We start from the raw sequence: 144,179 nt of genomic DNA, 5'->3' as shown, positions 1-144,179 counted from the left end.
CAATAGTCTTGCTCCCCAAGGCACTCTATCTGCATACTTTTATAGACCTTTGGATATTTTATAGCACTTTTTCATTTTTATTGCCGTTCATACATCTGTTAACATGATGATGTCTTTCATCGTGGGGATGAATATACACTGTCCATAGAGTTAAGCTGTCCTAGTTCTCGTCTGACTATGGAAAAATGACCCCAAACACATTTACCATTCAAGATGCTGTGCAAAGAGCTAACCGTTTCATTGCCTCACAGTCTAGAAGAATCCGGATGCCAAACACTACAGTCGAAATGTAATTCTAGCTATTCCATGTTCATGGTGGAATTTTACTACGGACATTAACTTTGTGTTTTTTAAAATCCTCATTACTGTAGCAAGTTTTGTGCTTACAGTCGTAATGAAAACCATGCGGAAGATCTCATTCTCTTCTGAATTCGTCACATTCTTCCGTCCTGGTGTGGTCATTCTTGACTTTTCATTTGTGCGAAGACTGTTTGTTATTCACTAACACATGTGTCCAGCTTAGAGTCGCCCGCGGGTCAGAACACTATTCACTCCTGCCAGACGTTCTCGTCCCGGCTCAGTTCATATGCCGCGTCTCCCATAAACAAGTCGGCTGCAATGTTGTTCTTTTCTGTTGTGCGTATGGCAGCTAGTTGCTAGCTTAGTTGCTAAAACTGTTCCTGTTACTGTTATTGGGGCCGGTTGTTTTCCGGTGATGTTCCCCAGGGTTTGAAAGATTATGTCCAAGGTGCATCACCAAACGTATCTCCTGCAGGCCTGGACTGGGATTGAAAATCGGCCCTGGGCTTTCACACATACAGGACAGCCACACACATACATACCTGCCGTGGAGTCAGGGAGCGGGGGGGGTCCACTACAAAGAATTTTGCTGGGGGGGAAGCAAATTTTGCCAGCCTGTTGGGAAAATGCTTGGTATATCATTTGGTCAGTCCAGCCATGATCTCTGGAAATGAATGCAGCTCATTATAAAAATACACTACTGCAAATAGCTAGTGGATAGCACTAAAAAACCTTTTATTCCAAACATATATAGACTCAATGGGCACTTTTTTAGTTAGACCTAGCTATTACCGGGCACTACCCTCTTCTACTGTCGCGATCACTTCAAGGCTAGATAAGTTTCACGATATTGAGCTGTTCTTTTCACACACCCTGTCCTTCTGTAAGCTTTAACAAGCATGGGTCAGAGGCGAATGGCTTTTTATCCCGCTCGCCATCCTTAGTAAACTTGACACTGTGATGTGTGAGAATTCCAGAAGGGCGCCTGTTTCTGAGATGCTGGAACCTTCAAGTGTCAGGCACCAAACAATAACACCATATTCAAAACCGCTTACATCAGGCATGCTAGCCGCTCTGATGCTTAGCCAAACAATAACTGAAACTGTCTGTGCGCTGTATATATTCAGTTATTGAGCTGTATGCATTTAGTTGCCGTCACATGATTTACTGTTCGGAGGAACAGGCTGTTTGCGTTAACAAGCTGGTGTACCTATTAAACTGGCCCCACGGTGTAGCCTACCCATTAGCTTAAGTAGATAATTCATTAGGCAAATTAAACAGCATTAAGATGGCTAATTACTGGAACACGAAACGGTTGAAATTCTGTTGTACATTCACCATAAAACCATCCATCCATTTTCAAAACCTTTGTTCTGTTCAGGGTCGCGGGGCGTGGAACCATGGAGATTCCAGGCGGAATGCAGGGAACAACTCAGGATGGGGCATTCACCCTAAATATTTGAGAAATATAAAATCATTAAGTCACACATCCTATGACAGAAGTAATGGAATATGTATTATATACATGTTTCTTTGATTAAATATCGCATGGGAAAGTGTGGTTTTAATTAATATGGTTTGTGTTGATGTCTTGATTCACGAGTCTGGTAAACGATTAGCTTGTGTTGCTAAATTCATGGCATCGAAAAGTTTCTGGAGACGCATTCATCATCGAGACGAGTCGAGTCAACGTGGTGCGCGTGAGCCCACGGGATTCCGCCATGATGGTTCACCGAGGGACACTCCCAGGACACTCCCAGGACACTTCATTTCATGTTCGTGTGAGTCGTGTTTCTGTTCCCTTCCAGTTGGGTGACCTTTTGTACTCTAGCTGTTTCTGCTCGCGGGAAACAGCCGGAACGTACACGTGATGGACAGATGTCGGTGGCTTAGCATTAGCGCCGGCTTCAGCGCACCTCGCTAGGGCTGCACCTAGCTGATCGCGGACCTCAGACACATCACATCATTAGCCACCTCTCGCGTCTTCGCCTGGTTACACTATATAGAGTTTCAATAATAAAAACGACGGCGAAGGGTGGGTCAGAAATATTACCATTTCTGTCATTATCATGTTGATATTTGACGACGAATCAAAGTGCACGGGGGGACAAGGTCACATCTGCAGAACATGCTGACTTAGGGGGCGCATTAAGCACGCTGTGATCTATAAACTGCACCAGTCAGATGTTCGGAAAACTGATTCCGTTTGCCGCAAAGAGTATATGAAATGAATCCCCAAAGTGGATGGCCCAAAAAGGGCAGAAAAGCAGCTAATTTCCATATAAGAAGGCACTTCCCTCTATTCAAAGAAGGTCAATAAACACACAATGTATCAACAAGGTACCCTGCTCCGAATCATTGCTGCACTGTTTAGACAGCAGCTCACATGTTTATAGAAATTATGGCTCCCCAAAATATGGGACCAATGAACAGAGGCGCTACGTAACTCATAAAGACCGCCAGCGTTTAGAGGCCTCAATAGGCAAGGAGATGTAGACATCATGTCTATAGCTCAATATCGATAGCTGTTCCCACCAGTGTTCCCAGTTCACCTTTAGATGGATGGACCCTACGGAGTCCAGGGGAGGTCTAGGACGAGCTACCCCGCGAAGCTCTACCTCATCGTCGGGCAAGCACATGATCACAAGATGTACCCCAGCCACTCCACGAAAGGCCTCACAACGCGAGGAATCTACATTTATGTTAATGGTTGTGTGCTGGAGGCCATCAAACGCCGCTTTGGCTGGAAAGCCACAAAGCACACATCGCCTCATTAAAAACAAATCGATCCTGACAAACTCCAAACAGGAACGTTCTCACAGGCGGCCAGATAAGGTACCAATCTGACAAGAGTTATGGAACAAATATAACAAAAAGCAGCAATAAAAATGGAAAATATAATATATCACGGCACATTCATTCCAAAAGTTATGTTTTTTATTAAACGATAAAAAATTATAATTAAAAAATATGAAATTGCCATTTTTGGTTGCAAGATAAATATTGGCATTGACAATGCAGAGAATGAAACACTAGCGGAATGCATTACCCAAGTTTTAATTTTTTTTATAAACTGCATTAAATTGCAAAACAATCTGCCAGTATCAGCAGCTATAACTGTGCTGGACCTATTTATATCGTAATGATGATAAAAAAGCTCCATTAAATGAAAACCTGCGACTTCGTAAGGCTCAAATTATTTGAGAGACGCGCTTAGTGTCCACCTGTGTCGGCAAACGCATCAGCAGAGCTGCAGGTTTAAGACAGAGGACAGCGGCCAGTTTAGGCTGACACTGAACACCGTGCATCCTGGAGCTGGGGGGGGGGGCTGCAGTCTGCTGCAGAAAGCTCCCGTTTCTCATCGATCCTGGAGGATAGATAGCTGGAGGGATGATTAGGGCGGGGGACAGCGGGGAGGGAGCGTTGGCAGGTGGGGGGGGGGAGGGGGGGGCGGCTATCCGCTCAGTCAGCAGCCACAGGGGAACAAGAGGAGAAGTTCACCCAAAAAGAGAATGCGGGCCAAATGATTCAGAAATCTTGGAGCACCACAAGAAAGGCCAACACTCACCTCCAAAACAAGTGCAAAGTTGTATTCTTTTCGGCAAAACTTTGGAGTAACTCTAAGCTGAATAGCTGTCTTTTCAGTGTATAAAAAAAAAAAAGCACCCCCCCAAACCACCACCCAGTTGTACAAACCCCCTTGACTGCAATCGCGTGGTAAAGACCAAGCAGAGACAAGCCCAGATGGAGGCCTTTCCGTCCGGGTTGATTACTATGATGGATGGATGGGGCGCGAACGGTGAACAACTTTGCTAATTGCTGGTTATGAGTCGACTGTGTCTTCCGGAAGGCCCTGGGGGGGGGGGGGGGGGGGTACTGAGTGCTGCGAGTCTCAATCTTTGAAGCGAGACTGAATCAATCTTTCCCTCCCCTATGGATGGAAAAGCATTCCAAGACAAAGCACTCTCTTCTCTGATTCATAGGCATACAGAGAAGGTGACCTGCAATGCATTGCCAGGCCATATATTATGATCAAATGTTGGATAGATGGAGTTAAATGGAAGGAGTGACCCCCCCCCCAAAAAAAAAAAAATCTTCATGCACATTAATTCTTTTAACAGATACTTTTACCCAAAGCAACCAACAGGTTAAGTGCATAAAGATACAGTGAAATGGCCAAATAAAGTGACAGAGGTCATAAACATGGTTTTACTAAGTGTTTTGCCTCACAAAGTTTGTCAAAGGAGACTAAACTCAGTAACATTCCAACAAAATAATGGATTAAGTTACTGAAGTAACTAAATCCATAGGTCCAAATAAATAAGTGTACTGTGCATATGTGCTGGTATAATCAGCTGGACACGGATTCTGTATATCAGGACTAAAATCTTGCCTCAAGATGTGGGTTTTCATTTTTTTTTTCCCTTCGAAAAGTGGAAAAGAAGCAGAAGTTCTTACTTGGGGGAGGGACAGTCCCATTACCGTGGCGATACGATTAAGACGAGAGGCGGGGAAGACTGTTCCTCCTCCTCATCAGATCTTCTTAGGGAGTCCTTGTAGGCCACAATTCATATTTCAACTTCTCACATCTCACATGTGGACTATCAAACTTGTCCACATACTGATAAACTCTCTCATACATGTAATCATACTGTCTCGCATACGCCATTAAACTTTATTACATAATCCATCATGCCCCATATGCACGTGTGTATACCGCTAACCAACATTTTCTGTGCGCAAGAGGGAATGATAGCATGTATCAGAAATATGATTGCAAGTAAGATTTTAATTACACGAAGGACAGTTTGATAGTGTACAGGAGAAAGTTTGATAGTGTGCGAGAAGTATGACAGCATGGGAGATGATGAAATATGAGTTTTGGACTACATGACCAGCCATGGTCTTCAGCATCCTAAGAGAAGAAGTGGGAGAGAACTGGATGCAGCTGTGGCCAATGATCTGTGTCTACACCTTTAAGAATATTCCCTTGGCCTTCAAGGGTATGCTTGTAGCACAAGAGGGTCTGTAGGAGAACTCCTCCCATAATCCTCCTCTTCTTCCCAGACAGAGGCCTCCTTAATAAGTCCGTCATCAAAGCTGATTTACTCCCTCAGCTCTAACCTTTGACTTGCTGGCAAACACGGCCATTCATCATAATGCCTTTTCCTCTTATTATTAGCCTGGTGTCGATGCATTTAGCTTCACCCACTCTGGTACATTCTTCGAGCGCTTGCCTGGTGTGGTTTAGCGCTTTCCAGTTGGTCTGAGTGCATGTTCGAGACGCCCAGGACCCCAGGGTACCACAGGCATGTACTGGGTCAAGGATCATAAATTATCATGCCCGTCATTTCGTCTGAGCACCCCATGGAGAACCTTGTGCATTTGCCACTAACATTAACACTCAGAAGGACCACTGGAAGGCATTAGCTGGGAGTACTGAAAAACTGAGTAAATTTTTCCCTTATGATGACTTGCCGATAGAAGCCAAGCATGAGGAACAAGATTGAAAGCAAGAATCAAATTTTTAAAAATCTTTTACAGCCTCTCCCAAGCCATTGACCCCTGATAATGTGTTAATGCGAAGCCTCCTCAATTAGATGGAGCAGCATTAGACCAATTACAAATTATAGAAACCACATTTTAGTCCATCGAAACAAGCCTTCTTTCATTTTGTTTTCCATTAGACGGGAGAATTTTTCAGCAGAACAAATCTCAGCGTTTAAAATTTTCTAACCATCCTAAACACTTCCTGGACAGCTGTCAAGGCCTGAAACTGAGACCGATATTTGTAGATGTGAGTGCCGAGCGCTAATGTGTACCACCTGCAGCGTCACGGCGACGGAGATTACCTGTTGCATTTCCTCTTCAACATCGGAGTACATATTCGCACTTGTCAAGCAGGCTAACCATTACCAAATGTGCAAGTGTCAAACAAGTGCAAGTCCTACTCTAAGTAGAGAGCGGACGTTACGATCTCTCGGGAAGCATTGTTTACAGCTGCATGCCCCCATTCCCCCCTATGCCTTTTTTTACGTTCTAGATGGTTATGGGATGTCTGCCATTTTAAGCAGGATAGAGGCACATAATACCAACATTAAACAGACATGGGATCTCTTGCATGCCGGAAGGAAAACACGTGCAATAGGAAAGGGAGCTAAAGCCAAAACAAAGCCAAAACAAAGAACAAACTATATACATAGTAAGCAAAACCAATACTATCTACAGCTTAGCTCCTTAGCCCCACTATCCCAGAGTGTCAGCTACCATTCATACTGGTCATCGTTTATTAGACGACGGACACCAGGCAGAGCAAAGCAACCTAAGAAATGCTTACACTGTCCATCCGGAACATCTTATCGAGGAAGTCGTGGGACAGGACGACGTTATCGGACAGCGGCGGCTGTGCAGGTAAGCAAGCTCACCATCAGCGTGGACGAATCACCAAATACAGGTCCTTCCCATGATCATGCACACAAAGAAGCAAGAGCAGGATGCAGTGCACTCTGGGTAGGCCGAGACGGCGAAGCCTGCAGCCAGGATGATGTGGCATGTCGGGAGGACCGAGACTTACTCAAGCGTGGCTCAAGGTCACCCAGCACATTCAGACGTCTCATTAAGGGGATTCGAAGAGAGTGAAAAGCAAAGCTTTCATCTGCTGGTTTACTTTGAAAAGTGCTGGTGTCTGGGGAGCTGAAGTATTACCGTATGTCACCCCTATGCTAACCGCACTCACGTTGCGCGTTTATTTGCTTTGTTGTTAAAAATCCGGAGCCTGTGAGCCATATTGTCGGAAACACAAATAAATATTCCTTCTCCCACCCAGTAACTCACAATTTGAAAAGCTAAACTATGGCGCTCAGTTAATCTGGGCTTTTGAAAGTAAGAGCAGAGGAGCAGCTAAGTCACCCACTTGGCATGATGATGCTTGTCAATAGCTAACCTTAGGATTTATGACAGCGCACGTTATTGGGGAGAGAAGTATTTAAGGAAAACAGGCAGTGACACATTTACAGCGGCTGTAATTCACACTGATCGCAAAAACAACCGGTCTCGTTAAACTACCAGTCCGAACAGAGAAATGACAGAATGGGCCTAGTTCGCGGAATGGCGATTTGCGGACATCTAGATCGGCTGCGTCACTGGGCTGCGCCACAGGTGGTCCCGCCGGGGAGCAGAATGTCGAAGCACTAGTGCAAAGGGCAGGTGGGGAAGGTGAAAGGCAAAGCTAGAAGCATGTTGCTGGAGCTCAGATGGAACGACCTGCAAATCCCCCACAACCACCGCAAAGGACCCTCACCCTCCCCAGCTGACCCAGGAGCCTGTTCGCCTCACAGGGAGGTGAGGGTTAGCGAGACACACGGGCATTCATCTCCAGCCCCAGACACTATCGCTATGGTCTTACCAGACACACGGCCCCTGATTACTCACCCCTCCCCGAGGGACGCATAAGCGCAGAGAGGTAGCCGAATCGGAGGCAAGGCGGTAGGGCAACTTCGCTAAGTACATTCACATGTGAATTTATTACACTGAAGCCGTAAAAAAAAAAAGTTTCAACAGATTTTAGATTTTGCATTCCGTTGTATTCACTGTGCATGCATGGGACTGGTGTCAAACTCCAGTCCTGGGGGGCCGGAGCCCTGTGTAGCTTAGTTCTTTCCCTGTTCCACCACAAATGATTCAGCTCAAGAGCTGTGTGATAATTAGCACAAGGAGTTGAATCAGGCGTGTTAAATGAGGGGAAACCTAAAAATGTGCAGGGCTCCGGCCCCCCAGGACTGCAGTCTGACACCCCTGCGAGTCTAGGCCCTGCCGACTGTTTCAAAATCCACGCTGGAAAAGATAAAGTTATTTTGGGTGCTAGCACCTTGAATGCATGCAGGTGGAGAAAATGATATTTTTTGGATGTGGATTTTGGATGGACAACTGATATGTCCATCTATAGCGTGTTCTGTGCCTTACTTTTCCGCTTTACGATATTTGAACGGAGCTAAAAGAATACCTTGAAATAAATAGGTCCATACTTCACGATGACGGTTTACACTCCACATAAAAATGCGAATTGGACTGAAGTCTTCCAGGATTCTGGACCATTCACCGCTTACATGTCATCTGATGATACATATTCTCAGTTCCCCTGATTTAAGAGAGGAGTCCACTCTCCTGCCTTCCTGTTTTGATTTTCACATGCTTGGCTGCATGTGGCTCGCTGCAGCATATGCAGCTGTATCACAAGCAGATGCGATATACTGTAGGCAAGAATGTAGACCCCTTTTGCCCTGCGGGGGACAGCCAGGGTTAGAGTTGCCCAAGGTGATTAACCCAGCAGACCCTGGGTGTCTCTGTGGAGACAGTGAGAATAGCATTGCTGTCTAGGTCCCTGTGGGGAGGATAAGAGGACTGCTCTGATGGGTCTCTCTCTCTGCTGGTGGTCTCTCATCGCTAAGAATCAGCTGACCGTTAGTGTCACAGACAGGGCAGGGAACCGGAACCCCAAAGAAGAGGGCGAGCACCAAGAATACTTACCAACCCCGCAGTCACAAATCTACTGAGTTTTATGGAGGCCATGTCGTGTCATTGTGAAGAAGTTCTCTGGTCTACTGTCAAGCAGCGCTTCTCACTTCTAGGGCTTCATGCAGAAAGTCGCTTTGGGGACCCCGAGATGTTTAAAAAACTAAATAAATAGTTAGCGAGTAGAGTCAGAAGATCACAGCTAGCTAGCTGCTTTAGCATCTCCTAAATAAGGCATGATTTTAATAATTAGTGTAGTGACTGTGGTCAATTAGCGGGCAAACCGTAGGGGGCCCATGGAAATGAATGGTTTCAGTGACGGTAAACACCCCAGCTGCGGTCAGGAACTTTAGGAAACTGCACACCATGGAAATCAACCATTTCATTTTGCCAGTCCTGGGGCAACTGTCGTTACTTTCACTGCTTGTTGTCGGACAACCGTGTTTACGTGACCGTGTCACGCCTGTGACGAGTATCAATAGCACCCCCCTGTGGTCAATGTCATAACGATCCCACGATATATCTTGTCATACCCTGTCAAATTCCCTTCAGGTTTTTTTCTACTGCGTGTTTGCTTAACAAACATTCTGGAACTAAATGAATATCCCCTAACTTCACCAGTTTAGATTCCGGCGTGTTTTCTGAAGAAATACGGGCTAATTACTCTCGCTTAAGTGCGCTTCAGAGCTGAACCTCAGGGGTCATGAACCTTCAGCTCTTCGGCCATATTTTCTTATCGCTTTATATAAGCCGCTCGCTTATTGATGATGATTTCCAGCAGCCCCCCCCCCCATAACGGGACATGCCGGGGGCCCGCCCTGCGGTCTGGATGAGAGGAGGGACCAGGGTCATTGCACAATGCTGCAGGCTAATGAGACAATTATTTTTAAAAAGGGCCAGAAGTCCATGTGAACACATGACAGCTTCACTCCCTCGCAGGCATTGAAACTAGCAGGAAAAACAGAAAAACGAAGCATCTTTAATGGGTACAAACAGGTCTTATAAAAGGAAGCGTTGATCAATCTCAGGGCAAGTATTGGATTACAAATTCAATTCACCCAAGTGGCCTTTTGCTTTCGTCTTCCCCCCCCCCCCGTTTTTTTCTTCTCCTGAGTGCCCTGTGTGTGGCTCCAGTCCCGAGTTATTTTAAGTTCCTGGTCACTACGCTAAGCTAATAACAGGAACAGACCACACGCACTTCAAAATAGGGGACGAAATTTAATCATGTCTTGAGGAATTGCATTGATAGGTCCAATCAATCTGCAGCGGGGTGGGGGGATATATCAATAATAGCCCAAAGCCCTCAGCATCCTACCCCTCCCCCCCATCTCAATTAAATGGTCGATTAACCTAAGTAAATTATTTAATGTATTTATAGAACCTACCCATTTATCGTTTAAAAATAATCATTTCCATTTTCATGGTAATCTTCATCACTACCACTGGTGCTACTGAGGGGGCTGGGCTTTGATGGCAGTAGGTCTCCAATCCATAACAGGAGTTTAAGAAGATGGAGAGAAGAAGTGGAAGACAGCAGCAGGAGGTATGGAGAGAGTCTTCAGGACAGGATAGCACGTGAAGTGAATGACAAGCAGATCGCCGCACCAGGACACCAGCATTCTGAAATTCTCAAAGTTGACTTAAGATATTTTTTTGCTGTGTTTTTTCCATCCAGTTTCCGCACCCAACTGTCCAACACGAGGCCACGTGGGTCCAGAGTCTATCCCAGAAGCTATGGGCACATGGCAGGGAATAACCCAGGACAGGATGCCAACCCATCATAGGGCACACTCACCATTCACACCTATGGACAATTTGGCAATTCCAGTTCAAATGTTTTTGGACTTTGGAGGGAAACTTGAGTACCCAGAGGAAAGCCTACAATGACACTGGGAGGACACGCTCCATATACACAGAACTGGGGCGGAGCCTTGAACCCTGGTCCCAGAGGTGTGTCACTATGCCATCGAATTCTTTAGGTTTTGCACATATTGTACAGGGACATGCTAAGTGTCTTGTAAAATTGTCCTGAACTACATGTTTGACACCAAAACAGAACTTATTCTGCTATGTTTATACATACCAGCAATAAAGCGTTCCAAGTTCTAAGCTGTACAGTAACTCTAAAGCTTCCCAACATCATTCACTCTGATTGGACACCTCATTAATTACTCTGCGCCCCTGTGAAGTGTCAGAGCTTTTTGTGGCTGCATTAAGATATAGGCTTAATGGACATCTCACACGTGTTGGGCCCCATTATCGGCTAATGAGCAAGTGTCGTTAAGGGATTTAAGTTAAGTGCTACAGTATATACCTGACTAGGACAATACAGTCTACTGCCGAACATTTATCACCCTGCCCACACAGTATTCGCAATACAAACGAAAAAAAAGTAACGATAATAATGGACATTAACGAAGATGAGACAACGGATCATCCTGAGAACTAAAAATTATAACGCCGATGCGGAGGGGTCCGCTTGTCTTTTCCATCCCTGTGTGGTTCCCATCCTCTACTTCAGACACCTTGACATCATAAACATGTCGGTATGACTTGATACGGAGAAAACCGAGGCAGGGCGGTGGATGACAAAACAGCGTAGAAGCACAACTCGCTAACTCGCCCGACGTTTGTTTGTTTTTCTTGTTTTACGTGTTGTAACGGTGTGAGCTGCAAAGCTACCATTATCCTATCCCACCGTATCTTTTAACACAACACATGTGTGCTGCTCGCACTGAAATGGCCCACTACCTCATTTCATGGTGCATGTGCACAATTATAATAAACGTTGACATTGACACGCCGAGTTGACATGAAGCTACAGAACACAGGGAAGATTTGTGAGCATGTACTTGGGGAGACCTGACCCAGGACCCCTCCTTTCATCAGGTGTTAGCGATTGCCAGGCCCCGACTTTGCCTTTTCTTGTTGTCCCTGAAAGGAAATGAATAAAAGTTTAGTATACCCGAGAGTCCCTATTGCCTTACATGCAGGTCCAGCAATGCATTACACTTCAGTACAGGCCCAAAAAAAACCCCACCTACAAGCCAGTCTGGACTATCTAGCCAAACACACTCCATCCCACGACTTTCCCTACATATCTATCATTTATTTACAGCCAACTGCAAACCACATGTTAATGGACGTCCAGTATTTTCCACTGGATCTGAAGTAATGAAACAAATCAATCGTACAGAATATTCCTGAAGGAGATTGAGCAGGAAGACAATGGTACAAAGGCATGTGTAGCTATGAATCTTTGCTAGCAGTCGCTAATCCATCCACTGCAGCCGAGACCAGAGGGATACCTTAGCCCAATGTTCATCAGAACATGTAGCTAATACGCCACTTTGGGCCTATCAGTTACTGCACGATGGCTGATCATGGCGGGAGGGACAGAGGGCTTTATTCTGGTTAGCATGGTTTGCTCGCTTGACCTTTGTTTAGCCAGCAAGGCTCCCTCTGTATGCTTCAGCCCTTAGAATCTGATGAATTTTTAAAATAAATATAAAAATTGCAATTGATTTTCTTTCGTGGGAACTTTGGGCACTAGCCAAAAATGTACTATATCCACCCGTATGTAGCACCCTAGTTTGGTAAGTCAAGATCACGTGATAAATTAGGCAGTGGTCACATCAGATCTTCCGAACATGGTGCGCCTGAAAGTGCGTCTGCGTTGAAAGACCGTTGCCGTGTCTCCTCTGCCTCCACGCACAAGATTTAGACTCGAGAAATCAACTCCCGAATGTTGACCTACTCCCGAGCAAGGAGACGGGAAACTGCTTTCGAATCCCACCACAGCCAAATTCTATTTTAGAACCTTCGACGGAATCTTCTAAAGAAACCAAAATATGTCCATTCAACAGTGCAAGTCTTTCACCTATGAGCACCATACAATGAACTAATGGCTATCGAGCCTTAAAGGGACCCAAGAACAATCTACGATGATGGGAGTCGTGCAGGAAACCAGACACCCTCAATCCCGTAAGAACCAGGGAGTGCTGAGGCAATAAGGACCCTACAGGAGGGCCATAAAGTCAATAGTTCTTGGTTATGTGGAATGAAGTGGTATAAGAGGGCTGGCCAGTGTGACGGGAATTGGCATCAAACGGGGAATCTAATTAATTCAGCTTTGCGCCGAAACAAGGACAAAAACACGGCAATAAAAACCGGCAGACAGTTAAGGCACCAGCATCTGTAAATCGCACGCCGCTGCACCATGAGCGCAGCACCGCTCCCCACGGCGAGGCCAAGCAGAGGTGCACCGGCGGTCGTCATGCCGGCTCCTGTGTCTCGCGCTGGACGGAGATCAGTGCCGCTGTCGTGGAGAGCGGGAATTGGGGGGGGGGGGGGGGAATTGGTGCGCAGATCCGATTGTGCAAGAGAGTCTCCATCTTTTAACACTTTTCCTCAAGAGGGTAACAAAATCAAGGCAGCAGATCCAGGCGGTTTGTAGTTAATGACCGCGGAGGCCCTGCCCCCCCCAGCATGGATCTCTTTGGTGAACAGGATATAACAGCAGCAGCCTGTGACCAGGTGTTTCCAACGGAGTGTAACGGGTAACATCTCTTGGCAGACTTTTCATTTCCTCATCTTTTTTTTTTTTTTTAAAACAGCCTCCCCCCCCCATTTTACTCCAAGGTTCTCCAGTTTTAACACCACTGAGGCATAACAGACTTATCAAAACTTGATAAAAAAATCAATAAAGTGCGGTATTTTCGGCATTGAATTGCTGGATATTGCATATTTACTGATGTGTTTCTGGCACATAATCACGGGTTCAAAATCACATAAAAATGAGATATGGTCCAAATTTAGCCAAGTCCTAAAATAACTAAAATATTAATGTTACTAAAAAGTTTACCACCTTCAATCCGTTGCTTCAGAATAAAAAAAATATATATACAGCATAGTGCAGAAGTCTTAGGCAGTCAAAAGCAATGTTACAAGATACTTATCTGGGTAGTAAGTGCACATTTGCTCAGAACAAAAAACACAATTTAACATTATAACATATGCAAAGTAAGAGTAACAATAAAAACTAGCAAAAAACTTCTTCTGTTCTCCAAAACGTTACTGACATCTATTTGGACGGCTGGATGAACGACGCTTCAGTTCCCAAACCCCTCCTCAGGGGCACCTCAGCCATTCCATGTATTTATTAAATTTCAACACCAGTTTACTTAATTAATTAACTTAATTGGTTAAAAAGTCAATGAGATATTAGCTATACAAGGTGTGCTAGTGACCAAGTCGGAAAATACATGAGTGTATTGTACAGTTGCTGGAAATAATGGTGTGATTTTCGCAGAGGTTTAGGAGCAGCTAAGCTCAAACACTCTGACAGGCAGAATAGCATAGTTCTGCACCAACATAAAGATCATTTAAACATCATTTTCTTTGATTATTGCACAATACTGTATGCACAGTATATATATTAAAATAAATACTTTTATACTTCTATAGGTTGTATATCAGTTTCTTTTTAAAAAGGATGAATGTGTAGCATTAAGTTCTTAGATATTGTTTGTAAAGTACACATTGAATGCAAGTTTAACTCGTTATTCAATGAGCCTCTGCATGCTTAGCTCTGTTGCCTAAACATATGCCTTAAGTTTTCCCATCTATCAAGAAGGATAATTCTGGATATGCAAAGGAATTCTACAATCAAGCCAACGAGGGTAATCCCTCCCTGTCTCCTGGGAGGACCATAGGATAATTCTATGCTCATCAAGAATAATTCCCATATAAGGTCTAATTACTGCTACTAATGAGAGGTGTACCTCCTATGGCACACTTATATGGGGGGGGGGGGGTTCTCACTAAGGAAAAAAAAAATATATATATATATATAAACAGTAATTTGTTCCTGGAGAAAATGAGCCGTGTCTACGTCAGTATGAAAACAAACAGGGCCCTGCTTTATACTTTCGACTCCCAGTCGACCGAGAGAAAACGTTCAGCGCCGTAAATGGTTCAGCACGGCCCGCAGTACATTCTGGCCTCTTAATGTATAAATAAGCTCATGTTTCAGTCACAGATTAATCTGTGCGCCTTCAGCTAAGCGGCGGATGAAAGGGTTAACGAGCCCCTTTGCCGGCATGGTTTCAGTTTGTGTCCAGGACTTGGCTGGTTGGAACGGGCGAAACACACAGACAGTCGCGGGAGGTGAGGACCTGTGTACCGGGAATGGGGAGGGGGACTTTTAGCGTGGCAGAAACGGCCCCCACCAAGTAAAGGAGGGACATCTATGGAGTATAGGTGGGAAGAGAAAAAGGAGTTTTCATATTGTGACGTTGTGTCCTTGTGTAGATGGTTCGTAAGATCTTCAGTATATGTTCTAAAGCCTGGTTCTCACCGAGATCTGGAGTAAACCAAATAAGAACTGAGGAAAAGGAGAGAATAGGTTCCAGATTCCCATGATCCTGAATAGGACAAGCGGTTACAGAAGGGTAGGATGGATGGATGGATGGATGGATGGATGGAAAAGGAGAGACAGTAGGGTCAGAATCATACAGACCTTCATGAAACACAACAAATCTGAGGTATTTCATGCAAAAAGAGACTGAATACCTCTGACAACATAGGACAAAGACATGCTACTATACTGCAATCAATATCAAAATATAAATGGTATGTGTTACAGTACTTTGTGATTATCGTGCTGCTCAAAGCAATCAGTATTTTAACTAATTATAAAGTGTAATAAAACCCAATGCTATTCAAACAAACAAAAAGAGGCATAAGTATGACTAGACCCCTGCTCTAATTAACCAGTTAAAAGATACTGAAAGTCTGACCAGACGTCCTTCATCTCCTCTCTCTCCCCCGGAAAGAACCAAAAGTGAGGCAGCAATAAACAGGCTTAATGTCCAGCCACAGACATACCAAAGGTCTACGGTCTCTGCTACCGCAATATCACTGTCACGTCTGTCAGTGTTTCCTGGGAAATTCATATTCATCATGGTCCCCCCCAGCCCCCTCCGAGAACCACCAAGCCTTCCCTCCCCATTTTGTGTTTATTACAAAACACTAGCAAAAAACAAGTGTTTGTTGCGGGGATTATTGGGCCATAATGTATGTATAATGCTCCAGTAAATATTGATACCATCTGCCCAGCGGTCCATAGGAGCTCCTTCCCTGCTTTGTGTTTACAGACACGTGGCGAGCTAAGCGGGTGCAGGCATCCGAAGAAATTAAGAAAAATAAAGTGTGAGGTTTACGACTTTTGCAATGCGGAGCTGCTGCTACGCTCACTTTCCCTCACACCCGTGGCCAGCGCCCGGCGACCGTCTCGCACGCAATCCCCTTCTGCCACGCGGAAGCTTCCGGAAGGTAGGATTGGCTCGTAGCCTGCGATAGCGGCCTGAAGGCCACTGTCGGGGCTTGTTAACGCTTCCTCTCTGTTAGGGGTCATGAAGACAGAGCCACCGCTCAGCAGGCGCTCAAACGGAACTCTCCGCGACTGCGACCCCAGTGGGGGACTGCGACGCCGCCTCTGGGACCCGCCGCAGCCCTGCGACGTGCTAAGCGAGAACTGCGTGTGGCGACTGTTTATAAACCGCAGCGCGCTGCAACACAGGATACATATGGATCGTGTTTAAGCGAAAAAATACTGCGTGGATGTGGTCAACCTCGTAACCACGGGGGTAAAAAGGTTCAGTTCATGGGCGGGACAGTTTCTGAACCCGTTAGGAATGTTATTTACCTGAACGGTGGGAGATTAAGCCAGGTTCTGGCAGACAGGGCCCAGAGGCCCGTTTTAAATATTATTATCGTATCATGTATAAACGGGATAGCTCAGGTAACGAGGTGATGATGATCGGACCGGCGGCGACCTGGGGGGGCCAACACACATGTTCAGCAGCACCAGGATGGGATCGCTTGTTCATCTAAGCGTGACACAGGAATCCGAGGAGAAAAAAAAACACTCACTCACTCACTCACACACACACACACACACACACATTCCAGCCAGTAGCGTCTCTGCGATCACAGTGCGGAGACAGACAGGATGTCTCGGATTGTAAGTACACGAAGTAGAAAGGAAGGAAGTGAACAGAACTGGGAAAGATCAAGTCATATTAGGTCGGTCAGAGAAGTTTCTGGAATGTACAGGCCAGTAAATCTTTGTGGCACAACCATGCAAAAGAAGCTATTTTTTCTCCCAAGTATAAACCAAAGCTAATGGACGAAGATTTTTCACCTAGAAAGAAGAACATTTACACTTCAATTTAGTGTTAGACAGGGAAGGAAATAGGCAGAATGTTCTAGAACAAGCTATGCTGCCATAGTGTACAGTATATTAACTCACGTGTTAGACAGATCCTGAACAACTGCTGACCAGCATCTGGAAACCAAGATGAAAGTCCAAGCCGGTGCACTTGAAACCTTTAATATGGGCTGGAAGCCAGTAAAGTTCTGTATTCAAGTCTGCTATATATTAAAATATGCCTTTTTAACATAGTGTTCAGGTCCATGTGACAGAGGGGATCGCTCACTTCCAGCTTTGGCCTAAAATTTAACTGTGGGGCCATTACATTTAAGAAGCAATTTATTGCATGACGGCAAGATGGCTTTTGACTGAAGTTCAGTGGTTTTCTTTCTAATTTTTAACCCCTGCGGGAACGGCTGCTTAAAGGGGGGGGGGACGCCAGCATCTAGGCCTGCAGAGAAGATGAGTGCCACCTGAATAATCTTCAGCTGAATAATCTTTATCGTCCAGCTACAGAGCTGAATAAAATAAATGCTAGCACCTGTGCTTAAACAGAGAGCTCATGGGGGGGGTATTCCCCAAACAGAATGCTTTCTTTGGGCAAGTTCAGTTCAGTCTATCCATGAGGGTGGTGACGTCACCCAGGTGTCTCCCAATGGCAGATTGTAGAGGACACTGCGAATATCATACTCATGTTCTCATACGGCAAATGTGCGTCCAATGTGTCCCTCCTGTCTGGGGGTCCACCAGTAAGAGCCAGCAAAGGCCAGTAGTGACCCCCCCCCCTGCAGTTCAGGCCCAGACTCCCAATGCGGACACCCAAGGCTCGGGGCAATGTGTCGCCCCCCCCTGCCCCACAGTGGGACGAGGTGCCAGTCCAACAGCCCCAAACTCCAAAGGCAGGACCACCTGCCCTGAGAATGAATCACCTTACCTCCTCCTCCCCCCCCCCCCCCCAAAAAAAAAAATCTTCCAGCAGGACGGTAAAATAAAGCCAACGTCACTGGACACAAAGGATCGTTTCTCCTCAGACGACGGAGGTTTAAAGTCGAGCCTTGAGAAAATAAACACTTTATAAGAAGGGTGATGAATCTGAACTGTCGTCGTCCGCTTTCATGGTTCCCCTGATCGGCTCCTTTGTTTATAAACCCAGTCTGCCGCGTATTCGAGAGTAAAGGCCCATCCCCTGCCGGGGGTCTGCGAGCCGTCGTTTGACATGAGGCAGCTGAAGTTGCAGGGCAGGGTTTAGTGTATTAGCGGGACAAATTAGGTCCTGGTTTACACAGCCTCATGTGTATAACCGCCGCCGTCGCGCCTCTAACCTGCTCCTCTTCCACTCTCACGGCAGCCGGGCCAGAACAGCGGCAGATCCAGCGTCCCATTTCCGCTCTCCATTTCCCACCTCCCTTCCGATCCACGAGGCCTCTCCGATTTCCCCTGACGTGACGAAAAAATAAACAAATCACAAAGGGCAGAATTAAGGCGTTATTACACTAACAAGTCGCCTGGCAAACAACATTTTATATATTTTCTCTGCTCACGCTCCCTTATCGTGGCGGGCGTCGCGCTGCGGGCCTTAACTGGTTCATATGGCGAGACGTTTTATTTAGGTAATTAAAATGAATTGCTTCACTCTGGGGTTTCAACAGCAGAAGTATGTCGGTGAGCTCGAGTCTGATTTTTCAGGATTTTACCCTAAGTGTCTTTCACAAACATAATGATTACCCCACATTTTTTAAATTAACAGAACCGCAGACATCCACACAACTGTCAGCTTTGCTTTTTCTCTCCCAGGTCTGGCGACTAGATTCACAGCCAAGTTTTATTTTTTGCATTTTTGCATAGAAAATGTGGATAAAACTCATGCGGTTCTTCACAGTTGCTGGAAAAACACGTTTAAAATTTATAGTCACTGGGAAACCTGGGAGGAAGCAACTGGAATGGTTTCCTTTCCTGGGGTCTCTGGCTCTCCCCTGATCCAGACTGATGGAGCGTCCAATCAGCATCGCGGGTGATAGGGGTCTAATAGTGATAAATATATCTACCTTCAGTCTGGCACATTATTTTTACATCCCGCTACAGGTCTGACGTGGAGCCGTGACGGCCAGAGTCAGAGTCGGATCCTGAGTTCACTCAAGGTGCGCACTTTCCCATAATCACCCGCTCACGCATAATTATTAGCCCTGAAGCGGAGCAAGCGATGAGAGATAGGGGGCGGCAGGGGTCAGAGGCTGACCCGGGAATTGGCAGGGGCCAGCCGGGCTGAAATAACTACCATCCGCGAGCAGCTGCCGCTGTCAAACAGCAGTCTGTCACGTCACGGCAAGACGCTGCGATCAGACGTGGAGGGGTGGGGGGGTGGCATCGGGTTTCACTGACGCCGTCCTCTTAGAGGTCAAACTTACCGTTTCATGGGTTGAATTATCGTCTTAGGATACTTTATACTGTATACAAAAGAGATATCCATCATGTTTTAAAAGCAGTCCAGAAAAAAACAGGCCAAAAGATTCTGGTCACAGCCCAGACGGGTACTACCTTAGTACCCTGGGATGCCCAAAAATAGATCTCAGTGAAGATGTATGAGCTTGGTGGCATGTGGACCTCCTAGAGATGGTCCATCGCTGTGGATTAGTGGTGTCGCCTACACATGCCTGGACCAGCGAGTCGTGGCCGTTTGCATCATCCCTGAGACCATCATGATGTCCCTCCGGAGCCTGGGGGACTAAGACCGGCCCTTTAAGGCACCGGTTGAGGTTCTTGTCATAAAGGGAAACATCTGTTGGGTTCTTCTGAAATAGAGGGGTTGGTTGTGGAGGGGGGGGGGTGAGAAGGGACATGATGATCCATGCAGGACGGAGGAATGCAGCAAGCATGGCGCCGGACAGTAGAGGTGAAGAGGTGCAGGTCACAGATCCTAATGCATCCAGGCAGATCTGTGCGCTTAAATGCCAAGGGGGGGAGTCCAGAGCATGATATAAGAGGTCAATTAAATATGCGGCACGGCCCTCAAACGGGTTCAGCATGTATTGTACTGGAGCATGATGGGGACCAAGATGGGGGATGATTTTTAATGCCTGCCGCACACTCAGCACAGAAAGGTTTTTGCCATAAGGAACTCATGAGGAGCATCAGGAAGATGTTTCATGAGCAGGAGAGACGACGTGATCTCCACACTCAGGAAAGTGGATCGAAGGCACAAAGGTCTCTCGCCCCTACGGCGAAACACGAGTCTGCGGAAACGACTCCGACTTCCAGGTACATGTAACTATCAGCTGAGGTATAAACCCGAATGACCTGAAAGGAGCTTCTACGGTCGTTTATGGCAGGAGATGGTCTGGCAGGGTTTTGGTGCAGCCGTGGCCCGATGAGACGGGTTCGGGAGTGATTCTGTGCCGGTCAGTCAAGGACATCTCCCTGTGCGTCCTGGACCTGGGCTGGGGATTCAGGACACGACATTTATTCAGAGCGAATTCGTCATATTGAACACGTACAAATTACTTTGTCTTTAGTTTTTCTCCATGAGAATCAGCAGCAGCATTTTCATAACGATAATCAGCATCGGACAAAAAGGGTACTTGTTGGAATGAACCACTCTTTGGCTGCAACCCCCCCCCACACACACACACACACACACACACACACACACACACACACACCGACGCAACAAAGCAACACTCTTAAGCAAACATGGTCGGGTTAAAGCGACATCTGAAAAGGCCACAGTTACGTCTGATGAGAAACCAAGCGATCACGATGGCATGTACAGCTTCCAATGCAAATTCACGCTGGCGAAATTCACAGACACCCCACACAGTACTGCCATATCGATGGGTCATCTCCTCATCGGTGAAGACAGCCGGCGTAAATCTCTACGCCATATTCGCATTGTGATCGACCCGCCGCTTCTGTGGGCTAAACCAGGCTTCCGCTTTTGCAAAAAGACTTGACGAGCAACATGAAAAGCAAAGCTGACTTTGTAGAGTTTCAGTTGTTTCAGCAGTAGTAATTTATCCTGAAAGAGGTGTCTATAAACCAAGAACCTTACAAAAATCAGACATGAGGAAACGTTTAAGCCCTGGATTTTCTGTATGGATACCGTTTAATACCCAGGAGGTCTTTAAGTGTTTTTAAAATGGATGTTAGTTGATTTCAATGTCGTGACTTGTAGCTGTAATGTCATTTAGTTACTGGTGTTCAATGTAGACTGTGATAATTGGCCAATGCTTAGGTGTTTCCTCTAGTTTTTGAAAAGAGAGTGATGTCTGAATTGATATGGCAGCATGGTTCTGTCCCGTGATTGATTTTGTTGGATGAAGTGAAAGCTTTGAAAACAAAATAAACCTTAGCACCTTCTTCCCGGTATAAATGTGGTACGTTGGCATTTTTAATGGAGGTTAGGCTGTAGGAAGGTTGCAGTGTGTGTGTTCCTGGTTGTTTATTTTTTAGGTACTGATTTTCGGGGGGGGGGGGGCGGAGTCAGTAAACCTTGTTCATCAAGTCTCATTTCCCCTCACGACATCACGTCTGTCGAGCCAACACCAACCCTCCTCTGATTGTAAGCCGTCTCACCCCATTAAACACGAGGTGTTGTCTTAACTTTCAGCTTAAATATAATTAATGCAACAAAGGCATCTTCCTCACCACCCCCATAAGGAACTCTTCAAGCCCGACTTTTCAGGTATCTAGTTGCAGAGCAAATGTCAACGAGAATGAAACTGAGGCGGCGGTTTGAAACCTGCTGAGTCAGTCAAAACTGAATGTGTTTGGTTCCGGAATAGATGTTTGCCAATGAAATCCTGAGGTTAAAAAAAAATATGTGACAAAGCTGTAAAACAAACAGTTTAGCCATATGGTAGCATATGCCAAAGTATCTATCTTACGGATTCAAGCCTTTGAGAAACTAGCCTCACTGCAAAGGTCAAACCAAATTTGCACATACTGTAGCTTTATAAGGTCAGCGATTTGAAGGTGTTTCATATAAACTGGCCTGTCAAACCACGGACCAGATACCCCCAGTTAGGATCGTTAAGGAGTGCGGCCTAATTAGACCTCATTAAGGCTTGGGAACAGTAGGACACAGGCTGGGGCCGCGAGCCACTACCAGTCAGGCTTTCATATTCCACACAAATCTAGGCCACGTAATTCCACATTACCTAGAAAGGGTTCAGAAAGCAGGCTGAGGCCGCCTGAAAACAGAGGAGCTGGCTTTGGCTCCAGTTAATGTACAGTGTAGACATTTAATAACCTCTAATCAAGGGGCTCAACTTTGGAGTTACTCAGTCTTCCACCGGGCTGGTTAACAAGGTACGGATTTTATAGGGAGTGCAAACGTGTGCGATTGTGGTTCTTCGGCACTGTCCACGCGTATTTCACATCATTACAGCTTTATCAGACAGATCACAATGACACTTAAATGTAAAATGACTTCAGTGATGGTCTCAAACAAAATTGCGTATATATGGAGAAATACCAGACTTACTATACAGGAAAACCATTTAGTTTATGGTTATAATTGCGGTTTTATATATACACACACAACCACAAATGCCTGTAGCGATTACTATACCATGGTGGGCTCGCCATTTCATTCTTTCTTAAATAATTAGGAAAACTGATCGTTGTAAGCAGGTCCGACGCAGCTACTTAGCTAGTGAGTTAGCCGACTAGCCCGGTGTGATCACTGCGCGTCCGGCCTGCTCATCACCGGCAGCTTATCCCGGATTGAAATTGGCAGAAGCGACCTCCGAGAAGACTATCCTCAGAAGAAAACGGATCCCGGCTGTCCAGGATGGTCGGGGCCATATCTGATATTCAGGAAGATTCCACGCCAGGAGAGACGGCGCATCGACCTCATGAAGAAACCTGGAAGACGAAGGAGAGGGAAGTTCACCAGAAACGGACGGTCAGGCGCGACTGTGGAAGTTCACGCATGTGAAGCAAACGTGCAAATGTTCTACACGCGGGTCCATGCGAGGCCACTTAAGGGGGCAGCTGGAACATATTTAGCAGGTGAAATTAGCGTAGCGGACATGTTCTGTATTCATACATTACCGGTGGTGTACTGGAGCAATTTGCTTTCTGTGTGCTTCATGGGATTCGGCCATGGAACCTTGGGGGGGGCGGGGGTGCAGTTTCTAGAGGAGGGAAAAAAATGAATAAATTATATGCAAATAATTAAACGCCGGCCACTGAATATTGATTAATAAAAGCCTGAATTATATCTCAGTTGTTTAAAACAAAAACGTACGGAGATGACTTTACACCCCCCCCCCCCCCCCATTCAGATGTGTTCTGCTGCCTATGTGCTAAACCCAGTGAACATAAGGGACAAAAAAAACATGTGTGAGGGTTTGTGTTCGATAAAAACCTTTAACGAAGCATATAAAGTGTGTGTGTGTGTAAGTATGTACATGTACGCGTGTGTATGTGTGTGTGTGTTTGCATAGATCACATTTGGGGACCAAAATGTCCCCAAAGTGGGATAAAACCTGACACTTTGTTACTTTTGGGGACATTTTTCAGGTCCCCATTTGGATAATACAAAAGTCTTTTTGTATTTAGTTTGGTTATTAAGGTTAGGGCTGGGTAGGGGTTAGGGTTTTTCCCCATAGAAATGAATGTGTGTGTGTGTGTGTGTGTGTGTCCCCGTTCAAGTACTCATGTACGCACAAGGGAACAGGGAGGTGTGTTAGAATACAGTCCCCAAGAACGCTTCACGCCCATCGACCACACATCATGCAGACATCTTAAGCTACACGAATACAAATTACTGGCCCTTTTCCAGAAGGCCTGAGGGGCAGAGCTGCGGTTTAATGTATTCCTGACGAAGGCCTGTTCACGCGCCGGACACATGACACAGTGTTACAGCCCGGCAGGGTAACAGGAAGCTGTACAAGGCTAAGCTGCAGTAGCGAGACGCGACTTCTGTGCCGCGAACTGCCCGAGAAAGTGTGATGCAGGATGTAGACGGAGACTGTCCCAATAAACACCGGGAGGTGATTAGATTACAATCAACAGATGTGCATGATGTTCTGAGGGACTTTCCCCCTCAAACAAAATCAATAAATCTAAATACACCAGTGACATCACTTCCTAGCAAACATATGTCTGATGACCATAGATACTACTGCCCAAAATAACATATATACACTTTATTTACATCGGAGCTCAAATATGAAACCTATTTTGTATAGATATGTACTGTGTTACGTCACTTAAAAACCCTCTTTTTCTCACTGTATGCCTGGAAAAAAAATACTACTGAAAGGTTTACACGCTCCATTTTGTACCACAAAAACAAAAGTTGTGTGTTTCTCAAAACTACTAGTTGTGCTACAGGTGACCATCTAAAGACCTCAACCCATAACCAGTTCCACCAGGCACCCAAAGATCGGGATCTTCAGATCAGTTTAGGTCATGGGAAGCTGGCTTTACACCTTTGGATAAGCCCCGAATTGCCGTGAGACCCCCAGTGACTAAAGTTCAAGAGGGCCTTTGGTTCCGAAGTTGGGAGCTTCTCAACCAGTGAATTATGGGATGGCCGACAAAAGATCAAGTTCAAGGAATATCCACCCATCCATCTTCTAACTGCTTCTCCTGGTCGGGACCTGGAACATCCGACTGGCATGTAATGTACCCTTCCGGAAGTTTCTGCCAGGCCCACTCTGTGACCTCTGACCTTGGCGATTTATTGCCCCAGTTACGCACCATAATACCCCAGCGTCAGAAAGAAACCAACAAGCTGTCGGGGTGCTTGTCCGGATGTGGCAGAGTCTGAGCACTCTCTTCAGAGGTCTCCACCCTCCTCCGGGGAATCGAAGGGGCTCCTAGAGTGTTTTCGTAGCCGATTTGGGTCAGAGTCACCGCTGAGGTGGAACATATGGCAGAACACTGCCCCGGGACACACAGGCACACAGTCAGAACCACCCAGCTCAACTCTATGCCTGACCACCATCTAGATATACCCACAGACTGACACATGGAGGCAATGACCTTAATTCATTCACATATGGTCAACCTAACAACTTACCTAAAATACACGTCTCCATACAGTATATGTGTCCACATGTGTCCAATACAAGTTTAAATTCACATTTGTACATACGCATCAGAGGTCACACTAATACAGAAGTTTTACCTGCCTATTTGACAGTCATTTATTTGTTTAGTGTCATGTCAAGAGTAGCACAAACATTTGTAACAAGAGAGGATCCCTTGCAGGCATATCACACAACATTAAAATGACGAACTATGAGCTTGGGTATGGCTGTAAGTCAATTTATAAACGGGTAATGTAACAAGACTGAGTGTTGTACAGTAAGTCAGATAATGCAATTGTTATGCTTTTATCTGTGTTTGTCAGGACTTTACTAACACAGTACTTCAGCAGTGAAGGAAAGCCGGACTATTTCTACACTGGGTCAGGGATCACTGATTCCAGCAGTGATATCTGAAGGCTGTTGTTGGAAGCCCTTATGGAGAAGCGTACACACTCTGACAGTGTGAAAACGAAGACCGTGTCGGAGGATGGAGGTTAGTCAACTGAAACTACTAATCAAACTGAGGAGCTGTGCTTGCTCTCTGAGCAAGGTACCTGACATGAAATACTGCTATAAATATCCACCTATACAGAAAGGGGACACACTGTAAGCTGTGCAGGATATTAAATCGCGCAGTGGTATCACTGGGAAATATGAAATACAGCAGTGAAATAGCCATGATGGTATTTGCCACATACATGGTAGATTTCAGGGTGGTGTGTATCAATAGGGTATATGAGAGAGAGAGAGAGAGAGAGAGAGAGAGAGAGAGAGCCTTTTATATATATATAAACTTTGTGTGATGAAAACCTGTTATTTTGACAAGGGGAAACTCAGTTTTATAAAAAATCTATGACTGCAATCAAAAAACTAAAATAGTCAGAAGTCTTGTTTGGTTACTTATGGTTATATGGTTAAGGATAGGACTGGGTAGGGTTAAGGTTGTCACTATTGGGATTAGCGTTTTTCCTATAGAAATGAATGGACGGTTCCCATAAAGATATGAATACAAAATTAAGGGTGTGTGGGGGGGGGGGGGGGGGGGGGATCATGTATATCACGGGTGTTAAACTCCAGTCCTGGGGGGCCGGAGCCCGGCACATTTTTGGGTTTCCCCTCATATAATACACTAGGTTCAACTCCTTGTGCTAATTACCACACAGCTCTAGAGCTGAACCATTTGCGGTGGAACGGAAAGAACTAAGCTACACAGGGCTCCGGCCCCCCAGGACTGCAGTTTGGCACTCTTGATGTATATATTATATTTTAGGGACCAAATGTTATAAGAACCTGTTATTTTGGTGGCATGGGAACCATTTTTTGGGTCCCCACAAGGGGAAACTCAATTTTATAAACATGTGTGACTGAAATGAAAAAACTAAAATGTCAAAAGTCTTGTATTTGTTAGGTTACTTATGGTTAAGGTTAGGGCTGGGTCAAGGCTGTTATTGTTTGTTTTTCCCATAGAAATACATGGATGGTCCCCAGAAAGATATGAGTACAAACATGTGTGTGTGTGTGTGCGTGTATGTGTGTGTGTGTCTCAGAATCCCATCATAATATGGAGATCAACTTCAGCCTTTGCAGTACATCGTGCAAATTGTGCTGCACTGCACCCTGCATATATTAGATTTCACTCTTTTTCTTTTTCTGTTGTCTAAAACAACATTCGAAATGCAATATGACATCCAAAGCGCTCCAGTTCTGAAGCCGTGCTGAATTGATCTTTTGTCCTCTGTCTCGGAGAGCAGCCTCTCTGTTGTTTTATCTAATATGCGGTTCCTCTTCAGTTATTCTGGATCACCTTGCTGTCACTCGCTTGAGCAGTCAAAGGCATGGCAGTTAAGGGAGTCGAATATATATTTTGCCGGTTCATTTTTTTATACGAGTAACCTGACAACTCAAATGCCATCATGTTACCAAGTTCCACACTCTCTCAAAAACTACAAACTGCTTCAGACGCTGGCGTTAGCGAGACAATGTAACTACACCCAATAATAAATACCAGGGCTGACAGTCAGGCCTGCATCTTCCGGAAACATCCAAGCGTGGTAGACCCACTGCGGCCCGAACCTCAGGCTCCCCCTGTGTCCTGCTTCCACAGCTGACATTAAATAGACCAATGCTGCCCCCTCTTGTGGCTGCCTCAGACTTTACAGACCAGCAGCTACTGAAGATGCTTCACTTCTTTCTAAACCCGGATTTTTGCCTCTTTTCTCACTATGATCCTCAAAACTAAACCTTTCACCCTGTAACATGGTACAACTGCTGTGCATTTCAGTGCAGGAAAAGGAGAGTGATTCAGTTAGAAGTATCGTGGCAGATTATAAAAGCTTCAGGTTGTTGGTTTTCCAGGCGAGACTGACCCAACGCTGTATCCCGAAGCTTTGGCCGCAACTGCATATCTCAAAAAAGAGAGCATGCTGGGATATGCAAAAAAAATTCTAATGCACCTACACTAGCAATTGTGCAAATGGCAAATAAAATATCGTTTAATTTCACAAAACGGGCAGTATCTGGCGCCTCCCTACAGGAACACTTGGGTAGTGCAGGGTATGGGTCTAGTTTCTCATATAATAACAGTTATCCTGCTTATAAGCTGACACAGTCTATAGCACCGATGTCCACAAGCTGGTTGCTCAACCGAAAAACTTGCTGTTTCAAATTATCACGCCCACGAGGAAGGTACTTTATGCTGGAGTAAAAATTTCCAGCTGGATAAACTGGTTAAATATAAAAGTCACTGGAGGCTGGAGATAAGGAGGCTGCCGATGAAATTGAACAACAAAAGCTCACCTCCGGCCCTCAGTACATATCTGCCTTCAATCTGAGATGCCTGGCGAGCGCTTCTCCATTGTTTATTCAAAGCGCAGCCCACCCATTTTCATGCTGATGTTTATATTTCATGCAGCGAGCATTCATGTTCTGAATGACTAATACCACCCAAGAGGTACACAGCTAACCCCAAACCCGATGACTTATTATTTTTTTTTAAAGGAGTGTTTCAGAATGTGAAGGACCACTGATCAGCATTTATAGCGCTACCCCGGTGTTTGAACATCCGTGTGCCGCCGTAGCCTGACGAACGGAGAGTCGCGATTGTGGCAACACCTTCCAAAAGCTCGACCCACGTCCGGTCTCCTCGCGAGGCTCAGACCAAGCCTTGGACCTGCAGCATACTCTCTAATGGCAATAAAAGACAGACCAGCTTCTGCTCGGGAGTCTCTAATGCGAATCTGCATCCAACTCAGGGAGATTATCTGTCACCCTGTAAAAACAAGGTAAAAATAGCAGCACGGCCCGCAGAGTGCATCATAAATCAGGACGAGCAAAGGGGCCCTATTATTTATTTACTTATTTATCTCCCGCCTCAGTTCTGCTGGTTCCCCTACGGCGACAGCAAGCTGCATCGATTTTACTACATTAGCTGGGCTTCATTGGCAAGGTGCCCTGGCGTGGGGTTGCTATAGCGACGGGCCTGGCGTGACACGACCCCACTGTCTCAGGTCATGACCGTCAGTGCCCAGCAGAGAAACTCCCTAAAAGTTTGGTTTTTTTTGACAGTTCCTGGCCAGGGCAAAACCTTGCCTGAAAGAAGGCTTTGAAGGTCACGGAGATGTAGGTGTCATCGATTCAACAGGCCTGTGAAAAGATGATCCAACTTTAGAGGTTCTTGTCAGAATCACACCAGGTACTGAATCATAAACAGAGAGACAACCAATCCCTGCTTAAGAGTTTTGGAGGGGGGGGGACACTGGAGGAACCAGATCAGACAGTAAATGACATCCCTATCCCTTCAGCATCAAAGGATAGACGTTGTCTTGCAACGTCACCCCAGTAAGTAGCTTCAAAAGCCGAAACCTGTCCCCCGCATGCCCCCTGAGATCCCGAAGGATCAGTCTCCCTGCCAGAGTCCCTCTGCTCGCCCCCCCCCCCCCAACCTTTGATCCAGCCCTTATCCAGAGATTACAAACCTGGTACCAATAGGACCGTTTTAACTTGTCAGGGGGGCCATTAGCTCAAACCTTAGATCAAACTCATTGCATTAGAGCAGAATTGACATTACCCAGCAAGAAAACGGACCCTAAACAACACGGTGGGGGGTGGGTTGGGGGAGTCACCTGATTTATATTATAAACTTAAAGGCATGCTGGAAGGTAATTCGCCAATCTAGGGTAAATCTAACCTGTTCATTTTATTTTGCTCCAATCAGCAGACATGTAGAACGTCAGCCATTAATGGAGAAGGTCAAAAAGCATTCGTGGCTTCGGTCTAAAGAAAGGGTAACGGGATAATGAGGTTGTCTAATACATGTAATCAAACGGCTGAGATGCATTAAGGGGATTTGGTGCAAATACTGCCACCTACATTAAATAAAAAATATGCTTAAAATGATCATGACCTTTTTAACTGCTGGTCTTAAGCATCCATAGCTTTAAAATCGATGTCTTTTTAGGTCAGTCTGTCTCACCCCAGCCCTCTGGGATCTCCCAAACAGTCCACATGCTCCCTCCCAGTTCTCAACGTACCTGTACCAAGCAAATCAAGAACATTGATACAAGTGGGTTCTGTCTGGGAGTCCTGGAGTTTGGGGTTGAGAAACACTGCTATTTGTGACTTGGGGTGGTGTGCCAACGATTTCAGAGGAAAAAGCTGTCACACAGAGGTGGCCATCTCAGGCCCAGAAAGTAAAAATCCAGACCAAGATTTTGTTTTAACCAACAGATGAGTACTCTGTGACTGTGACTCTATATACTCAACCAGATGGGTTCAAAATCTTGGTCTAGATTTTTACTTTCTGGACTGAATATGTCCACCACTGCTGTTATGTCTCTTTTACAACTTGTGACCCCTTGAGAGCTAAGCTCATCTTAACTGCCCAGAGTTTCTTATATTATAATCATAAAACAGTTCTCAGTAGAACAGAGGAGGAAGGTGACATAAGTTTGGTTTCTCCATGGGAGGGGTCCAGATTCCATCAGGCATGGAGAAACTAGTCCAAAGCCTGCATGAGTTCTTCACCGGCACCCTGAAGGACACAGTAGCACTCCAGACAAACAGCAGGGAATTGGAGCCATGGATGATGGCAGCGTGGACAAATCTGGGCTGGCAAGGAAGTTCAAGGCCTGGCTCTACCGGCATCATATCATGCCAAGAGTCATCTAACCTTTACTGCTCTATGAGGTTCCAGTCACTACTGTAAAAGACTTTGAAAGGAGGATCAGCACCTTTGTTCATAGGTGACTGGGCCTATTGTGAAGCCTGAGAAGATCTGCGGTGATATGGGTGCATTGTGCCTCATGAGAGAGAGGTTCTGCAGTATGGAGATTCATCTGAGGTCAAAGTCTGTGGCTGACAGAGAAGCAAGGGACTGCGAGGAAGCAGAGGACACAGGTCTACCAGACCAAGTCAGACCCGATGGTGGGATCAGTGGCTCCTGGACAGGAAGTGATTGGCAGGTTGAAGCAGGCAGCAAGGAAAGATGCTAACGTGTCCAGGAGGAGGAGCATTTCAGTAGAAGTGCCGCGTCCATCGTTTGGACACATTGTGGTTTCAGTGAAGGCAAAACCGAACAAAAAGAGGCCAAATGTAAATACTATAAAAAAAGAAAACAATTTAAGCGACCAAAGGTGACACCATTATTTTACTTAATCGCTAGAGAATTTGCTTTTTACTTCAAAACGTGTCACATACTTCACGATACGTTTTCAGTGTGTGCTTTGATTTCAACTGCCAGGAATATTCAATAAATAGACATAAATGGTTTATCTGTGTTTCCTTACATTTGAAAATCATGAAGATTTGCGATCCATTCGAAAAAATATCCCAGCTTTAATAGTTCAGGATATTTACTGTACAGACCTTGTCAGAGAACTATGAGGGCAGTGTAAAGAATTTTTTTTTTAAAAAAAGAACATAAAATAAATAGTTATTCGTTATTAGCAATAGAGCTAAACGTTTGAAATAATCATGATATTTATTGGAAGTCGTACCACACAGGCCAACACATGGTACTTGAACACAATGTATGATCAATGCTAGCTGGGACAACTGCAAGTGGTTCTATGATTGTAGCAATATCTGAAACACCCTACAAATCCCGGGTACAATCACTGATGCCGCATTGCAAGTTGTATGAATCATCAAATAATTATACCATAATAAGGAATGCCAGTCTTGATTTCAAAAGGGAATTGTCTGGCGTGCGACAAACCTTTCATGCGCGAGTGACAGATATCACGAAAACACAGGCCCATCCAGTATCAAAGAACCAGAATCTTCAAAATGTCAAAATTCTGATGGTCTCCAACCTTAAAAGTGGGAGGAAATGGGTGAAAGTTAACGGTAATTGCAGGGTTCATGCGCTACGTCAGGCTGTCATTTAAGACCTGGCAGTAACATATTGAGTTGGCTGATGATTTCCATAGCCAACTCCTACGCCCTTCGCGGAGACCTCACCGACTGGCTGCTCTCATCTCTTCCCACAATTAGCTGCCTGTTATGGCTCAAGGCTGAAGATACGGTCCAGAGCTGCTTCATTTGGTACTGATGGTGAGGTGGGGGAGGCAGCATTGGGACCACGACGGGGGGAAATGTAACGGTAATCACTAGCATATGAGGCCTGACAGAAAATGTGAGAACTTTGTGAGAAGAGACACCAAAGGGGTCCTTCAGGAGCCCAGCCGCTAGAGTTCCAGGCTTTTTTATTGGGCCAGGAAGTGAAAACAGAGTACAGGCGCATGAAGACACTTCAGGGAGCAGTGAAACTCAGCCTGACTCGGACAGCGAGACCCACACACCCCCTCCCCCCCGGCCCACTGCCCCTGCTGATGTTAGCCGCTGTTCCGGCTACCCGCCTGTGTCTTCCAGCCCACATCCATCCCGCTCCGAGCTGCCACGGTGACAGCCAACATCAACACTGATGTAGAGGCAACGGTAACTGTATCGGCCCACTTGGGGTGGGATTTTTCTGGGGCTGTCAGGGGCTTGTGCTCGCCATCCCAGTATCCCCCTCGCTGTGGGCGAGCCCTACGATGGGGCTGTCATTCACGAAAGCCATAAAAAGCTACATTACTGAGATTGGGGAAGAGACTTCATCCGCGTAAATTACAAAAGGACCCACGAGGCACTCCAGAGCCAAAGATTCTACAACATATGAGCCGGACCACTAAAGTCCTATAAAAAGAAAATCAAAGTCATGTTGAGAAAAGAAATAAAATAACTTAAATCATGAGTAAATTACCTTCAGTCGTAGCCTCCCCGGCCCTGTCACTTATACATAATGGCGAGGACACGCTGCCTCGTCAGCACGCTGAGCGTGAGTCACAACCCGTCTGTCGCCAGGCGACGCCGGAAGGGACAGCAGGGGTCCCTCGGACAGCAGGACAATCGGCGATGTCCTTCAGAAAAGGCCTTCACTCCCCCAGTCTCACTTCAGCCCTCACTCAAGTCAGAGAACAGTCTCAAAAGCACGCCCTCCATCTCAAGCAGGTCCGGATTAAGAAAGAAATGGCTTGAAATTTGCAAAATAAACACTGAGGAAAGAGTCACGGCGAGAAAATAAGCAGCCGGTGTCAAAAGTCAAACATCCTGAGCACTGGGCAATTAAGAGCTGTGAAAACAAGGAAATTAAGAGCCGAAGGAAACATGACAGTGAGACCACAGTGACTGGGTCATCGTGATACTAATTGTGTCATTTGTTCGAAAGACGACTTGGCCGCGGTGGATTGAGTGGGGGCTTAATGGACAGGAAGATTGGAATGTGTGGGACATTAAAAAAAGCCCACAAAGTACTGGAGGTTCAACAGGAAGCTCACGATTGGTGGATACAACATTAGATTGAGAGTGATAAGAACAGTGGCATCACCAGACTGACATCTTGGCCGTTTGGGTATATTGGGTGGGTACCAGCGTTCAAATTGCACCAGAGGTCTTTGGAGTTGGCAAACGTAACGGTCTGGGGGAGGGGGGGGATATCTGTTTGGGTTGGCATTGCCCACCTATAGCGTCGCCTCTGGATAGAGTTCATCTGTGTTGCACCAGTCCTGCATCCATCATCTTACAGGTATATTCTTAGCTCAGCTAAAATCACCACAATAAGCTCAGTCCTTCAGGTCTCCTATAAAAAAGTTCTTTCCAGAATTTCCTCACCAGCCCTGGCTCCTGACTTCCAGTTGACCACTGGCAATCTGAGCCGACCACGTCATCAGCAAGGCTAGAACAGCTTATTTGTACAGCACTTTCTATACACGGAGGCCATTCCAGGACAACATGGCGGAGTACGGCTCAATTTAATCACAATTTAAACAATATATTGAAGGAGAAATAAACTCTGCAATCAGTACAAATAAATTACATAAAATGTGCAAGAACATTTAAGTGAAAATTACGGTACTTAAGCTGAGAAACTAACAAAAGGTGAAGAGGTGTGTCTGTCTGTAGCTTCAAATTAAAAATGGCTGCAGTTGGGCTATGACAGATCTCCTGGGACTTCTCTTTCCCCGGTTTAAGGTAGCCTGGCAGCTAAATGGCGCTTCTCCCACTGGCTTGTGGGAGTTTTACTTACACAAAAATGTTCTGAGGGCAGGAGGAAAAATTACCCATCTTGGAAGCAATCAGACTGTAGAGGAGGTGAGTCCAAGCAACTACAGGACGCGGGACCGAGATTGATTGGTTGGTCCCACCTCCTCTACAATCTGATTGGTTATCTCTCGGAACCAATCATTGTTCCTTCTACCTTCAGAACATTAACTTCCTCTAAAACTTCCATGAGCACTTTACTGCACTATTGCACATCTGGTGTCTATCTGTGTATTGTAATTGGTTCTCTGCATGGGGCGTGGCTGAACACAGCCAATAAAATATCTTGAATCAAACCCCATTTGGAACCCACCTACTCCACCCTTAACCTGCAATGACACTCCAGCAAGGTCCCTCTTCTCATCTGCACATTTTAATTTCCCTATCAAACTTCTTAATGGCTGTTGATCAATGACCGATTAAAAGCAATTGTCTGTTGATAAATTAAGTTCCCTCATGCAATAGATTGACCACGAACACAGTGACTGCCTGCTACCAGCCATGGTAGCCTGTGGAGAAGGCATTCTGTAATGTGTCACAAAAAAATAATAAAACTGCATAATTTAACACATTGTCTTTTGGTGGACGTGGTATAGCAAATAATACACAATATTCGGCATAGTATAGATTTGTAATTTGCGTATTAAACAGACTAAGGACATATGCGCCCTCTTGAGGCAACTCAAGGTCCTCAAACTCACTACAGGACATCAAATAAAAAAATAATTTAAAAAAAACACTAGAATTCTGAGGCAACAATACCAACCACTGTGGCCCTCCCATACGCTGTATACGCTGAAACAACATCAAGTCAGTCTGTATTACATATAATCAGCCTTTAAAGTCCCTGTACCACCTCTTTGATGAAGAATTCAAGACTTTCTAGAGTCAACTCTCGGATTGTAAATTTAGAAAGTCACCAGGGGGCGCCATTACCTCACGCATCTCTCTAGTTAGGGGAGGATTAGCGCACAGGCGATTTAGTAAAATTATGGGGCCCGCGCTCGACAAAACAGGAGGCCCGCTCCACCTCGGGAAAAAAAAAAGTAACTTTTACAGCCGGCAATCCCCCTCCCCTTCCCCCACATTATTGACGTTGTACCATTTTTAATTATATGTTCTCTTTCGGTTACAAAAATTTCTCAAGCAGCCCGCTTGGGGGACCTCCTAGCCGTCTCAGCCTAGGGCCCCCAGAGAAATCAATCCGTCCCTGCTGTGAAGCGGTAGAATCCCTCAATTCAATTGCATTAAACATCAAAACAGGACAAGCCAGCAGAACATGCCAGAACAAACACACATATTAAGTCAGAATGATATATTGGTTCTACAGATGCCTATAAGCAGACTTTTCTCCACTTGGGCTTGTGAGTGTGAGATTTGGGCAGGATGTGGCCGTGATCGTCCGCCTCGCTGCTTACTTGTCCTCATTTGACCCTCCAGCCAGGCGCCTACAGGCACAATCGGGCTCTAAACAATGGCGTGACTACGATTTATTACAAATTAAGCTAACGATTCTTGGAGGGTCCAAATTCAACGCTAAAAATGAATAATGAAGACACAGGGAAAACACTCCAGGGAATAATGGCGTAATTTAATATAGCCGTAGTAATGGTGTTAAGGGTACAAATTTGTGCATTAGAGTTACACTATTGGCTTTAAGCAGGCGAATTAAATAGGCTAAATTGGGAGGAGAGGCGGTGGAGAATGAAACATGGTAGAAAATGAAACACTGAAGACAGACAGTGAAACCACAATTGCTTTCTTTTGCCGGTAAGAAGGGTAACCTATTTTATCTCTGCAGCAAGCGAGAGCGGGGTGGATTTCGTCTGGAAATCTGTGAACCATTTGAAGAATCCCCACTCCCTTCCCCCGGGGGCTCACTAGCGCCGAAGACGATGCAGATTTTACCATCTCATCAAGCAAAGAGCTGCAGAAATGTTTACATTGAATCCATCGGACATCTAACTCAGTTCAGACGCTTGGTTTTGTTTCAAATTTACATAAACATAACACGCTACTGCGGTATGCTGGCGTCCGCCCAGGGTTGGTTCTTGCATGCGCCCGTAGCTCCCTGGATAGGCGCCGGGCTCCTGCGACCCCGGTGGGGATTAAGCGGTTACGATACTGGATGGATGGATGGATGGATGGATAACACACACTATGCAACATAACATAAGGCAGAAAAACTGCATTCCTTAGTCGGCTGTCTCTCATTTTGTTAGCAACATAACTGAATTATTTTGTTGCTCATCTGTCCCCAACGCAGCTTAATAATTAACAAAACAATTAAGACCTCTGAGTTCAATCATTTATCTTAACTTTACGTAAGTAACTACACGTTATGTCCGTCATGATCATGGTGCTTTAACCTGATTCTAGGAAAGACGTCATCAAGCAAACAAATCAATATTAAATGGAAGGGCATGTAAGTGAGTGTATTGTCAGTAGGCTATATATAAGCGGTATAAAACTATTAAAACTTCGAATAGCCATTAAATATGTTTTCTCAGCTATTTTTCTAACATTGAGTTATGAATAGTGCGATATATATATTTTTGCATAGTCAAACCAGAATGCTGACAAAATTACATCAAAACACATAAATCTCTTGTTATTTAGTTGTCCTTAACACATAAGCCACTGCAACCGGTTATACTGTACACTGCTTTGTAAAAAACAAATGGCACTGGCATTTAAATATATGGAAAAGCTAACAGGGCGACAGTAAATTATCGCTCAGCATGCTGCTACCTCGTGGCCAAGAATGAATAACGCAGAACTTCTTAAATAAGTTATTTTATCGCAATACTTAGTTTTGGCCGGGAGGGGGCAGCATGCCGAGAAAAGTATTTCTCACGGTTGTTTAACCTCTAAATAACGACACAATTTTAAATTACATCGTCTGCTCTTTTACCCACAACAGCGATAGGCCTACTCGCGTTTAAGTCGTGATGAAGGATGCATTTATACTAGCAGTAAAATATAATTTATTTTGCGTGTTTAAACAAAAATGTATATTTTGATGGGTTTTAGTCTTCGTTGGGGGAAAAAAACAATCCACCTTGTACCAGTTATGTTGTCATTTTTTGCTCGTAGTAAAACTTATCAAGAATGAATGCAGCGGCACTTCTAAGTGTCATGCATTCGCAAGATAGGCAACTGAATTCGTGATATTGCTGGACTATGATATTTTATTTTTCTCTTCAACAAGAGAAGATTAAATTTAAATGGCATTTATTGCACGTAGATCTCAATATACGAATATACGGCTTCACTATGCATGATTAACTAACTTAACGGTAAAGATATAGGCCTACTAGCCTATAAAACTTATGTCATTTGTGACTTGAGGTTTGCCTGAAGCGACATTTAACAGTAACTCATGTCTAAACGTAATATTTTCAAGATGGTATTACGTACGTTTATTCATAACGAATGAAGAAATAAATAAGGCCTACATTTCTTTGTCGTGGATATCTAAGGACAGAATTTGACTCTCCTGGTTATTTTTGTAGCCTATAAGGCTCGGTGACCGCGTGATTATAGAATGCCAATACAGACAAATATGGATCGGTCAATAACAATCAGATTACCATGGATGCTGTAAATTAGGACTATTCGTCCTTGAATTATGAACACCTTAAGACAAGAAACTAACAATTAAGTGAATATCCGCAATATAGGACCAACTATCCGAATAACCAGCCTCTAGGCTTTATGTTCAAATATCTGTATGGTTTGACATTATTCGACTTAAAAGTTTTTTTCCATTCACTTACAGCAATCACTTTGGTTGCACAGCAGGATTTAATGACATTGCATAATGCGCACCTTGGTTTAGCCAGGCGAGTATTAAGGGATTAGATAGATGTTGTACATGGACAAGGGGTACAGAAGAGAGGGAGTGGAGGGTAGAAAGAGAGGGAGAGAGACAACGAAAGAAAAAAGCGGGGGGTGGAGAGTAAAACTGGTTTAAACACGAGTGTGAGTCAATAAGACTCGCGCAGTGATGCGGGGAGGAAGCTCGCGTCCTTTGGAACTAAAGTGACACGGATTGCGACGGGGAAGTTTTTTTTATGTAAAACTCCTTCATTTATTTAAGACACTTACATATGATAAGGAAACCTGTTCTCGTTTCCAGGAATGTGTGGTTTGCATTATTTTCCCCATTACGTTTTTTATGGATTTCCAGTATTCATATGGTTTCACTGACAGATCGGGGTAGAGCTGACAGGTAAATTGTGTAGGTATCCAGACGCCGCCAGACGCCACTTTGCCTGCGTCGGACATGGGACCCTGTGCTGGGATCGGGGGGTACTTCACGGGAGGAATTGTGCAGCCCTGAATAACAGCTGGATCCGGCGACAACGTGAATGCAGGGACTGCGCTCCGTGAAGATGCGTTACAACCGCGGCTTCATCCTGCTGATTTTAAACGGGACAGCTTGCATAGTGAGTAAGAGCGCCGAGCTGTTCGTTTGATTTAGACCTGCACAGCATTATATCAGTTCGTTTTGTTTCCTTAATTGTATACCCAGACCAGTGAGGCTTTTTAAATTATTGTATTGTTGGTGTCGAACTGCTAATGCGTGCCGATCGCACGCATCTGCTGCACGCTGGCTACTGTACCCCTGTTAGGGACTTGATCACGGCTCCATCCTGTTTATGAAGACGAGCTTACAACGCGCTGTATTTTTCAGCAAGACTTGAAGGTTCAAAAGCCCTTACAGAAAAAATTGTCCATTTGTTATGCCGGAGTTCATGGGTGGTCGTGAGAGACCTCGCGGTTATTCAAGATATTAATTGCTGGATGAATAAGTTAAAGTGTCTAGTAAATTATTCCAGTTTTCCAATAACAAGAAACACAACTGTCGTGTTAATGTTATATACGGTCAGAGAATGGAAACGATGCATTTACTTCAGCCGGTGGTCATTAGTTCTCTGCAAATTGCAAATATGCCACATGGACAATCCTTAGAATTACGATTGATTTCAATTTGATAGCACCTCTTTTTCCATGCAATTGGTGTCCCTTAATCAAAATGTCATCGATTCCTATAGTTCAATTTACTCTCGGAATTAATTCTGGGGTAATCGGTTTGGTGTTTCGTGAGCAGGCAGTGAACACGCATAATATTCGCATTATTCTTTATTTTTAAAAACTGTTGTAAGTCATGCCGTGAAAAATTATCAAAACATACGATGCTTTATTTATCAGCACTGGATAGATCTGACAAACACGTTTCATAATTGAATCCCCTATCAGAGTTTTATTTCTGCATTGTACGATTTATAGGCTTATCATACAGATTAATTATCTTACAGTGTTACAATTGAATGATCAGATTAGGAATGTGCTTTTTGAATTTGTCATGGCTATAAGCAGGTGAATCCTTTAATTACAGCGAAGAGACGGAATGTCCCTAGATTCGCTGTAGCAAAAATTAATTACAATGACACGAGGATAATATCCTTTAGATTTAATTACAAAAGACCCACAAGCAATTAAATCAAAGCACCGACACAAGCGACGCAATTTACATACAAATATAAACACATCATGACAACAGAATTGGATCCATTTAAGTATATCTATGATTTATCTTTCATTCTAAGTAGGCTACAGTTAGGCTTCTAGTGTATAGAGCTGTCTTTGACATAAAATATTATGAAAGCAGTATATTGCACCGGACATGTGTCATTGATTCAATGCACAATTTTGGGATTATAACTTTCAGAAAACTTTAAAAACTGTTTTGCACATTCACTTAGAGAAGATTATTATTACCGACTTCTCGACCGCTTTCAAGTCGGGAACGTCAGGCATGCAGGGCCACTTTGAAGCGACACTAATGGTGATATTATTTTTCATGCTAGCGGTCTACCGGCGTACTTTCGCTACCTAACACGACTGGGAATCTCCCGGAGCGGGTTCCGCCGAATGCGCCTTCCAAGCCGGCCCTGATCTCCCAGTTACAGGGCCATTAATCGGTTGCCTCACAAAAAAAACGAATTTAAGCAGGAGAAAAAATAAAATAATGTATCTTGAAAATATGCTGACGCATTAAAGTTACGAACTTTCCATACGGCAGATACGAGCATTTTAACATAAATTCTACGAGAAGGAAAATTAAAAAATATAAAACAGCCCCTCCGGCATAAACACCAGATAATAAATGAATGTACTGTCATTTCCAGCAAAAGCCCACAGGTGATGAATTCATTGCCGTTACTGCAGGTAGATTTGTTGATGATTCATGTACAGACCCACAATATCTCTGGGGAAAAAAAAAAATATCTGTTGAGGCAGCACATATGGAGGTGAGAAACATTGGTGTCTGGATTAGGCAGCAAAAAGGAAGCTTAGAATTTGGGAAAACCTGAAGGGAGATGTGATCTGACACTCAGATTTAAGAAGACGATGGGGCGGGCTTCACACCTTGCCCTCGCGAAGCGTGCTTGTGAAGGATGAGGAGCCAGATGCCAGAAAATGTACAGAATTGGAAAATCCTGGGCCTGTGGATCAGGGCTACACAAGTCCTCAACCCACTGAGGGGCTCGTGGAGCAAGGATGAGGGCTGCAACAGCTCCTAGGAGAGGCCTGGCTGAACCTTAAAGTCCGACTCGCGGTTCCACAAAGGCGCTTGCCCGTAGCAGCTGCGGCGGGAGGGGAATCGATTCGGCGATCGATCTGCAAGGTCAGACAGGGCCTTTTTGCGGCTGAGAGACACCGAGTTTAACCTGATTTCACCGTGTCCCCTCTCTGAAGCTCTCTGCCCGCGCACCCACTCCAAGAATGCGTACACCTTGAACCATCTTCATGGTCAACGGGCTTGATTTGCCGCTGAGCTCAGGATGTACCCTAACCCACCTCCTCACAGGGGAAAGAAAAAAAAACAATTCGGATGAATCATTTCCATGTCAGCTATCCCCCGTGTGGCTTCTGTTACGCAGAAACACCACGAGGTTCCTCAAGCCCAACTATCGATTGTAAATGCTCCGTCGTGCAGAAGGCTGGGGTGTGTAACTGGTTAGCGGTCCAGCGCTCAGATGCTGCGACAGCTTGCCGTATCCCAGTCGCCCCAACGCTCATCCCGATTCTCGGCACGCGGAGGGCACGGCCGGACGGGGTTAGCGCTGAGGCATGTTCTGCTCATCCTGCCCCAGAAACGTGTGGAAAACATATTAACTTACTTCCTAACACAAACCTCCCCTGGATCAGAAACCCCAGGTATCTCCGCGGGCCTGACTGGAGTGTGATCACGCCTGGAGCAGAAAAGTCGCTCCAGGTACTGGGAGAATAAAGAAAAAAACAAAACAAGGCAGCAGCTGTGGAGATCTCTGATTGGATGAGGTGTTGTTTGATGCAGTACGTAGCCATCGCAGTGTAAGACATCCAGGCAATGTTGCGAATGCTGATTTCAGAAGGTCAACGCCTCCGTAATGCTCCCGTGTTACCATGTGTGCTCACTCACATTTTAAAAAAAACTGTTGCAGAATCTTTCTTTTCCTCTAAAATTGCTGTGACATCGTGTATCTAACACGTACCATGACTGTGCAACCACCCAGAAGTTCCTGACTTGTCTTCTGTGAATGAACAACGTTGAGCGCGGCTCAGTGTGTGGAGGATGCTGCGATCGGAAGGTCGTCGGTTCAAATCCCAAAGTTGGCAGAGTGATGTCAGAGTTGGGCCCTTAAACGCCAATTGTTCCAGGGGCTGACTCTGCTTTCTCAAGACAATGCATGTTGCTTGGGATAAAAGCAACTGTTAAAACAATCTGTTGAAGCAGAAACCCCCAAATAACACCCACAATGTCCCCTGGTCTGTATGGTATACACGTGTAGCTTACCTCGTGCCGGACTTCTCTGTCAATAAAACCTAGAGTAAACTCATAAGACTGAAATACCTCAGGTCAATTGTTTCCCTTTCCCTGGGAAATAAAAGAGCTGGCAGAGAAAAGGCAGGTCTTCCGTTGCTCATGCAGATCAGCAGGATCTGAAGGACCAAGGGATGGAAGGTGATAGTCTTGAGGTGATGTTGATTCCCTTCAAAATCAGGCATGAGGGGTCTTGGTATGCACTACAAGGGAGGTATTGTTGTCTCTTCAAAACCGGTTTGATAGCCCCTGAAAACATGGACTGCAGGTACAAGGGAGGTATTGTTGTCTTTGCAAAACTGGTTTGATAGCCCCTGAAAACATGGACTGCAGGTACAAGGGAGGTAGTGTTGTCTCTTCAAAACCGGTTTGATAGCCCCTGAAAACATGGACTGCAGGTACAAGGGAGGTATTGTTGTCTTTGCAAAACTGGTTTGATAGCCCCTGAAAACATGGACTGCAGGTACAAGGGAGGTAGTGTTGTTCCTTCAAAACCTGTTTGATAGCCCCTGAAAACATGGACTGTAGGTACAAAGCAGGTAGTGTTGTCTCTTCAAAACTGGTTTGATAGCCCCTGAAAACATGGACTGCAGCAGGTCATGCATGCATCTGAAAGTGCAGGGCTACACAGCATATCCTCACATCTTGTTTTAACATAGACAACTACTGGAGAGATTGGGTGGGGGGCCTAATGGTGAAATCGCTTTGCTGGCCCCAGGATTTGAACTGGTGACCTTCTGATCACAGACATAGCAGCCTAATCAAATGAGCCAGACATTGGCCCCATTTCAGGGGATGAGCACTAATATCACATCTCTCTGTAAGCTGGTAAGGACCCAACCCCACCCCACCCTATAACTTCTGTCTTCAAATTACCATGATATGCGAACTCCTCCAGACTGCAGCCGGGTCACAGGCGAGGATGGGTCACTGCTTTGAGCACCTTAAACAGCTTGTTACACAAGCTCTCTATCAGAGATACGGAAGAATCCATCTATCATGGACATCATGGATGTTTCACCTGGTGTGTTTGGGGGAGGGGCGGGGGGGCTGTCGGGCAGTTCAGCCTAACCGTTACTCATGAGCAGGCACCCCCCCCGCCCTTATTCTCCGCAGTCTGTCCTAACACATCCTCCACGTGGGAAGTGGGGTAACCGCTGACCCGTTTCGGCCCAATTTAAGTCAGGAGGCCAACGAGCGCGACACCACAGGGGGGATAACGAATCCAGCCTCACTCAGGCCTTGCCGAGGGCAGGCCCGGGGTGGTGTAGACCACCACGCACTCTCCAGCACGCCCCCTCAGGTCCTTAAATCATCCCATAAAATCTTAAGCACCTTCTTTCACCCAAAATGACTTTTTTTTTCCTCCTCTCTTTTTCAGCACCCCACCCCTCCTCCGCAGAATAATTAGTCAATGGGCAGCAATTCGCCAGCTCTAATCGCGTATTAAAGGCGAGATTCAGCAGCTGTGGGAGGATGGTGTCTGGCACTGGGGGGGGGGAGCGGCGAACATGTGTCATTTAAAGAGAGCTCGGGTCTTTAATTAAAAATTGATGTCATATTAGGGATGAGGTTTTCAATTAGGAAGATCGGCACTGCCAATTCAAGAAAGTTGTCTAGCCGTCTACATTTTAAGGAGGATGTGATTCATTCTCTGTATTTCATTTCTTTTTAGTATCAATTTATTCCTATTCATTCATTCCAACCTCCATCCACCTTCCAAGCACGTATCCAGTACAAGGTCATGGTGATTCCTATTCAGTGTTTTAACAACGTCCAAACAACAAGCGATACACACTCAACATTTTATTTTGTACATATACGGTAGCCTTACGTTTTGTAATACTGTTACTTTTAAAAGGCTTTCAATCTGTGTGCATTTGGAAGAGTACCCCCCCCCCCCCCCCAAACTCCACAAAGCCACAAAGAATTGTGCTTACATTACTCCCATTGGCCATTTCTCCTCGGGGTGAATATCATTGGACGAGCAGAAGTGAGTAACCTGCCCAATGAGATATGTACTATTGCTCTGGTCCAATCATATTCCTTCTTTGACAGTAGGGAAATGCTGATTGGGTGGTTTTAAGGGACATTTGCAGCCAATTGGCTGTAAGGGACCCATAGGAGTGACACCTTCTCATTTCTGACTTGTACCACTTATTCCTGTTTCAATTCCATCACGCTTGTAACCATCAACTCACTTTAATACGTTACAATCCCACCAAACCATTTTGTTGTCGGCTGCTGTGTAAATCTGGGTTATTGCTTTTTTTTGCCCACAAATATCCATTAAGGCCTGCTACAGTGATGCCAGAGCCACTTCTGCTTCACCGTGAGTGATGCCTCTAGGCTCCATCCGCCAGTTTATCACCCGGGTTCCCCAGCACTGACAGCCTGCCAACGAGATCCGCGTCAGAGGATCGGACTCTGCTCCCCACTCACCTGCACCGCCTCCCCCCTCCCATATAGCGAGACGCGGCTGCTCCCAGCCCCAGTTCCGCTCCAGTGCTCGCCTGCTTTTCCCATGGGAGGCTGGGAGGAGGCCGGGCAAAGGCATGGAGCTGATGGGCGAGATCCAGGAGCAGCCCAAACCTGCAAATTTTTTCATGGCAAAATAGGACCCTCACATTCCTGCCCTGCAGGGGTTGTTCCTGGGTTTTTTAAGGTGGAGGGCGGGTCATATGAGGAGTTCTAATTCATACAGAGGGGCAAACTTTATCATTAGCCAATGATATGATTTGAATTACTGATTGACAGGGGGAAGAGCCAATCAGCTTTCTGATTTACAGGGGGCATTAGGTGTTTATTCAAAATGTGTTCCCAGGTACAGGGTGGTGGGGGGGGGGGGGCTGATGTGGCGAAAACTTTCAGCCCCCCCAATCATGAGACGAAACATCATGCTTGTCATTAGCGACGCGTTGCTTTGCACTAACGCCCGGGAAAAAGCACGTCTGAACAGCTTAGAATCAATACGCCTACTGCTTCCTACTTCTGAGTCATTAACGAATTGCAGACGGTCTCACAGGGAAAAACGCTGCAATCAGAATATTTTCCCTGAGGTACTGTGCCAAGCATGGCATTGCATCACCTGGCAAAAGCAGCAGAATCGGGTCTGCGTCCGGCACCTCCTGAGTCCGGGGGCTTCTTCTTTTGGACCTCAGCTCGGCAGCTTAATGGTGTCGTCACCCCCCCCCCCCCCGCCCCGCCAGTGAATCTAATGAAGGCATTTCTCTTGAACCTTTGAACAAATCGCCGCACTTGGCCAGAGACATGCGTGTTGAGAACTGACACACAGGGTGTGAGAATAACAGCCAATGGATGTCTGGTCTAAGGCGCCTACACTGCTGTCAATAAAAGGTTCGGCCGAAGGCCCCCCCCCCCTCCCCCTGCCAACAACATACCTTATGTATTTGTGAAGGTGGATTAGCTTCCGGCTCCATGAGGGGCCCAGACAGACCCAGAAAGCAAACCACTCAGCCTGCCTGCCTCCCACACAGGCCTCCGGTGCTCCTTTCAGACTCACAATGCAGCTCCTCCGCCTCCCGCCCTCCTCAGCGGCCCTCCACACTTCCCACGGCACAGAGCATCTACCACCTAATAGGTCATTAGCATTCAGTAATCCTCCATTACTCCCACTCTCCTTCTCTTCGCCGAGCGCAGGGGGTCGCCTTCCCCAGCTGTTTGAGCCGATCTTTCCACGAACAACCCGAGCTACGTCTTTTAAGAACTTCAGGTAGCTGAACTAATAAAGAAACGCAACGGTGGCTTGCGCTCGGTTACGTTCTTTCGCGTAGACTTATCAGACCTTCCTTTAAGACTTTACTAATCTATAAATCATTCTCAAGGGGGCTCCGTCCTCTCACAGAACACCGTAGAAATAGGCAGTAAGAGGCTTTACGTTATATTTTGGTATCTCTCCTGCCACTGTTTTTATTTACATTCTCCTACCCATTTTTGTCTCCAGCTGGCCCTTGGACCGGAAGACCCCTCTCCGAGCTTCAAAAGCTCCCCGAGCGAGCACTCCAAGTCGGTGGGAGTGTTGGACGGGCCCAGTCTCTCTCCGCTGAGCCGGTGGATGATGCACAGCAAGAGCCGGGCGGCCAACTCCACAACACTGGAGCTGCCGTACCGTGCGGCGGTGCCCCCGTCCAAGCAGGAATTCTGGGAGATGTTGGGTAGCGAGGCACAGCCGGATTCCACCGCCTCACGCACAAAACGCCGGCCCATCGTCAAGACGGGCAAGTTCAAGAAGATGTTTGGCTGGGGTGACTTCTACTCCAACATCAAGACGGTGCGTCTGAACCTGCTCATAACAGGCAAGATCGTGGACCATGGCAATGGCACATTCAGCGTCTACTTCCGACACAACTCTACGGGGCAGGGCAACATCTCCGTCAGCCTGGTGCCACCTGTCAAGGCCGTGGAGTTCGACCTGGAACGCCAGAGCGTGGTCTACCCCAAGGACTCCAAGATCTTCAACTGCCGGGTGGACTACGAGAAGGTGGACCGCAACAAGAAGACCTCGCTTTGCAACTACGACCCGTCCAAGACGTGCTTCCAGGAGCAGACGCAGAGTCACGTCTCCTGGATCTGTTCCAAGCCCTTCAAGGTCATCTGCATTTACATCTCCTTCTACAGTACGGACTACCGTTTGGTCCAGAAGGTCTGCCCAGACTACAACTACCATAATGAGATGCCCTACCTGCCCTCAGGTTAGAGACGGTGAAAAGCTCTGGCAGGGCGGGGCTACGAGTGGCCAGGAACAGCACAGCACCCGGAAGGGGAATTCTCTAAGAAAGGATTTCCACACCAGACCGAAGTCACATTCGATTTTACATTCTCATTTTATCCAGCATTATTTATTCATTCATATCAATTGACAAATAGCTACTTATTCCTCTAATTGTATTTTATTTCAACGACAGATTCTATTCTCCTCAGAAGTATTCTTTTGACTTTTTTGTATATTTTTTTACTCGATGTACGTACGGTTCGAGAAAAGCACCAACATACTTTAGAAGAAATGGGTAACCTTTTATAACAAGCGACGAAAGGAGATGCAGCCCACCCGCCCCCCCCCCCCCCCCAACAACCTGCTCATAATGCATTATGTCAAACGTCTTATACTGTAATGTGTGTCGAAGAAGTCGAGTATTATGCAACTGTTGTGTAGGCTACACTATACAAACTTCAGGGGACATTAGCGACAGCCTCAAGCTAATGTACCAAGTCATTTTGTTCCCCCCCCCCCCAGCCCCCATAGATGTGCTGGGTTGAGCTCCCCAACCAGTAAACACCACTGCCCATAAACCGGTTGAGGTAATAGCATGCTCCGTCTCGGTTTACCTTTGCGTGTAAACGGCGGTATTAGGTGTCCAGAGCATTGCCCGCATTAAAAAAAAAAAAGAGGACCCCCATCTGTGACGCAGCGGGCTCCACTTTCATTCCATCGTGTCCTTGCGTATACTGGAGGAGCTCTGAAAACCACTCACATTAAAAAATAAAAAAATGGGGAGCCGAGATATGGAGTATGAGAGACACCTCTGGTTTTATAAGGTCCAGTAATAGCCTGCCTGGGCTCTATTGGGGGAAAATGAAAAATCTTTGAAAAGTCTGAACTTCTCGGGTACCCTAATACATGTGTGAAAGGAAGCTGAATTCTTTATCTTATCCATATCATACAAACACATGATTTATGCACCTTGAATCTTCTATAAGACATTGCCAATATACTATATAATTTAAGGCTCAGACAATAAAAGTATTTTTAAATTTATATTTCTGCAAAATAGACATGCTTGATCACAGAGACATATATGATGGCATTTTTATCGCTTGATTGGGTTAATAGTACTGTTTTATAATTTCTTTGTTCGTTTCTCAGTGGCACAGCAATGATTACGCACTTTATATTACAGCTATTTATGGCCAGAATGTGAAATGAATCTCTAAAACAGAGCTGCTCAACCCGGTCCTTTGAGACCACCAGAAAGTCCACATTTTCGCTCCCTCCCAGCTCCCTACTGGGACATTAGGGGCCCAAAAACGTGGACTGCCCAGTAGTCCCCCAAAGACCGGGTGGAGAACCAATGCTCTAAAACAAACATCCAAGTAAAACACTGGGTACTATTTCTGTACCTGGCCTGAAGTTCCACCACCACTCACATAGTTCATTAATCACACAGGATAATAGGTCAGACACAGCAACCCCTGATATTTTGATTGTGGGGCAGACTCTGAAGGGGAACTCCTGTTGTACCTTGGGGCATTAAACCACATAAAAGTGGTTTATGTGAATAAATGTGACACAGAGCTGTGACAGGTGACAAGTAAAGCCAGAAGCTATGCAGTTTGAACAGCATCCTCTCCTATGAGGTTTAGCAGGACTTGGTACAGAGTCACAGTGTTAAACTGTGCTGTTTACAGCGATACTTGGGGTCTAACCTAAAGCTAATGTACGCAACTTAACCCATCAATAGAGCACAGTCAAAGAAAGCTAAACCAAGACAGTACCAAGCAGCGGAGGGATCTCACATGGCCTGCTGCTACTGCCAAGCTCCAGTAGGCCACGTGAATGCACTGACAGCATTTGGAGTAGCTCCCCCTGTCTGTTGGGAGGTGTTAAGACAAAGAAGAAGAATAGGGGGGAAAAAAAACAATAGCTCAGTTTCACATGGTGAGAGGAACATTGTGTCAATTCATTACCACTGATTTAAAAGATCATATTGAGTTTTAATGCAAAATAATGCATTGTGCTAATTCTCAGTTTATTTCATTTAAAGGCTTAAATCTATTTTTCAGAACATGCATCCAAACTGTTTTGTTTTCCCCCACTAGATGATACGTCATTTGAAATGGTGAACAATGACGTCGGTCCTTGTTGACTGAAGACTGTTTACTAATTCCCTTGTGGAAGCCAGGCATCACACAGTTCTCTGCCCTGCCAGCAGAGGGCAATGTGGCCAGTAGCATACAGGGTCTTGGTAAAATGATCACAATCAAATAGGAGGAGGGGCTGATTGCAGTGCACTGATTAAGCAGAGGTACCTACGAACCGCCACCTACACTCCTGCCCTACCCCTGGGGTAAATCCAGCTAGGAACCCGCCCCCCCCATATGACAGAAAGTCCATTCTCCCTGGATGGTCAGAATATATGTGATACATCGACACAGCCATTCACGTGAAACGCTACTCCCACCACAACCAAAACACGAGCGGACGGCCGTGTCCTGCACCGCAGAGGCTGAAGGTTTGCCTCCTGACAAAGTGTCTCAAACCTGAAAAGAGCCCCCCCCCCCCCAATAGTCTAAAGAGGGGACAGCCAGGCACTCCCGACCAATCCCAATGTAGCAAATGCTAAGAGGGCATGGCCCTAGCACAAAGGAGTGGGGGGGGGCGGGGTATCCACGGTAACAGAGGCCAATCGACAACTCACCGCCAATATGCGGCGGGTCGATTCAGCGCAATACAGTAAAGAGCACTGTAATGTCCCCTATGATCTATGGTTCTGAATAAAGTTGTATTTCAGTGTCAGCTATGGTGTCCAGCTCCTTTATTTCCATTATAAAGTTGCGGGGACTTCACCGTGTCCCCTCAGGTCTGAGGTCATGGGTGTGACATCAGCGTCTAAGGAGCTCCGTAGCTCCAGGTCAATTCAATCTGCTCCTATACATTCTTCGGTGAGACCTTTCAGACAATGATTTGAAAGTACAGTCATGGCCTTCATTTGTAATAATCAGAACACGCTGGGGGCAGGACCGGATCTGAGCACCGCAGATTAAAATCTGGAAGTTCTGCAATGCGGGGAGGGGCATTTACCGGCCATGCTCGATTCCTCCGGCAAGTTCATTAATTAGAGATTACCTTTATTGCCAGATTCCCATTCCTCGCAAAGATACGGTTAACGTTAAACCCAACTCAACCTCTTAATTCCCAGACAACGGCTAACGAGGAAGCGAGTTCAAACATTCAGCTGCCTGCATTCTTAAAGAAAGAAATGAAGCGAAATAAAAATTTAAAAATCAATTTCAACAAGGCTGCTGGCATCTATGCCCCCCCCCCCCCACCGCGTCGATACCCCGCCCTTGTCAATCCACTTCCCCCCTTTCTAATAAAGGGACGACCCGCCTTAGGATAACTAGGAGCTGATGAAGGAATGGGGGAAAAGGAGGAGGATGGGTATTCGAGTGAATGACAGACATAACGGAATAACTGAACGCTTTAGCGGTAACAATATCCCCATTCAGAAAAGGAAGGGAGACGGATTACAATCCGCGCTTCCAGAAGATATGGGATGTTGAGCAGAATTATGCGGGCGCATAGATTTTAGGCAAATGGGAGGTTTCTGTGCATGATCTGATTGGCAGAAATAACAGAAGCCACATTAAACAAAAGGAAATGTAAGCAGGGGTAGGGGCGATTCCAGCATATTTTAAGGTGGGGGCATAAGAGGAGCCATAATTCATACAGACGGGCCAACCTTATCATTAGCCAATGATATGCTTGAATTGGTGAGTGACAGGGGAAGGGGCTTTCAGGGAGCCAATCAGCTTTCAGCAGGGGCCAACGCCCCTGTGGCTCCGCCCCTGTACATACTCCCGGGCAGGGGATCTTAAAAGCTGCTGAGCCCGATGAGCAGCCGGCCCTTGAGCATATCTCCAGCAGAAAAGCGAGTCCAGGAACGGCAGCATTACAGGCCGCATGCTAAAATATTCTATTTAAAAAATCCTGTGGGCAGCAATTATGGGTAACACAACCTGGAAAAGCGAGTCGGTCTGGAGCTAGATATTAACATATTCAAACCGGCTGAATTTAAATATATGCATTTCCTTATTTTTTTTCGCTGCAGTCGCCTAAGACACGGGATGGCCGCAAAAGAGGTTCGGTGCTCCGCTGTCCGAACAGTCTCTCCTTCTGCAGGATTTGAATGGCGGAACGGGGGGAGAGAAGCCCCCACGGCCCACGGTGCCTCAGAATGTCAGATTACGGACAGACGGAGGAAGCAGCACCACACCCACACGTCTGCGGGGGGCGTGAATGGGGGGGGGGGCTGCTAACCGGGGGCCTGAGCGGAAGCCCATAACTGGGGGGGTGAAGGACTCCACAGCTGCCGGGATTATTATACGCTGTCAGTCACCGACCAAGTTTCATCCACCTCCCGCTAGCAGGGTCACGGTAAAGGGGGGGAGCTGGAAAAACTGGGGCCCTAAAAAATTTGAAACATATTTGGACTGGGGGCCCAAAATGTCTAGCGGTGCCCCTGCGGGCTGGATCAAAGCAGGCCAGGGTGACCCCCAATCTCAGCCGTGATTGGTCCCGAAGCCTCGCCTCGGATCACTTTTTACATTCGTACAATGGGCTTCTCGACTGCAAGTGAGGGTGAGGTGCCCAGTGCGGGGGGGGCTATGAGTGACAGCCGGGGCCTCCGGGCCGTGACCTGCTGCCTCGGTGTATGTAACTACATCCCAGGAAAGAAAGAGAGGAAAGGCAGTAGGCAGGGGTGACGCTCAAGCCGCAAGCCCACCGGAACATTCCACAGCACCCGCCCACCATTTCCCACATATTTATTAATGCACAATTATGCATTCCTTTATCGAAATCTCTATTGTAGTTTGCTTAAAAAAAAAAAAGGATGATGAACCCAACTGGATCATAAATCCAAATCATATTCTATATTCCAAATTCTCTGCTCCCCAACTAAAATAAATCATAATTTAAACGAGGAGAGATTTAAGTGATGATGGGGAGTTTTAATATGCAATAAAAGCTGGTATTTGGCCAATGACACTTGTAGTTCCCACTAAGGGGTGTGCAGATATGCAAAAAAATGGAGAATTGTTGTTCAAATTCTCCTGGGCGTGAAGTCCTACCAAAAACTGTTAAACTGCTTTGTTAGACCAAACCTAGTAAACCAAACCTGAGAAACAAATGAACGTTTGTGATTTAGGGAAATGCTCACCAGTGGACCAGACCTCTCCAGGGCTCATTCTGGGGAATCCCTAGACATTCCCAAACCGGCTGGGACACGTACGCCTCCAGTGTGTTCTGGATCTTCCCTGGGAATCACACTCCGTGGGACGAGCCTGGAAAAGCTTCTTTGGGAGCTGACCCAGCTGGAATCCTCTTAAGACGCTCAAACCACCAGACGAAGGCTCTATTTCTGGATCTCTGAACTCCTCACCCCATCACAGGGAGAGTCCAGCGACCCCGTGGAGGGACCTCATTCCAGCCGCTTGTACTCGCAACCTTCTTCTTTGGGTCATTACCCACAAGTCTCGACCACAGGTGACAACAGGGCCATAGATCGGACAATGGCTTCCGTAGTGTCTGCAGTCACCCAACATCCGTGACTTTGCATGGATCAAAGTTTTATCTTTCCTCTGGTTCCCTCCTTTGCCCCCATGATTGCTCCCTCAGGTAAATATGAATTGCAGGCAGAAGGCAATTGGCCACTAGAGGGCGACACACTTGATCGATCCTTAAAGGGGAATCTGTGACCTGGCACCACCTTCTCTCCCCCCTCCCCCGGCATCCCAGTGGGGGTTCCCATTGTAAATGTTGGGGGTGGGTTATGTTGCCTGTGTGCGCTTGATTCATTATCAACTGGCCGGGGTAAATCCCATTAATACGTACTATTTTGCTGAGCCAGCATTATGAAACGGCACATTCTGCTGTCTCCTGATTAATCTTCATTTACTCCACTTCATCTTCTGAAGGAGAATGCTCTCCATTAACTTTGGCTGGATGCAACGTGCTTCAGCAGACAACTAGCATTATTTTGGACAGTACTCATTTATATCTTTCCCAGTACTTATCGCTTCTGAGTCTCCTTTTATAAATACATAGTTACCCTAAATTTCTGGTAGCTCCACGACATAGGACCAGTATACTTTGAAATTCGAGTACCATTTTACACACTTTGAGTGATTATGGGCTGTAATCTGCTAGCCTACTGGTACAGGTGGATTAATATTGCATTGAGAGGCTCATTCAGTCGCTAAGGACCTCGGGGCAGCAAACATGACACGCATAAAGGTTTCCTCTCTTGGGAAGACGGCTGGTTCTACGGCGACATTTCAACAGGTCGCCTCGGTTGACAGAAATAATCCACACGCTACATGTGTGAAGAATTCAGTGTGTTTTATGTAATTAAATTTCATGGTATCTTATGGAATTTAGAAGTGGGTTCGTAGTAGTGAGAAGATTCTGTAAGAAAGTGAATTTCTGTCTCAGTTCCATTGTCTGAGCTCTCCGTAACAGAGCAGCAATAGCTGCACAAAAGCAGCTGCTCATGTGCTACTACATTAGTGCACACTAATGCATTAGCATATATTAATGCACCTGTGCATGTGCTAATGAATCAGAACATGTTAACACATCCATTCGTGTACTGAGGTATTAGCACACACTAATGAAGCTATTCATGTATAAAGGCATTAGCTCACGCTAACACAGCCATTTGTGTGCTAAGGCGTTAGCTCACACTAATGCAGCCATTCGTGTGCTTAGGCATTAGATCACGCTAACACAGCTATTTGTGTGCTAAGGCGTTAGCTCATGCTAATACAGCCATTTGTGTGCTAAAGCATGACCTCACACTAACGCACCCATTTGTGTGCTGAGGCGTTAAATCACGGTAATGTAGCCATTTGTGCACTAATGCATTAGCGCATGCTAATGCACCCGTTTGTGTGCTAAAGCGTTAGCGCAGGCTAATGCACCCTTTTGTGTGCTCGTGCATTATATCCATTCGTGTGCTATTCTAGGACAGGGGTAACCTTGACTGCAAACGAAATTCAAACTCCTGAGCCCTCAGGTTCATAGCAGGTGAGGGGCAACAGATGGTTCCCTGACAAAGTGACAGTGGGGTTCTTCATTCTTGTAACCCGCACCTGACAGTTTAGTGTCAGGGAAAAGCGTGTTCACGCACAATAAAAACATCTACCCCTATCCAGTATCACATTGGTTCTTTTAGCCTTGTCAGAGATGTCTATTCCATCGATATGAAAACACCGTTGCTCATGTGGCCCCCCTGGCTCTTCAGTCGTTCGCAGTATTTTCTAGTGGCCGTATTGACTGAATTGAATGTGGTTTGCCTGCTATTTTCAGCTTGACGAATAAGTGCTGAGATTAATGGGAGAATTATCACACCTGTGCCAGCATGTGCTGTTGAATCAGAGGATGTAGGAGCAAATAAAGCCACTTACTGAGGGCTGCGAAACGCAGGGGCTGGATGGCCGACTGTTTACAGGAAGCGTGAAGGCTGCGCTTTTCCTTGCTCTCGGGCGGGATAATTAAGAAGGAGGACGCGTCGCAGACATCGACGAGACTTTTGGCACCTGCTGGCCGACGCTTCCCCTGCCAATGTACAAAACACCACCTTGACTTTCAAACTAAATTTAGGCAGCTAATAAGACTTCTAAAAGACTAAGCATACCTACAGTACATTAATAGATGGGGGACTCTCTGCCGATGCCACCAATCAGAGCTACACCTAGTTTTTGGTCTATTGACCCACCACTGGGACTCGTGTTTGGCTTTAGTCCAGGGCTGTTGGTCTTGGTATTAAATTCTTTGGAGGAGAAGGGGGTCTTATTTACACACCTTTCAGATTATTAAGGGAGTCAAACAGGCAGGACAACGACCTCGGGGCAGCATGGTGAAACCATTGCTGTGTCGCAGCTGAAGCTTTGAGGGTTGGAAGCTTCCAGTGCCGCTTCAGTTTCCTCTGAGGTCTCACAAGTTCCTCCAGCAGTCCAAAGACAGTTGGGTGATCTGCTGCATCCAGTGTGTGTCTGTCCCTGCAATGGTCCGCAATTCTGTCCAGGTTGTCCCCTGCCAAGTTTCCCATGATAGGCTCCTGCTTAATTCTGACCCCGTACCAGATATGTGGTCAGAAGATAGATGGTTAGATGCTGAGGGAGAGTTCATCTCTTCCATATTACTAAAACAGTAGCACATGGTTGCTCTGCTAACTCAAACGCATATAAGCAGATCTGGCCCGAGGAAGAGGCGAAATGTGAAGCTAAACACAGGTCTGTCTGTTATGAACAAATTAATAGTTAAAACGACATAGTTAGGCCTAGCTAGGTATTTTCTAAAGATTTGTCATAAACATTTAACTTGCATGCGTTAAACACACCTCATATATATCCAGCCTTGATGCTGTTTAGTATGACAGTGGAGAAGCGATTCACCGCAGCGGGAGAAGAGCGGCACCAGTGCAGAAAACTAACGGCTAAAGGGATCACCGAGCCGCCATTTATGAAGGAAAATGAAACCCGATTGCTGACTGGCATACGTATCGATCCGCGGCCCAGTTTCCCGCGAAGATGAAAGCGCATGTTTGAAGAGCGGCGGTCGAAACAAGAAAATGCGAGACCTGAAGTTTGGGTCGAAAGTCGGGTCCATGTTCTCCCTGGATGCAAGGCGTCGGTCGAGGATGGCGTGGGGCCAAACCGGCGGTGGACTGACCTCAACGGACAGCCGATGCCAGCCTGGTGGTCACCCGCTCACGGCTGATGAAGCCTCCATCGCATCCCAGTTTCAGTGCACCTCAACCCGGCATTTACACAAAAGGCTCCCAAGATATTAAATACGGCCAGAGAGACGTTTCTGGAAGTGAGGTCAGAAGAGGTAGACTGAGATTCCAACACAGAGCAGAACAAGACAAATACCATAATCCATGGTGTCTGGGAAGTGAATGCCGGCAGAACCAGAAAAACGAAGGAGTCGTGTTGCGACTCCCAACGCTGACTCCCTCCGAGTCGCTAAGTCGCCGAAACCCGGGTTGCAGTCTTTTAATTCAGTCTCTAAATAATTAGACGGCCCTAGCCAAGGAAGCACATGATCAGAGGCTTAACGAGGCCGGTTCCTCCTTCCTCGAGCAATAAAGCGCAGCTGCCTCATTCTGTTTACCGGCATGAGACCGATGCGCGAATGGCCTCACGAGGTGAGCGGCTGACGGATTTAACATGTTAATTTAGCTTTACGGCCTTGGTGGGATGGAAGGAGCCATTACCGGCGTTTTGGTGGGTCAGAATCCACACCAGTGCCTCGCATCGTTCCCGGGCAGGCGACTCAATAGCGGGAAAGCCAGCCCTCACTCCCCTCCAGTGAACTCCCACCGGTACGGAGCTGAAGGCTGTCAGCAGAACAGACGACACGGATTCGCCACGCCGGCAGGTAGGGGAGCACTAAAGAAGTGCCCATTAAAGCGGCATTAAGTGAGCGCGCTCGTGCTCATCGGCCATTAAGGATGACAAGGGGATTTGGGCTTTCATTAGCACGACGGACTTTAATTACCCACCGGAGTCAATATTTGGACGAGTCAAATACCGATTTGTCCCGGCCTTTTCAGCCGATAATTGAAAGGTATCCGTTAAACGTATATAAACCAGCAGAACTCTAAGCAAGACTGCATGTAGCCAAAAAATAAACAAATAAACAGACAGCCTTTAACAAAGAAGTCATTCTTATAACGATTAGCGGTTTAATCTGTGATATCACACGACGCTTTGCAGCTTGCAGGTGCTAATGCCAGTTATGGGGGAGGAGAAACAAAAGCAGTAAGTATGTATAGAAACGATCTTGTATTTTTTATTACTTTAAGTGCCGGACATGGTTATGGATGTGAGCAATGCTGTTTCTGTGAGCAATGCTGTTTCTGTGAGTAATGCTGTTTCTGTGAGCAATGCTGTTTCTGTGAGCAATGCTGTTTCTGTGAGCAATGCTGTTTCTGTGAGCAATGCTGTTTCTGTGAGCAATGCTGTTTCTGTGAGTGCATCACCTGGGTACGAGGGCTTTGGAGGGACATGGATGCTCTAGCAGATTCAAGGTGCCCAGCACTGCATTGGACCCCCAAAATCTACCATCAGGTACCCCTCTTCCCCCAGTCGCTTGGCAAAATTATCGAGGGGGCCCAGAATTTCAAACTATCGCCCCTGATTGAATTGGCAAGCTTTGGTGTTCTGTGTGCAGGTTCCGATCCCAGGTTTGGCTGGGGGGGGGGGGGGGTGACAGTTTGAGGATCAACAATTGGATGGATCTAACCAATCAGATGGAGCCACACCCCTACATTTATCCCAGAAGCAAATCGCTCCTCTGGTAAAAACGTACAGGGCAACGCGCCACGGTATCTGGAAATACGGGCAAACCAGCTAGGAAGCCGGTTTATGGTCCAAGAGGAAATCTGTGATCAGTCGGGGAAAAACAACACACAGGCCAGGGATTAAGTCGCCCAGGAGAATAAATAGTTGATGAGGCCTTAATTAAAATTGCAAAGGATTTTTTTTAAAAACAGTCCTTATCCCTGAGCCGAAGTGTAGTGGGACTGAGCGCGAGAGAGGGAGGGGCCAAAGGTAACAGCGCATTAAGGGAGAAGCAGAAGAAAGCGAGCAGCCTCCCGCTCATTAAGCCTGACCTGCTGAAAAACAATAACGGCATGTAATTAAGGGCACAGGGAGCACATCGACCGCATCTAAAAGGGGGGGGGGGTGTCCAGATTCCATCGCATCCTTTCCCAGTGGTCTGGGAGTCCAGACAGATACAACGAGCAGCTTCAGCAAAGCAGGTGACCTGCATTAACAGTGCCAGCACCCAAAATTAAGGGAAACATATCAATAGGAATTGATACAAGCCCTATGATGGACTGGCATCCTGTCCTGGGCGTAAGACAGCCTTGTGCTCTATGCCTCAGGTCCCTCCCCCATCACCCCTGGACGGACGGACGGACGGACAGACAGACAGACAGACAGACAGACAGACAGACAGACAGACAGACAGACAGACAGACAGACAGATAGACAGATAGACAGATAGACAGATAGACAGATAGATAGATAGATAGATAGATAGATAGATAGATAGACAGATAGATAGACAGACAGACAGACAGACAGACAGATAGACAGATAGACAGATAGACAGATAGATAGATGCACAGACGGAGGGTTAGCACTGTAGCTTCAAACAACCTAGAGATCGTGTGGGTGCGTGATGGACTGGAGGTTCAGTTCCCAGAGGGTGGACATCAGGAAGGGAGTCACACGATGACTCGGTGTATCTAGGCCTTGAAGCCTGAGTTCCTCAGCACAACACAGCCTTGTGACACGGTTCCGTTTGATGCGCCGAGAGACAAGAGAGAGATGGGGATGCAGCTGACGAACCTGCGCCGGAAGCAGGCGTCAATAACGCATTGCCTTGTTCATAAAGTTCATAAAGACGGCTGGGTGTCGAAACCGCTCCGAGCGAAGTCACTGACGGCAGACGGCGGTATTAATGTCAGAAGCAACGCCCGTCGTCGCCGTGACTACCTGTGGGGATTAATAACGTCACCTGAAGCTGTGAGCAGCGCAGAGGGGAAGCCTTGGGCATGTCGAGTCACTCCAACACATCAGATCACACCCAAACGTTTAACATGTAATGTATGCAAATCCGGTGACAGGATGGGGGATTAGGGTTCTGATCCAGGTGTAGTTCTGAAAGGAAAACAAACAGAGAGAGAAGGGGCGTCAGAGCAAAGAAGGCAAACAAACCTGTTTATCGTGTCAAGAGAGTGCGCCTAATCACTTAGGGGGGGTATAAATTAGTCTTTAATTAGGGCAATAACCGCCACGGCTTCTTGCGGTTACATCAGCCGTTGACAGAGGCAGCCAATGACAACGGGAAGATCGCAGCAAGAAGGTTCCGGTTCCGTCCGCTTCAATCGTAAGAAGTATGTTTCGCGTCCAGCTACTAGCTGTGGGTTTCAAGCGGCTCGTCAGTCGAGGCAGCGGAGCTCGATTCGTGTGAACGAAACAAAGAAGATTGAAGAGTGAGAGTGAGCGTGAGTGTGTGTGCGTGTGCGTGTGCGTGTGTGTGTACGCATGCCCTGTGGATTGATGTGGAAACTGAACGGAAAAGCTTCAGCCACAGATTCGGATGGGAGGAAGCAGGACCGATTCTAAGATGGTATGATATTCTAATGGTGTATATAAGGGGCCGACCTTATCGTTAGCCAATGGTATGTTTTGAATCGGTGAGACTCAGCTTTCAGCTACCGCCAATGCCCCTGTGACACTACCCCTGTAGGAAGAAAGAAAGAAAGAAAGAAAGAAAGAAAGAAAGAAAAGAGGAAGAGGGGAAGGAAGAGTGAACAAACAGATGAACAGATAGACAAATGGCCACAAACAGGCAAATTTAATCAAAATGAACCATTATTAACCATTATTTATTGAATGAGACACACACAGCACAGCAGAGAAAAGCAGGAAAATCATTCCGTCTCCGTTACCGTAGCGGTGAAACACAGCGGCTACTACTGGGGCATCGTTAGCCAGCCGACCGCTAACCCGTGCAGCCAGAGCGAGCAGGACATGGGGGGACCCACTGCAGTCGGCGTGCAGCTTCGCTACAGCAAAGCAGCGCGTTAATTTCCCCAGGCGTCAGAGGGGGGATGTGCACCCCCCCCACACCCCTCTGTGTGTATCGCGGACAGCACAGGAAAGGTAGAAGGGCAGCATTAAAATACGTCTTTTTCACTTGCAAGGGGTAGAGTGTTTATCACGAGTTTCAAGTGTGCTCCTCCGTGGGAGAGATCAAACACGGCTTCATTGTGACAGAGCGAGATTAGTCAGACATTCACGTCATGGCTCGTATTATTGAATCCATCACAAAGGAGCATGGTGTCATCTGGGCTGGGAACAAACAAGGGATGCACAGCAGAAAAAGGTCTCTTTGAGCAGATATACTCACTGGGTTTTTCATTAGCTGGAGTTCTGAAGCAGCGCTTCAGCCTTAGTCAAAGTCGCGTTTCACAAGTTCGCAACGGACCTGCTCCTCTTCCAGCTCCAGAACCCAGGACCAAGAAGTCTGTTTGATGTGGATGAGGCACCTAAATCTCACAGAGCAGGTCCCGTTTAAGAAACACAAGCATTTACAGTGAGACCAAAACACTTCCGTGCATATTAGCATGTTATTATTGTTATGTTGCCTAGGCGATGCTCTTTACCCAGTTTCACTAATGTACACAGCTGGAAACCCGGAGAATGTCTGAGTACCTTCCTTTCATGGCATAACGGCAGGGCACCTCCTGGGATTTGAAGCAGCAGCCATTGTCTTATCACTTTGCATCCTTAGTCACCATGGTAACACACATTATACCTAGAGGATCACACCTTCACTCTTACAGCAGCTGCAGGTGCCCAAACCTATCAGGGTCACATGGGATGCCGCCTGACACGGGTGCCACACCACACCTCCAGGCCAGTCACCTCTCACCACTTTCAAACACTGCTGCTTCGTCAGGGATCTGTGACTTTGTTGCTGAGGTAGCACTTATATTTGGAAAAAAAAGATATATCCAGAGCTGGATACTTCAAGAGAAAAATGGGGCAGTTCTGGGTCCATTCGGACAGTGACCTAAAGTTTACAGGGCCCTGGTATTCAGCCAGGGGGCTCCATGCCGCTGGTCAATGATAAGACTGTCAAAAACAGCACAAGGGGGAGCACACAGAGGCAGTCGAAGTACAGAATCCCTTTGCTGGGCCCCCGTCTCAATTGTGGCAGGTTCAGGACAGAGCATGTGAACGTACAATTTTCACTGCGCTCCAATGAAATCGCTCACTGCTCACTCCAAAGAAAAAAAAAATCAATCTGCATTGTATTTTAATTTTAGCTTAAACTGTAGCCTGGCTAACTGTGCAAATCCTCCACAGAAATTATTTATTTTAAGATGTGAGCGGGTGACACCTGAATTTTTTTTACGCCTGCCGCTCTGCACTCACTCCCGCTCTGGCTGAAATCCTTCCAATCCGGCTCCTCGCTCGCTCCCGCTCCTCGCTCGCTCCGGCTCCCGCTCCGCTTCGGTTCTGGACCACAGCTCAAGTTGCGTATAGAGGTCAGATTGAGACCCTGCCTTAGAACAGCTTCAGCTTTTATCAGCATAATTGTATTGCCCTCTTAAACAAAGACCCATGAGAAGCACACTGCGGCACATCCAGTCACCCCCTACACGTGTTTCATACTCTCGTCGTCTTCATTAGCACATATCCCAAGCTATTTGCACTCCACTTTAGCTTGTCTCACCTTGTTTGTCTGCCTTTATTAATTGCACATCTTGGTTCTATTTTCCTGCCTCTATATTAACTTTATTCTATAGTTTTTTTGTCTTGATTATAGATTTCCTGGGTTGCATCATGCAATGTCTAGATTATGTTTGTTTCCCTTGCCGCCACCTGCACCGAAAGAAATTCTTTGCACATTTTTTGCTTGGCAAATAAAGGTTCTGATTTTGCTTATGTATCTGTAGTTCATTTCATGCTGTAGGAGCCACGCATTGTCACTTTATACAAATGTCGCTCGTCGGGGTCTCTGCTGTGGAATTCCTCAGCCGACCGGTTAAAAAGTCCATGCGGATGAACCTGGCTGATTTACACGTGTCTGCGCTGCCCAGGCCGGAGGTGATTATGACACCGCCGCTCTGACATGATTAAGGTGATGCGTAGCAATTAAGAGACACGTTAAAAACGCCATAAAGGCCCGTCACTTAGAGTGAGTAACAGGGAACGGACAGACGGCCCCGGCATGCCATCACAAAAGTGCCACCGGCTCCCTCTTGTCACTCGACGCATTGCCATCTGCCTGATCTTGGAGGAAACCGCCCACTCTGTATCCTAGGGCTCCCCCTGCTGGTGGGAGGTATGGGGGCATCACCGGATCGTCGCTATGCTGGGACAGGGCCAACACTCCTCGATTTATCCGTCTTTTCTCAGCAGGCCCTGGGAAGCTGTTTACACACCTCATTTATGTGACTTTACAAGCCTGGTATTTACTCGAGGTGTTCAATTCAGGTCAGGCACCTCGTCCAGGGATACGCCGCTCTTTTCATCCCGGGGAGATTTACGACGCCCATGGCTGCAGGCTGCGATCCAACGGGGGCCTGCGTGCTCGCAAACCCTGGCGTGTTCCTCGGGGTATCGTAGGTTAACCCAACGGCGCCCTCCGATGGCTTGGCCTGGGGTTTCATCACACATATACAACCTTTTGGCAACATACTAACTGAACGAGGGCGGGGTGACGATCCCTGCGTTATTTTATTGACCAGAATGATTAATAAAAACTCCTTCCAGCCTGTCACACCCAACCCCCCCTTAGATTACTGTACACAGAGGCACAGATACAAAAGCATTAGTCTTTGTCCGAGCCAGGGGTGTATACAGGGATGGGGCCACAGTCTCTAGCTGAAACCTGATTGGTTCCTGGAGTGTCCACTGCCCTGTCACTCAGCATTCGAAACATAGCACTGGCTTAAGGTTAGCCACCCTGTAACAATTATGGCCCTTCTTATGCCCCCACCCAACTTGAAAAATATTCGAGAATCACCCCTTGTCTGAGCACAGGCTTCCACCCGCTTGTACAGCCAGATACATCATTCTCTGAAGCTCTAATCAGACTTCTCAGTGAGAGACATTCCTCTCTTGGGATCCGGAACCTTCTTTACCACAGAACGATTTACAGAACAAGCGCCACTGGGTACGGCCTTTACTGGAAGTGTTCAGTTGCCTCTTCACAAGGTGTGGTTCGGGCGGAAAAGGGGGGGGGGGGGGGGGTGAAGGAGAACCTCTGAAAACACAGAACTGCCGTCACGCAAATCAACAGGATGCTGAAGGGTGAATAAAATGTGAACATTTCCTGCTTTATTCCCCCTCCCCCGTCTTACCCGTCACGGCGAAGACCCGGGGAGACAAACGGCCGCTGAAATCGCCCGTCCCCCGGGGTGCGTTAATGGAGACGGATGTGCGAAGCGCCTCGGAAATAATTGCCAGGGAGAGTGGGGCTGTGGGACCACCCCCGCCCCCAACGTCCGCAGCTGGTCTGAGCCGGCTCAGGTAGGTGTGTGCGCTGTCGTGTCAGGGGTAAGAGGTCAGAGGTCAGCCCTGAGGCTAAGCGGAGGTCAGAGACACAGGCTGAACAATCTCACACTGCAGATTCAAACATCACCAGGCACATGTTTCGCTTGGCTTTCTGTAACACCCCACTGATGAGGCTCTGGTGACAGGAGGCGGGCGCTCCTTTGATGGACAGTCCTGTCAGCCAATAGCTGGCAGAGGGGCTTGTCACATTCGCGACGACAAAGAGAATAGAGCCCCACGACCTGGACGACATGACCCCTTTCCCTGCAGGAGCTGCACTGATTGTGCTCCTCCGCTTGTGGGCTCGTCGGTCGCAGCTGGCTGGAGACACGGTCCGGGTTATGCAGCACAACCGGTGCTACAGAGTGTCAGGATCAGGAAACGTGAAGGACACCGTAGGGGCAGGGATACCCAGGCAGATTCAGGGGGCCCGGCCCTGCACAGGGGGGGCCGTGAATAGATAAAGCTATATAATGGGGGTGGGAGCATGTGACATTTTGTCTAGCGGCACACGCTAGTATTCGCTCCCTTTCTTCCTGATGCCTGTTTGTTCGGTGTCGGCCGCGTTAGTTAGCGCACGGTTCAGATGAACGGGTCACTTTGAAGCGTAACTGTTAGCATAGGCCAGAAAAGCCACTGAATTTGACTGCATTCTGAAAAATGCCTCCGCACATCGAAGATCCAGAGAAGGGAGTACGTGGGGAGGCGACCGGAGCGACATACATAGTTAGCTAGCAGGGAAGGTCTGAAGACGAGGAGTAACGGAGCGAAAATCGAGCTTAATCTCTCCGCGTAGCGTCGGCACCAGACGGGCAGACCGGCTTCTCCTACCGCTTACGGGACACAGCAATAATTTAGCCAGGAACCGTGACGGCCTTCCTGGGCCACATTGACCTGGAGTCGATTTGTGGTCACAGTCACAACAGTGAGATCACTATATTAGCATCAATCTGACGTTTATCTCGGCTTTGCCTAATTTTGTCTCTCCGTAGCTATTTTTATGACGCACATAAATATTAAGGTGAATTTTACTGCAAAAGCAATTCGCTGCTATGCAGGGCTGACAAACAGACATCGATACTCTCTGCATAGATATAGATTCCACCGCTGCTACCTTCTCGATCAAGTGTCAGTCAGCAGAGGAATCTGAAATAAAGGGCTGGGAAAATCCCACATGACTCCATTACGTCGTAGTTACGATACGACAATAAAATTTTATTTGTCCCAAGGGAAATTGTTGTGGCGAGGCATAACTCCTACCGAGCTTAAAAATACCAAAGGACCAAAAATAAAGCATACAATAAATACAAGGAACGTGACATAAACACAAACAAAACGAGACGTCCAGGTAGAATACAACCGGAATATAAAACAGGTGAAATTCAACAGTAAAAATGCAAGTATAAAGGAAAAGGGATGAGAATTCCTCCTTTAAGTGGCATTTTTAAATAACAGGGACTTATCTGCAAACACACAAGCACGGTGCTTATCCTGTTAACTCTGCAGAGTGTGTTTTTACAGACGGCCCGGATTAACCCAAACCGTATCCCCCCACCCCCCCGTCCAGCCCCCCGTGTAAATTGCCCCGGTTATTGCCGGGGTCACTTGGATTTTTTTTTCGCCCATCGAGAGCTCGGACACTGCGCCAGGGCGACTGAGGCCAGGCTTCCGACAGGCCACGCGCAGCCGGACACGCTGAACTCTTGGCACACCCGCGGAGAGCAAAACCAACCCTAGCCAGAGGGGGGCAGTATGCAGAGGCCATTCTGGAATGATCGTCAGCGGCACAACACAGTAACAGATGGCAAAAATAACTGGCTGGCGCCCAGGTGACTCAAATAAGGTGACTGCGGCACCCTGCGTTGTCTCCAAGGAGACGGACCAGGAAGTACGGGCTGTTTCTATAACACAGTATCTACAGAAAGCTTTGCACGGAAAATGCAGGAGTACAGAGGCCTGAATGTGTAATATCTGGTGTTGAAACGCGACGGTTATCGAACCATGACGCCGATTCTCCGCGCCTCCCGCCAAACAGGCGGGCCAGCGAGCAGCAGTGGCATCAGACGCTGGGCCGCGGGGCGTACGGCTTCGCTGCGAGGCGGGCCGCACTCGCCAGCGGTGTGAATAATGATGCCGCCAGGGCAGGGGGACCCAAGACGTTGTAAATCTCCTGCCGCCGCCGGCCCGGTGAAAGTGAGCAGGAATATATGTGTGTGTGTGTGTCTGTATGGGGTGGGGGTGACTTTCCTGGGTGGAGGGAGAGGGATTTCAGAAGGCACCTCACCGTGACCCACTCTCCCTGTGTTAATGAGGCTCTCTCACCACCACCACCCCCCCTCACCACAGAACGAGATTAATCTCCCGGCTCCCGGTGTTTGTCGCTAAGGCTGAGGCCCCCACCATTGATCATGTTGATTTTTTTCACAAGACCCCCTCCCCCCCATCACAAATGACTGCTCAGACTCTATCCTGACACCTGCTGAACTAATCCCCCCCACCCCCCAGTGCCACCCCTGCGCCACCTGCTGCCTGGGATAGACTGACCTTGTATTGTATAAGAAGCTGGATGGATGGATGGATTTTTTCTTGCTCTCTTCCATGGTCAATTTGACAAACCATAACTTCAGCTCTTATCTTGGTTTTCAGTTTTGTAAAAAAAAGCTTTTTGTATTTTAGATGGGGGCAGTGCCACGCCCCCTCATTTACCTCGTGTGAAACCCCGCTTGTTACCAGCTGTTTCATGTTCTTTCTGATTAGTCCTCTATATTTCAGTCCACGCTCAAGTCCGTTTCCCTAGGTCTGTCACTGAAGGTTCTCTGTGTGCTGCCTCTCTTTGCCTGTCCCGTGTTCCTGCTCCCCGTTTCATTAAATCCCATATATGATCCCCAGACCTCCGTGTCCCTCTCCTGCTTCCCCGTTCCGTGCACTGCGCTAGGTCACGACAGGCAGAATATAGTTTTCTTTCTGAAATGTTAAATTTTTTACATATCCTAAAATAAAATATTTTGAAACATGGAAAAACAGTAAAAAATAAATAAATAAATAAATAAATAAATAAATAAATAAATAAATAAAGACCAATCTGTGGCTCAGTGGGGTAAGTCTGTGTTTGTAATCAGAAGGTCGCCAGTTGAAACCCAGCTTCAGCACATCTGCGGGTCCTTGAGCAAGGCCCTTAACCCCCAGCTCCCTGGGTGCCGCTACGGGTGGCTGCCCTTCACAGACAACTTACTCTACAAAGAGCAAGTTGAGGGAGGCGTAAAAGACAATTTCCCCACGGGGATCAATAAACGTATTGATGATGATTATTATTATATGACTTAAAGACATTACAGCGCCTCTGGTCGGGTGAGACCCTAACATTTGGGGTGGGGGTGGGGTGTGTTTCTGTTGAAGTTCTGCCACACTTCCAGATTCAGAATTTCTGGGTCCATCCATGCCCCCTGACACATAAATTTTACATACTCAAGGACCCCTGTAAAGTACCAGGCCCCAAGAACCAGCCAGGGGCCCCAAGAACCAGCCAGGGGCCCCATGAACCAGCCAGGGGCCCCGTGAACCAGCCAGGGGCCCCGTGAACCAGCCAGGGGCCCCGTGAACCTGCCAGGGGCCCCGTGAACCTGCCAGGGGCCCCGTGAACCAGCCAGGGGCCCCGTGAACCAGCCAGGGGCCCCGTGGCACGACCACAGCCCCTGCTTGCTGAGAACGCCAAGGCAGAAACACACTCGCCTCGCGAAGCAAAACAGCTTCAGTAAAAACACACTCTGGAGTAAAACAATAGGCTTTAAACTTGCTGATCATCCTCAGCAAGTAGCTAAATAAAGCCACATAGCGACATTCCCACCCCTAGCTGGCACTGAATTTGTCTCCGGCGCCGATAGCAGGAGAGCAGACAGCCCAGATTCCAGCCTGCTCTCCTCCAGCAAACTGCGTTCTTCCCGTAATAAATAATAGTCTGAATCCTGTGGCCAAGATGACGGAGAGGAAGTCACACGCCCACTCAGGGGGTTGGGGGGGGGGCAGAGGGCGTTAGCTAGTTTTATTACCCTCGCCTCAGCGCGAGGGCCCCCTGCACCATCAGGGCAGTTCAGCCGGCACCCCGCCCCCCCCCTCGTTCTCCGCCACGCCATTAATAACAAACAGATTATATCTGCGGTGACCAAGGAGAACGGGGCAACCCACAGGGCTGGCGAATTAAATCCCGCCAGTGGAGGGAGAAACGCAAGGCGGCTCGGACGCGCATCAGCCGTCTTCCGGAAAATCCGTAAACACGAGGCGGCGGGGGAGGCGACGCCTGGCGGGGAGCCACGGCGCGCGCTTTGACCGTCGAACACACCCCCTGCCCCCCCCGGCTATGTCTGTCAGATCCCGCCGTCTCCTCCCTGTCTGATACAGCGTGGTGCCTGAATGCAGACACGGGATCTCGATTCGCCGACATGATTAAAATCCGTAGCCTTTCCGCTCTTCTAATAACACAATAATATTAAAATATTCCCAAACCTGGCATATCAGATCCCAGCCTTGACAGGACATATTCATGCTGTCATAGCTTAGCCTAGCACACCTGCGTGAGCCAATCCACACTCTCGGGTAATTAAGACGTGACGAGTCCGTGTTATGTCGCCCCTTGAGCCACCGTAGTCATCACGGTCACCCCTCCGATTGTCGTAACAGGCCGTGGAGGGCCACGGAAGGAAAAATCACCGGGGCTGGTTTCCAGTTTCGATGCGTTGTAAAGCAGACAGCGGTGACAGAGGGGCGGGAGTGTTCGGGTGAAGGAACCAGTCATGATGAGATCAGGGCAGCTGTCCATGTTTCCCGTAGGCTGAATGGGGTCCCTAACCCTTCCTTCTCTGGTATAGGTTGTATTTTTTTTTCCTTGGTTATATTTCGAAAAATCGCTTTAAATAGCCTTGACTGAGTATTAAAAGGGAGCCCCCCCTCTCCTTCCACACACACACGACACGCAGGAGGATTCTTGTTGAGCTGGAAGGTCACATTTGTTCGCAACAGATTGTTACATCTCCAGAGAGATGTTGACCTTAAGATTTCTTCTGTATGTACCGAATAAGCTCAGTGCCCCCAGGAGGGGCTGTTCAGAAACTTTCCCCGGGTTTGTCATACCTGAGCCGCTGGTCTGATTGGACGGGCTCCTTGTCACATTGTGAGATGTAAAGAATAAGGCGGGGGGTCCTGTTAACCCCACCTACCTCCCAAGGCCCACTGGACAGGCCCGCGAGCCAGGAGACGTCTCTGCTCGGATCTGACCAGCCGGCCATCTGCTCTGTCCAGACGGTGCCGCGGTTCACCCCGGAGCATGATCCCCGATGGGTCCTTTGGGATAGAAGCGGTCGGGGGGGGGGGGGGGGGGTGGGGGGGGTTATTTGCTACCTGTGGAGTCGGGGAGATCCTGAACTGGGAGACCACCATGTACCAGAGAAAGAAGTTTTGCTTTTTAAACGCTATGAATATCCAACTGGTGGTGAAATGCATTTTAAATCGGATTGGGGCATGAATGTGTTGCTGACAAAGAGCCGGGAGATTTAGGTAGGAACCGGGGGAAATTGTACAAGGAATGGAGAGATAAAGAGATATAGGCGGCCCGGCCTCACGGAGAGAAGCAGGTCGAGTGCTGCAGCCGAACATCATCCCCGCGGCTCGAAATTCCATTCTGGATGTGATACAACATCTATGTCAGAAGCCCGGTACAGTCCAACTTTGGGAAAATAAGCATGCTTAGATAAGAGGGAACAGGGGGCTGGCGGCGGGGGAGGGGGCATTTTAAGGGTGGAATCAGAGCTCTTTAAATCGTAAAGTTTATGTTGTTGGCATTTTTATTTGCATATTTTACCATAGATTTAAGGTGGCTGGAGACTGAGGAGGGCGCAGACTGGCCTGGGTCTGAATAACAAGGATCGCTCACATCACGTCGGCCTTAAATGGAAGCGGGAACATTCCGGTCAGCTTGCCAACTGCCTGTCACCAGAGCACTCCCGATTTCCCTTCGGCAACGCCCCTCCCTGGATGAATCCCAATGAGTTTATTTGTATGACCCAGGGGAGCCCACTGTACGTTTCCTCAGTCCTGCCCAGCTTTGCCAGAGGACAGAGACCAGGGGGTGACGAGGGGAAGCAGTCGGGCCGTCCCAAGTCTCCCATGGAGCATCAGGGAAAATGGTTAACGGCGGAGAGGCATCTCGTCATGCAGCTCCTGAATCCTGATTGGCTGCCCTGGACCAGCAGCAGAGCTGCATTATGACATCATTATGACATCATACAGGTTGTCAGGCAACCACTATGCCCGTTTTCATGTGTGCCCAGACAAATTAACAAGATTTTTATTATTGTTTAGAGGGAAAGTGTTAAGAATGTGTAGATGCCCCCCCCCCCCCCCCAAGTTTCCCTTTACTCCCCTTGCACGCCCCCACCCCCATTTCCCCCATGCAAGTCTCCTTCACCACTGAGCCTGTTGCTGGCCAGTGTCCACCGGGGAAACGCAGCAAAAAGAGGGCACCCATTCGGTTCATGTCAGGCCTCACTCCCCTTCGCTTTCAGCTCCTTTAACAAACGGCCTTGGGGGGGTGGGGGTCTCATTCCAGCCGAGGCTGTTACAGGGATGCTAGCACACAGGAAAACACACGGCGTCAATAAAGCCAGACAATGCCCACTGCGGAACGTCCGGACAGCAACTGCTCGGCCTTGTAAAATAAATAAATTAATTAAAATACACAGACCCTAGCAAACGACACTCCAGTGTGCTAGTCTTCCATCAAGAGCACGGGGTGGGGTGGGGCTGGGGGGGGAGAGAGATTCTCCATGAGTTATTGACAAAAGCTGACCCAGCTCCGCATCGAGCGGTGATTTATTGTGACATGGCGGGGCGGGGGGGGGGGGGGTTCGTTCTCGTCTCAAATTAACTCGTTTGCTGAAGTGCAACTATGTCGAAAATTCACTAATTAGTCATCGCGAGCGTGGTTTCGATTTTTGGATTGGCTTTTTAGTTCATTATATTTTAAATTCACCCCGGTTGTGGGCTGTGGGCCGGTGAGGCCGAGGCAGGGGAGCGGGGGGGGGCGGGGGTGCGGGGGCACTGAGCTGCCAAAAGGATGCTGAGAAAAGCGCAGGTGCTTGCAGATTCCGGCCAAGTCCAGACACGGAAACCTGCGGAAAGACAGCGCCGCAAAATACCACGCCCGCGGCTGGCGCCGTGACGACGAGCGCCCCCCAGCACCCGAAACACCAGGGGAGGCCGACTAAGCTGGGGTTTGTCCACGGGAAATTCCCAAGGTTGAAATTCCGCTCTGGCCCTTCCATGGACTTTTTGGCAGGAATGTCGAAGATATCGGAGCAGAAGTGAGCAGACAGATTCCATGGATTACGATTTACTTTTGCAAAAGGCTTTGGATAGCAAAGATGATTACTCAATTCATATTATACAATTTATGAAATATACTTTACAATACATCAAATTACTGCGTTGAGGTCTTACTCATCTCAGAAATGCTGTTGTCCGATTACATTTATGTCTCCTACCCCAGATTCCCTTTCTTTACAGATTATACGGATTATTTCTCTTTGCGGATTATACAATGATGGCAGAGTGACTCACCGCATGACAGAGACCCAGATCACTTACTTAATCAGGATTCGCAGTGAGGCAGGACCATGGGGCACGGCTGTGCAGAAACTTTTTGAGTGGCATGTGTTCAAAGGTTAAAAAAGGGGGGGTCCTCGGTTCACATTGAACACACGAGTTCACATTAAATAGTGTAGGCTAAAACAAGCAGGTGCTCAGGCACCCCAAGCCCCCCACGGAGAGGGAACCAAGCACTCTTAGTGAGCATGGAGCAAGCCACCAAGAAAGATTGCTTGACTGCTTGACCTTGCCTTTTCAATTTACTGGGGTAAATAATGAAGCGTAGTGAAATACCTAAGAATACAAATACTGATATTCCATCCATCATTTTTCTATGCCGCTTCACCAGTGCAGGATTACAGTGAGTCTGGAGTCTATCCCAGGACACAAGGCAGGGGTAGGATGCCAGTCCATAGCGAGCCACACTCACATATGGTCAATTTCAAGACAGTAATTCTCCTAACCCAGTCTATCTCAACCTGATCCTTGGGGATCCCTTACAGACAGTTCAGGTTTTTGCTCCCTTCCAGCTCTCAGTGAGGAGCTACCAGGAGCTGGGAGGGAGCAAAAACATGGATCTGGATTGAGAAACCCTGGTCTAACCACTAGTTTTCAGACTACAGGAGGAAACCCATACACAGAGCTGGGGGTGGGATTTGAACCCCCAACCCTGATGATTTGGGGTGGGATGATGGAATGGGTGATTTCAATGCTGGTTGAACGATATAATATACAATGAATAATATACAGTGAACAGGCAGCTACAAAAGGGATGTTGCACTCCATGCAGTGCCAATGTGGAACCATTTTGACTATGATAATGGGTTTTTTTTTTAGGAACAACAAAAGACTGCATGACGAAGCAAAAGGAAACGTGCAATGTCCTAAAAATGAGGAAATTTTTTAAAAAAAGAACATATTTCCAAGAACAGCAAAGCGAATCAACATTCATACGGGAGATGGAAAACACTGAAGGACAAAACAAAAATGCCGAAGACGGACCATGGGACCACTCCGGTTCCGGTAACCTTGGGAATGAGTCACCATGGCGAACTGTACGGAGTACAGAGGCGTTTGCGGCAGTTAGGCGCGAACCGCAGCTCTTTGCTCATGCCGGCTATTACTGTGACCAAACCCAGGTGACAGTCGCTTGGCAACCTGAGCTGAATCTCCCCCCTATTCCCTCTCTCAAGTAAGATATATGCTCTCACCATCGGGCTGTTCTATTAGGGAAAAACAAGCCGGTCTTTCCAAGCACCTGCCTTATTGGAAGCCACTGCTGGGAGTATTTGCTCGCAAATATTAAAAAGACAGCTGCCAGGAGCATAGAAATTATATCAGAATTAGTAGGTTTTCAGGCTTACTCAGCATGTGAAAACAGATGGTCTGCTAATTCAATTACCAGCACACAAATGACTGACTAGCTTAACATCGATGGGGCAATGTGACCTTCAGGCGGCTGTTCGCGAGAGATTCGCGGCGTTTTCCTCCCTGTTCCTTCTAGGGGGGGGGGGGGGTAGCCACAGAAACGGTACATTTTTTGCATAAAAATACCAAAACTTCAGAGAATGTCTAACGCTATGATCGGCATTAAAAACAAGAATAATTTGTAATTAGAAAAGCGTTTTAAGGTTATGTGCAGATGTTTTCCCACGTGTACCCTCCTCTACACAACTTCAGCACACGGTAGCGTGGCAATAAATTGTTCATTGCATGTCGCTACACTCGCTTGCAGAACAGAAACAGGTTAGTCTCGGATGTAAACACAAATGCGATATCTAGCATGCAGTGACTATGAAACATGGGACTTAAAAATAAACACGGCAAGTGCATCTTCAGCATTCGCCATTTCAGTTTTATTTGCGGCTTCCAAATTGAAATATTAGATTGTTAAAAATCAAGCCGAAACATCCCACGAGTGACCAAGTTGTTGAGAAAGCAGCCGGAACGCTTTTAAATGCCTTACTCATCGCAAAACCACCCCCCTTACAAATAACGAAGCTAATACATTATATATATGCAACTCCGACTGCATCATCTTCAGCCTGCTTGGATATATAAACTTAATTTAATCTAATGTTACGCACACAAGTTTCCTACATTACCTTTTATTACCAGGAATATGGCTTTTCATTTATTGCGTATCACTTGCCATTTCCGTAACTGGGAATATGTGTGCGGACTAAAGCATCTGAGGCAACCGGCATGTTCAGTTTAACGGAAAACCGTATGAAACTTCCCGAATGTCATAGTCAATCTTACTCATACAAACATAAATCTGTCTCCGCCATTCAGCCTCGCGTCACTTTTCTTCTTCGCCGCTCCCTCCCGCTTTCTCATTTCCATTACATTTATAGGATTCTTTAATAGAAGCAAAGCCAGCGGCAGATATAGCAGATCTGACATCTTCTTCCCACTGATTTCATCGTGAGATGAGCTGAAGAGGTAAACAAACTCGGCAAAAGTAAACGGGTTTATATAATCACATGGCCTTCCAGTAGGCCTAAATATCACCGCAAGAGTGCCTTTCTGAAACTATTACTTTTGGAGTTGTGAAGCAGGTACATAAATGATAAGCACTGCTCATTTGACAGACGTAAGACCTGGAAATCCGTGCCATTTGTAAAAGTGATGTCTCTGGCCGGGAAAATGCATCTACGGTACAATCAGAGAATTGCTATTCCGTTTGGCCCGCATCCAGGGAGAGTTACTGTGAACATTCAAAAATGATTTGCACTCGACTGCAGTGCATTTGAAATTTATGCTCAAAGGGTTTAAACAAGATCGAATGGTTCAGGGTTGATTGATTTACTTAATGGCGGATACATTTGGCTGGATCTAGGATTTAGGAAGGGAATTTTGATGCGACTTTAATCGGGTTTTGTCTTTTGTCAAAACTGTTGTGTAAGCGCCGGAACAAACGTTATCCATTATGTGGATAACAAAGCACATTTCTCCTGTATAAATGAAAAAAAAATGCATTAAGTAAAATCAGAACAATGATGACGATAATTATTGCCGGTGTGGATGTGCAGCAGACGATTCCCTGCTGAAATCACACCAAGAGATAAACAGAATGCATTATGTGACATCAATCCATCAGCCATTTTTTAGCTGATGTGCCGCATTTCAGACCCCTGTGGAGTTTTCAGAAATAACCACAGAAATCCACATTTGTGTTTTTCGGCGTGACTCAGTTCAGAACACATTGCAATTTCTGAAAAGCTGCACGGTTTGACCCTCATCAACAACATGTCACTGACGGATAAAGCGACTTGGAAAAACGGAGCGCACCCGCAGCCCCGAGAAGGGCGCCGAGTAAGCAGCGGGGCGGTACACGGCTTTACGCCGATGGGTCGTGCAACAGCTGTCACACCCGCCACACAGCAACACAGCGCCCTTCCTCAGCACCGAGGAAATCAATGTCAGCCATGTTTCATCACCCTTTGGGGCAGCGGATCCCATACTGTGGAGCGGGACGCCCCGTGGAAATTCGCCAAATAACCGAGAGGAATCGTGAGATGATTTTCTGCATGCGAATAATAATAATAATAATAATAATGTCCAGCAAATTTTATCATCCCCCTACCCTCCCAGCGAAAGGGGTCACGAGATTTTGCTTTTGGTGGTCTTCAGACAAAAACTTTGGGAACAACTAGGCGTATAATAATAGTAATAATATTAATAATAATAGGCCTAATAATAGGTATAATGGAATAATAAGAGTATTATTTGTAATATTTAGTTTCACTAAAGAAATATTTTCTACATCCAATGCAGTATTACAAGGAGTGTTATATGTAATGTGGAATGGTGAGGGAACCTGCAATCTGTTTGTGAGAGGCAGACGGGACTCGGGATGGAGGAGCTGCCCGCTCACTGCTTCCCGTCAGGAGGCCGTCTGCTCTTTACTGCTGCGAGTGCTGGCCAAGGAGAGACGGAGGACGATCCTCCAGCAGCTGCCCCGTGGCAGGCGATACACGGGTGGGGAGGGGGTGGGGTGCAGGGGTCTGGACGCGGTAAGCCCCCCCAGAGCTAATCGCACAGGAATAAACCCAACGCGTGCCTAAGACCTTCAAACAAATTCCCCAGCACATCAAATGCAATGAAGACATGCAGGGTTTTTTCCCCCCACCATGTTCCAAAAACCAGCTACAGAAAGAATACACGCTCCCCAGAGCCAAACCCCCGTTTTTAAGTTTGGGAGACAACGATGAGACAATTCCCTCACTGTACCGTAGAAAGCTGATTCGAGGCAAACAAGCTGTCAAGCCCAGACCCGTAGGCAGTGCGCTGCCATCCCTTAAGTACAGCTCACTGCGGGGACCGGCGATGCGTCTGTGGAAGAGGGCCGATAAAACAGCGGCAGCAAATACAAAGAGGCAAGCTTATCGCGAAATACCACGAAACTCCCTTCTTCACCGTAAGGCGAGATTTTACCGTAATCCCCCTCCCATGCCACGTTCCCCGACACCAGAGTGCCACACTTACCCAGTTTCTCCGTCTTTGTTTATAGACACTTAAGAATTAAACAGCCCTTTCGTCGCGGATTAAACCCCCCTCCCCAATTCTCTCGTGGCAAAAGGTTCTTCCCTGTTGCTGCCAGTCGGCTAGTGAGCTCAAAATCTTAGGGCATCCTGCCTTGAAAAATCAGACAGCAGGGGGCGTACTGGTTAAGGAGGCAGCCTTGCAAGCTGAAAAGCTGCAACTCAAATGGGGGGGGGGGTCCACTGCTCTTGTGTCTCTTACCACACTATTATTACTTTTTGAATGAAGAATTATGCAACTAAAAGTGGTGAAATGCGTGGAACCATGTCACATTGGTGACTTGCAAAATAAGTGTCAAAAACAATACAGAAAGAGTGCTAACAAACAACAATAACTGACCAGATGAAGCTCTGTCGTGAGCGAACTGGAAATGCAGCCGCACTCCTCACAGCCGTGGACAGGTTATTCTATACTTTCTGCCACATCCGGTTACAAAGTCAGCAATTTCAAAATCCGCCGTAAATCGCCGCCATGGAAACCGTCGGCATGGCAGTGATCATTGCTCAGTGCACCAATATTATGACAGACAACTTGCACCTAAAATGCACCATCAGCCTGATTCGGCAGCTGTCGCCTGCAGGCCCTACATATCACGTCCCATCTGGCTTTAAGTTTTCAACCCATCCTTTATGGAGTTTCCCCTTACAATCCAGATGGAGGGATCGAACCACATGTCTTTTAGACTCCATCCATCACCTCTGTCTTCTGTTGATATACACACTGGGCCGCATTTTCGACAAAACTGGTATACACTTTAACAATCCGGTTAATTTTCACAAAATGTCCATCAGAGGCCCAGCCTAAGCCCCCACCCATCCGCAGGGCAGGCGAGCTGAAACTCAGGAACTATTTAAAGGTGGACAGCGTTAGGCCTAATGATTCTATAATGAAAATAAGACGTCACCATAACTTATGCAGAAAGTGACAAATTCTATTTGAAAACACTAATTGCATCACCAAGCAAAATCGACAACTGCCAATAATGCAAATTTTAATATCATTAGGCTACAAACCCTTGCCTTGATTGATCGATCAACCTATCATACTTTTAGACGGCACTCTGAAGGTCTGGCTCATCCTTCAAACTAAATTTTTCCATGAAGTGCTTCAAAAATAAGACGTATTTTCATGTAGAGTTCCCGAGCGAGAAATCTGAAATGTAACCGCATTCGTCTCGATCCACGTTTTAATACTACGCCTGATGCCCACTCTGCGGGCACCGAGGCAGCTTCTGAAATCTGTTCCACCGTGTGGCACACCGGCTTCACAGCAGGCGTGGCGCTCAAAGCGGAGGTCGTGGGCACACAGGGCTCGCATTGCCCGCGCCGCAACACGGCGGGGGCAAATGAGGGACTCGAGGACAGTGCCCTACGGGCGCTCTGTGCTTTGCGTCGGGCCGAGACGACATGAACAGCACGTCGCACCACGCTAACAAGAGGGCAACCTGCGTGTGCCTCAGTCTGCTCCGCGAGAACGTCGCAGGGCAGATAAGCCGACCGATGGCCCAGGGAACGCGCTCAGGTCTCCATTTAGCTCAGGAAACATTATCTATCTATCTATCTATATCTATATCTATATATATATATATATATATATATATATATATATATATATATATAACCGAATAATAATGAATAATGAAAAAAACCTAACACATTTGCAGGTGACATTTAAGTGTTACACAAACAGCCTGCTCTGTTTACTACATTATCTGTCTTGAGAGTCGCATGTGCTTCTGTTCCTACACGTTTTATCCAGACGCTCGAGCTTTAAACTGATCAGAATTGCGTTTGCTCAAAACTGACAGGTTTGATTTTCTGTTCTGCAAGCCTTGATATCGTTTAACGCCGTTGCTAAGATATACATTTTTATTTATTTATTTTTTTTACAGCCAAGGAGTTCTGAGTTGCGTTGCTAGGGACGGCCATTTAGCGCACGAGCATTCGTGACTGGCGCGAAACCCACAGGACGTTGACTCGCGGCGAGGTGTCCAGACGAAGACTGTTATTCGCAAACGCCGAACCCTTACGCATCCATTAGACGCCACAAAAGAGAGAAAGATAGAGATTACAATGGGAGATTATTTTTTAAGTGTTGGGAGGACTTGAGAGTTCGGTGGGGGGGGTGTCAAACTTTGCATTTTAATGAGAATGGAATTGAATGAGAAATCAAAATGCTGAGACATAATAGAAAATGACATTGTCAGCACAGAACTTTGATTGAAGAAGTTTTTAACAAGAGGCCCACCTCTTATAAGAATGTCATTCAAACCCATTTCATACAATGCTACATGCTCGTTTTTTTTTTTTTACTGCAAAACACATTATTAAACGATGTTGTAAGGTGTGAACGACAGGGCAGTGAGGGAGAAAAGACCTCCTGATGTAGGACTGGTGCACACAGGACCTGTGCGGCCAGCATCATCACTGTACTGGCTTCAGTGGATTCAGGCACACAGTTAGTGTGTGATCTACAGACAGAGGTCTGCAAATCCCGCAGGGACCAAAAAGCAAGCTTACAGCATAAGGTAACTCATTGATTTCTTTTTGCCTCCCAGCAACAATGACCAAGACTTGTCAGGCTAATGGTTACAAAAAGAGAACAGCAGCAAATAAATAATGGCACAACTGCAGTGTCAGGATGATTCGTTCGGCTGGCAGGGCAGCGTGAACTTCTACCTGCTCGCATCCTGGAAGAGAGGTGTCAGTGCATTGTAGCCGCCGCATAAAACAAAAGAGCCGGCGGAACAGGAGCCTGTCACGGCTGCTCGGCGTGCGGATTCCTTACACCGACCTGGCCTGATTAATCTCTACCAGCGGCCATCAGACACGATGAGTCGACGGGGCGAGACGTCAACACGGGCAGTGACTGCGCGGAGACGCCAATGAATAGAGGAGAAATATCAGATGTGTTTTAAAATCCGTGGGGGACAACGGAAAGGGCATGTAGGATTGGGGGGGGGGGGGTCGGTTATCATTAAATGCCTCCTGTCTATCCCCAGATTAATTACCATCCCTGGGGTACGTGGGAACCACGCCAGCGGGTAACATTAAAAGCACGGCGCAGGGTTTCGGTCACCGCGGCTGATCCGACTGATCGCCAAATCGACCTCAGGCTCATTAAACCGTGGGACAGTACTGAGGCGGTATCACCCACATCATGCAGGTAATTAGCTTTCTTGTCACCCAGCCCCAAAAAACGACTGCGATTGATATTTTGAGGTAACAGCTTTGCCCGGAGAGGTATTAAACTGGATGACGACACGGACGTCTGGCACATTTAATCTATCAATTGGAGTAGTGCGTTACAACCTGGGGGGGGGATAAAGTAGCAGCGGGGAAGGGGTTGCTAACTCTCTGATACTAAGAGACGCTTCCCACATTGGAAAGATTTCCAAAACATGCATAGAAAATGTCACTCAAACCAGAGCACGACTTGAGAAGAATGTTTCGCGTATCCAGAGCAGGGTTGGGAGCCGGGGGCACCTCCCAGGAATCAGAGGCACCTGGTTGGGGAGTCCCTGGATAGGATGCCCGTCTACAGCAGGGTACATACCCGCTACGGGCAGTGAATGCCGATCCGGAGAACTCCACTCTCCCAGGAGAGGCGTCCGGGGCATGTCCCAAATATACTTCATGGACTACGTTAGACTACGAGAAGACCGTAAGCTCGACGGTGGCAACCAATCGATGCCAATGCACCGGCATCGCCCGGCATCCTGAGTTTGGAGCACCGCAGACGGCACGGCCGGGCCCGGCTCCCTGTGCCGAAGCAGCATTTACCGCGAGTGGCACTGCCTGCACAAAGCAGGAGCAGCCTGGAGCCCCGGAGTCTGGACTGACGGCTGATCCAGCCGCATTTGGACGCTTATACTCATTTGCAGACTATAGGCTGTCGGTAACCTGTAGCCCAATCAGAAGACGAGGGCCGTACTGTAAACACTATAAAATTAAACAAGGAGCCTATGGGGAGACTGCATTGCTGCAGTTGGATATCTGAACACTTCTTCACATGTAATTTCTAATGTAGATTTCCCCAGCACTACATTTTCAAACCCTGTCAAAACTGTCTATCCTCCGCGCGTTACAAGCTGAGCTTCAGCCCCAATCCGACGCGTTGGATTTTTATGCGTGTAGCCTATGTGCATCTTCAGCCGGTATATGTGGTGTAAAATCATCTCATTTCGAGCCGACTCTCAAAATTCCCCAGCAAATCTTCAGCAGAAAGGGCGCACGACCGGCGGTGCGACTGCCTTTGATTATTCAGTTAATCAGAAGTTTCTGTTCTACTTCTGTGGGGGAAAAACTTCACTCGCTAATATTAAATCTCCCAATCACAAAAACACCCAATACTCAGCTGTAATCACTGAAACACACAGACACAGACACAGACACACACACACACACACACACACACACACAAAAGCCCTTCACAGCAAACGGAGAGCTTTTGCTGTACTATTAAAAACTTCAGATTATGACAATTTAAGCATTTAAGCAGACCTAAAGGACTAATCTCTCCCATTCTCTCTGTAATATCTATTGCAAATTACTCTGCACTTTGAAACGAGGGTAGACGGTATAGGTGGTTGGGTCTGGCCCCACATTGCAGAATAGACCCAGCTCTGGAGGTCCAAAGCCCTGGCCGTCACAGCGGACAGCGCCCTCATAAGGAAATAACCCCAGTCCTCAAAACTCTACTTCTCACTTCATTGGCTATTTTTGTTTTTTAATTTGTTTTCCCCGCGGAGCTTAGCTTGCTCAGCCTGGCGTCCAAAACCCCGGAAACTGGATTCACGTGAGGTGGCTCTAATGAAGTCCGTCCTTCCACGCAGCATGGACACGCACAGAATTAACTCACACGCAGGCCGACGGTGCGGCAAGAGGTGCGAGAGGAGACACCCGGCCCCCACCCCCCACACGTGCCGCCCCGCAGCGTTACGGATGTAGCTACAGCAGAAAAGTTTCAAACAGGCCGTACGGCACGGGATGTTTAATCACCTGTATTAACAGGAGGCTGATGCAAGGTACAGCAGCTAAGAAAGCTTCACATGAACTGTGTGTCACCCAAGTACATGCCGGGCTGGGGGGTGCTTGGGGAAGGGAGACAGGAAGCTCATTTCTGAAGGAGGATGCGGACCAGGATCTAATCACGGTTCCCCGTCCCCCTCTGCTTCCTACCTTCCCAGCTGTTGGGGGGGGGGAACCGTGCTTTTCACCGTGCTTGCTGGGTGGGCCCAAAGCAGGGCCGGTTCTAGGGTTTCTTGTTTTTTTTTTTAGGGGGGCGGGGCCATTCTAATTAGCCAATGACAACTTCTGAATCGATGGGCGACGGGGGAGGAGGCACTCCCGTTGGCCAATCGGCTTTCAGCTGGGGCCACCCCGGCCCATGGGTCACACTTGGCAATATAAGGAGACAGTAATTCCCGCACCTGAATGTTACAGAACTCGTTAATGTCATAACAGTTAGCTCACCTCTGGCAAAGAGGAGCGGCCTAATCACATGGGGGCGTTCCACTTCAGATAGGAGCTTTTCTTTTTTCATACAAAAGGAAGCACACAGAGATAGGAATCAGTTTGACACAATATCATACTCCAACTCTCTCTCACACGCACACACACCTGCCCGCACACAAGTCCCACTCTGACTGTACCCAGTCAGCCTTGGTTCATTAAAGCGAAATCTCATTCGCCATCAGTTTTACCATCCCAAAAGTCATTCGATCTGAGAGGGAAAAGCGATTCCATTACATTTCAGGGTTATCTTAATATACCGCCTCGTCCCCCCCCTCCAACCCCCTAACCCCACCCCCACATTATTAAAAAGGAAAATATTCACAGTATTGCAACGTTACCCCCGGTTTATCTGTGAACGGATCTGAGCACAAAAAGCAATTAGCAGTGTAAATATATTCTCCAGTCCTTTATTTAATTCGCTTCCCTGCTATAATTTCAGCCTCCTCTGTCATCCCCCCCCCCCTTAATTAATTATTCCTGGGAAAAGAACGGTCTCAAAAGCCCAGGGATGTGGCAGGCGTGGCGGGGGGGGTGGGGGGATTGAGCGCAGATTTGGATGGATGCGCCCACGTGCTGAGACCAAACGCACCTCCCCGATTTTCCGGAAACCCAAAATGGCCGCCGGAGCTATACCTTAATGAACAGTGGATGGCGGACAGCCCTGTGCGATCAGCCCTGTGCGATCAGCCCTGTGCGATCAGCCCTGTGCGATCAGCCCTGTGCGGACAGCCCTGTGCGATCAGCCCTGTGCGATCAGCCCTGTGTGGACAGCCCTGTGCGATCAGCCCTGTGCGATCAGCCCTGTGCGATCCTCACATACTGTGGGGTTGCCTTGCGTCCGATGCTAAACGTACGGGGTCACAGTCTGACCGTTCATGGGAGTCTTTAGGACCGGAGGCGCTCCAGTGAATCATTTACATGACTGATACATTAACACTGGGAGAAGTGAATCAATTAACCCACCACCCCCCCAAGCCTCCTAACTGACAGCCAGCGAAACGTCTGGCCTTATCCGAACACCCCCGGCGGATTTCGAGCCACGTTCTCGACTAAGCGCCACACGCTAATTGAAGATGTGGGAGCAAACGCCCCCCCCCCGCCCCCCCACATCCCTGGCGGTAAGCAGGCCCTTGCTGGCACCCCAGGGACCATTCTTTGACTGCATTATCATTTCAATATGTTTTTAATTGAGGGCGTGCTGCGAGCCAGCGTGCACTGCGACGGCGAATCAGGAGCTGCATGGCCCCCGCTGCCGCTCGCAGTGGGCGGGGCTTCCCACAGTCGGCCCCCTCAGTTTACGAGGCACATTGGAAAGAGAAAAAAGCAATTTCTAAATCCCCTCGTGTGCAAGACCAAATCTCAACCTCTGCCTGACAGGTTTCACCCCACTATTATGGGGGGGGGGGTCATTCTATTCCCTTTCAGTCACATCCAGTAAAGGCCAACCCCCCCCCCCAACGCCTCCGTGGTAACCATGAAACAGCAGGCATCAATCTCCGGCTGATGTAGGATCATTTTTAACGCAAGACTTGTCGGCGAGTTTACAACATCGACCCGCTGTGCCTCCGTCCCCGATAACGGGGATGAGCGATGGCAAGCCGCCGCCGCCGCTGCTCCCCCACACGCACGCGTGCAGCACTATTACCCCCCCCCCCCCCCCCACCCCGGCGCCTGCACCACTCCTGACACACAAAAAGAAGACCCAGAGGTTATGGGCGCGGGGACATCGATTCACTTATATATGGTGCTATTAAACAGATACAGGCAGCAGAACCAGGGCCGTAATCCCCTCAGACCCGCTGCGGAGGCGCCCGTCAGGGGCCGCGGTCGGACCTTCAAGGGCGATGCAGCGAGCGCCTCGAGCTCCATTCGGTTTGTCGGAAGGTGGGGATCGCAGGCATGCTGCAACTCGAAAGGGACCCGGACCGCATTCCTTCTCCCTGTACCACCCAAAAGACAAGGAGAAGGCAGCTAAATGCCCCCCCCCCCCCCCCGCGCTGCCGATGCCACAAACCGACTGGCTGCATTTACGGGACTCCCCGGAGTCTCCCGGTGACATCGCTCCAGAAGACCCACGACACCGGGAAGCACGGGTCACCCGGCGCTAATTACGGCGATAAATCACAGAGCAATTAGGCGTCCGCTCCCAGCGAACGCGCACATTCTGCGTGTTCCTGCACCTGCTCCCGTGTCTGCTCGCACGCACCGTGAAGCGGCAGCTCTCTGTGGCCGGTCGTCCTGACAGAGGCGGTCCCTTCCCTGACGGCCGAATCGCTCGGCGAGCTGCCCTGCGGGCAGATCTGCTGTTGTGGAGTGGAAGGCCACCCCCCATGAGACGATGTGGGGAACCTGCTTATTCATGAGGATTAAGATTCCGGAACATTCCGGCACGAAAAAAAAAAAAGTCCTCGAGCCACGACTTAGAATAAATAGAATAAAATAAAGACACAAAGACCAAGGGGTTGATGAACCCCCCCATCCCCACCCCCACCTGGTGGCTTCCACCACAAACGCAGAGCTAGATGAAACCACCTAAGTGCTGATGTTAACTGGATCCCCCGCGGACAACGACTGAACAGGGAGGAGTCCTATCAGTTGCATCAGGCCGCCAGACAACCAACAGCGCAAAAGATGAGGCACCTGGAGGATCTGAATAAGCATTGTTTTGGCGTGGGGGGGGGCACCCTGCCTGCGGAGCAACCCCCCCCCCACCCCAGAAGGATGACGAAGTTGCAGGCATCACGGTAAAAAAAAAAAAAACCCTCTGATGGTGGTATATTTGTTGTTTTGTATTTTTCTTACAGAAATAGGCTTTGAATTTCCTGAACATTAGAACGTGTTCATTTCCATTTTTATCCCCCCCCCCCCCCCCCGCCCACCCCAACCTCCACCCCAAACCACAGAAAGCCTCTGCATTTCGATCTCATGAAGAAAAAAAACACACTTCTTTTGAAAACACTGATGTTTCGCACAAACGCCTATGAAAGAAGAAAAACAACAACAAAGGTCTCTTCTGGAAACAAAATGGAGAAAATAAAACCACGGCGAGATCGACATGCCTGACTGAACCTGACGGCACACATTTACTGATGGTTTTGCACTATAAAACTGACGGAATCTTTTATTTATATTTTTTTTTTAACCCATTTTCTGATGTATTTCAGGATTTCGCAAGGAAGCCTTGGACTTTAAGACTTAAACACAAGTGCTACTAGCAGAATGTTCAAATACAAAGATCTCACAAAGAGAATAATTTATTTTACACATCTCCATCCCTTCTGTCCTCTGTCTGCTGGCCTATTGTGACCCAGCTGGAAACATCTTCTCTTCCTGTAGGTCCTTCAGTCTCGACAAGGTCTTTACCCAGTGGGTCGCCGCCTGCTGCAGACTCCCATCTCGCTTCGGGACGCAATTTCCTGCACCGAGGGTGCCCGAGGGCGAAGGGAGGGCAGACTGAAAGGGAGGCGGACCGAGCGAAACCGAGACTATCCTCAGCAGTGCCTGTTCCGGTATATTCCGGCTCAAAAAATATGGAAAACCAGGTCATCTCCACTGATCTCACCGCAGGTTTTCCAATCAGTACTTTCAAACCGAGCACTGCTGCGATCAAATGGTTTTCAAAGTTCTCCTTTTGCGACAGGAAAAAAAACAAAAATAAAAAAAAAAACAGAAGGTTGACCAGTAGGAGGCACTCGACAAGACAAAGCAAAGAGATTCAGGGTCTCGAAGTCCTTGGTGAGCTTCTCGTCCAAGAGTTTGCCACTCCTCCTCTCATCGGAGCCGTCAGTAAGCGTGACGAGCGAGCGACCACGCCCGCCCGCCATCGCTGCATACCTCCTCCGCCGTGGGGCCGAGGCACGAGCGCCGTCTGCGGACTCTCGCCTGGGAGGGGCCGGCCTGCCGGAAGATTCCGGCTCATCGCCTTGTCTTACTCCGCCGTCGACCGCTGAGGGACAGAGTGCAGCAGCGTTGCCTGGGCAGGGAGCGGGAGAAGGGAGTGTTCACACTGGGGCCCTTCTGAGGGGGGCTTGGAGCTAGAAGACGACGGGAAGGGAGCGACTCGCCGGCCTGTACTGGGCGAGCTGAGGGGGGCGGCGGCAGGGAACGGGGGGAGGGGGTGCCGGCCGGGCCCCTAGGACTGTTTGAGCCGCTTGCGGGGCGGCCCCAGGAAGGGGCACTGCGCCGAGGCCAGGGAGCGGTAGGCCTCGGCCACCAGGTGGGGGTGGGAGACAACCATGGACTTCCAGCCCGAGGTCTCCATCACGTCTGATGCGTGGCTGCAGCATGGAGGTGGGGGGGGGGGGGGGGGGGAGAGAGGAGAGAGAGGGGAAATAGATTGTTACATCAGGGCGGGATTAACACATGATGCCAAATTGCTCCAAGGAAACGTGCGAGTAACCAACGGGAATCGTGCAAATCCTGTCAGTGACAGGATTTGCACAACACAGCAACACGGGCAACAGCATATAAACGCAAACAGATCTGGGTCTGATATTGGCACACCCCCCCCCCCCACTCCCCAAAAGAATCAGGAGCCCAGAAACCCAAGTCCCCCCCATCACGGACCCGTAATGCTGCCGCCCTCCATGTGGCCGGGTTCACGCCGGCACAGTGCCATCAGCCCTGAATACCTCGCCTGCTAAAGAGCACGTCCTGTCCCCCCCCCCCCCACCCGGCGCACGTCATTACTGGGTGCTAATGTGTGCCCCGCGGCTGCACTCCCGCTCCCCCGACGGCACCGCCATCAGCGATATGCCCCCACCCACCTGCTCAGGGACTCCTCTTTGAGCTTCTCTAAAATTCTGCATTGTTACTTCTTTTAGAACACGGGCGCCATGCGGGTTAATGATCTTCTGCACGTGCAGCTGCGTTAAGGAGCCCCCACCCCCAAGCGGGTCATAGTAACCGCAGGCGGGGCTTATCGACGGCCAAGACGGCAGCAGCCGGGCAAACCGTGGATGCGACAGAATGAAAGCCGGACCCCGGACCCGCAATCTCACGGAGATCCCTGCCGCCATTGGGCCCGTTGCTCCGAGGAAGCTGTTGACAAATTGGCCTGTCTGATAGGGCACCCGATAACCACCGTGGGTGATAAAGACACAACCTGAGCTGCCGTGGGGGCTTATGGGGGGGGTCCACAACAAATAGCCGCTTGGAGCCATTCTCGCTAACCTTTTCCAGTGACCTTAAATGCCGGCACTCTGTGTTCTGGCAGACAGCCTCCCAGCGGGTGATGGATACACAGAAAACCCGTTCACACTCCTTCAGAACCAGGACATAACAGTGGACCTTCTCCAAGCCAGCGGTGCCGTTTACGTCCATTTCCAATTACCCAACCGCATGCCAACATTGAGGCAAACACTGCCCAGTACCCAGACCCCCACCTCAGAGCCAAATGGCAACTCCCCCACCCCCACCCCCACCGTCTTTCCGATTCCACTGCGGTCCGATTAGCCGCAACATGATTGATTGCCTACCTCATCCACTCCCAATGCTGTAAACGCCGTTAACACGGAGAAATGTCACCGATAATATATTAGGCAAATTACTGCCTTGGCAAAGGCCTGAACTAAGCTTTTACGGGCAAGAGAAGCAGACGAGCAAGGAGCAAGCGAAGGAGAGGAGGAAGCCGACCAGAATCAGTATTAAGACAGGTATCATTTCCCTTATTACACATACAACCAATCAGATCAGGGGGGCGTGACCAAATGGGCGTGGCTAAGCAGGGGCAAGGGTTTAATTGGTTTCAAGTATAATGGAGTGGCTCAGCAGGCACAACAGACGTCCATTATAAGCTTTAGTCATTCCGGCTCCTCTGAGATGTGCAGTACTCTATGGACTTTTAGGTGCTATTTTCCCCTTGTTCCTTTTGGGATTAATGTTGTGTTTTGAGTTGAGTCGATGCCGTTACTCTGCCCAATCGGAGCAGTGCGTTCGACGGATGGAACACCATAAAGTGGGTCAAGGAGGGGAATACTTTTCTAATGAACTCACGCTCGAGACAGCACACGTCGCAAAAACATCGGGGGACGGACTGGAAAGGCGGGCAGTGAAAACCGCGCTGGCATCTGCAGGGCCAGAGCCAGCAAAGCCTTGAGCCTCAGAAGCCCAGACGTACGGCGGTCCATCACCATATCCCGCAAGCTGAAGTCGGGTCGGCCTCCCATATTACAGTAAAGCCCTGAGACGAGGCCACACGCTCCCCCGGGATCAGGGAGGCGGCTCACGCCAGCGTCCGCTCCACTGTCACAGGGCCCCCCCCCCCGCCCCACCCCTCGCTAGCACACGACGACTCTGATTGTTGAAGCTACCCTTCCTCAACCCCATAAATCTCATGGCCTCATTTCTGCATGCACTCTCTGGCCCCATTTTCAGGAAGGTGGGATGGAAAGTGCGTCAAAACAAACGTGGGAAGCAAAGGAATAGGAGGAGGTGGTGGTGGGGGGGGGGGGTTTGTATTATCGGGTGCAGTTTGGGGTCTGCCGTCTTTATTATTTTTCTTTATTGATTTTTTTTATTTGATAGCGTCTTGCTGCCAGGAGACCCTAGAGACCAATCCCCCCCCCCCACCCACCCCCCCTACCACCCGCAACAACAATACAGCAGCAAATTAAACTGTCATAACAGTAGGGTAACAATTAATGGCGAGCATTGGAGAGTTTGGGGGTGGGGAGGGGGGGGGGGCAGTTTGCATTGCAAAACTGTTCTGAAACACTTAGGCCCTCCCCACCCGATGAGCGAGACAATTAGGAGGAGTGGCGGGGAGGGGGGGGGCAAGGAGGATGAGGAGTGAGTAATTATGATCTGTGTTTTTAAGCGAGGCTGCTTCCTTGTCAGCAGACACAATGCTCACTATAGCTGTTGCCTGCTGCAACATTCCGCCCCCCCCCACCCCCACAGCCTCTTGTCAATGCTGGTGCCTCAGCGACCCCCCCCCCCAAAACCACGCAGACCTGCATGTCTGTAGATCTCCCTATTGATCTTAGCACTGCTTTTCAAAAGAATAAATTTAATTAACATCTAAGAGATCCTACTTAATTAGGTGGTTTCCCTCCTCTGGTGATGATAAATTTGGAAGGGGGGGGTGGAATAATTAGTATTAGGAATCATTAAAATTCAGCCTACGTTTCTCCAATAGCACCTGTTTGGGGCTCTAAGCAATTTTTTTAGTATGTTTATCATTGAAAAATTTAACGACCATATCAGAAAGCTCAACACTTTGTTCCAGTGTCACCCACCAAACAGATTGGGTTTGAAACATCTGGCCAACTCAACACTCCGGCACAGCAGGGGGCACTAAAGTGCCTTCTACGGTTGGAGCCTTATGTCTAGAAAACCACCACAGAATGAAGAGGGGGTGAGGAAGAGGGAGCGTGCGGCTGACAGGCCATCCATGGGTGGTGGCTGTACGGCAGCATGATTCTGATGGGATGAGGAACAAGGCCTGGAACACTATGAAGCTCCCAATTGAGCAGAGCGCTTTTTAAAAAATGCGGGCAGCCGGCCGTGCAAGTGCTATTCCACCTCAGCGACTCTCCTACTTCCAAGTCTTATGTATTAAAAATGAGAGAACTGGCTTCTGGTAGCATCTCAGAGGGCCCCTGGACATCAGCATCGGGGATGGGGCCTCACACAAAGGGGCGGGGCATCTGAGAAAGGGGGCGGAGGCATCTGAGAAAGGGGCGGGGCATCTGAGAAAGGGGCGGGGGCACTCACTAGTTGATGAAGTCAACAGCCTGCGTCTTGAGCTGGTCGGCGCTGTGCAGGTCGGCCAAGATGAGGATCTCTGCAGCATTCTCCACCGACAGGCTGGTGCACAAGGCGTCCTCGCACATCACCTTCAAACGCTCCAGCGCATACTGTGGCGGGGGGTGGGGGGGGGGGGTTATACGAATAGAAAATGAGAGTGAGGAGGTGGCGAGGGAACCAGATGGGGGGGGGGGGGATCAGAGACAAATGAGGAGCAGCACAGAGCAGATCCCAGCTAAAAGCCTGTTAGCATCATAAGGGCTTGTTCTCCGACATGGTGTTTCTACCCGCTAACTTCAAGTGGAACATCACACCTAGACCCCTCCCTCTACAGACCCTGACCAAGGCCCCCCAGTCTGGCTCCCGCTTCCAGTTACGTCAGCACAGCTAGGCTGACGGAGAGCCGGCCACACGCCTCCTGGGATGAGCGGCTATTATCCAGAACCCGTCACTGGGGGGAGGCGGCGGTGCAGGAGCGGGCGAGTAGGTTCCCCCTGGGATCTCTCTGAAGGCCCACGGAGCCCTCAGAGTCACCGCCACGACGGCACCACAGAACCCACAGAAGCCCAGGCGTTACTCTCTCCACTTCCACTGCCTTCGCTTCCTTCATCACTAGCTAGTCTGAGGTTGTTAGACTATCACTAGTTAGAGGTGAGGCGATGCATTGAATAACAGGGGTGATTCATACAGGGGGCCAACCTTATTAGCCAATGACGTGTTTCGGATTTGTGAGTGACATGAGGGAAGGCACTCCGAGAGCCAATCAACTTTCAGCTGTGGCAGTTGCCCTTGCTGTCACGCCCCTGTATACATCCCTAGTAAACAATAATGTTATTGTTGACGTTTAAAGATCACTGGACAAGGCGCCGAGCCGGGGGCATGAGTTGACAGGGGTCACGCCTGGTGTTTGAAGTCTTCTGAAGTCTCACCTTGTCTGCTGCGGCCAGTAGGTCGTCTGCCATCTTGTCCAGGTTGGGCGCCTTGCCTGTGTAGATGAAGCACATCATCTCCTTGAAGACCTCAGGCTCAACATCGTTGATCTCCACGCGATTCTGTGCAGGGAGAAGTGGGTGGGGGTTGGGGGTGGAGGTTCATCTAATGCTTTTCGAACTCGGCTATACATAAAAATCAATTCCTGTAACATCAGCCCTACCTGCTGAATGAGACTCCCAAACCACCATTAAGATTCAAACTACTTTAAAAAAAAACGCATGCTGCACATCTAGCGCGTTCCATGACAAGCCGCGCTTGAGACTGCCTGACGATGGGGAAGCAGGGAGGCATTTCAAAGCTTTTTATCAACCACTTTTCAATGCCACAGATGGCAAAGAAAAGAAAAATACCCAAAAATCACTCCCAGGTCTGAGCGCAAATTGCCTTCCCAACCTTAAATAACTCACAACAATGCTGTGTGACACTGCTTCAGTCCGGGGGGTGTACTTTAAATAGTCTGAAATGCCCCCAGCTGACAGAGGCCGTGTCTCGCCAATCAAAGATAATGGCCTGGATATAAACGATGGAAGCCGCCCGAAGCCCACCGCGATTACGCACTGCCGCTGGGCGTGACGCCCGCGGTTTGGGTGGGGGTTTAACGAGCACTTGACGAGCCTGATTAACAGGAGGCATTGGGGTCGCAGGCTGCGTCCGGACTTAGCGGGGCCGTTCTTTGCCCAGAACGCCGGAGGCATGGCAGTTAAGGTCGGAGACTTGAAAGGAGAAGGTTAAAGGTTCAAGCCTCGGGTAACACTGCTGTGATACCTTTGAGTAAGACATGATATAAATAGATTTGGGGGAGGAGGGGGGGGGGAACAGGTAAGGAAGCTGGCCGTCATTCGAGAACATGCCTATTTGGAAAGGCTGTGACAGCCGTCCGCCAAAAACCCGAAACTCACAGAAAGTGACGCATGATCCTGATCTCCGACAGCGCACCCACCAACGCCCGTCAGGTCTTCAGGGGCGGGGGGAGCCCCATGGCCCAAGGGGACAGCCGTGGTAATCTTCCACTTTAACATAGCATCGCGTTGCTCCGACACCCGAACGCAATTAGGAAAAATGAACTTCGCGCTACCGTCGAAAGAGAAGCAAGGTTTCAGGGAAGGTGGAGAGCGGACAGAAAGCCGGAATATTTAAATATATTTTCCTTTTAAACTGCCCCATTTGTCTTTGCGGCCTTCCGCGTGAGACGGTTAACCTATTTATCAGCTTCCTCAGTCTAAATATGGAGATGGATCCTGTTCTCCGGGACGAGCGGAGCGGCTTAAACAGCAATTAAAATGTATTTCTTCCTCACCGCCTTATTTCCCACCTGAGCTCGCAGGCATCAATTTTAGAGTGACACGGCCGCTAAATCACCCCCGACTCCATGACTCTGCCACTGCCACTCTCCGCCCCCCTGCCGGGCTGAAAAACCGGCCCACGATGCCTTGCGTCAGCTCTGGTGGCCGCTCCCATCTGCGGCGAGGCGTGGGAGTGCGGCACGTCCTGGGCGAAGGCGGTGATCCCAATCATGTGGGTCTCCCCCGAGCAGGCTTGGAGGCGTTCCCCCCCCCCCCCCCCACGGCTGCCGGAGTTTGCCGGCTTCCGCCACCTGCGAGGCACGAGCAAGGCAGCCATTTTTTTAACTCCGTCCGCGTCGGCATGGTGACGGGAGAATCTCCGGCTCGTTCCGGCTTTGGTGGACTCCTACTCCTCGATTCGGTTTCTACACGTGCATTTTCATTTTGCTGCAGCAGTGGTAAATGCGGCGGTATGTTTACCCAATAGATTCTAAAAAACCCAACCTGCTCGACCTGAGGGCGTCATTCTTCCAGGGGCTGATGCCCTGCCCTCTGTCTTGTGGCTCGGCAGCCAGATGGAGGTGGCTCTCTGATGCAAGAGAGGTGAAAGCACCAAGGTACAGAGGGGCACCTTCCATGGCCGCACTGGGGGGGGGGGCAGGGAAATAGCACCGGAGGGAGGCTGCCGGCAGAGAACATGGCCCCGAGGTACCAGAAAATGACACGTGATCCGTGGCCACCCCCAGGTTTAACACCTTGAAAACAAAAACGCAGCGCTGGGGGCCTGTTTGTTTTTCATTAGTGCCCCAGAAAACGCAGCCGGAGCCCAGACTCCCCGCCTCCTATGGAGCCACGCTGACAGGCGTTGGCGTTATTTACCGACGAGGCCCAATAGGGGCGAGCTAATTGTGCTTCGAAATTGAAAAGTGGGACCTAAAAATAGCCAGTGGTTCCCTTTGAGGATAGCAAAAATAAGAGAGACCGGAGTGCGGCTGTGTTAAAGAAAAGCGCGGAGGACGGCTGTGGCCGACTCCTGGGATCCCGGCAGAACGTGCACGGGGTGGGAAGGGGTCAGCGTGTGCCCCCGTTTCCACAGCCTCCGTTTGGAATTTAATTAGCGACAAGAAGCGACACACAGTGCTGGGGGCTGCCGCAGCAACCGCGCAGCCGGGGGGGGAGGGGCGATCGATATGGAGAATTCTCTCATGCCTCACCACTCACCTTTTTGCTCTCCTCCATCTCATGCTCGAACATGGCGCTGAACACGGGCGAGCGAGCTGAAAGACAGAGGGACAGGAATCAGTGGCGCCGACCTGCTGGCCGGTGTCGGAAGTGAGGCATTCAGAATATCCGGTTGTAATCCCTCCCCTAAGAAGGACTTTCGGTGCCCAAAGAGCTCGGCTACAGTGATGCTGAAACCAGCTGACTCCACAGCATCTGTCCTAAGCATGTGAACTACGGGTCTCCTGGGGGAAAATCAACCACCAGGTTCTACCAAAAGGAGCCATTAAGAAATAAGCCCCTCCAGAAAAGATCCGCAGTCATACTACTCAGTACTACTGCGCTCACGTTCTAAGCATTCATAAATATGTGAACTTTAAAAGGTCCCTCTGTAATTAATCGGAGGGTCATAATTCCACCAAGCAGCAATCATTTAAGACACTGACATATTCCTATTAGCGTGCACCATTTTAACAAGGTGCCATTTTGCACCATCGCCACCTACGTCCAATCAGAAGCAGGCACGAGTGAAGGGCTTCATTTGATTAATTCACAATTCTTTGGTAACTATCTGGCCATCCGTGCGAAAGACAATAGCAAGACGAAGACTGATTACAACAAGCCGCCATATTGCAGAAGCAGAAATGACATTTTATTTATATACAAATCACTCTACTAATATTACTACTGCTACTACAAACAACCATCCATGCTGCACCACTTAGCCAGTACAGGCTTGCAGATGGAGCCTGGAGCCCATCCCAGGTGCACGGGTAGCACAGGACACAAGGCAGGGTACACACCCAGGATGGGAAGCCAGCCCAGTGCAGGATGTGCACAGACACAACTAACAAAAATCACAATTAATAAAAGGAGACCAGCTCATTGTTTTAGAAGTACAAATATAAACACAGTATATAGTGAGCAGCGTGCATAAAGACCGTATTTACTGGAAAGCACGTGCACTAATAGACTGCCTAAATTAAAACCTTTCACTTGCTTTTGGGTATGTGCCTCAGGTTAAATTACAGAGAAGTGAGACATTTACGTGATTGTATTTCCTCCAAGGCGCCATTGATTTATCAATATCGGTCCAGCATAAGAATGTGACAGCGTTATATTAGCTTTTGTGCATGGTCTCTCTGGTCTCTGCATGGTCTCCCGGTCTCGCCGTCATGAGGCTCCGGGTTCAGGTTTTTGGCCAGCCGTACTCCCTTAGAATACTGAACTGGTGCATACAGCGTACGGCGTGGTTACTCTTGGTTGCATACAGTGTACGGCGTGGTTACTCTTGGTTGCATACAGTGTACGGCGTGGTTACTCTTGGTTGCATACAGCGTACGGCGTGGTTACTCTTGGTGTATACAGCGTACGGCGTGGTTACTCTTGGTGTATACAGCGTACGGCGTGGTTACTCTTGATGTATACAGCGTACGGCGTGGTTACTCTTGATGTATACAGTGTACGGCGTGGTTACTCTTGGTTGCATACAGTGTACAGTGTGGTTACTCTTGGTGTATACAGCGCACGGCGTGGTTACTCTTGATGTATACAGCGTACGGCATGGTTACTCTTGGTGTATACAGCGCACGGCGTGGTTACTCTTGATGTATACAGCGTACGGCGTGGTTACTCTTGGTGTATACTGTACAGCGTACGGCGTGGTTACTCTTGGTGTATACAGCGTACGGCGTGGTTACTCGGTGTATACAGCGCACGGCGTGGTTACTCGGTGTATACAGCGCACGGCGTGGTTACTCTTGATGTATACAGCGCACGGCGTGGTTACTCTTGATGTATACAGCGTACGGCGTGGTTACTCTTGGTGTATACAGCGTACGGCGTGGTTACTCTGGGTGTATACAGCGCACGGCGTGGTTACTCTTGGTGTATACAGCGCACGGCGTGGTTACTCTTGGTGTATACAGTGTACGGCGTGGTTACTCTTGGTGTATGGCGTGGTTACTCTTGGTGTATACAGTGTTCGGCGTGGTTACTCTTGGTGTATACAGTGTACGGCGTGGTTACTCTCGGTGTGTACAGTGTACGGCGTGGTTACTCTTGGTGTGTACAGTGTACGGTGTGGTTACTCTTGATGTATACAGCGTACGGCATGGTTACTCTTGGTGTATACAGCGTACGGCGTGGTTACTCTTGATGTATACAGTGTACGGCGTGGTTACTCTTGGTGTATACAGTCTACTGTGTGGTTACTCTTCTCGTAAGGAGCTGTACCTGCCAGGATGGCTTTGTGGGCCTGGAATTCCTGTCCTGCCACACAGAGGGAGCAGTCGGTGAAGCGCGAGTTCTCCCAGAGGCCGCCCAGCTCGTCGGCCAGTCGGCAGTCAGGCACCTTCACCATGTTCATGGTGTTCTGGCCTGAGATGTTTACGGAGTCCTGCACCACACTCACCTGTTGCACAAAAAAAAAAAAAAAAACATAACCAGCTTAGCATGCGTTTATACTATTTGTTGAAAAAACTCAAGATCAATACCCAATTTGCCACAGCCTTCAAAGAGAGAGGGGAAACTGGCCTGCCAGCAGGTCATCTGCTTGCTCACCATGTCATCCGAGTGAGACCAATTACTCCCCTCACCTCTCGCATCTACAGGGCCACAGCCCCTACCCCTGCAAGACAATCTGCCTCAGTTTGACACAAGCCGCATTCACATTGCAACTCTGACAGCAGTCTGCTAGGGAAACTTCTAACGAGCCTAGCCCCTGCACCCACCCCCCCCCCCAACCTACCCTCTGCTGTCACTATAAATATAGGGGGGTGTTGGGGGGAAGATGAGCACCCCAGGACTGAGGAGCTGTGAGGAGATTCTTCACTCCCCCCACCCAAGTGGGGATACGTACAGCTCATTGATCACGAGGGGGGGGTTGGATCAGCGCTAGGTATACATACGCTGATACTGGGAGGGTTCCGAGTGGAATGGGTCTCGTCTGACTCACGCATGCGTATAATTGGCTCCCCTTCCCGTAACGCACTTGCCAGCTGCTCGCCTGCTGGTATATCATCTCCCACAAGAGCTGTCACAACGCGCGCGAGAGCCAGGACACAGCGGCTCGGCGGCGCAGCTTTGAGGTCGGGTGGGGGCGGCCGGGGCTCGTCCACGAGCGCTTGACCGAGGTCAGTCAGTCCCCGCCCCCTCCCCGGCAGCAGGTGCAGAAATCCCCAGCTAAGAGAGAGATCTGGCCCAGTATTAACTTGGCGGAGGGGGAGAGAAATGTTACACCCTTAAAGGCATTCTGATGCACAAACAGAATGCCTGAATCTTTTGGATATTTGGGGACCATGTTGCTCAGTTCCAAACGTATAACATAATAATAATAAGAATAGAAAAAAAACCATTTGCTTGCAAATGGTAGCGCGCTGTCGCGCAGTGGAGAGTAGCAGCAAGTATTGCCGGCTGCAGAGAGCCCATCCTCCTCATGCTTCTTCTACATACCTCATTTCACGGTTCAGGGTTCTGGCGCTAACGGGCAATGCTCTTTACAGAGCGCTGGCGAGAGCGGTGCCGTTTGGGCCACGACTGGCCTGGCGCCGGTGCGGGCCTCAGCCCCTTTGATCAGGGACCATCAAGCTTGGTCATCCGCTTTGACCACAGTGGTCTTTTTTCTTTTTTTTACTGATTACTGGTCCCAGTGAGTCAGGAGCTTGTCCCAGGCGGCATAGGGCAGGAGGGGGTACATCCGAGATGGGACACATGGGCATTATAGATGCTTAACTACATGCTATCACAGTGGTAGGGAGGTCCTGCAAAAACTCTGCAAACACAGAGCAAAGGCAAAACTGGAACTGGCAACCCACAAGGCGTGAGGGCCATAGTACCAGCCACCACACAGCATCTCAACCACAAAGTGGACCATGTCGCCGTGGTGACCCGGCAACCAGGCGCAGCCGCAGGTGACGTCGGAGAGAGGTTCGCGCAGAAATGTTGGCACTGTCCACGGGTCTCGCTGACATTCTTCTCCTGCATCTCATTTCAGCCATACCTCCGAACACAAAAGACTGCGGCAGCGATTCGGAAGAGAGATCTCGAGCGTGTTTATTACGATCTAGCGCTCAAACAGGCCCGTCTGGTGGATATGCCAAGATGAAAGAGAAATTCTTCTTCTTAAAATGAAAAACCATCTGCTTGTATCAGCGACTGAACGGAAAACAAGCCCCCAACATGGGGACTTACCCGGAGCTGGAAGAAGGCAGAACGAAAGCGTTTTGAATCTTACAGGTCAGGGCACCTTGACAGCAAATGTGGGACCCGTGTTCTGTAAATGTCCGCCAGACGGCAGAACAAAACTGCAGGCAAGTTCTGGATGGACCGGCATCATTTGCTGGAGGAGTCTGCGGATACAGGTCCGAGCCGACGTCTGACAAGCTGAGAGGCCTCAGTGAGTCAATTTCAGCCGATCCCAAGTCTGCAAGTTTCAACTTAGCCCGTGCATTTTTGGGAACCCGCCCAGAAGCAGCACCCTCACAGAACAAGGGGCGAAAGGAGACGGGCACGAATCCGTGGGTTCCTGCAGCAGCCGGGGCCCACAAGCAGCTCCATAAATCACACTGGGGGGGGCGGGAGCGCAGGCATGGCAGGATGGGGGGGGGGAGAGAGGACTGCGTGGCAGTACTTCTACTACCAATCCATCTCCCTCCACCGACTCAAATTCATCTTGCACTCGTTAGGGACTGCGAAGAGGGAGATTGGGAGGGCAGACAAGTTACCGCAAAAGTTTGGGGCTTGGGGTGCCATTCTGCAGGGGGGGTGATAATAGCATGGACCCCTTCCTGAGAGTTTGGGGGGCGGGGGGAGGGTCAAGTTCACCAGTGCCACAAAAAGCTACCGGTACGCTTAGCAACTCTTAGTAACAAAATACAGGGGTGCAGATGAAAGAAACCCCAGCCGGTTATATAAATAAACCAATTAATATCATGCCGCGGTCCTCAGGTTTCCGGAACACAGTGTGTCGAATTCATTCTAATTACTTTCTGCACGGATTAATTGTCAATTAAACCAAGCGGAAAACAGACATTTCCTACATGCGGCGGACACGCATCTTAGCGTGCTGTTCTTCTGCAGGGTCTCGCTTGACTAGGTGGGGGGGGGGGGGGGCTTCCCCCCCAAAATTACATGGCTGTTGAAACGTGACAGCGTTTCGTAGCTGCGCTTAATTCTATGTTCCGGGTTTGCGGGGAACTGTTCACAAGCAGGTTAAATCCACAATGCAATGCTGGCAGGTAAAGCAAAGCTTCACGCAAAATGCTCTCTTCACCCCGTTTTGTTCATTCTTTCCGATTCACACTCATTATCCATGCCTTGTGAGGCATGAAATAGTACTAAAATATACACAAATTAGTATATTAAGCTCAACGCTAAGGTCGAGGTTCCTCTACACTAAGTTCCTCGCATATCAAGGTTTCTTGGGCCAAACATGCTCCATGAGGCCTGTAAGGAACAAACTTCACAAACTCAAGCCAGCTCTAACATATCCACTATGTACAGATGGTCAGTCGGCCATGTGCTCGCAGCTGCCAATGCTGAGAGCCACCTGTCCAGCTGTGCTTGTTCGCAGGTCACGTTCTGGCCTCAAAAAAAGATTGCTGTACTCTCTTTACAATCAGAGGAACAATACACCCCTATTGGTCAATATTTTCACTCTGTCGACAGAGAAATAATTAGGGTTTCAATGCAAAATGCAACCAACTGCACGTCAAAGGATTCCTACTCTTTTCTGTTTTTTTTCCCTTTTCTTCTCTGCTTGTTGCACCGTTTTCTTTTCTTCAGTACTTGTTGTTTTGATTTTTCAGGGGGACCTTGAGGAAAAACAAAAAAACAGACTACAGTGCCACAGATTACCTTCTGACAGAGAGTGATGTATTACTCGAGACTGCTGTCGAAAAAGACCATTTTGCACCAAATCGATGAAAAAAATAATAATGTTTTGGACAATTTTGGGTCTATATAAAAATTACATGGGCTAAACATAAAGACAAAGTTGACCTCCACCCCTCAACATGGCAAACCCTGATTTGTCCAAATAGACATCTGCCACTGTAAAACCATCACAGCCCACTTTGCTCTCAGCACCCTAACTACACCTCCTACTTGCCCACATATTAGCATACTTTGCTCTTACTGCTAGCCTATTAAACTCTTCAGCCAATCAAACTCTGCAAGGTGAGCCATATGACAGCGAACCTGCCCAATGGGCAGGGAAAGAACCCAGGCCTTTTGAACGACTTCCTGCTTCCTCCTCTCCTTTTCTGTCATGGTGGCACAGTGCCAACATTAAAAAAAAAAAAAAAAAACATAAAAAAAAAAACGAGAGGCAGCTGTAGCAGTCTCTTGAGGTGGCTTCGCGGCATATGGCACCGTGGCGTAAAGGATGGAGGCTGTCATGAGCAAAGTGTTTAAAAAGAATGAGGGAAGGAAGGCAGTAGGAAGACATGAGAAAGAGAAGAAGCTGAACATCAGCAAAGAGATAATTTATTCCTCAAGAACAGCTTCCCTGCTGGGCATCCGGAGGGATATGTTAAAATGTGACATTTCACTGCCTCCTTTATTTGCTTTGTTATTGTTTTTCATTACAGTAACACTAATACAAAATGCGCTATAATTCTGGCGCTGTGTAAGTGCTCTTGGAGCAAGGCAAACAAAACCGGAGGTGCCGATTCAAGTGCCTTGACATGGCGCGTTCGCGCGTTTCACTCTGCGCATCTCGACCCATAACCTGCTTCAGCCTGAGTGAGTCCCTCCCCCCCCGATCTGGGAACAGATACACCACAACTGCCGTCACAGGATTATTTCTGTTGGCACGGAGTTAGACCAGGGGGCTGCCCTTCTGTGACATGGTCAGAGGGCCCCCAGGGGCCCTGATTGGGGCAGACAGATATGGGGAGGGCAGGAGACTGACAGAGCAGGCCTGGGAGGCTGTATCACGCCGCAGCAGCTCACGCCAAATGAGCACAACAGCCACCGCATCATTATCATGATGGGGGCAAAGGTTGGCATGTGGAAATTTCCAGTCGAACTGGACATGCATCCATGCACACATGCACCCAGGAGACACGCCCCGCTATCAGGCTGCCTATACCATGCATAAATCCCTAGGACCTGTCAGATGAAAATTAAAAAAGAAAAAAAAAATTAAATGCTAACAAGCACTAATCAAGGATAAATTACAGTCGCTTGTGATGGTGTTCTCACAGAAAACAAATAACATGATGAACGAGCATCGCTGGTAATGAGGCTGGAGAAAATAAGCAGTAAGCAATTATTGCCTGATGTGACACTGACATTGAACTCCACAGTTAGATGCTACAGTCACACTCACACAAGACGAGAGAGAGAGAGAATGAAGCAGACCCCCACCGCAGCCCCAAAGATTCACACTCGAAGGACATTTTGACCACTGAACCATAAGCTAGTTCTTATCGGAGATTGAGAATGTCATCACAACCCTCAAGAGCTTCAATTAATAAGGTCTTCAAATTTACACCAGATGCCCAACCCAAGTAGAGACTCTGCAGCTCTATTTTACTTCCATGCAATGTAAACAATAAAAAGTCAGATGGACCTGAAACTGACCAGCTGGAAAAGGGGGGGGGGGTGTGATGGATAGATGAATGAAGGAATGAAAGTTACATTTATATAGTGCTTTCCAAGACACTCAAAGCACTTTACAGAACCAATGGGGAGCCACTTCAACCCCCACCACTGTGTGGCCCCCACCTGGATGACGCGACGGCAGCCATTCTGCACCATTCTGTAAGGCTCTTCTGAGGTCCAGGCAAATGTGCCTCCTCCATTACCCCTGCTGCCTCCCATAGGCTATAAGATCTAGGGCCACACTACACACTATGTGCCCCCCACCCCCACCCCCAGCCAACACACAACTGGGTTTTAAATATAACCAAAAATTTATGAACGTGTGTTACACTGGAGACTAGCGGAGCCAAAAAACAGTTGACCTCCACTAATTCACTCTAGAGCTCCAACTGAAGGAAGATAGAAGACCGTGACTCGCTATTGCACCACAACCGAGCTGCCTACAGGCCACAAGCCAAAAATAGCACCTGGGTTTTAATTCGGAACGTTTGGAATTATTTTAATTAAATTACGAGGGTGCCAGATGGAATTCCGATGTAAACCATTCCGCGATGGCCAACTGTCACAACGCAGGGGTTCCAAGCTTGCGGCCCAATGACTGCACACTGGCGAGACGGGGCGCACGCAAAGGCGTGACGTACGCAGGACACTACACACGGCAACAAAACAGGAGCGCATCATGGTGGCTCCTGTTTAATAACCAGCCTTGACGGCAGTGGGGAGAAAAGACAAGAGCAAGAAAGTAAACAAGCATTATTTAGAGATGGCACCCATATTAATTGCAGTTTATACAGCAAGAAGCTCAAAGCGGCACCGCAGGTATTAAAATAATGAACAGCACGCTATCTATTATGCAGACAATGAATTGCTAAAATGGGTCTGAACAGTCCTAAACGAGCGCAAAGGCATCTCGCCAATGAATGAGCGATAAAGGTTAGCGCATCTGAAAACTACACCGCGCTATGCAAGAAGAACAATAAACGGCATTATGTCTGAAGGACATGTGAGAAAAAAAAAAACTCATCGGGAACAAATGAATTACAATTTATAAAGAAAACTCTACCAATTCATACATGCCTCAAAATTCACTTTACAGTATGAGAATCTTTCGAAGAAACAGGCAATTGTCATATGTTACAATAAATAAGATCCCTTTGTTAATAGTTTTCTCACTTTCTCACTGCATCTCGCCCCTTGGGCCTACCTCGCAGAACAGGGTCAGCTTGTCATCTGGCAGGAGTCCGTTGGCCTCATCCAGCAGGAAGTCCCGGCGGATGAACTTCTTGAAGCCCCAATCCTTTCCTTGGACAAACCTGTAGGCTCTCTGGCTCTCTGTGAATCCGAAACAAAACCGACAGGTCTAAGACACTTGTCGACCCCAACCACACTCCACACAATTGCTCACATTGCATTCAAATCCTGAGGTGGACACATTTGTTGCGAATGGCCCATCAGCTGTAGGGTCTGCAAACAGACAACTTTACTAAAGCAAACTCCACTACAGCAAACGTCCTCCACTTCATGCATTAGTGAAGGCTGATGCACAAGGCTTGACCATGGATTTTCATTTTACATTTGACACAAAGATGAATAATGCGGCCAGGGTGGGGGGGGGGGGGGGGCACTTCACTGCTTAACTGAATAAGACCATCGGATGAAGCATGGAGACGCTGCTTTGGCGTTCGTTACATCGAGCTCAGGACGCACAGAGTGCTGAAAAAAAACCAGCCTCGCATATGTGTCCCGAGGCCCTGCACTGGAAATTGTGTGACATTGTCATTTAACTGCCAGGAGAAAGGTGCCTGGGGCTGAATCCGAGAACACGCTGAAAAGAGGCTGACTAGCTGAAAAGTCGGAAAAGCAGAGACAATACAGATCGACTGCTTGGTTTCCCTCCATCCGCATTTTACACTCATGCAACACTCTCTCCGTTATGTCCGAGCGAGGGCCTGAAGGCGACCACCTCTAAAGAGGCTTATTTGTGCGTGTCCACTACAACCCCAGTGGACCATGAGTGCTTAGTCTGCCAAAACCAGAACTGACTACTAGGTGCAAAGACTGCAGCACAAAGCATGTGTCCTGCTGCGGAACAGTACCGTAATTTTAGCATCGGGCAATATTAGCATTGGGCTAACATGATGCGCTAGCTAACAGTGAACTAATTCACTAATTATTCATGAGACGAAGAGAGCAACAGCGGAATTATGACCTACAGAACAAGACAACAGGAGCAAATTGTCCCAATGGCTTAGCTGCCAGTACGGCAATCAGTCACTAAGTTCTCTCGTTCAATTCCACTTTTATCTGTTCATTTTTCTTCTACTTTAATCAAAATGGATGAAATCCAGGAGAGAAAGACAGGATGGCGGGATGAGAATGTTTTTCCTCTACCTGCGGCATTGTGTGGCTCGAGGGACACCATGGTCCCCTCATGCCCTCTCCATGAGACTCATATCCTTGTTACCGTGTTGATGCTCCACTGTGCATGGAAGTTTGACGTCTGAAGAGTTAAGAGATCCAAAGCTAAAGTCTTACAGTGTGCTGCTGGAGGCCATGTCAAAGTCAGCAGTCGACAGCACTCCTGTTTTGGGGATTGTAACAGAGTCCCCCTCATGGTATTTTAGCCCTCTTCTGAGCCGGGTGGCTCACCAGAGAACATCTATAGAGTTTCTGAAACAACGAGATTAGAGCTCCCCCAGCCTCACCCACAGTGGGCTTGCATGATGCTCTCCGCACAGACCACTGTCTCTTGACACACCACACAGAGATCTAGATACTGTTTCGGGCTCTACGAAAGGGAGGGAGCTGGGTATCTCGAACCACCGAAACTGGAAATGAGGTGCGAAGACCTCATGAGGTTCCCCATGTGCGACTCCAAGACTCTTGCTGTCGGAGCATGCAGTCACACTCGTGGCTTGGCTTGAGATCACACAGAGAGCCTCCTGTGAAACATGGGCAGCCACTGCAGTCAGCAACAAGTGAGCATCCTTCTGAACCTCAACAGTCATGGAAAGGCTTGACTGTTATTAGGCCAAAGGATCCATCAGTGAGCCGATACATCTGGGGAAAGAACGGACCACTGGTCTGCCAATCCGCGTTCAGATCTGCCAATCCGAGTCCGGACCTAGTTGCCTGACAGGCGGATGGCGTATTCACACAAACTCACCAATCCTTCCGGTTGCAGATGGTGGGGTGAGAAAGGGGGGGGAGGAGGCTTCCAGCATCAACGTGAAAAGCTAATCTAGGGTTTACTCCCCCGACGCAGCGTCTGGATCCTGGCTGTCCAGTTCGCTGCAGACCATCTGCCTACACCTCTGCGAGGGGGGGCATGAGCGAATGTGAGCTGGAGCCTTGCCCACATTCCCCGCCCCCCCGGAGTAGGAGCAGGCGCAGGGGGACATGGCCTGTCAACACCTCAGACAGGAGCTCTTCCCCTTCATCTGCCCAGCCAGCAGGTTTCAGATCCCGCTGGAAAGCCCTCCTACTAAAAACTCTACAGCCTCTACTTAGAAACTTCTTCAGTACTACTACGGCTAACGCAAGTAAAAAAATACCTTTAGCATATTTTCAAAATCTAATGCTAAAAGACTAATTCATTAATTACTTAAATCGTTACAATAAAATGATGTACTGTCATTGTACTGTCACCAACTCGAAGCAAGCTGTCTACAGATTGATCAGAAGTGACAGGAAGTTCCATAGGTCAGACGTTTACCCCTGCCACAAAGCTCTTAATGCTTACATTTAATCCAAAAACGCAACAGCAAGCAGCAGCAATCTGTCAGTCAGCGTGTCACCTGCCCTCACCACTCCATTCGATATTTAAACCTTCACCTCTCAGACCTATCAAGAGAAACAGTCCAGCACAATGGGAAATGGGATCCCTGAGGGGAACAAATTACAAAAACCCGGCAAAGCACAGAGCTTCATAAAGCCCAGAGATATGCAGAGAGTTAAAGCGCATCTCCATTAGCGCTGGCACTGCCAGTGGGTCGTGGAGGCGGAATGCAATGCCGCTCGGCTACACGGTGCTACCGGAGCAGAACTGACGGAGCAATCCGATCCTTGCCGCTCGCGACTTGGGGTGGTGAGGGCGTGGGACGGGCAGGCCCAGCACAAATTACAGCTTGCGTGAAGAGTCTGAAGCCATGGAGATGGGGGTTTGAGGCTGAGGCTGATGTTTTCCGCCCCCGATCGAGAGAGGAAATGGCGTGGACCTGCCGCTCGCAGCAGCCGCCGCTGCATGGCCCTGCCGTTCCGGCGCCTTCGGCTCATTCATCACGCAGCTTTGCTTGGGACGGTGACAGCTGGGTACCAGCCAGCAGCAGCACACTGTTCTTCCCTCGTTTGTTCTGGGGAGGGGTGTGGAATCATCGGAAATGGGGCCTCAACAAGCAGGTCATGTTTCCGATTTCATATAAACCGAGTTACCTGGTGGTAAGCCGGCGCTGTAGTAAAATTCTCCAGCATTAGCCTTCGGTGCTCCCCCGAAAGGCTGAAATCAGACTCCGCCCACCCCTCGTCCCAAAGGTGTCATACTGAGAGGTACGGCACCATTCGTAAAAGTACAAAGGGTCTGCCTTGAACATTCACGTCAACTCTCAGAGGCTCCAAACAAATTGCCAGGAACCATTATGTACCTCAACGCCGAGATAAGCTCGCTTATTCCATCCACCCAACAATCAAACAAATCTTTCAGCTCTGGCGTGTTATAAATGCAAACAGATCAATCAAAATTATCCTGCCTGCGACACCGCAAGGGCTTTTAGAGAAGCAAGCGTTAACTGACTGAATGTCGAATTAATTCTATCATTAATGGAAAAACTATTTCATGCACACGTGTTTAATGGCCGCCAGCACAGATACACGACAATCCTGTAAGACAATATGCAGGTATCTAGAAATATCATCACCCAGCGTGCATCCTGAAATGCAAAGCGTTCGAGTCTCACTCAAAAAAGTTTTACAAGAATAAAAAAAAAAAATGAATGGCTTCTCATTAGAAAAGGCTCTGTAGGGTCCGGCCCAGGCTGCTTTCAGACTGATGTGCCTATTTCCAGGGCCACAGATGGATATTCCAAAAACAATAATTAAAAATTACAGGAGGAACTAACAACCAGTGTTTCAGAGGTAATATCTGTGCTGCTGTCGAAGCGATGGAATTCCTAAGAAGTTTCCATTCACTGAACGTTAGCAAAATGCTAATGGATAAGGCCACTACCAAAAATAAAATGTCTAGTTTGTCCATTGCAGGGGCTCTGTGGGGAAGAAGCCCCGAGCCCTCCCCACACAGACAGGGGCTGCACGACAGCCTATAAACAAGCGGCCGCGACTTTGCATGCAAATAAATGTCTCTGTTCATCTGGCGCTCAACGGGGGCCGAAAACCAGCAAGGCTGAAAACGAAGCGAAGCACAGTGGCCACATCTGGTCTCTCAAAATTTAATTCCAGGCAACATTTCACCCCCCCACCAAACCCCTCCAAACTTAACCCAATTAAAAAGAGGCAGAGAATGGAGGCACAGAGACTTTCAATTCATCAAAAGAGCTAGAGAAGACTTCTAATAGTGCCTTTTTAATTAAAATCTGAATTGCCCACGATGCCTTTAATTAAATATTGGGGAAACTAATCGCTCCTGCTGAGATTATACACAGTCATCTGGCTATCAGCACACCTTCTGCACGCAGGCAAGCAGAAACAGGAGGTAATTCGACCTTAACAGAGATACCGCAAGAACCCATGACAACATGGTCCCCAGGTTAGCATGCGGTATGATGCCCATAGCCGCAACCATACCATGCATACAAAATGTGCTCACCTGAAACACGTTACCATGGACAACAGAGGAATTTGAAGCAGGACTAGCCACACGCTGTATTGTAAAATAATGGTGCCATTTTACAAGGCGCATTTCCATGCAAACAGCCCTCAGCGTTCATTTCCTTGCGAATGGCCTGTTAAAATACCCCAAGACCTTCAAGTCCACCGACTTCCCATTGACTCAGAATGATTCAATTTTTGAAACGACATCCTTTAGAACAGACCCCTCCTGGGTCTGGAAAACAAAAAGAACATTTTACGTAAATCTGAGGGATTTCCGTTCCGTGCAGATCACGGACGAACTGCGGAAGAGTCGGATGGAAAATCATTATTCAGACGGTGGCCTCACTCACCCATAGCTTTGGTCTCCTCACCCTTGGCGTTCAGGATGGAGAATTTGAACTTGGCACGCACCTCACTCTTGGGACAGCTGACAAGGAGCAAGTAGAGGGACAGGTAGTCCTTGCTCTCCTCGTCCAGACCTTTTGGGTTCACCCGCAGGCACCTGTGCAAAGCAAAAGTACCAGAGATTTGGACCTCATATGAGTTTAAGGTCTTTTTACCTGTGTTCTTTTTTGTGTATTTCAAGAAGCTCACTTAATCACTTTCAGCTTAGGTGAATATATTATTTTACCCCCAACCTCTTCCTCCTAGAACCAATTACCCACCAAGAAACAACACACTTCACAGCTGGCTCCCTCTCGTTAAAATCACCCAAGCGCGTAGTTAGTCATCCTGGAGCATCTAATTCTGACACGATAAGAAACAATCGCCCCAAATCTATCGTTTCTCAGAGCCCGGAGTGCACAGCACAACTTTCCGGCTGAAAATGTACTTCTAATTTTAGCAAACATTACAATTCAGAGGAGTCTCTTCGTGACACCGCAGAGAGCTGGGATTGCCAGCTGCGTCCGTGTGGATGCGGAAGACTGGTAGTTCAAGAGCTTGGCCCACACCCTCCATAGCAGACCGGCGACGCACCATTTGAGCTTATCGTTGGCTCCCGAAGAGAAGGTGGAGCTCTTGATGACCTCGCCCATCTCCTCACGGCAAAAGCTGAAGTTGTTGATGGTCCACATGTAGGAGAACTTCACCACTTTAATCTGAGGGGAGTCACCGGATGGCATGTGAGCAGTGGCGGAGGGCATAAACAAACAAACAAACAAACAAATAAATAAACAAACAAACAGGCAGACAAACTAAATGAAAACACAAGTGAAGAAACCGGCCAGCCGAGGCGGTGGAACCGCACATCAAAACTGCCTTTCATCTCGACAGACAGTGAAAAAGAAGATGGGAAATTAAAGGTTAAAAAAAAATGAATAAATAAATAAAATTTCGCAAGATCCAAGAAAAAATGGGAAACGAGGCAGAAAAGTGTACTTCAAGGGGGTAATGCACAAGTAAAACACAGAGTGAAAGATTCTCATATTTTTTAACACGGCATATAGACTCTCATCAGACCTACACAAATCCCAGGCTCCTCTGCTGGAATCTGTCTTTGTCAGTCCGCGCTTAATTCATCTCTCTCCAAGTCCACACGCACATACAAGCCCACCTCCCCAACCCCCCCCCTTTGCCCGCCTCTGTGTACCGGTGCAGAATTACAACTCTCTGGACACAGATCTGAGCAAAAGATTTGAAAAGCCCCTTTTGACATTTAAAACACAGACATAAGAGCAGATAAGACTCACACGTACCTGAGTGTAACACCAGCTCTCAGCCACGGGCCCGCTGGACATTTCCGTGGGGGGGGGGGGACTCGGAACTCTTGACATCGCCAGCTTTGGTGGCGGCAGGTTGGGCAGTGGCGCCCGTCCGTGGAGGGAAGGAAACGGCGACGCCAACCCGCCGAGGCCACGACCAGAGATGGCACTCGAAACGTGAGCGGCCGAGGCTGTGTCTCTGGAAAAGGAAGCAGACGGCCTTCAGGACAAGCACAGACCTTCTGTAATGTCCACCATCTCCACCGTGCTTGTTGGACATCGAGCGGGGAACAAAAAGGACACCGGAGGCTGAACAGGGTCACACGCGGCCTCTAGGACAAACATGTCGGTTTAGTGCTTACGGGCCGTGGTGCGTGGCCATTGAGAATCATTAAAGGATAAAATAAAAGCGAACAGGCTTCCCCCACTGGGTGTGAGAAAACAAAGTCTCAGTGATCAAAAGCTGCAAGTGATCACCCTTTATATCTGTATTCAGACTGCTGAGCGCCATTAGAGCACTTTCATTCTAAAAAGGCTGACAGCTCTAATTAAGGATTCCCCTTATTTTCCCTTAAAAAGTCAATTTTGTGCACATAATGCATATTCTTACACACACACACACACACACACACACAATAGGCTACTTCTATTAAATGTACCTTAACCCAACATACAGAGAAGAACTACAGGAACCTAAAAGGATTAAAATATATTTAATCTGAGCCATAGCCAGGATTTTTAAAATACCAAGGTCAAAATATTAGCCCTTTCTAGTCGTGCCCCATAATGGATCGTAGTTATTGGAGTTGGAGAACAAATACGGAGGACTTGACCTCTGTGTCCTCAATGTTAGGTAAGGGCATGTAGGCTATTTACTGGAGGTGCATCCACAAAGGTGTAGTACCTGAGGGCGGAATAAGATTTCCCACCATGCTTAGGGTTATCTATATCAAAATGTTGGGCCAGCCAGGTTGTATAGAAGATGAGCATCAGAGAGGGTCTAAAGACGCACCTGCAATGTTATGAGAACTGCAGACGCTGCCATGGAAGCCTGAGGGAAAGATGCCATCGAGAACCATGGATGAAGTTTCACATTCCGACATTGACGGTCGAGCATCAGCTGGAGATGCAAATGCATGGGTCACTTTCTCAAAGAGAAGTTCGCCTTAACTACTACGCCGCACGAAAAGCACTCTGAGTAAGTCGCAGCCCGGAAGAGGGTGAGCAAATCAAGCGACACGGTCTTCTCTACCCTGCTCTCAGCGCACGTTCAGCTACAGCGCCCAGATGCCAGGAAATATTTACCCAGCGAGTCACTGCAGTTCTGGTTGGGAGAGTTAGTCACGGCGACACAAATCACGGCAACTCAGGGAGCCTGTTGACAATCAAAGAGACGGAACGGCCTTTGTTCTCAATAACAGAGAAACGGTCTGTTCTCCAGACACGAGACGCCTTCCATTCACTCCCCCCCCCCCCCCCCCACTGAAACAAACGCACCACTAACAAGGACTTAAAGTTTCCAGAATCACAGCCCTTAAATGTCCGTCTAAAATTAATTGTTTGGTTTCCACTTTGGTTCCGGATCTTCAACTCATTATTTGGGTAGTAAAATGATCTTTTCTCTCAGCTCCTAACTCAAAGGCGGCCAGACGCAGGCTAGCCGGCCAGGTCACCTGCCTGGAAGGGCGTCCGTCTCCTGCGTCCGCCTCCACATCTCTCATCGCTAATTGAAGGAGCCATCCAACGCAGGGTCGTGTAACCCGCTTTTCTGCGCTCCTCCTAATTAGTGCCCGACTAAAAAACGAGATGTTAAGACCACGAGACATGCAAGACGGGACACAAGGCATTCTTCACTTAACTGTCAGGGACAAGAAGTATGTGTGTGGGGGGGTGGGGAGGCGGGGGGCGCCGCCACCATACGCAAAACGACACGGCTGAGTCCTCGTGGCTTAATTAACGCTAAAAAGACGGAATTCCATCGTATGCGCCTGGTCATATTTAATTCAGTTTTTTTCCTTGTGTGCTGTTTGTATCGGGAGATGAAAAACACTGGTGGCATTTTACGCAGCGAAACAATAAAATATTAATCAAAAAGTTGGAGAACAAGTGACTGGAAGATTTGCAATTTAAATTACCTGCGACTTCCTGGCAATTAATTCCTGGCTGCCTCTGAGGTTCCCTTTCCTGCCCCTGTCTGGTGCCATGTCTATCATTAGCTACGGGCCGCAGTGCTAACCAGCTAATTAAGAAAAATTTTGGCTTAAGAAAGCATGATATTGAAGTGTTGAGTAATACTTCTTTAGCGGTTTTTAAAACCATACATGCAAAAGCCAATTTGTTACAGTTATATATAGTCAGAGCATTAGTAACGTATAACTGTGACTGTAAAACTATTTTAAGCAGCGGATCCATGCACTTTCATCCCAAAATGATCATCTCCTGCAACTTGCATATTGCATTATTTGCAGTTGAACAGCATCAAATGTCACGGCAGGCTAGTCAAATGGCAACAGACGTCAGCAGCAACCTTAAAAGCAAATAACCCCCCCCTGTCCCCCGCCACCCCCACCAGCCATTTATACAGAGAAATCAAATCTCTGTAGCTACATCTAAAACATCCGAGATTAAGCTTCATATCCGGAGGGCCACCTATTGTCATTCGTCACCAGTATTACACACTCCGTTGACTTTGGCCTCGGGTAGGCGACCACAATCAGGCATTCCTGTTCCCAATCCGGATGTGCATCCCGGCGTGCGCTCCTGAATTTCATAATTTGTTTGCCACACAAAATTTCATTATTGTTGCAGAAATACAGATGAGAGCAGTTATTGTTACCGTTCTTTTAGGCAGAGGAATATGCTGGAATTGTTGCTCTAGGGGGTGACAAGAAAGTACCAGTATGGAAAGGATAATGCATTAAAAAAAAAAACACATAACACAAAGCGATGTGTTTGATGACAGTTATTTCTGGTCGCCACGGCACCGATTGCGTTACCTGGGACTTCCTTAAAGTAACTGCTCACAGTGATCGCTGCAAGCCATTCTAGAAAAAACCTCTTATAAACAAAAACATGTTAGGGTGCTCATCCCTCTCTCATCTGTCTCTTAAAATTTGAACAGTTTCGGGCGATTGAGTCTATCCAATTTTATCTTCGGTTATTCTCCATCATCTAAAAAAGGGGACAGGCGTGAATGTGTTGAATACCATAACAAAAGTCTGACTACTGAAATCAGTTGTTGCAATAAGACCATACAGCCAGATAAACCTGCCAGAAAATACAAGACAATTGCTGTGAAAGTCCGATAAATCAGTCTCTGAAATTCGAGAATGACGACTTCACTTTGCTGTTCAACATTATAGATTTTGCTATATGAATATCAATCTAAATGTGTCACATCGATTTATTTGCGTTTGTTTTCAAAACACAGCTTTATGATGAAAGCCCTATGTCATTAATAACTGGGATTAGATAATTTAAAAAAATGGTCCAGCAGTTTCAATAGCTTTCAAACAGCTTTTCCCCCAAAGGTCTGCAAAACACAGGTCACTTAATGCCGATGCATCTAATTAAAAATAAACAGGGAAACATACATCTAAAAGTGACAATGTTACAGATGAGTGTCCCTGCTGTGTAACCTCAAGGGGAGCAGGTCATCAAACGGTCACCATTATGAAACAATACGTCCAAGCGTGAAAAATTGCTGTGATCGAAACATGTAGCTGCTAACCTAAACTATTTAAGAGTAATAAGGAACTGATTTAAAATGTACTAAATTATGAAAATTACAGTAGGCAGCACATATATTAAATGACTGGCAACCCTGACCAGAATAACCAGGAAAGAGGTGAGTGGATGGATGGATGGATGGATGGATGGATAAAAACATATACATGTTAACAGTACAGGTTTTGGACTAGAAAGAAAAAAAAACAAGTTGCTCCTATTTTACAGAAAATGTCACACCTGAAACGCTGTCCATTGACCAGCATGACCCCCATTTTTGGTTAAAAGTCAAGGGGAAACTCGAGTGCCCAGACAAAGCAAGACCAGCTAATTCTATGACTGTGTAACAGGCTTCAATGACATGCAGAATAATAATTCCTCACCATCCCCACTCTACATGTGGAGTCTGCCTGGGATTGTTCCAGGTTCTCTGGTATCCTCCCACAGTCCAAGAACAGGCAGTAAGGCCAACCAGCTCCAAGCTGCAAACTGTGTGTGTGTGTGTGTGTGTGTGTGTGTGATCATGTATATATCATATTGTGGGGACCACATGTCCCCATAATGTGATAAACAATTGTTTTGTTTTGTTTTTTTTTACCTGGAACTGTGTTATGGCCATAGAAATGGGGCATCCCCATAAACGTGTGTGTGTGTGTGTGTGTCCTGTGACAGACTGACATCCCAAGCTCTGCCACGCGCCCTATGGTCCCTACGACAGGCTGACCGTGACCCTGTAGCAAAGAACCACTAATGGAAGATGGCAGATGGATGAGTGGATGATTCTAGAATATATTTCCGGTTCAGTAAACACGGCACTGATGGTCTTTTTAACGAATTTACCGTGATAAAGAGAAGGAACCTAAAGGACCATCGGACAGGAATGGGGTTACTCAGCCCGAGGGCGAATGGGGGATCTGAGACCATTAGAGTAAAGAGCGAGTACATCCTGCTCGTCGTCTCATCGACTGATGGAGGAATCGCTAGCAGGACGTGTTTGTCATTTCTGTGCCATGTTAACTCTATTAGCCGACCCCTGTCATAAAAGCACGCCTGGGTGCCCTTTAAGCCTGCAGAGCATCCGAGTCGCTCACAACATCTTCATTCGCTTTATCTGCATATTTTAAACCTGACATTTATCGTATTTGGAGTTATTACTGATTCCTCAGTCAAATATTTGAACGAGCAGTATTCACACAGGGCCCCACGCATTTTGTCTTTTTAACGTGGATTGCCAGCTTCAATATAAAATAATGCCTTAACTATTTAAGGTTTAAGCACGCATTGCTGTGTCGAACCAGGCTAGTAAAATACTTCACCGTTTATTATTGCATAATGCATGGAGGGATGTATTAATTGTGTTGTGGCTGACCTTTCTGGCTCTATTCCAACCTAATATCACAAGAAAAAGCGTGGAAAAAAAACACAATTTACATGTGTACAGTGAGCACCACAAGGGAGACTTCCTGCAGCTCCACAAACACATTAACCAATGAGCGGGGTGTGACAGTCGACTGGTTAAACTCCCAACCATTCAGGCCCCGCCACTGGGTGGAGCTACTCGCACTTGGCCTGACTAGGATGACCCCTGACCCTAACCCGACTGCGCGTCTCGCCCACCACCATGTCAGCGGGGAGATCAGGCGACCGCAGATCCACCTTCCTCTAACCCTCCCTTCACATACTGCCTGCGGAAGGTGCCACTTATATTCAGTAGGTGACCACGCTGCTTACCGTCGACTACGCCGCCTCCCAGACGGCACCACTGCATAGATGAGATGGATGGACGGGTGTTAGTGCAAACTACTGCCAAAGGACAGAGAGGACATGAACACAGGGACACTCCAATTACCCCTAGGCATCCGGACTTCTGTTAATCACTGACATTAACAGTCTATGATACACTGAGACATAGCTTTAAACCAAGCATGTTGGGCAATATTAATAAAAAAAATAATAATAAAAAAAATAAAAATAAGCATGTTTTCATGCTTTCAACTCATCTGGGTTTCAACAACGAGTTGCCAAAGCAGAACAATAAGAAACTATAAAAAAGGTCAAAATACATTAATCAATTAATGGGTTAAGTCTGAAAACGGAGAATAACCCTGATTCTGTTTGGGAACTGGGAGGAGTGAATCCAGTGGGTCACGAACAGAATTGGTCCGCATCCTCACCCAGATCCGAAACATTTTACTGTGCCAAAATCCTAATGCGCAAGTCCCAAGAAAAATCACTCAGCTCTGTAACACACACAGCCAGCGGAAGAGGCGCATCAACAAGCACGCGCACAAACCCAGTAAATAATAAGTGTTGCTGACTTCAAACGGAATTTGTTAAGATTAAGATTGTTTCCTTTTCTTGGCGTCTTCGGAGACGGCGGCCTTTTCGGGGCTCATTATGGCGTTCGGTGTACCCCTGCAAAACAGGAGCGGGACTCAAGAGGAAGGGAACCAGCGAAACAGCCCCCATTTAAATTCCTTTTTTACTCCGTACTTAAAACGGAAACGTCAAATACACAGAAGCACCCGGCTGCCTACGAAATCCACCCCTCCCACCCCCCAAAAGAGAGGAGCAGGGATACAGCCAGGTCCAAATCGATGAGACAGGTGGAGGAGTGGAGGTGCCAGGAGAGGTTACTGGAAGGGTAACGCACAGGAAGTGCTCCCAACAAACAGACCAACCACACAGTGGTTACAGAGTAGATGAAACAACGGCATGGCATCGATATGTAGTTAATGGAAGTGTGACAGTGATTCTCTCGTTACGCTGGTTTCCTGGTGTCGACGCCACATGATATGGAGCAGAACACAGAGGCCCCCCTCGCAAAGCAGTCACCAGAGAACTGCGCCTCCACTGGAAGGCAGCGTCAAAGCTTTCACTGCAACTCAGTGTGAAGAAACTCATCATAAAACCGACTCAGGGAGGCGGTGGGGAGGCACAGGAGCGGAGACGAGTCTAACCAGTCGACTGCAGGGGGTTCAGCTGCAACGGGGAAGGCAGAGGAGCGACTCAGAGGAGGCCCAGGGTTACAGGGAGAGTGTCACGACAAACTCCCACGAGTCACTGCCAGGGCAGTGGCCATCTGGGTTATCACAGAAGCAGGGTGCTTCAAAAGCACGGTGAATGATGGAGATGAGGGTAGACCTGCTACTGAGGGGGAGAAAGACGAAGCCGATGATGCCATCAGTCCGCTCCTTCCCTCCTCGTGTCCCCTGGGCCACAAAGCTCCCCACCTCCAGGAAGCACAGGAAGCATGGCACTGGATCTGTGGCAGGTGGGCAGACAAACATCTGGCCAAATAATCGAGGTATGAGCAGCAAGACGCTCGAAAGTCCAGAGATGACAAATTAATTTATAACACACAGCATCCAGTGATCTTCCTGTCTCTTATGCCCTTAGGGGGAGGGTGAGTTCTGCAATCCCAACAGCCCACTGTACCGCAAGAGGTTCATCACCGCACACTGCTTGCTTGGTCATTCAGTGCCAGCGCAGATTCCAAGATACGTATGCCGTTATCGTTGACGCATACCCTGTGGCAGCGTGCTTCCCCCCAAAGCTTCAAGATAATACAGGAGATAAAATGCTTAGCTAGCTGTTAATTTCCCCAAACCAGATCCTCCCATCAGCTCACCTGCACAACAAAACGGGGGGGGGGAGAACCATGTGAACACACACGTATCCATACCCAAAGCCCAGTCGGAACCCACAGGCAGGCGTGAGACCCAAACAAAGAGAGTTACAACAAATGTGCCATGGTGAGAGAAAGCCATTTCCTGCTCCGGAAGGCTCTCAGCCCAAGGTTTGCATTTTTCACTTGGACCCTGTGGTGTAACTGGCCTCCAAGGACCGATAGTAAAAATCCTGGTGCAAGCACTGCGCATTCCGCTGCCACGCAGCAAAGTTCCTCCTGCCGCAAATAGCTTGCCATGACTCACAGAAATGAGGTCTATAATGATTATATATAACATGCCCGCGCAATTACTGCGGCAGCCCAACGAGACGGGCTGCCTCGGCTCACCCGGGGGTGCCCCAAGGCTCAGTCTGTGGGCTTCTCATTCTGCGTCACGTGGCCCAGTAAACAGCAAAGGCAACAGTCCTCGATTATTTGCTTTTGAAAACATGAGAGGGATGAGGGAGACAGAGAGGGGGCGCTGTGGCGGGGGACATTCCCATTGGGGACAGCCCCAGCAAGCATTTAAGAGCAAAGCTAGGAGGACTATTAACAGTTCCGTGTATAAAGCCATGAAACAAAGTGTTTTTCCCAGAGCCCTAATCTCCTCTCATATATACTTTCCTTGCATATTAAGGCAAGTCTAAGTCACCTTGGTGCTGGGGAGAAGGGGACGTGTGCTCCTCAGATGCATCAAAAAGGCTCCTTTTATACATTTAACTGTCAAAAAGCGGCAAACTTCATTTCCGTTTTTGGCTCCAGGGCAGTGGATTATGAAATATACAAACTCCTCCACCAGCTAGGATCTTAGCGATGTTACTGCAGCAAGCCAAAGTCTATCTTTACTCAGAATCGTTTGGCTACGTTCAAAACCAATCTGCGACCCATGAATGCCACAGAAATATCAAGTAAAAACTTGCATAACCTTTGAATGATTAGTGAGAGGGCAGGGTAAAGGACAATCAACACAGCAGTGGTAATTCTCCAATCTGTTTCCAAACATCCCAGGCCCTCCTGGAAAGGTGGGACTGAAGAGGGAATTCTGAAGCAGCCTTCAGTGTCGTTTCGGACCAGAAAGGTCAGGCGGCGGGCGAGCATGGGATAGTATACGGAATGTGAATAACAGCATTAAAAGTATCACATGGAGGGAAGGAAAAAATGAGAGATTCGGCAACAATTAAGCATTGGCTCAGCTTGCTGAGGTCAGAAGCGTCGGTCAAAGGCCCACCCCCTTTAGGTCTTGTGTTTTTTTTGATGCCAAGCCCAATAAGATATCCCCAGCATCAGCGGGATTCTAAGTAACCGCTTTGATGGCACTCAAAACAAGAATCCAGTTTTGCTAGGCTATGCCACCCATTTCAATTTCCAAAACTAATTTTTAAAATCCAATTAAGCTGCAACAAATTACAAGCTATTTGTCATTCCCGTGTCAACCCCGCGCGCCGTTTCACATAGAAAGCATATTTAAATAGGTTTCCACGACGACCTCATCCAAAAGCCAGGCCTCCACATCAGCCCGGACGCTCATAAGAGCTCCTCGCTAGCGTAGGCTGTCCATGGCTGCCCTTTTCACCACCAACCCCCCCCCCCAACTAACACCATCTCCACCAAGTAACACGCCTTCTAACAATTTTAATGATGAGACACCGAAGAGAGAACACGAGTCACAGAACACGTGAGATGGTGTCTACTCTGAGAAGGGAGGGGGGGGAAAAAAAACATTAAATAAAACGAGGAAAAAGGACCAGTTCGTTCGGGTCACCCATTTCAAAAGCCTTCCAGCCAAGACGACAAGAACTTTTCTAATTAAATAAGGGAATCTGTCATTTCCAAACCCTGGCACTGACAGCGAGGGTCACAACGGAGAGGCCACAGCACCCACCACTCGCAGCCTTCAAGTGCCCGTCTTCAGCTACCCGCGAAACGCTGTACCCACGGCAGTGGAGCCAATTAAGGCCGAGCCTTCGTTTTGACTCCTGGTAGCACTACGTCAATATGCAGGAGATGGGATTGCCAGTGACGGTTAACTACAGATACCTGCACGATTCCTGACAATCTTTTTAATTAACGAAAGCATTTCATTCTTGCATGACTCTTGCCTTCCAGAGGCATTTGCTAGTTCTGGAAAGGTGCTGCTACCTTCCGTCTGAGCTCAGAGAACACAAGTGAAGAGTTGTTGTACATTTTAAGCCGTAAACGTGTAGCACCACTCTCATCCTGCGTGGGGATCTCCTCTTTGAACAGCGTCGCCTTCCCTTCTTCTGAATTTAGGACAAGACAGAAGTATGAGCAGGCAATCAGAAAACTAGGCTAGCTATAGCTGTGAGACACAATAATGTCCAGACAAGCATAGGTTTCAGGGGAAGAAACCTAGCTAAAGATCATCTAACCCTTCCTTATTACCAAGGCTACATTAATTCCCCCTCATCCTTCCCAAAACTCCAAGAAGTCAAATCACTGGATTTGTGGGTTGCTTGGGGATGATGATGAATAAATAATGAACTCCCAAGACTCTCCCTGAAGACCTGAGGAAACGGACAGAATGAAGCTCCGCTCTGACGCCTCGTCCTGGTTTCAGAGACTTTACTGTGAGCTACAAACAAAAAGGAGTAAACACAAACGAGTGGAGTCTTCGGATTCTCGATCTGGCTTGACGAGCTGTGACGGGCGGCCACTGGCTTGCTCCATCTACAGGATCTTCGCCCGTCTATTCCTCAAAAGGCCCTTTTTCCAAGCATCCTGGCAACCACTACACACTGAACGCAAAGGGGATCCAGAGGGCAGGGTAAGAGCGGGTCCCATCAGGCATTTCACTAAATAAGTCGGCACACAGAAGTTTCCCCATCGCTGGTCTGCGGGCTCTACACGCCTGGTCAATGCTACTCACTTGCTTTGGCTCGGCCTAATTACTCTTTTCCTGTCTGTTTTCTACAGCTCCCTTCCTAACTAAAATAAATTTAAAACAAAAAAAACTAGCATTCTATATTCGCCATCGTCTCACAGGGCAAAATGAGCTGCACAGTTACGAGGACGAGACAAGTAGTGCTGAGTATATACGGTTCTACGAGGGCGATGAGAAAGTATTTTGCACAGAGGGTTCCCGGTTTAAAACCCACTGCAAAAAGTGAAGTACGGGAAACGCATTTCTGAGGTCGGACGCCATCAGGTACATCACCCACAGTGGAGTCATCAATCACCAGCGCGCAAGAACAAGCGTGCATCTACTCGTGGGTGTGCACACGTTTTGCGGGGACAAGATGCAAAGCCTGAAAACACAGGACAACCATTTTTAACAACTGTTTGTACTTACTGAACAAAGTACTAACTTTTAACCTTAACAGGGACTTCCTACTGACTCTTACCATAACTTTATGAGCATGCATTTGTCAGTGAGTGACCCCAAAAACTTAGATAACTGGGGATTCCCCCCCGTTCATTGACCAACGCCACTCTTAGGGACTGTTTTGCCAAGCGACAATGGGCACAACCATGACAATGCGATTTCACATCAAGCAGATGAGGTAGGAATGTGGGGAGTACAGGAATATGACCTGGGTCTGACATTTCACTAGGATGCTCATTTCAACCTTGGAGCCAACTAACGTAGAGCAGCTGTCAAACTGACTGCCACGTCAGAGTATTGGAAGACTCATGTGCCTCGCAATTAAATCAAAAAATGAAAAGCTTAATTGTATGTCTCCCTCCATGTCATCTCTCGTATCCTTCTCTTTAACCTAAAATGCTGGAGCATCTAAAAGGGTCATAGTGGTAACACTCGCTGAAGCAGAAGCGAGGAGGGACTGACAGAGGGCCTTCTGCAAACCAATTTTGGCTACATCCCTTTCCAATTAGTAGCACAGAGCATTTGAACAGAAATGCTCTATAGCTTGATAGTCAACTACGTACCCCACAGGAAACTGGGCAGCCTTACTAACACAAACTGTGTTGCAGCTCCCCAAGCGCACAAATCCCTAAACCCGCAAGCAGGTTCCCAACACACCAAAACAGAACATATCACACAATCCATGCATAAACAGATCCCACAGTGGGCATCAGGATCCCAAAAACAGTCCACCCCAGTGATCAGAATATACTAAACCAAGACCACTGCAAGACAACAACCACAAACCTTGTTTAAAGGGCAATTAGGAGCGACTCACAAATGCAGTTTAATGATTTCGTAACCGACTTTCAAACAGAGCGCCGAGAAACACAAGACGGGAATTAGGCGAGCCGCTGCCCGTCGATAATTACCCAGCATTCCTCTTAGAGAGAAGCGACCTCAGATCGATGAGCCACCATCACCAGAATTCCTTCTGCCGCCTGGGAGCGGAGCAAGATTCAATCGGACAGGGAGTCAATTAAGATCCCCATGACCGAGCAAAGGATTTGCGAGGGAGACCTTCCGACAGACCGCATTTCCGAACTGGTTGTGAAGAGCTGCTTAGTCTTCATCCATGCCTTGTTCAGCTGGACAGGCAGAGCGTGAGAGTCTAGACAAGAAGTAGAAGTTTACGCAGGTGGTTACAGCGGTCATGAGGGTGAATATCAACTGGGGCTCCAGGTCTCTGACCCTGGGCATGGAATCGTCATGACCTCAGCTTATGCATGAGCCTTCAGTGGAAATCATGTACTTTCTTGGGGGAACAACAGATTGAGTGAAGGAAACAGAATGGGAAGATACGATGGCAGTACTACGGCTGCAGTAGTAAGAGGGATGAAAGCGAAATTCAACCCATGAACCAGTACTAGACACAGAAGCGAGAAAGGGAAGGCTGCGTGAAAGGAACCAGAGCCCCAAAGGCTTGACAGATTCTGACGGGTCATGCAGAGATCTAAATGAAAGACAGTCGTTAAAGGAGCGTAAACGTTAACAAGGGGCTAGCATGGCAGGGAAGGCCTCCCGGGGGTGCTTAGCAAGGTTACCCTGGTAACTGGAACCGGATGCCGCAAAGACAAGAGGGAACAGGTGAGCGAGGGAGGGAGGGAGGAAGGGAGAGATCAACCAAGTGAATCGCAGACAGATATTGGGGGTTAAAAAGGCTACAAAACACGGCGCCTCGAGGTTCTGCCTGGTGACCCGTTTTTTCAGCTGACCGATTAACTGCTCCACCGCAGCCACTGAATCCATTCACCTCTCCTGAACCTCGGGGTACGAATCGGCTGCTAATTAAAACAAACCAGCAGCCCTAGGGCGAGGGGTGGCATCCTGGACTGGGCGGGAGAACTCAGCAGCTTAAGCCTTTCACTGACTTTACAGTGGGCTCCACTGGTGGGTTGCCAGGCAACCGGCAAGGCCACTGGGATACAGGAGCAAGCCGACTGCTAGGCTGGTGCAGGCTTTAATAAGAGACGCACCAAAAACTACACCGTTCTCATAGACGGGAAAAAGTGGACTTCGGTCGGTAGTTCTGGTCGATGTATCAGAAGCACGGCCGCGGTGCTGCAGGACTGGGATAATGGCTTCCGCAGAGTCCGCTGGCAGAGGGAGGCATTCTCAAGGACTGCGAGGTGACCCTCCCAGCAGCCTCCGGCCCACCTGATGCTGACCCCCAGGCTGCAGTGACATTCTCACCTTTTCCAGGGAGCAGCAGAGACTGAGGTGAGCGCGGTTAGAAGGTCGCCAGCTTTTAAAAACAGATCCTGGAACAGACAAACGGAAGCGCTGGCCCTCTCTGCCGCCGCCCCCTTCCTCCAGGCGCCTCTGAATGCCTGTTGGACGTCCACTCAGCAGCTGGCGGTCGTTCAGGCATCCTAGCTACTCCTCGTTCGAGGCTTTCCGTTGGGTATGGGAAGGCTGGCTTCAGGTAACGAAAGCTCATCAACGTGGGTCTCATGGATACAACAAAGGTGCCTTTTCAGCTGGAGTCCACCAGATTTTATCAGCATACCACTGGAGGAGACAGGGCATTTCATTGGCGCTCCCCATCTTTCAACACCACAAAGCACTATTTATTGCGTGATGAATCAATCAGAAGGGGACAGCTGACTGACAGCTCGCCACACGCCTCTCATGTGGTGCGTGCGCACATGCACGCTGGCTGTGGTAACTGTGGGGATGGGCGCAGCAGCATACAAGTAGCCCAGCGATGGTGCTGATTACAGGACACGTCTAAGCACGGTAGGGACCCTGGGGAGGCATTCTGCAGCTGCCTTGGCACCTGCACCCCCTCCCACCCTCCAGGCCTTCATCCCGGCCCAATTAGCTTGACTCTGAGGAACCTGCGTGAGGCGGCCATCTCCTGAGGGTCCCCCAGCTGGGTTGCAGCATCTGCCTCGTACTCATGCAGGTATTGCGAGGCTCCAGTCCCCTCCCCGGCTCACACCCCCACACTCCCAGGCCAGAGTTCAACGGGACAGCCGATAACCAAGTTGAGATGTTGACTCCTTCTGACTACTTTCTGGTGCAAGCTGGGAATATAGGTGAGCACGCTTTCAGTTACCCAGACCCTCACCCCACCTCCTCCTCAATCACCCCGTTTTCAGGAGAACCAGATAATGGCCACTGGCAGGAAGGTCAAGAGCAGCATTCCTCTCACTGAGCCGTGGGTGCTCTTCAACAGTGTTTCTCAATCCTCCCGGCTGCCAACACACATGTACCTGATAATCTGTGTTCTTGATTGGCTGGGAGCTGGGAGGGAGCAAAAATGTGGACTGTCTGGGGGTATCCAAGAACTGGGTGGAGGAACACTGCCCTGGACGTACTGCAGAATTGCCTTTAAAGGGCAGGGGGGTGTCTGTTGGGGGTCTACTCAAGATTATCCCATTGTGAGATTATGACTAATATTACCATATAGGCTTGAGCGGCATCTCATTTTTCATAGCGTCATGCCTTCCAGACATTACAGCGCAATACATAGTTATGACAATATTTTCAAAAGCAATGTTATTCCAGTATTTTGAAATCTGGGCAATAAAAGCAGCAAGCGACTGACATTCAAACATGCCTAGAATTCGGTGTTTCCCAACCCAGTCCTTGGGGACCCACAGACGGTCCACGTTTTTGCTCCCTCTCAGCTCCCTGCCAGACAGTCGCATTTTAACAGCCTGGGAGGGCACAAAAACATGGACTGTCTGTGGGTCCCCAAGGAGCGGACTGGGAAACACTGGGCTTGATATATGGGTTAAGACCTAGGTGTTTCCGCATAAACTCACATACTAAATTAATAATCTTTTTTTTTATTATTATTTCCCACCATGCCAAGCCTATGCATGACCAGGATGTAAGCAGAGGAAGGAGTCATGGGACACAGAGAATCAGAGAGAATATCTGACTGCCCCGACACCCACATCTCTGCAACTAGACAGAGACTAAAGGAACCAGTAGAACCGCTGGATTCAGGCAACACACACACTCACGCACGCAAGAGGTCCATAAAGAGAGACATACACCAACGCTCCTCTTTGAGATCCAACTGGAGGCCAAGCTTCTTTTGTATAAAAAAAATTCACATCTGTAGACAGTGTCTATTAATGACAATGAATAACGAAGAAGGGCAACAAGCTTCTTTGTTCCCCTGAATTGGAGGTTATGTTTCTTTTTTTTTTGGAAATGTACCCATCATCTCCCCTCTGACATTAATTTGCATTTCTCTCTCTCTCTCCATTTTCTCTTCTCCTCCGTTCTCATTTATCTACTTTCCTCACCTGTCATGTTTCCACTCAGGGCATCGTATTGCCTCCATAGCCGCCGTTAAAATTCAGAGTAAATAGTGCCACGCTGATTCTGACAGGCCAAGCAACGCCACAGCCCCCAAACCCCCCAGCTTGCACATCCCACCACCTTTTAGTCGAACGCACCCCTCCTGTACCCCACACCTCCTCTCAATCCTCCATCGCCCCCCCCCCCCCCCTCCGTACTCTTCTGGAATGCACTCACCCAGATCAAAGACCCTCGGACATCTGTGTAGCCCGGTACTGCCAGCACGCTGCCAGCTGTGCGAGACGCGTCTGTCCGTCCGTGTGTCCGCGGGGCTGCGGGGACAAGCAGATGGGAGGCTTCCGTCACATGGCGGGTCTCCGCGCGCCTCCAGGCCTGTCATGCCCAGAGGCCTTCACCGCCCCCAACAAACCTCCATTCCTCCCTTACCCCATCTCTCCTATCGCCACGGACTGACAATCAATACCAGCAGGATCACTGCCACGGCGATTTCAAAGCCGAGTGTGTGTGTGTGTGTGTGTGTGTGTGTGTGTGTGTGTGTACCCGTACGCATCTCTCTGGTGAGCTGAAACCAGGCCGATGCAAGAATCGTTAAACAGGCATCTTCTCACACTGTATGCTTTGATGAGACATGCTCTTCAAAGGGGGGGGGGGGGGGGGCGCAGGGACTGACATAGTTGCCTTTCGCAATAATCTAGTGGAAAATCCTGCCGATAAACATGCACCCCCGTCGGATACATTCCAACATCCCATCAGACCCCTTCTCCAATGAAGTCCCCGCGTGAACATGGCCGACAGTCCTCTGCAGCGCATTATTAAGCAGTTGGCCAGAGAGCATGCATAAACACAGACGCACTCCCAAAAAAACTCCCAAGTGCCCACAATCCAGACATCATGTACCGAGCTCCGCCACCAAACCATAAGCTGTCAAGCCCATCAAACACTCCGCACATAATTACATTACTAACCCTTACATATTCAAGTTCAGCTCTTTGAAGATGAAAAACAACAAATAATCTGGCAGACCATCCAGTGGACGATTTGGTAGAGCACCTTCCTGAGCTCCTGAACTATAAAAGATAAACAGCTGGTCTCCCGGCCAGACCTGTTTGAAGTGAGCGGCCTTCGTTCCATGCCTTTCCTCAACGCACTCTCTCATAAACCTTATCTCCTTGGAGCCAACAAGCCCATCCACTCAGATAAACGTGCCTAAAGTCAACGACAAAGCAACATCCCGGCGTAAGAAGAAAGGCCGTCACGCACAGGCACGGTTATGGGGTTTATCCCAGCCTGACTTTGCACAAGCCTTTCTTCCGTTTTGTTTTATGCTCTGGCCCATTTCCCTGGCCAAAGGGAAGATTGGAAACCTAAACTGGATTCAGCCTTAGCTCCACCGTCAACAGCCTTCGACCCGCTAACAGCTTCAGATGGCCGCCTCAAAGGCTCTGAGCAGGCGCTGAAAAGAGGCTCACAGTTTCACGATCGACACCCTCAACACGGACACTCGTTCCTTGAAGACGACCTCTTCGGAGTGCATCCGCGGTCGAGGACTTGGGGGTGGGGGGGGGGAGGCATTGGGTTTGAGAGACAAAATGGAAAAGGGAACGAGTAAAAGGGAAAATGGAACGTGGGATCACAGGGAGGATGAAAGATGAACCAGTGCTCAGCAGACTGATGAAAGAGCAAAAACAGCCACCCGGGAGAAGAGGGAAAAGAAAACAAACAAGAGCTGAACTGGAGACAAATTAAGGAGAAGCTGGAAAGGAACAGAGAGGGACGAGGTGCAGTATGAAAAGGAACATCAGCCATGATTCGGGCAGGAGGAGCTGAAGACGGTGATGTGGGCTGGTCAAAACAGCCTCAGATTTCCAATAAGGCGACCATTTATGGAGGCACCTCACTAGGGAGGTTACATCAAGCGCTTGACTGGGCTGCTAAAGAACCACTAAGACAAACTGTCACAATTAGAGCACGACTGTCAGCACGGCGGTAATGGCTACAAGTGCCCCCCCACACCCACCCCCACCGACATCCACGCCCGGTAATGAACACAGCGTGCCTCTCACACTCACGCCGGGGAGGCCGGGTGGAGGGGGGTTAGGCAGTGAGAGCAGGGGATGGGCGGCATCTACAGATGCCACGTTCACTGCTGTCCCAGTCTGGGTTCGATAAGCTCTCTCCAAACACCCGACCTGCTATACACAGAGCAGGTGCTGAACACTGCCGGCCATCCGGATCTGGGGATGCTCACACGCTGCCCTTCGCCATTCGGCACACTGACAAAGTGAAAAGCCGCCACCCCCCCCCCCCATGAAGCGGAAACTAAGAGTTTCACAAAAAAAAAAAAAAAACAGCCGATTTCACCCAAAGGCTGTCCTCATGCTGCGATTCTCCAACTGCACGTTTTATTATTATTTTTGTTATAAAGAAAGGAACAAGAAAAAACATGCGCATGTTCACAACTTCCCAGCCCGTCAGCTACGAGAAAACTTCAGATCTTTCTGGGACAGGGAATTAATCCACTTCACCGGTACACGGAGGACTGAAGAACTCGGCGTCAAAAACCAAAACCGTGTTTAAAGAGCTGCAGTCAAAGTCTATGCTGTCCAGGAGGTCCTCACACTTACAGCAGGCTGTGTTCCTGGAAAAAAGTCCCCGGAGTTCAAACGAAGCAAAATAAAAAGTTAAACAAGGCCGACACCTAACTGCAATTGAGCAAAAATGCAATCGGCCATTTCACAGACTCTTAGCAAAATCCACATTAAGCCAGTAAAATATGCATGTAAGTTTGCAGATGAAGTGAACTTATTTTGTCATTGATTATTGCTTTAAGGACTACCGGTGCCTACGTTTCATATTAGATGTATCTGGGCTGCGGCTTCCCTTCGTCGCAGTTTTTCATATCTTTTTTATTAATTTCATTGCGTGAAATTGTTCTCCGAAAAATTAATTGAATTATGGAGAAGCCACGGGGTAGATGGGGCAGGAGGTGGGGTGCTGAAGTGGGAGCTCACGGGGAAGGACACGTACAAGGGCTGTATTCCCGCAGTGAAGCTCGTCACGAGACGGCCAACATGTTTGGAAAACTTGCGAAATTCACAACAGGTGGGGCAGAGGTAGAGGGCCGCTGAGATGGTAGTCTGGACAGCCCTGGGACCGGCCCGGCAGGCTGCCCCAAAAGCCTCTCCCCGCGACTCAGTCGGTCGGCCTCAATCCTGTTCCCATGCTGGGGGTGGGTGCCCCCCTCCCCAATGAGGTCTACATCTGAATTGCACTGCGCTCGTTAGGCAGCAGCAGCCGTGCCTCTCACGTCACCCCCCCCACTCGAGTCATTTGCGTATGCAAAAGCACTGCGAAAATGTCAGTGTGTTTAAACAACGCTCATCGCCATAAGAAGTCGGATAACAGCAGCGTAAACTGCCACGCAAATGGATTCCCCGTCTGGGTTATGCAAATGAGACTCCGGGGGGGGGTCGGCTCACGAGGGCACGAGTGTGTGTACGCGTTCACATGCATACGCGCGGTGTCCCTCCCCATATCAACACACCACAACCACCTTCCCCCCCCCACTGGAAATAATAAAGCGAAGCTGTGATAACTGTCGCGCCAGATCTCGTCTTCAGGGCCCTCAACGCTCCCCCCACGCGAGCCCCCCCCCCCCCCTCACCGGCGCTCCTCCAGCTCACCGCCTCTCCTTCTGTCATCCTTCTCTCCCAACTGCTGGAAACACCACGCTCGAACCCATCATCCTGCCGGAAAGTTAGTCCTACTTTGCGGGAAACCAAACAAACACAGCCAATCTGAACAGAATCTCATCTACTCTTCAAGGGCTGGGATGTATGCGGGGTGTGAGCGAGGGGGAACAGCAGGAAGACAATGGGGAACTCTCTAATATTCTCTTTATAATTACCACTTACTAGCCCACAGCTCCTGTGCTGTGTCAGGTACACCGGATAACTGGGTAAAGAAAAGCCTTATTCATAAGTCAAACATCCATACCAGGATTAGCTCCAAGATTCCACCACCAGCTTCCTTCGCTGTCCCTTCCGACATCCGCTGCCGCTGAACGTCTGTTACCACAGTCACAGACCCACCCAGTCCAAGCAAGAACACTCAGCGGGTACCTAAGACCTTCAGGAACGGGTGTAGGCCCTACAAAAAGTCAGCACGACTAACTAAGGCGTTTATGGCCTTCTGAACATCAGCCAGGAAGGACGGGGAGCCAGGAAGGCCTCCTGCTTCGGTATTCACGCCCGGGGAGGGGGGGCACCCAAACCACTCTACCCATTGTCTCTCCGAAACAAACAGGGTAAAAATGCAAGTCGTCGTGGATAAAAGCTGTTTAAGGAAAAAAAGACTGACTACAGTTATCATATGGAAAGTGGGTACAATTAAAAGTAGGAGAAAAAAATGACAAATGTACGTCACCTGACTGCGGCAGGCTGAGGATCCCCGGGTCACCCCCGCATAGACCTGACGCTCTCGAGTCAGCAAACCTGTGGGGGGGGGGGGACACGCCGTACAGGCATGGAGCCCACGGTTTACCTCGGCCGGGCAGCGTGATCCAGTGGGGGGGGGGGGGGGAGCTTGTGGGGGCCGCATCTCAGTGCTGTTAATCCGTGTGCGAACCCACGGACGCCAGCGGTTTGCACTGCACCTCTCCACACCTGCTCCCACACATTCACACCTGCCACGCTTCAAGGTTATATATAGGGGTGCTGCAGTGAGACAGACACTGCGGCTTCTCCATAGCAGGTAGGCCTCAGTCAATGGGGGGCGCTTTTATTACCAGCGTGACCACGGGCGCGCACGCAGCACACGCGCGCAGCACACGCACACGCCGGAGGAGCCGAGCTCGGGTTATTCATCAGAACTGATTGCAGCAGATGTATCGGACTCCTGGTCTGAAAGGCTTTAAACCGCGGCCGCTCGGCTGCAGAGGGAAACACAGACCGGCACATTTAACGCTGGTCGGGAGGGAAGGTGAAAGGCGGTAATGGACAGAAAGCTCCCGCGGACTTTCAGAACACCACAGACGGCGTTTAAACCTCCGAGATCAAATGGGAGGCGGAATCGGAGCAGACTGAACGCCCCCAACCCCCCCCCCCCCCCCCCAACAAGCTCAAACCTCACACGAACTTAGCTCTTTCTTCCCTGGGACTGGTGCACGTGCAAGAGCCCACGGCAAGGTATGATCCGATCGAGGAACGACAGCGAGATCATGACGTCTCAGGAAGGCCGTTCATCACACGGCTTTAGTGCTTCGGTGTCTGCCCGGGGGGGGGGGGGGGGATCTGTGGTCCCTCGATTATCACAAGGGTTTGTGGCACAGGGAGAGAGCGAGGGAGCGAGAGAGGGATAATAAAAATTAAAGGAAATGTGTGCAGACAGACGGAACGTAAAGCAGGAAGAGAGGCACACGGAACACAAAGAGAGAGATCAACAAAAGCAGTGACCTAGAGTAGGACCTGCACTACTGTGCCCACAAGGGGTGCCGTCAAGCCAGTCAGAAGGTTGTTTTAAAGGGGTTTCGCTGCATATCTTTGTGCAGAAACAAGCTAAGCAGGCCGAACGAAATTCCGGCATTAATATAAATATCATATGGCTAAGTATCAGAAGACAGAGGCTCTGAGGAGAAAACTGACTCGATGACTACAATCCCCCCCCCCCCGCCCCCGGGGCCAGACTCAGTCATCTGCAGGTGTCAGGCAGGTGTCCTGACAGCGAGCTCACGCAGGTCTTTATGACTGAGAACCCGGGAAGGACCCCCCCGAAATTCAGCACGGCGCCCGTGTCCAGCCTGAAGCTAAAAACAGGCAGGACCAGAGACGGCTCCGCCCCCACCCCCGGCGCTTCCCCCCCCCACCCCCGGCGCTTCCCTCCCATTACCCGCTTCTCCATCTCGCTCCCTTCCTGCTAATCGGGCCTGACAGCTGGAGAGAGCAGCAGCAGGTGAAGGCCGAGCAGGAGAAAGCTGCCAGGGAGAGGTTACTGCAGAACCCCCACCCACCCTAGACCACCTCCCTCACAAACCCCCCCTCATCTGTCAGCAAAACTCACTGCTAACTTCACGGCACCACAATGAAATGATCCTTTACTTGCCATTTGCCCAGGAAAGCTTCTGGATATCAGAAAATATTCAAATTAATAGTAACATAGTAAAAACTGTGATTTCTTCAGATCCTCCAAAAATTCACTGATGCATTCTTGGACGCCTAGATGAACAGTTTCAATTCCCTCTCCTGAGGGCCACCTCAGCCATTCCGTTTATTAGTTAAATTTCACCACCAGTCCACCTAATTAATTAATTGAATTAGTTTGAAAAAAAGTCAATGAGGTATTGAACAGCCATACGAGGTGAACTAGGAGTCGAGTCAAAAATACACCGGTGTATTGAATGGCTGTTGCAGATGCTGGGATGATGTTAGGAGAGGTTTTGAAATGGCTGAGTTGACACACTATGACAGATGTAACATGATCATTTAAATGCCAATTTCTTCGCCTAAGACAGCATTGTACATACAGTTGAGAGCGAAATCAGGGGGGGGCAAGAATAGGGTCTGGACATTTATCTGGCGCTAGTGAAGCATTCTGGGAAGTTAAGGGCCTCGATCAATAGCCTAACAGACCACTCATTCGAGACCAGGGCTGGAAGGAGCATCCTTCCAATCACAGGCACAACACAGAGCCACACAATGCCCCCCCCCTCCCCCAACACTGTCCAAAAGGGAGGGGGGAAAGAAAGGAAGAAGATAAATAAGAACTCTGATGCAAATAAAATGGAAGAAGGGTAGAATTATTTATACAGCCTGATGGCCCGTATAGTCCGGGAAAGCGACGTGCCTTGGTGAAGCACAATAAGGAGAGCCGACCCACTTGAGAGAACTTTCTCCCACACGTGGAACGGGGAGCTGGGAACGCGAGTGACCCCTAAAGCAGCGTGCGGGGCTGCACATCTATAACAGGCGCACGCCCCACCTAATGAATATTCATCAGTGTCCCATTACCATGCCAGGAAATAAGCAACATCCAAGAAGCCTCCACTCCTTGGCGTCTTGCTGGAGCAGCACGGAAGGGCAAAACTGGAGCGAGACGGAGGCCAACGCGTCGAACCCGGTGAGAGAAGAGCCAGAGACACGCCGCCACCCAGGACCAAAAAGTCAGGGCCCAGCGCCTGATACACACCGTTGTCTAAACGGCCAATCCTGACCTGGAATCAATCGGTCATGTGACCATGCATTTAAATAAATAAAAAAAAATGGCTCGCATAGTCATACGAGAATATAACGGAGGTACATGGCTACATCCAACAGAGGAGTAACTAGCACTGCGAGACAAACGAGCAACAGAAATAAATAAAAACACAAAGACAAATAGGTTACGGACTACAGTACAGCTTTTATCCAAAGCCATGATAATAAATTATGTATTTCAGTCAGAGTATACCTCAGCCTTGTGTCCTGTGCTGCCTAGGATAGACTCCAGGACCTGCTATCACCCTGACCATGACAACAACAGTGATGATGACGACAATAACTGCACTTAAGCATCATAATTAAAAGTGCTCCCTTTTCCAGGACAGATGGCTGGCACATTTACTGGCCACCCACACCTCAAAACTGCATACCACATGCTTGCAATATAGTCCTTCAGCCTTATAAGCGATATTACGTTTTTCTTTTATTAGACAACTGCTAGACGCTCCAATTAAGGCCGTGTAAAATACCCACAACTCACCTGTTGGGGCTTTAACTAAGGCACCAGTTTCAACTCCACGCTCTACAGAAGCATATTAATCAACAGCATGATCCAGGCCGCAGGTAAAAGAACGAACAGCTGGAACTTCAGGCTGTTCCAGCATAAGGGCAGAGAGAATTCCTTCATTGCTAGGTAACGGTTCACTTAAAGAGATATTCTCGAATCCACTATAAATATTCCGCACACAATCCTATTAATATTGCACTCACAGCATTCGACAGACCAAACCGGCAGCCCAAATATCAAATCGCATATTTTAAAGACCATGTTCCTCTGACCTGTGAAGACATATCCTTTTTTTTTTGCCACAGAACGTGGCTGGAACCACAGAATTACTGTAAGAGAGACAATTGCAGATGGAGAGAGAAAAGCCTCCATGGTTTTTCTGAGATTTTGTACTCAAGCCTGAGGGAAAAGGGATCCTTGGCAAACTGGGAGGGGACGTGTGACAGAAAAGCCCACTAGTGGGTCAGGTCATCACCAAGACGTCCCAAAAATACCTCATTTCTGGTATGTGCCAACTCAGCTGAGAGATTAAAGAAAAGTTAATGGGTAAAGTTTGACTTATTAACACTAGTCAGTGAAGGAAGACGCTTAGTGCTCATTAAGAAACGGAATGATCAAATAACTTCCATTTTTAGACTAGCTGAAAGAGACTGGGTAACTCGAATAAAGACAGGATAGAAGATCAGCGCAGGCTGGGGAGCATGAACTTGTACAGCACGTTACCACCCACCACACAACAAAACACCTTGGCATCCCGATTGGCAACCTTCCAAACTGACACGTGGTCCAGTCGCACCCTGAGGAAACAGCCATCTATCTGCCGCAGCCAGGTGTTCCGTGGGTGTCCCCTTGGCCTGATTCAGCCTCTCTGATCCTCAGCAATGAGGATCCTGCAAGCCGGGTCACCCTCAAGCAGTGGCACCAAACGGCCATAACAGACGCTCCCTCACAATGCAGGTAACGTGCCTCGTTCGGGACTCCTCTAGCAACTGGTCCTGTGGCACAAAGTCAAACCAGTGCTACCCAAGGATTCTCCAAAGAGACACGGTACCAAAAGAGTCTAGTCTTCCTCTCAGCTCACTGGATTGTGCTCATGTCTCGCAGCCATACAGCAAAACTGGGAGCACTAGGTCTCTAAAGACTTAGACCTTCACCCTCTTACAAAGATATCGGGAGCGCCAGACACCCCTATCCAGCGACCTCATGATCCCCCGTGCTCTCTCATTGTCCGTCGACTGAGCTCATAGGAAGAGTCACCGGAGACATGAATGTTGCAGCTGAGGTAAGTGAACCTTTCGACGCATTCGACATTCTATCCGCAGACAGACACGCTGCCGATGGCTGTGTCCAAGAAGTCATTCAAGGCCTGGATCTTGGTTTTTATCCAGGACAGTCGCAAGCCCTGACAGACAGACTCCTCACTTAGTCTCTCAAGAACGCTGATCAGAGCCTCCATTGACTCTGTGAGGATCACTGCATCATCGACATAGTCTTGATCAGTGAATCTTTCACCACCAACAGATACACCACAGCTGCTGGAGCCCACGACCATGTCCGACACCCACTCCATGCAACCAATGAACAGAGTATGAACAAGAACACACTCCTGACAAACCCCAGAATCAACTGGGAAGAACACAGAGGTTCTCCCTCCACTCTGCACAGCACCCACAGTACCAGTGTACAGGGTACCAGTGTACAGGGTACCAGTGTACAGGGTACCAGTGTACAGGCCGGCCATGACCCCCAGCGACCTCGGGGGGATCCCGCAAAGTCTCAGGATGTCCCACAGGGCAACTCGGTTCCTAAAGTCGAACACTTTCAGAAAAATCAGAAAAGGCTGCATAGAAACTCTGCCAAGATTCACACCTGCGTTCCATGAAAACCCTCAGTGACAGGGTATGGTCAATAGTAGACTTCTTAGGCGTAAAACCAGACTGCTCCAGTCGCTCATAGGTGAACAAGTGATCATGGATTCTATTAAGGATGGCCCTAACAAGAACCTTACCCGGCCTTGAGAGCAGTATTATCCCCCTGTAGATGCTGCAATCCAGCCGATCACCCTTCCCTTTCCAGATAGGGACTACAAGTCACATTTTCCATTCAGTCAGAATGATGCCTGTCTCGGAAATAGAAGCAAAGATTACTTGCAATTCCGGGAGGACAGCCTTACCACCAGCCTGGAGAAGTTCACCCTGGATATGGCAGATCATTCTGACCTACTCTAACCAAGCTGATTCACCACCCGTGCAATCTCAGTGACTTTGGGAGGTTCACAGCTAATCAGAGGATCAGTCTTAAGGACTGTGGACCCTGAGATGTCCACTGTCCTAGTCGGAGGATCAGCTTGAAACAGCTGCTCAAAGTAGACAGCCCAGTGGGTCACAACTGCAGGGTCATCTATAAGGATGTCCATATTGCTTTGATTTCCCTGGAAGGAGGACATGGGTCACTAGACCATAGATGGTGTGTCACCTGCTCACCGATCCCTCTAACAAACATCTCCATATCTCACCCCTCAGAGCCCTACCAACCATCCTTCTCAGTTCCCAGTACAGAAGGGAGTTGCCATCAAGCCATGCACTCCTCTCAATAACATCCAGGGTTTCGTACGAGATGAAGCACCTCTTTCTGGAAATACCGCCAACACCAACACAGCCCTCAGCAACCTTGTCTTGTCATGGAAAGTCTCCTACTTCACATTAGAATCGGCAGTCGTACCCAAGTCTGCAAGTTCCTCACACAAACTGCATGCAGACTGATTAGAAACAGCCTGATCTTGGAGTCCGGCTAAGTCCAGCCTCATTCCTCTAGTAGGTGGTAGCCCTACTGGACCTAAGAGTAGCAACAAGTCAGTGGCCAGAATTTATAAACTGGGCACAGGATAATCGGCAAGAGAAAATTCTGTAATACATACGTATTTCACCATGGTCACATTGTAATGTCTATGTAACCAAAGACGGCAGGGGTTAGTAAGGCAGGCTTCGGGGGGGGGACATAAATGGCACAACAATACCCCGGCCATGACCCCCAACACTTGTCTAAGAATTAAAATCGATGGTATTAGAGACGGTGGAGAACAGGAGACCCAGGGCAAACAAAGAACAAAGTCCATTGGACGCCAACCAAGAGTCAGCATGAGAGGAAAAACAGGCTTTAGGAAGAGTACCAAGCAATTCCTGAGATCACGATGGCATTAGCGGTCCAAGGTAGCAGGAATCAGAACAGAACACGACAAGGCTACATCTTTACCTGCCCATTCCATCATCAGATCTGAAAGCTAGAAAGATAAAAAGCTATTCAGCGTGACCACATCTGCATAACGATAAACCTGTGATAGCAGCACAATATGTTCACCTTCAAAACTTCAGCTTGCGTTTAAAGGATTAGATCAAACCTCCAAGCCAAGAAGTAACTTTTCTTCAAGAAAGGGAAGCAGCAGCAGACCACGAGAGCCCACCTATTTTTCCATCTCCAAGGCCCAAAATTAAAGACACCGAACTCCACGACAGGCAGACCACAACACTAACAGGCAGCCATACAAATCCTGAGGCTGTTACTGAGTGTTACAGAGCTGATGCAGTTTAATTGACTATGTAAATAGTTTCAGTTTCTATTTTATTAAACAGCCAGAAAAACAATGGGGACATTATATGTTAATGATGTTTTTTTTGCCAACATATAATTGCACTCCCTTAGCAAAATGTTTTAGCAATTCATAAAAGGCTTCCTGTACAGAGAACAGGCTGGAACATTTTTTCCATGGCTTTTAAAAGAATTTTAAAAAATTACCTCAATGTAATAAAGGGAGAGACCTACCAATGAATTGGTAATCATTTACTGGCACTCAGTTATAGAATCTGTTGTGTTAATGAGTTGGAACCAACAAACAAACGGCCTATTATGAATAGAAGATGGGATATACAGATCAGAAAAGTCCACATACCTAGTGAGATATTTACCTAAGCGTAGAAGGTTATGCACATTCTGAACCGAGCAGTGTTACACTCCACTGAGGATCTGTAGGTTGCACTTCAGCAGCTTCTCGCATGTCTCATGATGAATGGTGCGCCAAACAACAAAGAAACCCACTCGATTTGTTTACCGGGCAGGTCAGCTCTGAAGAAACACTCGTGAACCAGCCATCTTCTCTTCGGTGCTTTTGAAATCACTGGGAAGCACTTCCTGCATAATTTTGCAGTTTTAATTTGAGTTTGCAATGTTAACACATCTTTCAGATGTTGAACTCATTCTGACCGGCCATATGGGGGGGGGGGTGGTATCAGGGACCAGAGAGCACAGACTGGGGAGGTGGCTTTAAGTGTGTTATTTTTAGAAACTTAAAAACATAAATTACTGTGGCAGCTGGCTCTTTAACCAAGTTAAGACATCAGAACGGAAAACTTAAGTACTTCAGTGACACCCGCAAACAACCAGTTCTCACGTCTGTGCGGTTACTGCCCGGCTGGCAAAGCTCGTCATCCTCTTCCTACTACGAAGGTCTCTTCTCTGCCTTCGAACCAGCTGGCTCTTTTTTCCACCAGAGCCAAAAACGAGGGCAAGCTGGGTGTCATCAGCATCGAATTTTGGAAAGAAAGAAAACATAGAGCTGGGGCTCGGTCCAACTCTCACAATCTCATAAAAAGCAGGTTTTCTAAAAAGCAGCCTCTCTTCTTTACCCACTATTCTGGACTGAATCTCCCTTTCCCACATTTAAAAACCTGCATCATCATAGTTCTGTGAACGACTTTCATTCATGACTATCAATGGCACTTCTGTGTACTTATACCAGCCTGCTTTCCCCTCCCCCCCCCCCCCCAAACCAGTTTTTTTTCATCATCCCTAACACAAAATACTATAACTGCCGTAACAACAACGCACTTTGTACAGACTTCAGAATTCTCCTCAGCCCACACTGGAAAGATTCACTATTTTGCAGTTAAAAAAAGAGCATTTTTCAGGCTCAGGGAAGCTTTGTGGGAATGCTGACAGAGCAAGGCTGAAGCCAGACAACCTAAGATGTATCTGTCTCTAGCTTTTAAAGAGGCAGGGCTTAAGTGTTTTTCTTGCACCGTTTAAGTTGCTGCTTGTCCGCCGTCTGCCTGCAGCTGCACTCACGATACCCTATGACAGCAACTCCGACCTTCCATTCCACCCTATAGAAATCGACAAATATCTGAAGAGGGCTTTGTTTTCAAGAAAAAAAAAAACAATATCAAAAAAGAAGGGAGAAAGGAAAGAGTCCTTTCATTAGACAGCTTTTGCTATTGTAAGGCTCAGTTTCTGTACAGAACGGGAAAAGAAATAAATAAAAGTTGGACCCCAGTTAACAGAGTCAGGGAAGTGGCAGATGTGCATGGGCACATTTTCCAGATGTTTAAGGACCACTGTGAACCTGGGACACAATCATTAGAACGGCTGCCGAAATCGATACGGCTTTTCAGATTACACCTCTCGCTGAGCAATTTCATATTCTGCTCGCAATCCTTCCGTTTCGAAGAATGCAATTTCTGAAAGGTATGAGCTATCGATTGCGCCAGCGTGCCGCCCCCCAGCACAATAGCACGTCGATGTACATGGAGCCCTCGGGGTTATGGCGCTCGAGCGTGACCCGCCGCCCCGACCTTTAGGGAACCCGGCGGGGAGATGGGAGGAAGGAGGACCTTCCTGTCCCAGCATTGCAGCCGGCTGGTTTCGGGCACCTTCCAGTCTTTATTTGCATAAACGCTGCTTCTGTCCAGGTCTGATGAATGACCGAATAAGCTCAGGGGTCATGGAGAAATATGGCATGATGTTAACCATCTAGCCATTTGTGGTTATCCGAGTAGCTTCAGAGTAAATTACTACAAAGCAAAGAAAATAAGCGATTTTCAGGACAATTGACAGAATCTCCATTGAGACCCAGAACGCCCTAAATAATAAAATCAGTGTGTGTGTGTGTGTGTGTGTATATATATATATTGTAAATAAATAACCTTTGATAGTTCCTCCTGTACACTATACTTCAGACAAATGCATTACCCATTAAAAACTCTTCTATTGTAATCTGTGCATCTTTTGGGCCTTTGTTGCCAGCTGTTGCAAAGTGACAGATTTCACATTTCTGTGCATCCCTCACCTCCTCCACAAGAAACATCTAAAGAGGGAAAAAAAAAAAAAAAACGAGAGCGCCAGTGTGATCAGAATCGACTTGGGGGGGGGGGGGGGGGGGGGGGTTGCTGTTTTAATCACAGCTGTCATTCATATTCCATCTGCAGGCCGGGTCAGCATAAGGCCAGGCCGCGGGGAAATGGAAACCTGCCTTCCATATTCATTACGATTTCAAACCCGCCGCACAAAAAAAGATGGCATGACGACGGCGAGAGGGAACCAGGGGGTGTCTGCCCACAGAGCCGCGCGTGGCACGGACCCCCGGACAGGGACCACATCCCCTCAGCTGACGGCACCCTCTTCCCGACACCGGCCTTCACCTTGGTCTCGCTGCCGTCTCTCCTTAACGCCTCAGAAGGGCAACCGGTCCAACATACAGCCCCATCAATAACCCGACGGTGCCGCTCAAATGATTCATGTCCACAGAAGGTGTCGCAGCGAGCCGTTCCGGGCCCAGGCATTCCGCTGCCCTGCTCCGTTCCCCTCTCACCGTGCCTGTAATTCCACACCTGCCCTCTTTCGAGAACGCTCCCAAGGCGAGTGACCTTTCTGTACTGCCACATATTATGTCAGCTTACGGGAGCCGCGTCCCCTGGGCCATTTATAGCCCTGCAGCTCTTGTCCCAGCCCACCCGCCTGCATCTGGTTTCGCCGTAGCTGCGTTAGCGCTAGCGATGAATTTCGGGGCTGTAACTGTGACAGCTTAACGATATCCCCCACCCAACACTTCCTTTGAAGTTAATCGATGTCAGGTCCTATTTATTCCTCCTTTGATGCGCTTTGTTTGCCTCACCGCCCCCCCACCCCCCTACAATCAGTTGCGGCAGCAGAGGTCTAAAATGATGGGGGCAACTAGCACTGAAACAGGCCAACCAGGAGGACCGGTCATTCAGGGGCAACCTGAGCTGCAGGCAGTGTTTCCTGAAATCTACAAGCAGGAATCAAGGCTACACTATTTCAGGATCCTCACTACATCCTTAGATGACTTACTAACACACTGGATGCAAAAGCGGCAATGCCCTGCATTTCACACTGCGCCCAACAGCCTAATCAGATGACACAGAAGCAGGTGCGGGTCCTTCACTTTCACAACCTTCATTCTCATGGTCTCCATTTCCAGCCTTCTGCAAATAAAGACCCACAGACCACAGAGCCTGTGCACAGTCGTAAGCCCCTGAAATAATCATTACAAAAATCAAGAAGGTTGCAATTTTAAATCATCAGAGGAAGCATATTTATGAAATGCCCTTTGCCAAGATTGCAAAGGAAAAGTGTTATATTCGCATGACAAGCACATATTAGGAAACTTTGAAATGCTGTGAATTTTGTCTGCCTATAAGAAGACATGATGCTCTCCCAGTTGACATCTTCACACCCACATTCTACTTCTGCACATTTTCCACGCTACCCTGGCCCTGCACTCAAACATGTCTTATCTGTCCACTGCATCCTCACCGCAAGACCAGCGTCTGTGAAGTCGTGGCTGATTTCATGTTGCACCATTTCTGCTGCAAACAACCTGCCATTTGCAAAGGCAAGTAATACATCGAGACTTAAGTGCCTGCTTACAGGAAAACCTACGACAAATGGAAAGACTTTATATTTCGCTTGGCCTTGAAAATGTGTGCATGTTCTCAATGGTCATTATAATTAAAACACAATACCTGATTGTGACTTCAAAATGATTGGCCGACTTTACACTCTCGCGACCTTTTGTTAATCTAGGAGCACACAGCAACACAAACATGGCAGCAATCTTCACATCAATACACAAAGCTGACTTAAAAGAAAAAGTGACAAAGTGTGAAACCTTGCGGCAGCTACTTGTCTGTATTGTCCGTTACAGGTGGATTTCCCGTCTTAAAAACGCAAAACATATATGCTATTCCATGACATCATCAACCAAAACTTGAGTCAATGCCTCATCCTTGCAATGTACAAGAGCTGTTACAACATCCACAAAAAATGCAACAAATTAAACAAATTCAGGAACTTCATCCAAGCAATGACAGCAAGAAGAGCAGATGGCAGGATGCACGGTCCCCAGACCCTGACACACAAACGCTGACCGCCTTGGTTCCTCAAAGTTACATGGCCATTTGTTCAGTTTTTTTCCCTTTTTACCCTTTTCCTCAGTTAGGTCAGCTAACTACAGTAAGAGCCTCGTCATCTGCTATGCCTGGGGAGTTCATCGCTCCAGAATTATCAGGTTTTCTAGACATGTGAGCCTTGGACGTACAAACCGATACTGACTTAGGATTCACCAGAGCACAACGCAAGGGATCCTAACACAGCCTTTGAGCTCCGAGCTGTCAAATAAAACGCGTTTGCGCCAATAAAAGTGGATTATTTTGAGCAGTCACCAATCATTTCTGAGACATGTTATATTTAATGCATAAGACATAGCACGCCTCAGAAAAATGTCTTGGAAAAATAAGTTTCCTCAAAAAAAAAAAAAAAAAAAATCCATGCATCTTCTACACCGCTTATGCAGTCCCAGTGGACCTGAAGCCAGAAAGTACAGGGCATCCTGAACAGGATCCCAGTCTTCAAACCATTAGATTCCTCACATAAAGACACAGGGTTTGTCACATTTCAGAGCCAAAGTAATTTCCCAAACTTGCAGGTGCGATAAAATATGACCAATCTTTACAGCTACCGATGGCATGTATGTTAAATGGCATATTCAACTGCATTTAAAAAAAAAAAAAAAAATTGATGTGCACAATTTTGTTGATAATCTTCAGACCATGTACACCAACTCATACTGCAGCTACAGAAACGTAGGTTGCAAATGGCACCCATTAAAAAAAACCCAATCAAATAAGCTGGTCAGAGGCCTATGTTCAATAGAGCACATCGGGCTGATTACCTACAGGGATAGAGCATAATACAACTGTATTGCTTATTAGTCAAGTCACTTACTCCTTAATTACAACCATATGTTAAAGCGAATTAACTTCGCACAATTACAGAGACTTTGCGATAACATATTATATAGGATTTGCGTATTATTATTAAACATGTCAAGTGAGAAAATCATTTGGTCTTGAATACGAGTAACCGCACCAGGAATACAGAAGCAGGAAAAAAACTCACTGCACAACAGCAACAGCTGAGCCCAAATTGCACAAAAATTACAACACGCTCAAAATATTAATCAGCTATATAGGCTTAATGAAATTTCATCATAAACCTTTCAACAGCATACAGCTCAATATTAAACTCATCAGTTTTTGCATAATCTGCATATTAAATGCTAGCACAAAGTAGCGGCTGCAGTCAAACTCATTCCAGTTATACCCAAAACCATTACATTTGAAAGCCGGTGATGTAAACCAACCATGACAGAGCAGAGAGTTTAACAAAAAAAACAGCAGACTACTGCTCTTGCTACTGAAGGGATGCCCCACAGCAGTTGCAGAGAAAGCTAAAACCATGACTCTGGGCTGTGATACCTTAAAAAAAAAGCATAGTGGCGCAAATGGATTTTGATCCTGCCGGACCTGACATTCCGATGTTTCACTGGGAATGCTAGCACGCAGTTTAAGGGGCTATAACGCTGCTGGGGAAAGCACTGTAACAGAGATTCCCATTTATAGGACAGTGCAACGTGACAAAGGGTTTTTCTTTCTGGGACTGCCCCAAAAAGCCATGGGCACGAGTTGAAATTTGTTGTAGACCAAGGCATCATTTTTTGAAGTATAGTTATAAACCCATAGTAACTGGTTACTATTGAAGTTTGAAAATGTTACAATGATTCAATTCTCTCTATGCAGAAATACTCGCCGAGGCACTGCATATGACAGCCAAAAAGGGCAGCAAGGGTCACAGAAATAAATGTTACACCTAAGTGTGTTTCATAGTAACTACTATAATATGCAGACATCCAGGCATCCATTTTTCTTTAATCACCTTTACATTCTGGTAGTAATTTACAGGTATGTATTGGAGATTGATAAGCTAGTTCTGAGTCAGCACAAATGGGCACTTATCCAGCACAACACTTTTAATAAATGACGAACAGGTACAACAAAATCCAACATTAACACAAAAGCCACGACGAATGAAACTGGGCAGAGAGCATGACAGCAGCTAATCAGTGCTTTCTCGTGGCTGAATCATTCTTCCCCACTGTGAAATTAACTGCTATGGACCCTCAAACAGGAATCCAAAAAGATGTCTGAAGGCAAATTAGCCTCCAAGGCTGAATATAAACTACAACAAAACAATGCAAGAAGGCACCAATGGAGGAGTGAGCTCATATTTTGGTAAAACGTCAGACCTGCGCTCCCCCCCCGCCCAAAACATCCGCGTCTCCATACCTTTCCCTACCTGCCGTGACGCATGACGTCGCCGACCCTAGCGGCGACAACGCCTGGCGAGCGTGGGGTCGGACCTCATCCTGCAATGCAGCATCCCGTAAGCGCTACCCAACGCGCTCCCCGCGGGGCTCCCTTTCTGGCAGCGTGCGCCCCTGCAGCGAGGCACCGCGCATGCGCGACCTGGCAACCTGCGCCTATTTGGCAGGATACCGCAACGGCCGGAAGAGCGCATGCGCCAGCCGCTTCGCCCATTCGCTTCAGAGCAAGGCTCACTATTTGGCAAAGGAGATCCCTTTACTGACGCACAGGTTGCTATTTATCACCAAAATGAAACCGCAGAAAACCCTTACCCTGAAAATAATTTCATACGAGTAAGAATAGACTGTCCCTTCTTCCATAGACCTGACAAGTCACAGACTAACAAGAAAACACCACGCAAAAAGGCAGGGTTCAAATAATGTATGAGTAGTTAGCCTACTGACTAGCTAGCAAGTTAGTTAACAGACGTTCTCTCCAATATTTAATTTAATCATTTTGTTGGCTTGCTGAAGTGTTACCCGCAACAAAAACAACCTTATTCACACAAACTGTACTCCAGTGTATAAAATGAATACTTTTTAATTTGCTACAGCTCCTCAGTGTCTCATTAAACTCTCATCACAATACAAAGCGCTGAATTACCTCAGGCTCAGAAAGAAAAAATGAAAGCAACAAATTGGAGTCGCCTTCATCGTCCCTTTCATGTCGTTGTTGTTTTGCTTTGTTATGATATTTTCTTGAAACTCACCTTTTCAGAATCTGTTCGTCGGCCGGATCGAGTTTTCGCAAAGACGCTTCTTCACATCCGGGTTACCCCAGTGACGCCTGTGCGTGCCGCCCCTAACCCCGCCTCCAAATTACCTGTCAAATGCACCCCCTCCTCCAAAAAAAACATTAAATAAAATCTCTTCAAATTTTTCAAAATATTTCAGTCATACAGATACTTACATACAAACATACAGGAGTGAATAGACGGATCTTTATGGGAATATCTATATTTATGAGTTAATCTAGCTGCTTTTTATATATAATTAAGAGTAACACTGTATTTTGGACGTATAAATCGAGTGTGTGTCGATATCAGTAGTGGAATATAGAGACAAATGAAATCAGCCATCAATTTGTCATACATTCACTCATCGTTCATTTTGACAGTTATCATGTAATGGTTTATCTCATTCATTCTCTTCTTTTTGTTGATTTTAATAACACTATTTAATTAATGTTGCTTTTGTTTGATGTGTGGAGCAAGGCATTTTTATTATGAAACACTGTTAACTAACCTGTTAAATAAACAGTTATTATCCTGGCTTTAAACAACTATTAAGGCTTAGAGTTATTGCAAGGCTTCTGTAAGTATTTCCAATATGTAAGCGTTTTAATTGAATTATAAATAAATAAAGCGCGCGTGGCAGAGAGAGGAGGGCGTTCTTCGGGGGGCAGCCATGGGGAAACAGGGAGGTTTAATTACAGCTGCAGCGACAGCTACGCCCGGCAGGCACACAGAGGAGGAGAGCACTGGGTGTGTGAGCATGCAACTGCATGCGCATCATTAGCTGTGTTGCTGTTGACTGCGGCAGTCAGCATAATGTCGGTGTTTATGGAGCCGTTTATTTTCCAGGAGCTACTGCTGGTGAGAGTGACACCGAATGGTCATACATCACGCATAATTATAATACTGGTCATTTTATTTATATATTTCCAATGATTTTTATTCAAAATTTGACAGCTGAACAGATTTTCACATGCAATTTCAAGGTTGTGTTTAATTACTTGCAGAATGCTCCTAAACTCACAGTTCTTTTGCCTTGAGTTAAGTTACTACCTTTAAAGCAGCATTTCAAAGATAACGATTATGGAAAATCGATTTAGGGAAAAGAATACAGTGTGAAAGAACAACACAAGGCAGGAAAATCCAGATGAAATTGGTAATGCAATTTATTAAGAGATATATATGTGATTATGTGGTAAAAATACAGATTTAATGAGTAATTAACTGTATTTTAATTACTCCTTTATCTATCTTCTGTACCCACTTGTCTTAATCAGGATCATGAATGCGTGGAGCCTATGGGCACAAGGCAGGAAATAACCCAAGATGAGGTGCCAATTATCCATAGCAGGTCACACTCACACACCATTCATTCATTCACTCTTAATTTGATAACTAACTCAAATTCACCTAAGCATGTTTTTATTCTGGGGGGGGGGGAACCAGGTTCTCAGGAGGAAACTCCAAGATGACATGGAAGAACATGCAAACTCCACACACATTGAGTCAAAATGGAGACTCAAACCCCGGTCTTAGAAGTGTGAGGCAACAGTGCAATCCACTGCACCACCTGTCCTCTCCTTTACAGTATCACATTTTCCCTGTGCTGTCCAGTCCGGTGTGCATTCCACCATGACCCTGTGTCTTTGCCGAACAGGTTCTGTTCACTTCAACTGTAAGTGGACTAGCATATTGTGAGACTTGTTCCAACTTAGAAGACATGCGAGGAAGAAACTGGGATTTTTCAGAGTATAGATTGAAATGATCGTTGCCGTCTAGGTCTGGACGTGCGTTCTGGGACAAAAGAGGAAAGAGAACCCGGTCTTAAATGATGGGTAATAAGGCACAAGTGAAGAGAATTCATGGACCAGCATCAGCATCACCACCACCCCAGATATTTTAATGAATGACTGTTTGTTTATAATACACTTGCCAGTTGACGGACATGTCACCGTGTTAATGGCTGTGAAGCAGAGATTGTTATACACAGGACACGAAACAAGCAACGTGGTCCTTTCTTGACCCCAGCAACAGGTGTCTATTATGGCTTGACAAAGGCTCATTACATCAGGCTGACATGCTATCACGACACAGATCACAGGTGTGGCCAATCGGGGGGGGGGCATCTAAAGTCACATGTCACCCCAGCCCCTCCAGCAAGCTCACAGCGCAGGCCACTCTGCCCTTTCTTGCAAAGCGACTGTAATTACTTCAGGGATGTCAGACGAAGGCACAGCTAATAAAGGCTGATGAGGGAGTATTGAATTTGCACTTCAATTACAGTGCTTATAGAGTGTGGATTACAGGCAAGCCCCTGGAGTCGCTGCGCGCCTGGTTACACGGTTCTGCAGGAGGGTGGACGCGTCGCGGGCAGCAGACGCTGGCGCTACGCTAATGACAAGTGCAGTAAGTAAAGTTCCCCGCGCCTGGTGTGCAAGAACCTCATTGATCAATGTCAATTTATCATATACATGTCAAATAAGTCCTGTATGTGTCCACATGGTATGGGCAAGGTGATGGTATATTAATTCTGTTGCAGTTTCCCAAAAATAACCCCTACAAAAAAATACAACTGGGAGATGGAAAAACAAGGAAAACCCAGGAACACCTAGGGAGCAACTTGAAGGTCACGTCCCGAAAAAATGATAAACGGAGAGTGGATTATTGTGCAAAAATTGCTAATCAGTTTAACAGTTTACTTGCTCATCACATAGCTCCCTAATGCGATGCAGAAAGCATTCATCTAGGCCAACCGGCATCACGAATGGCTCTAACAACCCTCACATAAAAATCTTGTTTTTTTTTTAAACATTACATTCTTCTTCATCATAGTTTTTTTGTCCTTGAGGTGATTGGGGGGAAAAAATCTACTCTTTCTATGACAAGGGCATTGGAGCCCCACATTACAAATACCTGCTAGCTTCAAATAAATACAAAGGCCTGAAATGGGTTCAGGATTTTTTCCTGTAAGCATTACAGGTGACAGGTCATACAAAATGGGCAATAGACCAGGAAAACATCTCATTTCTGTGAGTGATATACATTAAAAAGGAATGATGCATTTTGAAAAGGCAAAGACAGTTACTGAAATATTGCTGCAATTAGAAACCAGTGAAGAAAACCGTGGAACTCTGGCTTATTACAGCTGTTGCAATGTTGATTAATCTATTTATTTTCCATTCTTGTCCTGTCTGTGCAATTCCCTTCAAGTTAAAGAATCCCTGAAAAATCTGAACATGAAGAAAACAACGACAATGAGCCTCGGTCCCCGGGTGAGTGTAGCGGTGGATTATGGGAAAATAAGCAAATAACTGTCCGTTTAAAGTGGATTTGTCTGTTAGGCAGCGATAAACGGTAGCTGGCTTTCTTCAGCTTAGTTTTCCATTTGAAAAGCGTGTTGAAGGACAGGCTTTATGAAAATAAAACGGGGCGATGGCAAAACTAATTTTATTTATTTAATTTTTTTGGACTGTGCTTAAAAGGACAATGCAATATGATATGCATAATTAATCATTATGGGTCCTTGCCTTGCCCTTCTTGTTACTTAATTATTGATAATATTTTTCGTCCTACAGTAAATA

The 144,179-nt window shown here is 47.9% G+C and overlaps 2 protein-coding genes across 11 annotated transcripts; one reads left to right on the top strand and one right to left on the bottom strand.

Annotated features, from left to right (window-relative positions):
* The first annotated feature begins 37,607 nt into the window (after positions 1-37,607).
* Positions 37,608-46,595, top strand: LOC111852875 (neurexophilin-1). Its single transcript, XM_023829220.2, has 2 exons — positions 37,608-38,096; positions 45,486-46,595. The coding sequence occupies exons 1-2, from the start codon at positions 38,019-38,021 to the stop codon at positions 46,236-46,238; spliced, it is 831 nt and encodes a 276-aa protein (XP_023684988.1). The 5' UTR covers positions 37,608-38,018; the 3' UTR covers positions 46,239-46,595.
* A 36,461-nt stretch (positions 46,596-83,056) lies between these two features.
* spop (speckle type BTB/POZ protein) lies at positions 83,057-140,678 on the bottom strand. Of its 10 annotated transcripts, XM_072705267.1 has the most exons (12): positions 140,575-140,613; positions 131,321-131,431; positions 121,768-121,862; positions 106,487-106,691; positions 105,768-105,889; positions 105,140-105,291; positions 100,171-100,298; positions 93,594-93,771; positions 91,359-91,414; positions 88,791-88,913; positions 87,829-87,971; positions 83,057-84,389 (listed from the first exon to the last, which is right to left on the bottom strand). In XM_072705267.1, exons 4-12 carry the CDS (start codon positions 106,562-106,564, stop codon positions 84,245-84,247), a joined length of 1,125 nt encoding a protein of 374 aa, XP_072561368.1. In that variant the 5' UTR covers positions 106,565-106,691; positions 121,768-121,862; positions 131,321-131,431; positions 140,575-140,613; the 3' UTR covers positions 83,057-84,244. The 10 variants fall into 10 exon arrangements, with proteins under 10 accessions (XP_072561368.1, XP_023685004.1, XP_072561369.1 ...); XM_023829236.2 differs by lacking the exon at positions 131,321-131,431 and having other exon boundaries at positions 140,575-140,678; XM_072705268.1 differs by lacking the exons at positions 131,321-131,431; positions 140,575-140,613 and adding an exon at positions 140,469-140,487.
* Between the last annotated feature and the right edge of the window lie 3,501 nt (positions 140,679-144,179).

Source organism: Paramormyrops kingsleyae, chromosome 22, assembly GCF_048594095.1.
Source record: "Paramormyrops kingsleyae isolate MSU_618 chromosome 22, PKINGS_0.4, whole genome shotgun sequence".
Taxonomy (NCBI): Eukaryota; Metazoa; Chordata; class Actinopteri; order Osteoglossiformes; family Mormyridae; genus Paramormyrops; species Paramormyrops kingsleyae.
This window is presented reverse-complemented; position numbering and strand designations above follow the sequence as displayed.

Bases quoted from the DNA above. Each gene is read 5' to 3' on its own strand.
- LOC111852875 (XM_023829220.2), top strand. From the start codon at position 38,019: ATGCAGGGACTGCGCTCCGTGAAGATGCGTTACAACCGCGGCTTCATC. The intron at 38,097-45,485 runs GTGAGTAAGAGC...TTTTGTCTCCAG, and splicing joins TAAACGGGACAGCTTGCATA to CTGGCCCTTGGACCGGAAGA.
- spop (XM_023829235.2), bottom strand. The intron at 105,890-106,486 runs GTACGTGTGAGT...GACTCCCCTCAG, and splicing joins AGAGCTGGTGTTACACTCAG to ATTAAAGTGGTGAAGTTCTC. The intron at 84,390-87,828 runs GTGAGTGCCCCC...TCCATGCTGCAG, and splicing joins GCTGTTGACTTCATCAACTA to CCACGCATCAGACGTGATGG.